This window comes from Haliotis rufescens, unplaced genomic scaffold, assembly GCF_023055435.1.
Source record: "Haliotis rufescens isolate VD_foot unplaced genomic scaffold, xgHalRufe1.0.p SCAF_2, whole genome shotgun sequence".
NCBI classification, from domain to species: Eukaryota; Metazoa; Mollusca; class Gastropoda; order Lepetellida; family Haliotidae; genus Haliotis; species Haliotis rufescens.
Window position 1 is genome coordinate 15,689,386 of NW_025963890.1, and position 144,179 is coordinate 15,833,564.

The 144,179-nt window shown below is 39.4% G+C and overlaps 6 protein-coding genes across 13 annotated transcripts; 1 reads left to right on the plus strand and 5 right to left on the minus strand.

Annotated features, from left to right (window-relative positions):
- Positions 1–2,730: 2,730 nt before the first annotated feature.
- On the minus strand, positions 2,731–61,327 carry LOC124135597. Of its 6 annotated transcripts, none has more exons than XM_046500982.2 (2): positions 60,738–61,327; positions 2,731–9,932 (listed from the first exon to the last, which is right to left on the minus strand). In XM_046500982.2, exon 2 carries the CDS (start codon positions 8,989–8,991, stop codon positions 6,124–6,126), a length of 2,868 nt encoding a protein of 955 aa, XP_046356938.2. In that variant the 5' UTR covers positions 8,992–9,932; positions 60,738–61,327; the 3' UTR covers positions 2,731–6,123. The 6 variants fall into 6 exon arrangements, with proteins under 6 accessions (XP_046356938.2, XP_046356940.2, XP_046356943.2 ...); XM_046500984.2 differs by lacking the exon at positions 60,738–61,327 and adding an exon at positions 50,951–51,113; XM_046500987.2 differs by lacking the exon at positions 60,738–61,327 and adding an exon at positions 35,585–35,718.
- A 5,716-nt stretch (positions 61,328–67,043) lies between these two features.
- On the plus strand, positions 67,044–73,175 carry LOC124135602 (ribosome production factor 1-like). Its single transcript, XM_046500997.2, has 9 exons — positions 67,044–67,223; positions 67,442–67,498; positions 68,548–68,628; positions 69,106–69,201; positions 69,528–69,681; positions 70,317–70,399; positions 71,139–71,317; positions 72,572–72,698; positions 72,972–73,175. The coding sequence occupies exons 1-9, from the start codon at positions 67,071–67,073 to the stop codon at positions 73,011–73,013; spliced, it is 972 nt and encodes a 323-aa protein (XP_046356953.1). The 5' UTR covers positions 67,044–67,070; the 3' UTR covers positions 73,014–73,175.
- A 764-nt stretch (positions 73,176–73,939) lies between these two features.
- Positions 73,940–97,604, minus strand: LOC124135595 (protein shortage in chiasmata 1 ortholog-like). Of its 3 annotated transcripts, none has more exons than XM_048399675.1 (30): positions 97,518–97,604; positions 97,112–97,203; positions 96,363–96,504; positions 95,772–95,883; positions 95,355–95,533; positions 94,524–94,680; positions 93,825–93,927; positions 92,938–93,076; positions 92,547–92,660; positions 91,892–92,039; positions 91,559–91,653; positions 89,403–89,657; positions 88,893–88,970; positions 88,151–88,372; positions 87,579–87,707; positions 85,494–85,664; positions 84,444–84,581; positions 83,790–83,935; positions 83,439–83,560; positions 82,591–82,775; positions 82,123–82,234; positions 81,017–81,235; positions 80,439–80,538; positions 79,981–80,112; positions 78,444–78,487; positions 78,142–78,244; positions 76,588–77,758; positions 75,724–75,839; positions 75,265–75,316; positions 73,940–74,437 (listed from the first exon to the last, which is right to left on the minus strand). In XM_048399675.1, exons 2-30 carry the CDS (start codon positions 97,145–97,147, stop codon positions 74,328–74,330), a joined length of 4,830 nt encoding a protein of 1,609 aa, XP_048255632.1. In that variant the 5' UTR covers positions 97,148–97,203; positions 97,518–97,604; the 3' UTR covers positions 73,940–74,327. The 3 variants fall into 3 exon arrangements, with proteins under 3 accessions (XP_048255632.1, XP_048255633.1, XP_048255631.1); XM_048399676.1 differs by having other exon boundaries at positions 75,724–75,836; positions 88,893–88,973; XM_048399674.1 differs by having other exon boundaries at positions 88,893–88,973.
- A 17,968-nt stretch (positions 97,605–115,572) lies between these two features.
- Positions 115,573–119,541, minus strand: LOC124135600 (protein toll-like). Its single transcript, XM_048399681.1, has one exon. The coding sequence runs from the start codon at positions 119,177–119,179 to the stop codon at positions 117,095–117,097; it is 2,085 nt and encodes a 694-aa protein (XP_048255638.1). The 5' UTR covers positions 119,180–119,541; the 3' UTR covers positions 115,573–117,094.
- A 5,873-nt stretch (positions 119,542–125,414) lies between these two features.
- On the minus strand, positions 125,415–127,069 carry LOC125381874 (protein toll-like). Its single transcript, XM_048399209.1, has one exon. The coding sequence runs from the start codon at positions 126,690–126,692 to the stop codon at positions 125,415–125,417; it is 1,278 nt and encodes a 425-aa protein (XP_048255166.1). The 5' UTR covers positions 126,693–127,069.
- A 13,585-nt stretch (positions 127,070–140,654) lies between these two features.
- On the minus strand, positions 140,655–142,610 carry LOC125381875 (toll-like receptor 4). Its single transcript, XM_048399210.1, has 2 exons — positions 142,099–142,610; positions 140,655–141,417 (listed from the first exon to the last, which is right to left on the minus strand). Exons 1-2 carry the CDS (start codon positions 142,608–142,610, stop codon positions 140,655–140,657), a joined length of 1,275 nt encoding a protein of 424 aa, XP_048255167.1.
- Positions 142,611–144,179: the final 1,569 nt, after the last annotated feature.

The following is a 144,179-nucleotide window of genomic DNA, read 5'->3' on the forward strand; positions in this document are numbered from 1 at the left end:
TTTGTCGGAATAAGATAGCGCTATTTAGATATTTGTTTCCATTTATATTCCTGTAGTGACAGTGGAATCCATACATCAATTTAACAAACGCCCCACTGTAGCAATGCAATAGTATATGAGTAACTTTATCTCTCAACAACGTTTCCTCGTCACCTGGTTGATTGCGTGTCATCATACCGAGACGGCATAGTTTGTCACTCATAATATCAACCCCTGTATTGCCTGGTCCAGACTAGATTATTTACAGGCTGCTGTCACATAGCGGGAATATTGGTGAGTGCGACGTTTGACAAGAAACAAACCAATTTTTTGAACAGATTTATCAGGAAACTCAGATGGTTGAATAGCTTATGAACAATTTCAAAATGAATACCCAATCAACAAGTATAATTTGAGTAAGAATACTTAGAATTAATCATATTATATCGTTCAATAATTTTTGTCATCAACATATTGTCTTCGGGTCACATACAGATGCAATGTATTGTTAGTTCAACGACTTTACAACCCGCCTCCACATTTTATATCATAATCTGTCTGATGTAATCCCCTTAATGTCTACAGGAACTCCAGTGTTTTTATGCCTGCAGCACATACTAATTGATACTAGTAACCATTGTTCAACAATGTAAATTTAGAAAAACGCCAACAGCATAAAATCATATTACGTCATTTCCTGTTTTTAATTGTTTAAATATATAGCACAAAAAATAAAGTATTTATTTAAATAAATCGCTAATAATTATGATAATATGCCAACAGCATAACACTCAAAGGCATAAAATCATATTACGTCATTTCCTGTTGTTAATTGTTTAAATATATAGCACAAAAAATAAAGTATTTTTTTAAAGAAATCGCTAATAATTATGATAATAAGGATAATACTGCTTTAAAATCAGGCATTTGTAAACAACAAACCACTTGTCAAGATCTTCCCGTACAATAAGAATAAAAGGTTTTCAAGTGATAAATAAAACTAGCTAAATAGACACAAGATGATCCAAGTTTTATATCTGTTCTTGTTTCTTCTGTAACCTTTAACCCATGACAAAACACAGTAAAACATATATCATGGAACAGTACTAAACAATGCCTAATGATTAAGTTTGATGAGTCAATGTTGAAAAACCAATATTCAAAAGGGAAATTTAAATCGGTTTAAAAATCTAGTTTATATAGTTGCAAAATTCTAAAACAAAATATCCTAATTTGTCATAATCTCCTTGATGGCTGCAGTGAAAGCTCCTGGACAGAGGCTAGGAACAGACAATATAAACATGTACATGGATCTCTCTCATTAGTTAGAAAGGGGCTTAAAGAGGAATTGTGGCCAATCACACTAATTACAACCCAATCAGACAAATGAATAGTCACCCTTTCATCTTGAGCTAAGCTGTATATAAATGAGTTGGCTTTGTTTGTTTTTTCATAACTTAACTATAGTGAAGCTTTATGATTCACATGCACATTTTATAATTAATGTGAAATTGATGTACAAGTTTGAGGTGTTGGTGTCTCATAGGCCAATGTTTACGCTCTCATTTTGTGTATTTTTATTCTGAATAGCGGGTGACACTTTAAATATTCATCTTCGTCTTCGGTATATCCAGGAGCAAGTCATCACATGGGGACAAAAACTAAAACGAAAAATTTATAATAAAAAAAGGGAATAAGCTTACTTACAATTCATGATTTTCTCGCCTTAAAGTCTCTGAAAAACAACAAAATCTGCTTCTCATGTCTGAAGTTCCCGGTTAGAATATTCCCAAGTGTTTGTCATACGTGGCAATTAAATGAACCTGGTGGTCAGATTCAGTGATTTTGTTGAACGCATGTCATTGTACCCCAGTGGTGTGGGACGTTGCTCATATTATCAATCACCGGTTTACTTGGTACAGATTCGATTATTTAAAGTTTGTCATGATATGGCTTGAATATTGCTGAGTGTGACAGTCATGTATCTTGACGATTGAATATCGAAGTTGCGATGTAACTGAAATACTGTTCAAAGCAGAGTTGATCCCTGGGCATTCTCTGATCGGGAAATCAATATTCTGCTACATCAGCATCTATTAGTGTGCATTTAGATATTAAGATTAGATGTGGTACCCAGTGCTTGTCAATAAGAGGCTCTAATATGGATTGGAGGTCAGGAATGGTGATTTGGTCAATAGCATGAAATCGTATCCTGATGGTGAAGGACGTTGCCCATATCAACCACTGGTTTGAGTTGATTATTTGTAGTCTGCCCTGATATAGCTGGTATATTGCTGACTGCAGTATTAAACACTCACTCACTCACTCGACCCGTGAAGATTGGGGTAGAATAGATCTTCAGCAACCCATTCTTGCCGTAAAAGGCGACTATGCTTGTCGTTAGAGGCGACTAGCGGGATTGGGAGGTCAGTCTTGCTGACTTGGTTGATGCATGTCATCATATCCCAATTGCCTGGATCGATGCTCATGATGTCAATCACTCACTGGATTGTCTGGTTCAGACTCGATTATTAGATCATATAGCTGGACTAATGCTAACTAACTCTCTCACTCACTCACTCACTCACTAAACCAAACCAAACCAAACCACACACTCACTCACAGTCAGTCAGTCAGTCAGTCAGTCAGTCACCAAACCACACTCTCACTCACTCATCCACCCACCCACCCTCCCTCACTGACCCACCAAACAGACCCACCCACAACCTAACACCACACTGACACAGGTTGTAGTGTATTTCATTCTTTTATTCATGTTCCTTCATGGTGTTCACAAATTCCACATAACTTGTGTACACAAGAAGCAAGGTGCTTGTACGAAATAGTATAAGTATATAACAATTAAATACAAAAATAACAGAACACAACACAAACAGTAACATTGCACAAAACAATAAATTCACATATCTCCAGCTTGGTGCTTAATACAGCCACCTGGTTTAAATGAAACCTGCGGTTCATGGACATGAACTTCTTATACTGAAATATGCTTCTTACTAATTTTGGTTAAAGAAACTACATTGCTCAATTTCATTCAAATGAGAACCTTTGTTTGATTTAGTCTGAATGAGATAAAGGCCTGTCCAAAGGACTACTGCCATCTTGTTTCCAGTGTGTCCTTTGAGGTGAGTAGGTGAGATACAGTGGAAGATGTCTCACAAACTGGAATATTATATATTATTAAGTATTTAGTTTGTAAACTTGTTAATCATCATACTCTCTTATAAGCCGTTTACCTGCTACATAGGATTCCTTTGAATGAGTTCAGGATTTGACACTTTTCTTGTGGTTGATTGTATATATCATTATTTCGGTTAACAGTCAAAAACCCTATTCCCACATTTATTTCAAATTTGGATCAGCAAATTTTATTTTTTTAAATATTTTTCTCCTGTTTTCCTCAAGCAAATCCTAAGACCATTACACCAGACCAATATGTATTATATAAAATAAAAAGGTGTTTTTTATTTACAAATTATGATTTTGAAAAAAAATGTATTTGCTATAATGCTTACTTTACTTAATTTTTTCTCAAATTAACCCTAATATTATTTGTATTTGTTTGTGTTTACCTCTTAACATACTGACTCAAGAAAATCAGTCAAACAAGGAATTAATTGGCCCAGCCTTGCTGGGATATTGTTCTGTAGTAAGAGTAAGACAAATATCTTATCACAGATCCCAATTCGCTGACCTCTACCTATCAATTACATACCTCGTGAGATATCCGAGATAGATGCGATAATCTGCAGGTCACGTGAATCCAAAGTTCAGCTGACAGGTCGTCTATTTTCATAGCCTAGAACCATGGTCATGTCTACCAATAAAAACTACACTAACCAGACTTAGATAGGTATGGGATTATAGTTTATGTCTAAATTATCATATATAGGATCTTCTTCTGCCCTTTGTGCTTAGGCTGGTCCAAACATCCCCAACAAATCTGCATGGTCAATATATCATTTAATATGCTATAGATCTATTTAAATACTACAGATACTGCCTAGTGTATCCATCAATCCTGGCCTATCAGGTGAGAATAACAATATGGTAACTTGCTCCAAGAAACAGAAATTGTTCATCATAACATGAATGTGAATGTAAATTGTTCACATTTCACAAATACTACCAAAGAGTTTGAAATTTGAACTTAAAAACCTTTCCTTCAGCTATAAATCTTTCAACCTTGTTAAAAGAAATGGAGAAAATCTCACATCAAAATTTCCACAATGTATATTTCTTCAGAAAGAAAGAAAATCAAGATAATGAAAAAAATATTGGACAATAATGCTAATAGACTCAATGTAAACTCAAACTTCATCTTAACCTGAAGAGGTCAAAGGTGACAAGGATCACGAGGTCAGAGGTGATGGAGACATCAGCTTCACTTTGCTTCATCAGCGATAAGCAATGACCTGCTGTTATTATTGTTCTCACCTGGTAGTACTGGGTCAATCTGAGGCTTTATTAGTGGGTTAAGTAATCTCTTGTCTGACTGGTTGGTGAGTCTTTGTCATCTAGTTGTGCTTTGCTTACAATGGGACTGACTTTCCATCCATGTCGTCATCATAGTGAAGTCTACATGCTCTATTTTTATGTTATGAAGTAAAGTCTTAATGATATCTGCCATTTTTTAAACAATGATCTATTGTTTAAAGTCATACATATATATAAAACAGTATGTTTTGCTTCTTTTTTGGAGAAAGATGATACTGATTCTTTTTTAAAAATCATTAATAACTTGCTATGAAGCATTAATGTTTTTTGTGTCTGATTCAAAACTTAAAAACAACATTATAGACAAGGTAAGAAATCTCAACTTCAAGGATATATTCCTTGCTGAAGAAAATTTTTGCCTTTTATCAATGGTATGTTTCAAGCTTAATTATTTGTGTTCTTTTTGTTTTCCTAGGCCAGACCACTTCGTGTTTTTGTTTTATGATTTTGATCACTTTATAAATTAAAAAATACATAAAAAATATAAAGAAATAGTAGGGTAAATTTGAAAAATTCCTTTAAAAAAATTCTTGAAATAAAATTGTAACAAACATAGAAAAAAGTAAAATAAAACAGAACAGAGACCATAAACAAATTACGGTCTCTGGTTAAAAGAAACACCATCTAATCAATCAGATTTTTTTTAGGAATTTATACTTTTGCAAAACAAAGGGCCATTGTGCCTTCAAAACAAGAAATAAATTGTCTGGCCTATGTTCCTATTATTTCGTTGCAAACATAAACATGAACTGATCAATAAGTTCCAATATCATCTGGGTACAAAACCTGAGACATGTATAATCGGTACAATCAGCATCTAACACAAACAAAAGTAGTGGAACAGGTAGACAATGTCTACAATGTGACACCTGTACAACTGCATTATCTTAGCAGCTAAGAAATAAAAATAAGAAACAATTTCAGAACTGTGAATAATTAACAAATGCAGTAAACATGAAATTGAACTTCACTCTGAGCATACAATGTATTGACTTGTAGAAAATATTTCTGAAACTGACTTCTGTATGCATCATATTAAAACTTTACGGTGTTAAAAAATAGTTATATTTTTACTCTGGATACTGCCAGAGAACATATATTTTAGATTCAGGTGAATGATGAGGTGAAATGTTTAGGTCTTAATGAGATGGAAATTCCTGATTTTCAAACATGGAAATCTACAATTTTGTATATGTATCTATTTCTTATTTACACCATCAGTATACAAACAGATGTTGCACGTAAATGTCAGAATATATTTCCTAGAGCTCTGTACATATGTATACCATGTACAGATTGTGTTTATGCTTAACAATGGTATACATTAAATATCACTCATATATCACTCATATCACACATATAGAATTCATTCACACATTTTCTGACTTCAATTTTCTAAAGGAAAAATCTGAGTAAATGCATTTTTATGACAACCCAGGTAGGTTATAAGGCGTTTTGACTTTGGTAAAAAAAAACGTGTTTGACAAAAATAACAGGATTTGTGGTTGGAAAAATTGGAAGATTTGGGAAAATCTTGGTTAGATTTCCTTCCAATCATATTTTTTCATATATTTCTCCATAAAATCATTGTCACTCCACGCATCATGTCACACTAATTATCAGATTTCAAATGATGAGTTCTAAACTGTCATCACTTTCATTGTCCGAGTTGGTCATCCCACAATTACTGGAGCTGAATGTTTCTTGCGGTAGAGCGCTGTCTTCTGATTCACTACAAACATACCAAGGCGTCTCTGGAGTTAATTTCAAAACATTGTCCACAAACACCTCGTCACTCATCAGATTTCCTTGACGTCTATATCCTTCATTCGTCACTTTCACTACATTGTCCATGAAGACCTCGTCGCTATCACCTATATATGCCTGATTCTCATAAATGTTTTCCTTCTTGCTCCTTGATGCACACTTCAAAAGACTCATCATCGGAACATAGTCGTTTTCATAATCAGGCTGTCCTACACCAGAATCGGTGCTCAATTTTGATTTGTCGTTTTGCATTGCACGAATGTTCATGACACCAACTTGTGTCTGAGTTTGAATGATGACAGGTGTTTTATGGGGACCCACAGAAGTGAGGATGTCACTCTGAGGTCCATGTTTACTTACAGTCACACTACTGTCTGAAACACTTATTTTAGAAGAAGGTGAATGGGACGTCTTTCTGCTCCTATGAGGTCTCACACAAGGTTGAGTCTCAGACTCACTGTCTGTCACATGGCACACATGCCTTGCTTCACGACGACCTTTGTTCTTGGCCTTCACAAAATGTCCATGTTCAGGGTCAGTGTTGTCCCTTGAGCTGACCATACTGTGGTAGGTATGTTTGACACTTTCCTGAAGTTGAGCCTCTGTGAGACTTTCCTGTACAATCTGATCACAAATATCAAACAGAGGAGCTTGATGTTTCCCATTAGAGTCTGGACTTGGGACAGCTCCAAACCTTTTACTCCATTTCTCAAAACTTTCTGTCACAAGTTTGTCTGTGCTGTCCAGTGTCCAAGCAGGAGCCTTCTTTCCATGTTTACGAGATTTACATTTACCCTGAACGGATCTCTCCTCCTCGGAAGCATCTGGTGTGTGGAGGGCGGTGGGCCTCCTGAACCAGTTCATGTACTTCTCCTTTACAGATTCAGATAAACTCTCCTGCCTGTGTACCTTGGATCGTGGAGGTTGAACACCTGTCATTTTCTTCTTAGTAGTTTTGGGACAATGGCAGTAATATTCACTTTCACTATCGCTTACAACAGGTCTGTGCCTGCTGAGATCCGTTACGGGAAGTTTGGACCACACAAGCGTATTGTCTGTCGTGTAACCATCTGAATACCAGTTATGGTCATCCCTGAGAAGGGACCTACAGGATGGAATATTTGGATATGGGTGAAGGTCATCAGAATTCAGTTGAGAGATACTGTCCCAGGTGTCAGTGAGGAGGCATGTCTGGCTGGCTGATCGGCCCGGAGGAGGTATCCATCTTGGACTGCCGATAGAGAGACTGGACTCACTGAGTATGTGGTCATCAGCTCGCCTTGGGCTCAGTGATGCTGGGATAGAACTAGCATCGTCATCATCAAGGATGTCTTCATCTGTGCTGATATATCGTCTGTGCATGTACATTCCTACAGACTGGAAACTGACCACTGACCTCTTTTCAACATCCAAATGATCTGGATCTCTTACGAAAGATGTGTTTGATTCTTCTGATATCGTCCCTGGCTTGTAGAAACATGATCGATATGTTCCAGTAGACTTTACATCAATTTCTGAGGCAGAGTCTAGCAAGGAGTCTTGGAGAAGGTTCTTGTAATAGTGACCATTATACACAGCATCATTGTACTGGCTGTACCAACCAGCACTGAATGGTCTTTGTAATTTCAATTTATGTTTAACACATAGGCTTAGCTTACAGTTGATGCAGCAATCCTTTACACAGACCAGCGTCTTGGCCTCTGATGGTACATCAGAGATGCTGATGTGGAAGAACCTGTAGTAGATTGTCAGGGAGACGATGGCAACAAAGAAGCAGGATGCTGTGATGAAGACAAGGAGGTACCGATACCCTTCTTCTCCTGCAGCATCTTGAACCATCCAGATGAGACAGAGAGTGGTGTTCTCAAGGAACATGATGATGTAGAACATGACATATCGGAACATGGAGCTCTGGTGGCTGAAGTTGATGAAGGCAAATATGTACATATAAGCTACAAGGACGCGGAATGATATTGTGTAAACTTTGCTGCCATTTGATTCGTTGATTGCACTGAAGACGGATGTACACACACAAACAAGCATTGTCAGCCAGTGGAGTCCAATCACTAAAAATAACCACTGAGAATATAACGTTGCGAAAAGTGACAGGGATATTATTCTGGCTGCAATTTCACCTGCACGCCACGAAAGTCGAAATACAGATCCCGGCCAGGTTAGCACAATATTTTCAGTCTCACATGTTTCATGCTGTCTACGAAAACTCCCCAAGGCCCATGTTGTTGAAAGGAGAGTGGAACCTGCCGCTACGTACAATATCCAGTAAGCAGGGAAAGATATGTTCTCCAGGACAAGGTAACACTGTATCAACATCAATGGAAATCCTGATGCAAACGCAAAAGTCAGCCTTAACAGAAACAATTCTGCCATTTCAGCTTTTTTCACCAGAACGTCCCTTTCTCGCAACACGGTAAAATGTCTCCATATAAATCCCATTTGAATGATATGAAGAAATGCCATGACAATGGCTTCACAGGTGGTTAGACTTTCTCCTTTTCTGTTGAGGAGCAATATGGCAGAGAGTAACTGTACAAGCACAAGAGGGATAAGGAGTACCCCCATTACAAGACTGAACCAGCTGTCCTGTGTTGTGGCACTGATCCACAGGAAGTATGCAAGCATTGTGTTTGTAACCAGCTCTGCCAAGTGCGTCAGGAGAGACAGCACAATGTAAAACACATAGCACCCCGAAAGACACTTACTTCCCATGTTTAGTGATTCTTCGAAACAGATCAAGTCTTCTTGTTCAGGGTCAAAGTTGAAGGACACTGCTTCCACTCTTACATTCTTCTTGACATCAGCTCACTTAAGTGAAATGAAGGTCACCATTTGTCTGCTTACGTAGAGGCCATAAGTTTGACGGGACTTTAATCCACTTGTGATTCCTCCAGGGAAAGAAGGTTTAACTCTTTTTCTCCATACAGTGTAATTTCACAGGAGACATGAAGACGAGTGAGATTTAGAAATGTCTCCAATTAGTTTAAGCATCAAACAGCAAAGATCTAAATTCAAAGTCAAACAGAACATATCTCTTTATACCTCTGATTAACATGTTCAATTGAGGTGAAATCCTTGTGATGACATTGCACATGCTTCCCAAAGATCAAAGTCCGCCATGTCCACACAGTGGTCAGTCCTTGTTCACACATTCAGGTTTCAACAGTGCACGTCTGCTCTTAGCCAAGCTCTTGAGGAGCAGACGTCTTCGGTCCTAGCATATCTTGACTCCCGACTATTGTAAATCCTTGAAGAGGGGATGATTAGGTGGAACTCCTAACACGTAAGAGCCCCTTCAGCCTTGCTCACACATATTTAAACACCTACTTCTTTTGTAGCAAGCATCTTCTCTTGGTAGCAGACAAAAAATCACAAGCAGACGTCAACAGGTTCAAAGGCAAGCCTACAATTTCTGCTTGTCATCTCACATGCATTTCAAACACTGTTCATACAATCCAACACTACAAGCATAGACTTGGTCCAGGCTATCCGTCTCAGAGAGTATCTAATCCCGTCAATTTGTCCGCTGACGAGGTTATTATCGGCCAATCGGGATTAACTCAAGCTTTTTCTTCCACATCAGAAAGCAGGCTGTACCTCGTTTGCACAATACCAATGGTGTTTGTTCCCTTAGGCCGGATTACTTGTTACAACTGCAAAGAGAAAATAATGAAAGTATTAATCCAAATTAGGAATGTATTGTGAGCACTCCATGCTATCAGACACAGTATTCAGGTTGCTGTGGGTGTAAGCTGTGATTATCATACACTGAACACAGCAGTATCCATGCTGACTCATACTGTATGTTTAAATGCTCTCTCAGGTGGGGTCGAGTGAAAGTATTAAAAACATTCAAGGTCATCCCTCACTGATCTCCTTAAGAGTAACATTATATGTGCAAACACTAAAAGCCTTCCGAGTTCATGTCATACAATATACCATCTGAAGAGAGAAATCTATAGAAATACTTTTTTTTCAAATTATGTGTTCGTGTACGAGTGAAACTTACAAAAGGGCATGTTTAGAGTAGCTATTGTTGAAAGGACGTGTTTAAAGTTCATACAACCTATGTTTAATCGCATACTTCTACGTTGAATAATATTTAGGTCATAGATATTAGCTCAAAACATGTCTGAATATTGTCATTGGGAATTTTAATTCATGTACTAGATCACTTTTTAAAAGTGAAATATTTCAGTGTAGAGACATGATTGATCTATTCGGTACAATGAGGTATAATTTCAAAGAGTAAATACATCCTTGTTGTTTACGTCATATTTGAGCAAATACAAGACTGTCAATAATTTCATATGTCAAAGATCCTAAAGAGCAATGAATTCCTTTCATCAAAATTTGTACATTGATCTAATGAAGGAAAAAAATCTACAATCTTAACTGAGATAAGGACAATGAAAAAATTCTCAAATCTAATTCTCAAAGCATGGGGATGAGGAGATTATTCCATAATGGCTTGATAGATTATCTAGTCATTTCTGGAGACAATTGTTTGTTTTTTTACAAAGTCAGTAAGAGTTTCATCTAGATATATGCAGCTGACATGAACATCCTGAATGAACCTCCACGTTGGCCTATTTAGTACATTTAATCACTTCTGACATGTTCTGGAGACAAATGTATAAATTGATCTTATTTGTTCTGTGTAAGACATTTACACAAAAAACATTTACACAATTCAGTTTCTGTTTCATGTAGCTTTGAAAAATATCAACTTCTTCAAAAAACCCGTTCCGAAACAGCCTGATATGTATGAGAAGAGAGAAAATCCCTAGAAAATCTAGGGAATAGAATTATCTTTATGTTGTTACAAGAAAAAAATATTGTAAAAAGAGTCACTAATAAATGTAGACATCCATATTACACAGTTCAAAAATATCTGAAGAGCTTCAGCTTTAGACCATATCAAAAGACAGTCTGTTTTCATTCTATGAAGAAGACACCTGAATATGTGAGCGATGAATTAGTCCTAGGTATAGATATTCCAGGGGAATAAAAATTCATGTGTAGAAATTGACTGAGGAAAGGAAATAGAGTCCTCATCCAGGGTATATTGTTCAACAGGAACCAACACTCCTGGCATATCGATTCGACCCGTGAAGATCCAGGGTAGAATAGGTCTTCAGCAACCCATGCTTGCCGTAATAGGCGACTATGCTTGTCGTAAAAGGCGACTAACGGAATCGGGTGGTCAGGCCCGCTGACTTGGTTGATGAATGTCATCGATCCCAATTGTGTGGATCGATGTTCATGATGTAAATCACTGGATTGTCTAGTCCAGACTCGATTATTTACAGACAGCCGTCAGCTAGCTGGAATATTGCTGAGTGCGGCGTAAAACAACAAACCAAAGCATATCGATTCCTCCAGAAAAAACATTCAAGCAGAACATATTTACTCTCACAAATACACAATGCCTTTTAGAAAGTGGCTAAATGTACCAAATCTTATATTTAGGATAACATTTTCTTAAAGTAAAAATTCAAGTTCTGTTTATGTTATCCCAAATATAACATTTGTTACAAAAAGACAACCGCACACCCAACCAAGCGATATAGACCAGATGACAAAAAAACTTGAAATGCAGAAAAAAATAACATACTGAGAATCCATCAAACAGAACAGATGCTATTTGAAACAACACACTTACATCTCAGCTGCTGAGAATCCTCCACAATAGAACCACTACCCATTGTCCTGGTCTCAAAAATACTCAAACAAGTGTCAGGTAGCGAACCCAAACTGCACAAAAGAATTCCACTACATTTCTTTTTCAGCCATTTCTATTCAACTGATGTGGAAGGTTCGTAAACGACAACCGATAGTCAATGAGAAATAGACGAGCAGCTTAGATGTCAGCTGGTGCCATTTATCACATGCCTATCAAAAATGTGCTGGTTCAATGACAAGCCAATGTGTCCTGTTGAAGCTATATGAGCAATCCCATGCCTCGTTACCTGCTCCAGGTATACATATGCTCCAAGCAGGAGAATGTGCACATGAAATGAGTGACAGTCTGGCTGTCCACTTCACTCAATGACTGATGAGCACATGCTCAGAATGAGGATTGATTGACAGGCTATGTACGTACAATGGTAACGACTTGGCTTACTGTTGGACTGTTGTGTTACTCCTTTTCCACCTAATGATTCCATCAAATGATATCTATATCAACTCATTAATCATCAGGAATGTACATATCTGTCAAAGGGAAATTGTCAACAAGATTGTTTACATGATATTAAAACTCGCGAATGTTGGTTGGTTTTTTTAACAGTAGTCTCGTATAACGTTTCATACAGTGATTCCTTCAGGGGTTTCAAACAATCTATTTGTATTTTTTAAAATTTTGGAGCAGGTATTGTACCTACTATTTACTAAGGAACCAGTCATGTATTATAATTATTATGGGGGAGGAGGGAGGGGTCAGAGGGAATCAGGCCAGGGTCAACAAAAAATATGTCTCATGGGAGGGTAAGGAAAATGAGGGTCATGCTTAAAAAGACAATTTTATAATACAACATAAAGTGTTTTTGCATTTTGTCATGACAAAATATACAAGGACATGGGGAGCATAATCCAAAAATATGACAAGCATTAGGGGAGGGTAATTATTTTCAGTACATAAGTGCATCAAAAGACTAACCAACCCCCCTGTAACTAATATCTGGATCCTAAATTGAACTATATGAATGTCTAGTGTCTATATACATAATGTTTCATGAAGAGTATCAGCAGTGCAAATAAGATTATGATAACCAAAGGTCATGTGCATAAAATAACTATTTTCTTTAAATTTGATTCTGTCATGAAAAATCAATATACAGTAAACTACGGTTATAACGAACTCAAAGGGACCACTAATTTTAGTTTGTAATAACCGTAGCTCATCATAAGCATATATACAACATATATACAACATTTATACAACACATGGTCGGGACTAAAATTAAGTTCGTTATATCAATCAGTTCATTATAAGCGTGTTTGTTATAAACATAGTTAACTGTATACATCAAACCTACAAAAAGTGATAATGGGTACTTCAGGATGTTCACTACATATTCAGATATACTGAATTTACACTGCATGTTTATGTTGGTGTCTGGATACAATGTGTGAAGCCCATTTCTGGTGTACCCTGCTGCGATATTGCTGGACTATTGCTAAAAGCAGGATAAAATACAACTCACTCACTTTGCTGGCCCAGCAAAACCTATGACCTTATCTACTTTTAATTATCAACCAATCTGACTTCATGTCTCACATCGTCACGATATGGCTGAAATATTGCCGATGTGACGTTAAACTTTAACTCACTCACTCACTCATGTCTCACAGAATCATGGTAACCAAAGCAGAAATCTGCCATGTAGGTCCATTACTTTTTAGGTGTTAATCAGATTTTTCTGTCTAAAACATCCTAAATAAATATATTATTAAAGTTTCAAATGCACTTGCCTAATACCAAATCCAAAAAAGAGAAAAGCATGTTAATACAATTCACAACCTCACAGCACATCCATTGTTAAAAACAGGGTTACCTTACAAACACTGAATTCAAACAACAACATATATTTACCAAACACGAGTCCACATTCATAGGACAGGCTGAATACAGTTTCTCCAATGTCGGAAACTCACATATATGTGATATAGGAAGAAAAACCACACATTCACTGTCCGCAATAATCCAGAATCCGTGAACGAAATAATCCTCAGCGTGGAACACTGAAATTTCACATACTCCCTTGTGTGGCCCTTTAAGCCTTCTGTGGCTAACTCAATATTCAGGCAGTAAGACTCTATGTGCTCAGCAGAGCGTGCTTGGGACCCCTTCCCTCAACTGAGAGACATTCCGACAGTGACCAACCGACACTGGTCATGTGACACAAGGTCACCGAGGGTAACAATACCATGCTTGTTACTGTCAACTTGTTAAAAAAGGGGCTTGTTCATTGTGAGTGAAACATTTTAATGGAAAGTCAATATTTCTGTTTCAGCTTTAACAATTCTAATTACTTTCTACTTCGACTGTCTTGTGAAATAAATTGGATTTCCAAATCGTATCAGGTTTCAAAGATCACAGGTAAAAATTTAGGAATATGATTCATCTCTTTACAGTACTATAACACAGCAATTGTTATAATCGTGACACTGAGAGCAAGAAGTACTTTGCACAGTGAATATCTTGTATTTCAATGATAAAAAATCTATTTTAATAGTGTTAATATTGTGAACAGTTAAAAGTGATACATGTGACTATGAGCTTCAAGAAATGGATCTATCCCTCTTAGTGTTAGTCCTGTTATCAAACCCTACATGCCATACATGATCCTGTTACATCCAAGGGAAAACAGATTACGTAAGTGTGAACCGCCCGCTGTTGCAGACGAGTTTCATTACACATCTAAATGCAATGCAGTCAGTCAACTGAGGTTGTCATGTATGTAAAAAAAAGGCATTAAGTAGCTGAATATCTATAAATATATACACCTGCTAAATTCTAACAGCGTAAAAGAATTGAAGCACCTAGCAAATTTCATATCACACACAAGCGACTTATTAAAACCAACCTAAACATATTATTAGCTTGATACACTTATGTTTTGCATACAGATTTTATTTTGTATAATGAACACACATGTATGCACTTGCTGAACTGTCATCTTGATCATGGCTGTATGTTACATTTCACGGTCTTGATTCACCGTTGGTTGTTTATGGGGTAATAAACAAATCTGGATACTAGAATACATTAATCTTTGCCATTAGAAATAGAAACCGGTTGATTTTCGAAAGTCCTTTTACAAAACCGTATCTGTAAATACTGTAAAAGTAATATGGTTGAAGATGAAGTTCACTTTTTGACCACATGTGACTTGTATTCCGATTTAAGATATGAGTTTTGGAAATATATTTTGAATATTGATCCACTATTTATACAGCTTCCACCAGTATATTTATTTAATGCAAATTTGTGATAGTTATTCATGTAAAATCCTAGCTGCCCTAGTATATAACATGTTTCAGAGTTGTAAATTCTATGTTAACATTAATATTTAATAAGAGGTTTTAAAATGTTAAATATTTTATCAATTATTTAACTACATTCACTTTGTGCATTTTTATGGTTAGTTTAGTGACACGAGTGTCTCGTAGGCCTCTCTGGCCAGATGTTGTATGTTTTTTAATATGAATAAAATGTAATTTATCTGCTTATGTACAACATGTGACACTTTAATAAAATATCATTCTTCTTCTTCTTCATTCTCATTCTTTTCTTAAAACCAGTGCTGGAGTGAATATCAGGACATTAGCAGCTATAACAGCTCTCAAAACATGTCACTGCCTCAAATGCACAGCAGAAATGGACTTAAAAATGCCAACTATGTGGTCGGTTACCAGTTGAATGGGAAAATCAACGGTCACATTTGATTGTTGATAGTGCTCTCTGACTGTTGATCGTGTCACAGGTGTTTCTGTGACATTCTTCAAATTCAATAACATTCCAAAGATATCAGGAGAAGAATGCTGGAATTGTGTCCTGCATCCTGACTGCATGTACCTATACTCTTATATTTACAGTTCATACATGATCAAACAATACAAGCATCACCAGGGTGATCAACGTCCATCACTCCATAGAGCCAGCCTCCATCAGGGTTAGCACTTACTCCTATACTTTCATTAGTCAGCAAACATTATCTGCTACAGAGATTAAAAGTGATTGTTCACAAGGATATCATTCAAACATCGCCAGTCCTTCCTGAATTGTATTAGTTGCAGACTATTGCACTTATGTTTATTTCAAACATAAGCCCTGTGACCATAAGTACTCTGGGGTAGTAGGCAGTCTAATGGTAAAAGACCTGGGTTTGATTCCCAACATGGCTACACTATGTTAAGCCATTGTTGGTGTCCCCTGCGATGACATTGCAGGAATACTGCAGGAATATTGCTGCAAACTGTGTCAAAACTACCTCAACCATAGGCAATTACAATTTTGTTCATTCCCAACAAGGGGCAGTTGGGTAGCCTAGTGGTTGAAGCGTTCACTTATCACACCAAAGATCCAGGTTCGATTTCCGACATGGGTACAATGTGTCAAGCCCATTTCTGGTGTCCCCATCTGTAAAATTGCTGGAATATTGCTCAAAACAGCAGAAAACCATACCCACTCACTCATTCCCAACAGAAACAACGACTATCAAACATTAATGCAATTCACCCCACTACAGTGACACAAAGATTCTACTTACATCCAAGCTTGCCCCTCCCAACACAGAGATGAGAGTTCCACAACCACCTGTCCCTGACTGGTGACTTATCAATACATATATCAATATAGGAATGATGTGACCTGTTTATGATAATGAGTGCTATCACAGCCAGCACAGACCTTCGAATCTCAATATAGCCACGATATTGTCCCAACAACCCACCTTCAATATACATAGGATGGACATTGAATACATGACCTGGTACTTACGGTGTGGTATTTGGACACCCCGGAGAATTGTGTATGCTATTCATGTCTGTTCAATATATTGTACAGATGTGCTTGACATATTGTATGTGAGTCAATATAAGAAGTTGTTCGTTTCAGCAAGAAGATGGTTGGATGCCCGAAGGAATAGCATATAGGATTTAATTCAAAAGCCTTTTTTTGTACATTTGTTCCATATTCTATTTCATATCTTGGAATCTTTTATACTGTTATCAACATTCACAAATTTATTTTGAAACATTGTAGATCTTTGTCATGACAGGGAGTACCGGGTAATGAAATATGCCTATCAGTCTCACCATATATAGTTTAACATGGATATAGTAATGGCTAAAACATACACCAACTGCAGTGAGCCAATATCATTGGCTACAAGAATATCCGAAACACATGTAAATATCTATATCTAAGATATGGATAAGATACAATAAACTTAACTGATTACCCCACTGGGGTAAACTTGGTACAAATGGACATTCAGCCAGCCAGGAGATGAAGCTATTCATGTGCAAGCAACATCATCTCCATCTCGGACTAATTCCTAGAGTTACCCCCCTTGTTGGATATCGCCAAGAGTTAACTCTCTTCTCAACATAATTCACAGAAATGAAAAAGAAATCCATGTTCCATTCCCCTCATGGGAACAATGTCTTGAGTACATGATTGGGAAATGTTCACCAATTAATAAATTCAATTGTCTTTTCTCCAAGACTCATAGCAAAATAATATCTTTCATATTCTTAAATCAAAGCCAATTATTGATGTCCAGACCAAAAAGTAAGAGTTTGAAACAAAACCCAGTGCACAACTGACTTTAGCTTAAACATATAATTTTACAGTCAATGACATAAAACACGTTAAAAACTGAGCTGATTGCACAAAGAGTCACATTTTGCTTAAAAGTTACAATGACAAACAACCTACTCACTCACTGACCCTCTATTATCCTGCTTCTGTACACATGATACACATGTACATTCTAATCCATCATAAGCTACAATAAATCATCAATATCCAATAATGATCGCACCAATACAGCCGAGAGACAATCAATCATACAGTGAGAGTCACACAATACCACTGTCAACCATACTGTACCAGCAGAACCTGTTGCAATAAATGTGTCACTTGATATAGACAAATATGCTTAGATCTTCTCCCCCTAGTTATTTTACACTGACTTGACATATACTTCAAGAATGCCATGGATTGATGTAAGTCATCAGAAGAAGAAACCATGTAGATTCCGGTTCAGAACATAGGTCCCCAGCAACCTATGCCTGTTCCCAGGGGGATTGCGCGTAAGAATACAGGTCCCTAGCAACCTATGCCTGTTCCCAGGGGGATTGCGTGCAAGAATACAGGTCCCTAGCAACCTATGCCTGTTCCCAGGGTGATTGCGTGTAAGAATACAGGTCCCTAGCAACCTATGCCTGTTCCCAGGGGGATTGCGCGTAAGAATACAGGTCCCTAGCAACCTATGCCTGTTCCCAGGGGGATTGCGCGTAAGAATACAGGTCCCTAGCAACCTATGCCTGTTCCCAGGGGGATTGCGCGTAAGAATACAGGTCCCCAGCAACCTATGCCTGTTCCCAGGGGGATTGCGCGTAAGAATACAGGTCCCTAGCAACCTATGCCTGTTCCCAGGAGGATTGCGTGTAAGAATACAGGTCCCCAGCAACCTATGCCTGTTCCCAGGGGGATTGCGCGTAAGAATACAGGTCCCTAGCAACCTGTGCTTGTCAAAAGAGGTGACTAAATGGATCGGGTGGTCAGACCCAGTGACTTGGTTGATAGAGTGCCATCGTATCCCATTTGCATGATTCGATGCTCAGGATGTTAATCATTGGGTTGCAGCGTTAAGCAACAAACAACATCAGATGATGTCATGTATTAACAAGAAGAAAATATCAGTTCCGTTATTGAAGTGAATGTGAGTGAGTTTGATTTTACGCGCTTTTAGCAATATTACAGCAATATCACGGCGGGGCTTCACACATTGTGCCCATGTCAGGAATCGAACCCCGGTCTTTTGGCGTGACGAGCGAACGCATTAACCACTTGGCTACCAGACCGCCCCTCCCTTATCAAAGAGCTTATGAAACATGAACAGGGGACTCTCCATGTCACTGTTGTGTAGTTCCATCTCTGCATCCACATCAAAATTATCGAACCATTATTATTATCATACCATGATGTGATGGCACGCCTAGCAATTATACAAAATAATCTTTTTTCACACGGATTATAATTAATGAAAATCATGCTTAAAAAATTTAACAGTCAACATTCATTTTTTCACTAGCAAAGATAACTCAAGACTAAACTGACATTGACTCTTTGAGATGACCAATGTTTTGAGATGGGATCTACATAAACATGAAAGTTGCTAGTAGATATCAAAGTCGGTTCACTTGAAAATAAAATGAGTTAAACATTATAAGAGTCAGATGAGCAATTCACAAACAAGCTACTTTTCCATCAGCCTATAACATTTCTGATTATTAAAACTCCTGTATGTTTGAAAATGACAGTAAGTTGGGCTTAACAAAGTTTGAATTTCCAGAATCAAACCATCAATGTCTATAAAAAGCAACCACACTATCCACAGGGCCATTCAATGCCCTTTAAAGCATCCTTGTACTTTACTGCAGCATGAGATGTGTTACAGTCTCACTTTTCTCAATTGCACCGCAATATAATGCTGCAATGATAAACACTATCTGCCCCCTACACCCCTGCTCCCCAGCCCCCCAGGGGTCAAGGCACTTTAGTTTGAATGTATGTGTATTTACCTGAGAACGTTATCAACAAACAAATAAATTGGGATATGATGGTTTTTCTGTCGCTGTGTACACTAAACATGCTGGCATCTGGTCTGGGGGCAATAAACAACATGACCGTCACCTACTCATAAACTGTACTTTACAGGTACCGCTATGATTTATTCACTTGTACCTATAACATAACCTTCTGTATGGACCGATACGCTTGAGTTGGAAATATATACTATAAATCTAACTATTGAACACGTTTAATAACAAAACATCAAGATGTTTAATTTTGAGAAAAGTGTTCGGTGATTACTATTAAAATTGTTTACTTGTGTTCCTTGTCAAAGGAATGTTTTAACCGTTAAATCACATTAGCTAATTGATACCGTATAAACATACAAACTGTTTGCTAACTGAAATGAGAAAATATTTTGTGAACTAATAATAGATCTTGTCAAATCACCATAAATGTTTTCTGGAAAAACCCCAAACCCCTGTGAGTGAGTGAGTGAGTGAGTATGGTTTTACGCTGCTTTTAGCAATATACCAGCAATATCACGGCGGGAGACACCAGAAATGGGCTTCACACATTGTACCCATGTCGGGAATCGAGCCCGGGTCTTCGGCGTGATGAACACTTTAACCACTAGGCTACCAGACCGCCCCCCTCAGCTCCTGTGAAATTCCACCAGCAGGAAGGGCGCAAATATTTCAACTGTCGCAGATTGAAGGGTCATACCTCTTGTTCCTCAGCGTAAACAACAACTAGAGCCTGTTAGGACCTGGCCGTCAAGTTTCTCCTAGTTCCGCACGTATCCCTCGCCCTGTAACTCCCCCACTTATATAAATAGTCCCCAGCTAAACAACAAAACCTTGCCCAAGTCGGAAATAATCAGATGCTGCGAACCGATACAAAAATCCAGGAAAACAAGCACGTTGAGTAAACCTTGGTATAAAAAGACCAACACATACCTGAATGAAATAAGGCCGGGTTTAACTGAAAATAAGTAGGTCCTCGCCACCACTCAATCCGAAGGGTCGACTTACATCCTTCTTTGAAAGATACCCGGTTTATCGTGTGACCTTAATTGTGATAAATCGACAAGCTACATTAACATGTATCGCAAAGATACAATAAAATCATGAGCGTGAACATTTATCATACCACGTGGAGTGCTTGACTCAATAAATGTTGTCCTCTGATAAAATTTGTTGGGACTTTAATCTTGACACTTATCATCAGTTCATCACGAGTACATGCTTGTGATTTAACGATGATAGAAATATTTGCTAAGACTGCTGGGAAGGGAACACATATTGACGTGAAGGAGGAAGAGACTGATAACCAGACACATTCCACAACACTATTATCTTTACTCTGTTGACGTAAGTCGAAAGCTCTATAGCGAGAGTTTGCTGAGACAAAATGTGTAATAATTTCCTTATTAGAGTTACATCCCTTTTTGTATGACAAATTATTTTAATTATTTGGAACACAAAACAGGAACGTCTTCTACCAAGTCAGGTTCATTTTTTGTACGTTTTAGATATTTTGGGATTACATACAAGCTGAAGATACCGAGCCAGTTTTTACACAAATTAAAAGTAAAAAATGCATTGTGTTGAACAAATGTTAAAACCTGTTGTTGCCATCATAGAAAAAAAGTTCACAATACAATTAGGTAAAGTGAAATTGACATCCTATAAATATTAATCACCAGGTGGTCAATGAAATATTAAAGCTGTATCTCATAGTTGTCAATGACATTCATCAGATGTCGAGTGTGCTTTTAGCTAAAATTGTGAAAGAACAAAATGTAAAATTCAATTATTCAGTAAAGCCAGCAAAATAAGTCTTCTGTTTGAATCTGCCATCGTCACCACCATATGTGTATCTGTGAGTGGGTGTTCGGGGGAGGAGTGAGGTTTGTGTGTGTCTGTGTGTGTGCACACAATCTTTTTGAAGCATACTAAACATTTCTCCTTTTGGTAATTTTTACAAATGACAGAGGTGGATCCAGGACTTGGCTTACAGCGCAGTTAACATGTAAGGTGGCTGAAATAGTGGGGAGTACACACACCCCCTCTGGATCCACCAGAGGGTAATCATGTATACTAAAATAAATACTTTATCATATATTTTCAACAACATTAACATGATTATTGAATGAGAATATCAAAATCACAAATGCATCCATTCTTTTCCAAAAATCTCAATCCATGCTTGTCTTCCATCATCCATGATCTTTTTAAAATTTATCGCACATAAATTTAGGGCAGGTAACTCGAACCAAACCCGAATGGGTCGCAACCTATATGTCTATGAGAAAAGATCGAAACATAATGTTCGTTTTGTATACCATGCTAAAAAGAAGAGGGATAGACAAGCTTCTATTTATCATTTCGCCCGAAGCACTAGCAACATGAAGATATTGAAGAATCTAAGCTGACAACACAGGCTTTGAGGCTTGGTGTAAAGGATTAGACGGCAGTCTCCTGCCTGGCTGGGGGTATCAGGGCTCTCACAATGGAGGTCTGGGGGGTATCTAGGTTGTAATGCAGGCAGCCAGGGTAAGGGAGCTAGAGGAATGAGGGAGGGGTTGGGGGGAGGGTCAAGCTTTTCACCACTTAGAGCAATAGGTCGGTTTTATATCTGGGTTTAATTACAGTGTATAGGGAATTAGGACTACTTGGCCCCCTGGGGTGAATTTTAGGGATTTTGCCTCTCAAAATAGTTATGGCATTAGAGGTGTATAATTTGGGTATTTTTAGGAATTGGGGAATGGGTGCTGTGAGGGTGGACATTTGATCATGTGTAGTGAAAGACATTTATATCAGGGGCATAGCATTGATACCAGGAAGGGGGTGATTAACTGACTGGGGTTGGGTTTTAAGGATCTGGGGTCTGAAATAGACTGGGTTATCAGGGAATTGTGATGAGTGAACAACAGGGTAAGAAGGGATGCAAAGGTGGATCACATCTCTCAGAGGTGGATCACATCTCTCAAAGGTGGATCACATCTCTCAGAGGTGGATCACATCTCTCAAAGGTGGATCACATCTCTCAGATTGTAAAAAGAGTTTTAAAATGGAAAAGAAAGAAAGGCACAGGGGAAGGGCGATTTGTGTGTTGTGACTGGGGTCTGAGGGACATGTGTTGCATTGTTTCTGGATGGTGGAATAGGGGTGGGTATATATGAGAGGGGTGATACCCCAGCTCTGGGTGGTGGGGCGGCATGGGGGTGGGTGTATATGAGAGTGGTGATACCCTAGCTCTTTGTGGTGGGGCGGCATGGGGGTGGGTGTATATGAGAGTGGTGATACCCTAGCTCTTTGTGGTGGGGCGGCATGGGGGTGGGTGTATATGAGAGTGGTGATACCCTAGCTCTTTGTGGCGGGGCGGCACGGGGGTGGGTGTATATGAGAGTGGTGATAGCCTAGCTCTGGGTGGTGGGGCGGCATGGGGGTGGGTGTATGATGGGGAGGATGTGACAGGGCAGGAGGTATACCTCAGATCTGGGTGGTGGGCCAGATTTGGGGTGGGTGCAAGACGTGGGGGGGGAATGTGACAGCTGGAGGTATACCTCAGATCTGTGTGATGGGGTGATGGGGGTAGGTTTATGAGGGGGGGGATGTGACAGGGCTGGAAGTGTACCCCATCTCCGGGTGGCAGGCCAGCATGGGGGTGGATCTATGCTGAGTTAAGGATCCAACCTCTCTTCACAGAAAGGCAGAACCTTGCATCAATCAAGCACAGGCCAATGACTCTTCACACCATGGAGGTAACTGAGTCAGTCACACAACTGTGGGAAAATGGGGATTTTATTACAGGCTTTGTACACCCAGATTCAAGTATTCTATTAAATCAAAATTGGATGCAACCATGCAATCCTAAAATTTAAAAGCATAATGAGCTGTCTTGACATGTTCTTTCTAACAGGGATCTTCTAAATTACATTATTGTCAATTCTACTTTTCCAGAAGTCTTTTTAACAAAAATTTAAAACCATGACCCTAACATGCACAAAGGATATGGAGGCATTGAAACATCAAACATTTGCTCATGCGGAAAGCTTCTAAACAACTTTACCAAGATTTCACAAGGAAATTATACATAACAATCGTACACATATCTGTCAAAATGAAATATGAAAAATGGTTGTTTATTAAATGTGCACAGCTTAACAACTTATCACTTGAGTGAATTCATCCCACTTGCTGCCATGAACTGATTATATTGCAAGCCAAACTGAGTGTGTACCTGTCGTGTTGTAAAGCATGCTCATTTGGGATTCAAAGCCAGTGGTTTGTGTGGAAAAATCCTTCTTTTCACGCTTAATACCAAGCAAACTGTGAACAGGAACATTCACACTGGACACCTCCACCTGAAGCTATTAAACCTAATTATATTCCCAGTAATAAATATTCAATAGCAACAGAAAGTGCCAGCAGTTGCAAATGAAATTCCCTTGCCTAAATTATTAAAAAAAACCTCCAAAATCATGGTTAATATCATGCTTATTAAACATTTCAGTTTTTCTCAACAACTGTATAGTAAATATTTTGAAGATCAATTACTGGTATAATCAAAGACGATCTATTGAAGTGAAGTATTTTTTGTCAAAAAACCCACAATAATTAACTATTAGATATTTAATTGCTGTGTCAAACCATTCCTGAAACCATATACATAAACAAACATATGCATATGCATAAACACACACATACACAAACATAAACACAGACACAGACACAGACACAGACACATATGCAACCATATCTGGTATATACTATAAAATTTAGAATTTAACTCATAACAGATACTTTGACATGGAATATTGTAAAATCTAGAAAATACTTGTGACAGACTGACTGATCGATTTGAACAAACTCAACAGCCAATGCTCGATGATGAATCTTCAACCTATTCCCCCCCACTACTTTATGTACAAGTGTGTACCAACAGGCCATGTAAGACCTACTGTCCACAGCAGTGAGAGAGATGTCAACACCCTTAACTCAGTATCAGGTGTTAATCTACTGACCACGACAGTGTCAAGAATGATCATTCTCTGGACAAGTATACTGACTGAGACAGGCTCTGGTAGCCTCTGGTACTTAGTACTAGCTCAGGTTTCAGGGTATGGCTAGTGGGAGTATCTGCTGATTGTCATAGGAGACAACTCATTTGAGGTTCAGGATTATCCTGTAAAAATGACGTGGTTACAAGGTGTGGTCAATATGTCTCTATTCCTCACGTGGGTACACTATGTGAAGCCCATTTCTGGTGTTCCCCACCCTGATATATTTGAAATATTGCTAAAAGCAGAGTAAAACCATACTCACTCACTACTCACTTGCCCACTCTCATGGCAAGCTCAAGCCTTCGATCACTAACTCGGCCAAGCTTTTACTTCTCCACTCACTAACTCACTCACTAACTCACCCACTTCCTACCACAATGAGTGATATCTGCCAATTCACTTACCACTGTATGTACTATCATGAGTAGTAAGCGTAAGAGAGATATCAAATATAAAACAAACAGATCTATATCTTACTGTCTCTATGCAGAGTTATGTCCCTTATGCCAGGATCTGCTGATTCGAATCCAACAACTGCACTAATGATGATCATTGTATTGTCAGCACCACCTCAGTGCTAAAGTCTTTCAGAAAACTTGTAAACATGTACGACCCTCAGCACTTTGACCTTTCCTCCAACACTAACCAACACACGGTGATATAAATTCAATTCAGATCAGCGTCAAACCAAATTCATTCCCACACTACCATCTCTAGTAAAAACATACAGATCAACTGATTCAGGGAATCCATTACCCACAGTCAGTTGTTAAAGGGGTACTTCCACATGCTTGCCTCGTAGTTCAAGTGAAATCCCCCTGATTGTCTATGGCAGCTGATGAAATGTACACCACTACTTAATGAAACGCCTGGTCAACCCTCGCATGGCCAGAGTGACATTGTCAGAAGTTTAAGCCTGATTAGAGCAGGTGAAACAGGTGGGTGTGTATAACTGGACCTTACGAGTGACCACAACTTAGGGATGTGTCAACACACCCCAGGTGTTATTTCCTTGCACTGCAGGTGTAGTTTAAGTCGGGCTGTTCAGCTAATATTGAATTGTAAATATTCTTACAAACAGAAACGAATTGAAACATGAACAAAATGTTCCTTCTGTTTATAAACGTGTACATAGTCATGGAACAGACTTCTTAAAGTTTTCCACATGAACATGTTGTGAATCTAGAAGTGACCATTCCATTGATCAATGGGTCATGTCCATTTTTTCAGAATATAATTCGGAAGAATGATATTAATTTTGGGATAAATTGATGCTAAATTAGAAAGAATGCCAATAAAACATCAACTGTAACTGACAGACACAAAGCACTGCAGAATCTGAATACTCACTACTTAAATGGCATTCTAGGAGTTGGCAAAGAACAAGAAAACATATAACTCTATGGATTACAACTGGTTTATAGCATCAATGTTAATCTGCTGCTCATCACAACATATCATGTATATATACCGTATTCGACGTAATAAGCGCCCCGCTCTAATAAGCATAAACATTTCAGGCTGTCAGCATAAACCACGAAATTTATCTTTCAACTCTTTTTTTTTTCTTACCAAAATGATATTCTTATAAAAGACCCCTACTTTTCAATTTTGAGAGCTCCCCGGGCACTTATTACCGTACCTCCCATCATTTGGTTGTACTCATTCCAGCTTCAGAATAGCATAAGAATCGGTAATGCAATAGAGTTGTGTGTTTTCTTATTTGAATACTTCTGTAACATAATCGTCAAGCCGAATACCTGGGCTCGTTTCCCGACATGGGTACAATGTGTAAAGCCCATTTCTGGTGTCCCTCGCCGTGATATTGCTGGAATATTGCTAAAAGTGGCGGAAAACCATACTCTATCACTCTGTAACATAACAGACCAAAATACTAGGAAACCTCTTTAAGTTAAAATAGTTGTTATTTATCCTTCAATTTCATACTGCGATCAACATAATGAAAACTTTTCCTGAGTATGATCGTAATAATAACAAAATACACCTAACATCTTCCAGAAAGTGAAAATAGAAAATCCAACCTTTGATACCACCCCCATATGTCTGCCATACAGATGACCGGAGAGGAGTACCTATAATCCATATCACCACACCAGATATCCACCGGTCAGCTTGATATACACACTCCCTACCTGTAATCAATACCACTGGACACGTACAAACTGACCGATCACCTGGAAGCTCAGAATTGTACACAACCACCTTAACTACAGAGCAGTCGTTCACGGGTATTTTGAGACAATGTTTCATTAAGCCCCTGAGGCGGCTGGAGGATTTGATGACTACTTTAAAACATGTATCTGTGATTGATCCTAGTTCTCGTGCCCCCCGGGCTGGATTAAAGAGTTGGTTTAGTTTAGTCAGGGTATAATTAAATTGGCCCTTGAAAGGTGATGTCCTTCATGTGTTTACACAAATTGATCAAGGAGATTTCATGTTTTATTGAAGCATATCAAATTTCAAAATTTAAGCATTCTTTTGTTTTATATGTTGTTTCAAGGTGTGTTCTATTTCCACAGGTGAGAACAATCCCAGGTGTAATTAGAGGGTATGGAAAACCACATCATGAAGGGAATGTTCACGGCCATACAAGCCCGAGGCTGTACATATGTCGAAGGGTAGTCTTGCAAAAGTCTCTATGCCAATAACTATTAGTTGAAATCATAGTTGTAAATAATAAGAACAAGTTGTCCCATAAAAGACCCTTAGAATCTAAACTTGCCTCCTATAAGGATAGAATGAATACACACCCATGGACTTACCTTTCTGTAAAGCCTTGGAACAAGGCTAGTGGTAGGGGTATGGGCATTTTCACAGCTAGTGCAATAACGCCTGTTTATATAAATTATGATGGCCAAATGTAGATACATACTTCATCTGTCTTATTTGTTTTATTGATTGTTTGTCTCCTGTCACTGTACAAGCTTTCTTTGTGACAATGTCAGAAGCACCTCTCAGCATACTGCTATATAGTTTCCGGGTAGTCTATAAGCAAATGTTGTCCCCTGTATATTTCATCAATATCTATTTCGTTGGGGTGAGTACACAAGAGTATGCCTGAACCATTTCAAGACAATAAGAAACTTTAGTATACTTCTGCAAACAAGGGCAAAACGACCAAGCCAAAATGACAATTAAAAATATTTTTTGGTGATTGCGCACCTGTGTTAATGATCATATTGTAATCCAAATACACTTACAACAATTGTGTAATAATACAGGTGTGGGGGCCTGAGTTAAAAAGCAATATATAAGTCCACCTTTATGTAGATCATAAACTTAAGCTTACAGCAAAGAGTTATTCTCATTACACTACAGCTGTCATAATGTTGGCTTAATACAATAAAAGCCATAACAATAAGATAATCTAGAATGACTCATGATATAATCAGATAATAAAGACTAAATGTTTTTGATGCAGAGCCAAATAGAAATCATTACAAAAATCATTCAGATTGTTTAATAAATAATTCAAAGTAAAAAATATAAGTGAAAAAACTGTTTTTCAGACACTGGTTATACAGAAGTACTACTGAACCATTTACAATATGACATCTTTCATGAGAAACTTCGGTAAGCCCTATCTGCAAACATAGTTATGTTGGCTTATTTGCCAACATAAATCTTAACACTTATCAATTTAGATTTGCTTGTTAATTCATAAATCTATATCACAACATCCATGACTCATAGAGTAAGTATAAATATTCACTTCTTTTTTTTATTCTAAGCCAACATAAATCGTAACAATTAATTGTTCAGATTATTTCAATTTTATTATCTATATCACAGCACCCATAATCTAATATAAAGACTCCCTGATTTCAGTTCTAAGCCAACACAAATCTCAGCAATAATTTTTTCTAAATTTTTGAAAAAAAAAAAATGAAATTCATAAATCTAACGCATAGCACCCTAAACCCACAGACAGACATTCCTTATCCTGTCCCAAGAGGTAAGCCTGCTTCTCACCTGTAATTACAGGTCATAGATCTCCCATCCCCTTTGATGTCTATCCCCCACACAGGTAACATGACAGCCCCGGGCAGCAGAGCAAGTGGTAATGGGTGGGTGGGAGGTTAGCTGTGGTAAGTATAAGGGGCTGACACATGTTACAACAATGGGATTTCCCAAACACTTATTGTCATCTGTTTTCCACTCCCCTTGAATGAAGTTTGAAGAAAGACTGATTGGGTGTTGGGAGTAATGGACACCATTAATGTGGGGAAGAATCCTACCTGGTTTTCAAACCACCCACATCGAGAATTTTTTCCAATTCATCCTAAACAGTGAACTTTAAGCATGGAAAGAATATGGGTAAGTATGTTAATATAACCCAGAATAGGGATGCATTTATGCCCTTGTAGTAAATACACAACAGAACCCCCCATTTCAGGCCTGAAATTCCACCAGCTTAACAGGCCTTTAACATTGGACAAACTGACTTGGGCTAGTGGGCTAGTGCCAATTTGCATCCTTGCAATTTACACACCACAAAGGTCCATCCTCATCAGTATCAGGTCAGGGGGCATTGTGTGGCCCAGTCATCTAAGGCACCGTGATTCGCTGTGCAGAGTTGCGTCCCTTGGGCACGCCAGAAACCTATGATTGTGGGTTCGAATCACGGTTCGCCCTGATTATGTTTCTAGGTTTGTCAGCACCATACCAGTGATTGTGGGTTTCACCGAAGTGGTAAACGTCTTAGACCTGCATCAGTTTGGGCTTTCCTCCCACATTAAGCTGACACGCCTTGATATAACTGGAATAATGTTAAAAGCGGCGTTAAACCCAACTCACTCACTCAGTATCAGGTCATCAACCACATAAAACAAGGAAACCATGAGATAAATGCAGACCAAGATTGATGCATCATCATCACGTACCAGGCTGGGCAGACGCTTCGATGAGTGAGTCGGTGAGTGAGTCGGTGAGTGAGTGAGCGAATATTGTGCAATGCAGCAGTGCTCACTATTCCAGCTGTATCATATTGTGGTTTGTAAATAAGTCAGTGAGAGCCAGGAAAACAAGTGGTTGATAGCATAAGCAACAATCGGTGACACCAGGGTGTATCATAGTGTGAATACAAGGCTCCTTTAACTTGTATATACTACTCAATGTTGGATAGAGATATGGAGACATTTAAAACTGTTCGTATATACAGATAATAAATATTAGTGTTGTTTATTATTTAATAACTGTGGATAGAATGACTAACACTAACTCATCTATAGCTTCACATGGCATTCTCCTATGTGGGGAGTCCAGGTTAAATTGGTCCCAAGCAACCTGTGCTTGATGTACACGGTGACTTTGTGTCATCACTTGTCCAGATTAAATTATTTACAGCCCACCGTCATATACATAGAATAATGCTGAGTGCCTCATTAAACAACAACATATAAAAGTGAAGTGGCATGCCAGTCAATATATCAAAGCAGAGTCCTCCTTTAAGAGTTATCAAATGTAGATCATTAACTGAACACAGCATACACACAATACTTATAAACGAAATGTCAGAATAACCTCACTGAATGAAGCTGTATACAATACACACCCATTTTGATACGGCACAAATCACAGTTACATCAGCTCACTGTAATTCCATATTCTTGCAACACCCTGCTCTATTCATACCCCGAGAATAGTAGTGACGTGGGGTCAAGTGAAGGTGTTGTCAGATTCACCTTGAAAACGTCACAGGAAACCAACAACCAACTGACAGCTCAGTAGTTCAAAGGAAGCAGTGTGTGAAATTGTTATTCAAAACATTATGTTTTTCTTCATTGCAAAGCTGCCATGACCTGCAGTGAAGATCATTTAGTGTGAGTTACCTCCAAATGGAGTCTGTCAAATTTTGTTTTCATAGCTAACAGTGAGTATGGTTTAACGCCACTGTTAGCAATATCCCGGCCATAGCATGGCGGAGACACCAGAAGGGCTTCACACGTTGTACCCGTGTCGGGAATGGAACCTGCATCCTCGGCTTAACAAGCGAACACATTAACCACTAGCTTATCCTACCACTCCTCATAACTAATAAACAATAACAGGACAAGCCTATCAGAATTAACATAACCATTCTACAATAACAGATGGGGCGGTCGGGTAGCCTAGTGGTTACAGCGTTCGCTCGTCACGCCAAAGACCCGGGTTGGATTCCCAACATGGGTACAATGTGTGAAGCCCATTTCTGGTGTCCCCCGCCATGATATTGCTGGAATATTGCTAAAAGCGGCGTAAAACCATACTCACTCACTACAATAACAGATGACTGTTAGTTAAAGCTGTTAATGGGTTAATTCAGGGTTTGTTTTCATAAAGACTTGATGAAGTAATCAGAAAATTCAAAACAGACATTTAATAAAAAGCAGACAAAAAAACATTAAAAAAAGAAATTTAATACCTAAAAACTGACTTTAAAATAACTCAATTTCTAAATGAGTAGCAAAGACATGTCCATGCTTGACTGTTGCAGTTTGGAAAGGGGTTAATTACAACTCTCTATATGTTAATAATTGTCACACTTCTGTTTACAAATATGACTGTGCTCTACATTGGTACCTATCTCACACAAGAACATACAATAGAAATAAGACATTAAGCCCAAGTCCATCAACACATCTCAAGCACCCTCGACCATCCTTAATGAACTTTCTCTGTCCACTTCCAACATGTCCGTCTTCTATCACTATAAAACATGACTGGAACTGAACATTAACTGCAGTCACCCACATCGGTGAGACCATTAAATCTCAATAAGAACCTCAAATGATTTGTAGTTTATGGCTAACATTTTTAAGAAAATGTCATAAAAATGCATATCACAAACGCTAAATTTATCAGTTCACCATTCTGGAAGTTATCAATAACATTTACCTTTGATTTTAACAACACTCTCACAATGAAATTCCTAAGCCTGACTTAACTTTATTCAGATATAAAAAAACATTTTTCTACAATCTGATCAGAATTATGAAAGATGATACTGATTCTGATCCAATTTCAAAGAAGCAATTAAGTCCCAATTTGGGAGGTAGTGGGCACTGTGATGGGGAACATATGAAGACCACCCACGTCTTCGATGGTGTAGGTACTGGGTACAAGGATGTTCTCTATAGCTGTATCTATAAGAGAGATCTACATGAGTTGACTTAAAGGACTCAATGATTTATGGGAATTTGGAATTTATAGAGGGACATTTATTTTGAAAAATTATACACTTTTTCTTTGTGATTCGTAAATCATCGCCATCACTAGTCCACTAGTCGCAAGACATCATATTTCTCCAGTTATTAATATATACAGCTCAACTTTTGATACGGATAATCAGATATGTCAGATATATTTAAATATACACTTGACACATGAGAACCAACTTTGTGTATAATGGAAAGATAAAAATATCCCTACCAAATGTGGTTTAGTATATCAGCGCCTCCTCCAAGGGGAAAATGGATTCCATATCATCACAGAGATGGGCACTAACCTACTAAACCATGTGGGCTATGAACATGATGCCACCCGGCAAGATCCAGGTCAGAATAGCTGTCAGCTATCCACACTTGCTTGTCATAGGTGCCGACTCATGGGATCGGGTGGTCAGGCTCGCTGACTTGGTTGATGCATGTTATCTTATCCCATTTGAGTGGATCGATGTTCATGATATTTAACACTGGATTGTCTGGTCCAGACTCGATTATTTACAGACCGCCGTCATATAGCTGGAATATTGCCGAGCATGGCGTTAAACAACAAACAAACAAACATCCAGGGCTTACTACCCTCTCATCCAAATCGAAATGTCTACATAACTGTCCAACCTTGACACTTGCAGAAACAGGCAGTGATAAAGAAAACCACCTGCTGAAACAATGGACATACCTCACCCAAGTGGTGTAAGTTACAAAAACCACTAGTCTGAAATGAGCTGTTGTCTCATAGCATACCACTCCTTGTGTCAACTCCTGCATATAGGCCACAAAAAAATAGTATTTCTTCTTTGTAATATCAAAACATTTCAATATAAAATAGGCGGAAGTGATTTCAGTGAATCAGGTGTCAGTTTGTTGTGGCCTTAGGATTCAAGTTTTACACTTTTTCATTTCCCTTATTCAAACAATAACACAGGAAGATATTCCATGTCCTCAATAAAGGTTGGCCAGCTCAGATTTTTCCTGCATTGAACAATACCAAGATATCACAGTAAATTTTTGCCTCTTGGGTTTGTTCTATGAGATGTAGCACACGGCTGATGTTGACTGAACAGGTTCATCCTTTAGCAGGCAGCTTGACACCCAACAGAGAGTCTCCGCCTTGGAGCATATTTCAAATCAAAAACACAATTCCTATTGTTAGAAAAGTCAAATAATATTTGGACACCTTAGAATCACAACTCCTGGCCGACTCAGTCAAATGCTCTGATGCTTCCTGATGAGTGTGTAGGGTTCAATGCAATGTCAATCCCAAGAAAAATAGGCTTCACACATTGTACCCGTTGGGGTATCAAACCTAGGTTTTTCAACATGACAGACCAACACTTTAACCGCTGAGCTACCCTCCTGTCCCTCTTCCTGATGAGGTGTTTGAATGCTACACTCTTCTCACCTCACCGGGAATGATAAAACTACTGTAAAAGTATAGAATTTTGTGAAGACCTTGGCCCACTTGCACAAAGCTATCTTAGCGAAAGGATGTTCGTATCTCCCATACTTTAACATAAACTTATGATAGTCATAGCGCTAAGATCACTTTGTGCAAGTGAGCTCTGTTAGGGCCCAATTTCACAAAGCAGCCTTCACGTAGTGCTCCGACTATCGTAAGTCTATGTTAAAATATGGGAGTTACGACAATCGTAGCTCCACGATCCTTTGGGGAAACAAACCCAAATAGCCCAAACATCAGTAGCCTGCAAACCTCGCCTTCATGACAATAACTTTTGGGAACACTTAATGTAAATAAATATACCTGTCATTTGATAAATGAGAGATAACGATAATCTGGAAAATGTCACTGCGAATGCTAAATTGAAACTAAGGATGAAAGAACATTTGTCATGACCAATAAGGTTTAATGATAAAAGTTTAGTCGGTGCCTAAATTCAAGAACCCAGGACCCCTTTAATTGCTAGCACTGGTATAGGAAACTGGGACTCTCTGTATTGGCATTTTGTCAGAATACATAAATTATATTCATGATTCCCTCTCACCGTTCATGTTTGACTGGGTATCTAAATGTGACCGGTCTATTGGTAGAAATTTATGCTTTCCCTCGTCTCAGGACCTAACTCTGTCTCATCTCTCAAATTTCTGGTATCAGACCAAATTTCAAATATCAGATCTCAGGGGTGGATAGAACTAATGATTATTTTATAACAGAGTCCAATATCATATAGTATATGTAATCAACATCCTTAAATACAAGTATTAGTGTGACTGATATTACACCAACTAAACAATCATGTCTTGTTCAAACTTTTCTATGTATTTTACTCAAAAGAAGTTAAAAAACATCTGATTTCATGACATATTACTTATAATTATATTTTGAAAGAATTTGGTGTTCTTTTGAGTAGTATACTTGAACAGGAATGGCAATCAACAAATACTTGCAGGCCAGAACAAAATGCAGGCTCTTAAATCCAGACATCCTTGTTTCAACTACATTCATCAAGGTAACCTATTATTCAGACCATGATGTATTTAGTAAATTATTTTCATTACATCGATTGTCACTGCATGTCCAGATTAAAGGGTTCGGATTAACAAGGTTTACCTGATATATGCATTTCCACATGCACTGCTTCTATATTATCTTGAGGATATAAATCTACATTAACGTTTGTCAAGAATGCAAAGTGTCCAGATTAACAGGGGTCCTAATTAACAAGGTTTACCTGATATATTCATTCACACATGCACTGCTTCTATAATATCTTGAGGATATAAATCTACATTAACGTTTGTCAAGACAGCAAAATGTCCAGACTAACAGGGGTCCTCATTAACAAGGTTTACCTGATATATTCATTCACACATGCACTGCTTCTATAATATCTTGAGGATATAAATCTGCATTAACGTTTGTCAAGACAGAAAAGTGTCCAGATTAACAGGAGTCCTCATTAACAAGGTTTACCTGATATATTCATTCACACATGCACTGCTTCTATAATATCTTGAGGATATAAATCTGCATTAACGTTTGTCAAGACAGCAAAGTGTCCCGATTAACAGGGGTCCTCATTAACAAGGTTTACCTGATATATTCATTCACACATGCACTGCTTCTATAATATCTTGAGGATATAAATCTGCATTAACGTTTGTCAAGACAGCAAAGTGTCCAGATTAACAGGGGTCCTAATTAACAAGGGTTACCTGATATATTCATTCACACATGCACTGCTTCTATAATATCTTTAGGATATAAATCTGCATTAACGTTTGTCAAGACAGCAAAGTGTCCCGATTAACAGGGGTCCTCATTAACAAGGTTTACCTGATATATTCATTCACACATGCACTGCTTCTATAATATCTTGAGGATATAAATCTGCATTAACGTTTGTCAAGACAGCAAAGTGTCCAGATTAACAGGGGTCCTCATTAACAAGGTTTACCTGATATGCTCATAGCCAGGTAAACTATTGGATACAGTGCAATACAAACTGGAAAATGCAATACTTTAATATCTTGAGGATATTAATCCACATTAACATTTGTCCAGAATGTAAAGTGTGCAGAGTAATAGGGATCCTAATTAGCAAGGTTTACCTGATATGCTCATAGACAGATAATTATTGGTTATAGTGCAATATAAATAGTAATATGCATCGCTACTACAATATCTTATATGTATCTACATTAACGAATCAATAAAGGAAATGATTAAACTTAGCTCACCTAAATGTCCACCACATGGTAATTCGCAAAATACACAGCTCCCATCTGATAAACACCACAGCAGTATTTACACATCAGTGTTGCCGGTTACGCAGCTACATCCCTCACCAGAAGAACATAATAACCCGCCTGTACGCGTGGACGACAGGTCGAATTGTGAAGCGATGTCAATGCAGTGAAAGGCCAACGCGCCAATCTCTCTGCGTCTTCATATTGAAGGACGCCAAGCTAATGCCTTGGTAGCATGTATTGTAAACATTGTTCATTGCAGCAAACTCACCTGAGAAATGTCTACCTGTCAGGCAATTTTGTGAAATGTAGAGATTTTCTGCTCCACAATACTGAAATTCTATCCACAGAAAAACAATCGTCCTTTGTACCAAGATATCCACTCACGCAAGCAATGTTTGTAAATCACCTCAAGTTCGTTAGAGGAGATCAAAGGCATAATGGTTTTGACAGGTGTGAAGGAATCGTTTACATACTTGGTTAGTGCAGCTTGCATCATTGCCAGGTGTAGTTTACTTAAAATAAAATATTTATCTACATGTGTCTTATTATCGAAATGTATCCATTTAGATTCATTCAAAATAAAAGAAAATAGTATTGTATGTATCTGAACAGTCTACCACACCTGTAATTCTATACAAGGAAATATTTCAAACAAGTATCTATTTCACTATTATATTAAAAACCTTCTCTTGGTATTTCAAAGTTAAGTCTTAAAATGGTCATTAATGATACAAATAATTCTTTTCATATACTTCAAGTCAGAACAAGCTTTTCTTCACAGTCATTTTCGTTTTAACCTTCTCTAGGAGTCTTGAGTTACTTAACTCTTGTCAAGGTTCACAATTGTAACCTTAACAGATATTTGACATTTTGACAATCCAATTTTCTTTCAGCATAAAACAAACATTCAAGTTGCAAAGCAAATAACCGGTTTGTTCTTATACTTTAAAGTGAAAACAGTCACATTTCAAATGAATTTAAAATATGATGTCCTTTTTTTAAACATTTTTTTATACAATTCAGACAATTTGTACATTCCTCAATAATATCATTTCCAAAGAGATTTGACAAGTTTTGGAATTTTGAATCAGATTGCATAGCAAGATACTATCAGAGAACAAACGCATTTCACACTGCCAAAATCTTAACAATAGAAATTTTCTCATTAATGATTTTGAATGTGTATTCAAACAACCGAATGTAATACTTACAAAACCATTAAATCCTAGTCAAGGTCTAACGAACATTAGCCATACAAGAGGCTTTACAATTTAACCATGCTGCCAGTCATAAAATAACTGTACAAGTGAGGCATATGTTCTAAAGTGTGCCATAATGATATAAAATATAGAACATAGTAAGATATACAAATCTGATTGCAGCTGACAAATCTATTTGGAACAATGGTTACTGTTGACAGAATTTATCGAGATGTAGACTAACATGTTGGGGTCCATGCAAGCATGATGTTAGCCGATGAAGCTAACATACCATAGATTGTTGTCTAATCAAGCGATACATCTCATTAATTTTCAGAGTATGTTTTCAACACATATATTATCTGTCAACAAAGTATTGAGTTACAGAGCTCCTTGGCTGATCCGGGCCCATTCCACAAAGCAATCTTAGCGCTAAGGTGATTGTAACTCTCATGCTTTAACATAGACTTCCGACAGTTGGAGCTCTACGATCGTTTTCTGGAACAGAGTCCTGCAAATCTGAACTAGAGATATACTGCTGATTCTGAATTCAATCAAACAGTGATAATAGCTGTCTGTTCTGTTAACAGTATATTAGGTGCACAAACACATGAAAGATCCTCAAACTTGAAAATTGAGACAAAAGGTTAAAAAACACAGAAAATGTGAGAAAAGTATTCAGATTATACAGAAAATGTGGGAAAGAATTAATACAGTGCTGAAAAAGTTAAAAGAAACTGTTTAAAGAACAGAATGTGTGGACAACTAAAAATATAATCCTAATTGAAGAAAAGCTAAAAAAAATATAATCATAATGGGCCAAAATACTTACAAATATTGAAAATGGAGATAAAACCATCAAATGTATTAAAAAGGTCACATAAATATGTATTCAAAATATGGATGAAAAACTACATGTACAGAAACGATCTGAAATGGTTACAAATACTTAAAATGAGGACAACACTATCAATTTACACACAAGGATGATAAGACCTGTTCAGAATGTACTAAAATGTTTCAAAGGTAGTCCCACACACCTGCAAGCGTTCCCGTTCATGTACACGGAATCCAAATCAGAAATGAAGTTCATCCATCAACCTCTCCCGACAACACTGACAAGCACAACTTTCCAACCAGCTTTTTCTGCCCTCTACAGCTTCCTACAACTCAGCTGTCAACAGCATCTATAAATGTGTGTTGACAAGCTATCAACAACGCTATTAGCTATGTATACACATCACTTAACTGATCCAACAATGTATATAGAAGTCCCATTGCCGACACTGCCATGTCGTTCATGCACAGTGAAAAACAACAGCCTAATTAGGGCACTTGCTAGGAAAATGTCATCAGGTGTGATGTGCTTGATTGACAGCACTGAGATTGACGATTTCCTACATGTCATGGCTGAGCTAAATGTACTTGGTGCATAATTATTGTAAACATCTTCACTCTGAACCCGTTTAGTTAGATTGGCTGTTGTTTTATTGAATTGTGGTTAGCAGATTAGAGATAAGCTAGCCTGGTTAATTGGATGATCTCTGTAGCTGGATCTTCAGGGAGGTGAGATTGGCATTGTTTTAGTCAGTTTACATATCATACAGAATAATTCCAAGTTTACATGACATGTTGAGCTTTTGTAGGCTGCCTAGAGCTCTCTCTTGTCATATTGAAATGTTGGTTTGTATTTTTTAGGTACCACAGAAGTGTGATGATTCTGCCCTTTACAGCTTAAACAACTTTACCATGGGAGAATTATGGTGAGAGAAAGATTTAATTTACTAATTCATACTTAGGCCAGATTTATGTCTTCTTTTACAGATGAGTTTATCCTTATTTCCTTAGTTAAAAAAGGAAATAAAAATGTGTGTGAAAAAAAGCAGTTTATTTGTATAATGGTCACACCTTCACTACCACCCTGACAACATTTATTTTTGGTGGCTGCCTATTGCATATTGACCCATCTTCCCAAGGCAAGGGAATTAACTGAATGTAAAAGTCCAGTTTCCACCCTTGCTAAACTAGGCCAGAATTTCTGCATTTGATCATAGCGCCTCCAGTGGCTATTACGAATAATGTCCTTTCCATGTCCTCCTATTGACCAATCAGATTCGACCTCTGATATCACTTGCATTTGCTTCAAACAAAATGGCGGCTCCAAGTGATTACAATCTGATTGATAATCAATATGAATATTGTAATGAACCTGGTCTTACTTCGCGAGGTATATCAAATTATGTGAGCACCTTGGTTTTCAATGAATGGAAAACCACCTGCATTCACAAAAGGATCTTTCAAGGAAAAAGAACAAAGAAAACCACAAGAAACATGTTTTTATGTCTTCAAAATAATACAAAAATTCTTTTAGAAACATGTCTCATCCTTTTTTACATTTCAAGTATCTATACCCTGATCAAACGTTATCCTATTTAATCTTTTCGTGTAATTCAATCTCCAAAGAATGTCAAAGATTATCATGACATCATTCTGACTTAATCAAACATACGGCATTCTGTAGGATGTCACCAAATGGAACATGATTTAGGAGACACATGACCCATAAACTGAATTTCAATACTAAAGATAAAGCCATATTTCCTGTCTTTTTGATAACAATTTGTACCGTAACACTCAACCGACCCATTACCACAATAACATTGAGCCTGCCATGTTCGTATCAAGTTGAGTTGAAAATTAGTCAAGTTATCACAACAAACCTTTCTATATTGTTGTATGGATAATATCAACAAGGGTTTTGTTCCTGACAATAGCCATATGAAACAAGAGAAGATCTCATCAGGGGAACGTAAAGGCTGAGAGGACCCTATTACCCGAGTTAAGTAACTTTACATAAGTGATCATGTTGACACTGCCTTGCTGAATGGCTGACACTGAAGGATCAGACATTTGTCAAAGGCCAGCTGTGAAATAATGGATCAGATATCTCTCATGACAGAAGTTAGGGAAAAGTTAAAAGGTTTGATGTTGGACAAAAAATATTAATTCATACAGGTGGTAAATTTCCTATCTGACAAAATCAGTTCATGTTAATAAAAAACATCTCATTCGTGTCATTATTAATCTATAAAACTTTACGTCATCTCTGTCATAGGTATAAGTACAAGTTGTGTGAAAACAAAAGTCTATATGACATACTCGAATGTAAGTCTCTCATTCAGACCCCAGGGGTTATCCCTTGTCATACGTGAATTTAAACCTCCCAAAGTTAGTACTGCTTTAACATCAGAATTCGAAGTCACTAAAACAGAAAACCCAACCCTACAGGCAACTACAGTCAGTAGCTATGTCTAAACCTCAAACTACTGGGGATAGATGGGCCAATATATGCACCCAAAAAGAAGAAGAAGAAGAAGGAGAAGAAGAAGAAGAAGGAGGAGGAGAAGAAGGAGGAGGGTGAGAAGGGGGAGAAGTAGGATGAGGAGAAGAAGTAGAAGGAAGAGAAGGGGAGGAGGAGAAGAAGGAGGAGGGGGAGAAGGAGGAGGGTGAGAAGGGGGAGAAGTAGGATGAGGAGAAGAAGGGGAGAAGGAGGAGAAGAAGGGGAGAAGGAGGAGAAGAAGAAGAATGAGAAGAAGGAGAAGAAGAAGAATGTGCTTTAATTACTACCAGTGCTGGGACAGGTAACTCAGGTATTCGTGTTGGGTAGGTACTCAGTAGGGCCCGGGTACATACAGAACAACCCGGATCCTTGATTAGTCATGTGATATATTGTTTAATGGCAAAAATTATCTAGAACTTTATGTTTACATTATAAGTGAATAATGATCTCATTTCTTTCTGACTATGCAACCATTCCTTCTGACTTTATATGTTTGAAAAAAGACAAAACTTCCGTCAACTTCAGTGTATGCATGACCAGATCGTTTTACATGTGTATCTAAATATTTTTGCCAGGGTTCCGGTATAACAATTCCCAAATGGACATTTTGTACCTATCTCATGAGACCTACAGCGGCTAGTCGGGTAGGGTCGGGTCCCTAATTACTACTCATCATGGCTGGCCTTAGGGAAATAGAATTTGCAAAATGTGTTGTTTTTTATATCAGATAACACACCATTCCACTAAGTTAGGTATCAGCAGTGTAATTACAAATCCATTCAACCAGAACCCATGTTGTCTTAAACCATTGACAAATGGGAGGATACCCCCTTGAGCATATTTTTTAGAAAACAATAACATACATTCCTTTCTCATCCCCTCCTTAGATCCAGCAGCCTATATACTCATTCCCTTTTCATCTCCTGAAATAGTCTTGAGGTGTTTTTTTAATCCTCGAAGATTCCTTTATAGAATTATCTTAATGTCACCCCATACATAACTTTATTTCAGAGACTGTATGTAAGTTGACGAAGCGCTGTAGCTCCACCAGCTTCAGTGTGAGGCAGGATTTGGGTGACAAAGAATCTCTTTGAAGAGAAAAAATTCTCATTTAGCTTTTGGGGGGTGGGGGAATGGTAGGGTTGGGATGCGGCACTACTTAAAGAATTAATTTTTTATCCCACATTGAACTATTGAATTGCTGCCTAACTTAGTCCTGATATTGGAGGGTGTTGGGAAATAAAAATAGAAACAAGAATCGTTATAAATATCGTTAATGTCCAACAACTGGCTTAAGTCAGTTACCGATATTGTATGACTTTATGTATTGATGGTATTTTAGTGTAGTCTTTCATTAACAAACATCGACTTGTACAAAAGCAGTCACTTACAGCGCCATCTTTCTGTGATGGATCTTCCAACACCTGCAAAATTCCCGAAGAAGTGTGAAGCCATTTTCCCTCTCAAATAATGTGTTTGATATTGTAAGGAGTATGTTATATATTTGTGTAGCTCCAATGTATCATAACTGACACAAGTATTCAATGTTTCACATCCTTGTATAATATTTCAGACATCAGGAAAACCCTGCGTTGTTAGTCTCATCAATATTTATGCCTCAATGCATAATTCTTCAAACTGGAGTCAAATCTTTCAATTATCTGTCAAATTAAATTCACAGAACAGAAAAATCCCAAGGCCAACAATTTTTCACTATTAAATGAATTTCCGGTAGTTGATATTCCACATCAAGTAAAAGGTGACAAGGTCAATCTAATCCCATACCCATTTTCACAGTTAATGTATTGGTTTATTTGCAGGACGGTGACCAACTGTTTTTCATTAATACCCAACTAGGACATCATACAATTCTTTTCGAAATCAATCATTCAGGTGTCTTGCTTAATCAGGATTAAGAGGGGTGGGGGCGGGGTGGGTATCTTTAAAGCCTAAATGATTCACTGTTCCCCAAATTAAATGTTTTCTTACATAGCCTAAATGAGCATATATGTACCTCACATTTTATTTTCATTATTTTGCATAACAATATCCCTATACAAATACTCAGACAAATTTCTCAGACATGTTGTTTTTGACATTCAGCTTTTGAGCAGATAAGAAGCACTGTCGGTATAGTGCATGATGTTGATTTCCTGCCTTTCCAACATCGCAAGTGATGTCTATCGTATCACCCTTCCTTTTAAAGTACCAACAATTTTACACTAATTAACATAAGTAACATGACCAATAACACCGCTTAAACATGGTCCCAAAGTCTTAATCCATTAAAACAACAACTGTTAAACGGATTAAGCTTCAAAGAAACCGCACTGGGACATCGTGGAAATAATTTTGGTCATCAGGTCAATGCAGTGTGAATACTCCAATGTAGAACACTGTAGCATAGCACCATCAAAGAGTCTAACACCTTCCACTGCCTTGAACAAACCCAAGTCACAGGATCAAGATCGACGTTGGTGCGGCACTAAGAAGGTAACTGGGGTACAGGCAATCTCATTAAAATCAGATCTTTCACTCTGATACATACCTCTCTGCATCAAGATCCGAGGACATCTCATAATCGTATCAGAATAAAAGATCAGATTTTAATGAGTTTGTGTGCACTGGGAGACTGAGAACTGATTGTGTCAGTTATCGGAGCATCTCACCCAGGGACTGAAATCACCCCTCTCCTGCCTGGAGGCAGTTGGGCATCTACTACGGTTGACACACAGACTCTGCCACATTCTATCACAAGCTAAGAATTAGTGCTTTTAATTGTTTTGTTTGATGTCACAATCATCAGTAATGGATCAGCTACATCAACCAGTAATAATCTTGTCATCTCCAGTGTTTAAGATCAGGTAATTTTCTAGGACACTGAGTGATTACCGATCAAAATGTCTGAAGACTTTTTCAAATTCGGCAATGATATTAAAAAATCTCCTCTCAAAAGGTGATAAAAAAGTTAAGGCAATGTCCTAATGTCATTTGTCTTCAGCAAAATCACTGATCTCTTGTGGAGAAGTTATGGGACACAGTCAGACAAACCCATTATGAAGACAACAAGAGGGTATCATCAGTGCACTCGACCATGTTTCCAGCTGTAGACATTTTGGGAGGATACACATTGTGGTCTTACACTTCTTCGTAAAGTGACTTGCACTGACAGATCCAGAGAGGGTTGCCCCTTTCATTCTGACTCCTTTCATGTTACTGCACCGGAGTTTGAATGCCAGCCGTGCCATACAAAAAACGTTAAAAGATGGTACTTGTTGTTACCCTGTCTGGCGCTCGGTATTAAGGGGCTAAAACACACACACACAACGCAATGTTAAAATGTTAAACCCTATTTCACCTCACCTCACCTCAAGTGGGTATTAAGTGCACACACCCTTTTTTTCAAAATCCTGCGTCCCCCTCTGACTTGAGCAAATCTGAGGCCCATTGTATTGCTGAAGTTACAGCTTCGTAGACCCTTAAGATTTTGACGATATTTCACAATTTAATTTTCCCCTTTCAAACAACAACTGGTTCAGGTGAGCCCCAAATCAAACATCTTTTCCATACCAAGGTAGGCTGTAATTGAAAAAAGACGATGGTTGGCCAGAAGTGTCTGTTTATCCAAAGAACAACAAACATCACTCTCTTTGACATTTATAGTGACACTTGTAACACAATGTGTCTGTAAGGCAGTGATACATAAAACATGGTACAAAATATATTTTTCTTTCGAGCAATGTCAACAAAATTCCTCGAAAGAAATGTGTGACAAAGCCAGCCATGGCTCAGACACTTTATGAAAACGTAATGCCTATCAAACAATTCACCTTATGTACTATACTTTGAAGATAACAGTCAATCGAATCACATATAAATGTTAATGAAATTCCAGAGAAAATCTGACAATCCCCCACTGTCAAACATCACCAATTCTTCTACCTTTATTACTCTCTCACAGAGTTTATTGCCCAGTGATCAGCGACAATGGCATTTGAACTCTACAGGAAATATAACCACAATTCGATAAATAAAGGATTTCCGCTTCAAATACGATATCAAGTGTATTCATGATAATAACAGCAACCATTGTTCTGGTAAAGTTTATGCATGTGCTAACATATCACGACTGTATAAACCAACCCCCCTTCGACTGAAGGTAAATTTGTTCAGATTTTGTGAATCAACTGTGAAAATTTATGAACTCCAAGGAAGCAAAACGCCGCTGGAATGACCAGGCACAACATTGGCCACTTTGATGGTGATTTTATTAGTGGTGTTTGGTCAGTAAACAGATCCATGGTGTCCGTCAAGGTACAAGCTACCCGGGGGTGGGAACTACTCAATATTAATGGATGGATGGGTATGAGTGTGGACGGGTGATACGCAGGTACGATCATGTGTTTTTAGGCTCTTTCATACCTGTTAGAAAGATGGAATTTTAAAAGACTTGAGCACATGTTCATTATCATTATAATCACCAGATCCTCTTTGAGATGGTGGAGTGTGTTGGTAGGCCTTTTGTTGCTTTCAGAAATATTGCTCTTTTAACAAATACCATCCCTGGGGTGACAATAATGGGTTTTATAAAATGCACCAATGTAGAGGATCTCACATTTCAGTAGAATGAAACTATACATTTATTCAATGAAGATTTAATGAAGATTTAATTTCTTTTCTTTTTAAATCCTTCTAATTTCTCTCTTTTTCACGCCTTTTGAGGATTGCCTCTTCTCTTGGTTAAACACCTCAGTTGTCTATTACAGGGGTCTGTCTATTGCGGTAATCATGTATGGTTCTGCTGGACAAGGCTTGTCAAAATCCTGACCCGTCAATTTGAATTTCACATCAGAATAAAATAATTTGCAGCATACATTATAATGAATAGGCCATTTCTATGGTACTTTGATCCACCCCACAGAAGCACATACAACGAAAGTAAAAATTCAATCATATTGAAACAAACTGATATATTTGTCTAAGACACAGAAAGATTATGAATGGCTTTCAGATTCTTTGGAGCAAGCAATTTTATGGAGGAATTGATCAGAAGTAAACAGGGGGCGGTTAAACACTTGAAGATGGTCCCACGCCTGCACCACTACAGTCAGTTATCTCACAGGAACACTGTCCAGTAAGTGGTTGTAGTATGTTAGAGATATCTGTGGAGCTGATTCATGTTCAATGTCTAATACTGAAAATGCAAACCTCTCATGTACCATCAGTCAATGGAAAGACCTCAAACATTTTTAGCAAGAGATTGCAGTTTAGTCCTAAATATAATTTTAATCCAAGCTGCTTCATTTGGAGTTTTGTGTAACCTCTGAAATGTCTTAGTAACACAGGTCAAAAAGTTGTTGCAGTTTTCTAAGGAACCATTTGATATTTTGGGAAGGGCCTGGGTTTCGTCTGGAGATCAGATATTTTTGCAACTACAGATGCAACACCGGATATTTGTTTTATTAAACTATGTACCTGAATATTATTATAAGAAAGACACATTCCAACAATAAATTGGTGTGGCAGACAATTCTTTTTTTCAACAGTCTGAAGCATAATTATGTTTTACTGGGACAAAAAAAATTTCCGATGACATCCCAAGCAAAACTTTACACTAACAATCTTGATACTAAGGTGCCAGAGTGGCAGAATCATACAATTGACTTTGCTTTTAGTAGAGATTTCTTATGATTGGGGAAATGGTTTTGTTGTTGTATATACCAGGAAGTAAAAGAAGATGGTGATGGCGATTACCCCAGTCTGTAACACAGGTAGAAGTGAATGATATTAGTTATTAGATTTAATACAGTGATTGATCGAGTGAGTTATGTTTAACGCCACTTTGAACAGTATTTCAGAGTATATCACAGTGTGTCACCTTTTTGCCGGAAGCTTGAAATGATCAAGGGGTATAATGCTGACAGACATAGGATTACAGGAGGAGGAATCTGAGATCCAAACCACTGATCACAGGGTTGTGGCAAGCCTGTAAAGAACCTTAGTTTATCAAGGCCACCCATGTCATGTCCTTCAACATTCAACATTTAACCAAACATATTAACACTTAGAATCGATTTATATTTATTTTGTAATCTTTGCAATCATAGTAACGTAAACATACAAGGCTAATTCAATAGTACTTAAACTATAAAACATACTTTTTTCTTTAATGGTTACACTTTTTGTACCTATTACCACTTTTTCAGGCTTTAATGTTTTTAACAATGTTCAGATTTCATACTGCTCTCTACATCCAAGATCTAATTCACTTAGATATGCTTCAACTCACACAACCCATTCATTTCCTTACCGTAATTACCACAGAATCTCTCTACAAACATGCCGACCACTCACTGTATCTTTCAATCTTATTCTAATAAATACCAACACTCACCTTTAAAGATGAAAGTTCAAAAGTTAGTCCAAGGTTATCTCAGGTAAATATCTACCTGTTCTACTGACGAGCTTACCTGTGTAACTGACAGGCTTACCCGACCATTCATCAGCGTGTCTTCACCTCCTGATTGAAAGCGTATGAAAGTCATGATATAAATCTATCCCTGGGAGCTCCGCCTCCCGACATCCATTTCACTTAAATCACAAAGGAGGTGGGAACAAACAGTATCAAATTCCATCATTAAAAACTCTTAACACATTTGTACCAAACTTAAGGCATTTGTTATCTCTGTGGGAAATTTCAAAATCTCAACCACAGAATGAAGGAACAAATTTCCATACGTGTAAAATGTTTTCTGGTTGATGATAAACTTATCTTCATGATTTTATAAAAACACAACACCGTGTCCCCCTTAAATACTGGATGAACTTAGACATAAAATTACAACATCTTCCTTATCAAAGGGAAAATTGAAATTATGAAAGTGAATGCTAAAGACACTTAGATATTTCTGAAAACTAATGCGGAAATCTGTAACTTTTATTACAATGAAGTTAATGTATACATATGTACATGTACATCATCAAAATCATCATCATCATCAACAGTTTATTATCATCATAACATTATCATCAATATAACCAATATCTTTTTATCATTATACATGAAACAACTTTATCATCATAATAGTGTAACCAATGGATTTTTATCATTATAATAACATCATCATCATTATAACCAATGGCCTATTGTCATTGGCTATGGTAATGATGATGATGATGATGATGATGATGACCCTGAAACACTCTAAATACTCCGAGCCTGCTCATCAAAACATTTGAGCCAGGAAACAAATGACTGGGTCTGTTATTAATCAGTAATTCAGCAGTGTGCCTGCGTCATTCCATGTCTGTAGCCTGCAGCTGCTATGCATTGCTTACCTTCAACTATGTCGGATTTGTGCACAATAGTTTTTATCATTTAGACAAAAAAACGTACATACTGGTAGTTAAAACTGAGGTGAGTTCAGTCTAACACAGAAGGTGACATAAATGTCACAGACTAATGAATCAGTTATCACTTAAGCAACAGGAGGAATTCTTGTTGACTCATCACACAGGTGTTTCTAACTGAACATTATTCTTTCTTATCCTTTGAGCCAGTTGAGTGTCCGCGGGTTAAAGTGCATGATGATGGGTACAACGTGTGAAGTCTGCTCTACCCACCCACCAAGGGTTAAAGTATATGAAGACCTGGGCCGGATTTGATTGTCAACACAGGTACAATGTGTGAAGTCTGCTCTACCCACCCACCAAGGGTTAAAGTATATGAAGGCCTGGGCCGGATTTGATTGTCAACACAGGGAAATGTGTGAAGTCTGCTATACCCACCCACCAAGGGTTAAAGTATATGAAGGCCTGGGCCGGATTTGATTGGCAACACGGGTACAATGTGTGAAGGTTAGCTATACCCACCCACCAAGGGTTAAAGTGTATGAACGCCTGGGCCGGATTTGATTGTCAACACGGGTACAATGTGTGAAGGTTAGCTATACCCACCCACTAAGGGTTAAAGTATATGAAGACCTGGGCTGGATTTGATTGTCAACACGGGTACAATGTGTGAAGTCTGCTATACCCACCCACCAAGGGTTAAAGTGTATGAAGACCTGGGCCGGATTTGATTGTCAACACGGGTACAATGTGTGAAGTCTGCTATACCCACCCACCAAGGGTTAAAGTGTATGAACGCCTGGGCCGGATTTGATTGTCAACACGGGTACAATGTGTGAAGTCTGCTATACCCACCCACCAAGGGTTAAAGTATATGAAGGCCTGGGCCGGATTTGATTGGCAACACGGGTACAATGTGTGAAGGTTAGCTATACCCACCCACCAAGGGTTAAAGTGTATGAACGCCTGGGCCGGATTTGATTGTCAACACGGGTACAATGTGTGAAGGTTAGCTATACCCACCCACTAAGGGTTAAAGTATATGAAGACCTGGGCTGGATTTGATTGTCAACACGGGTACAATGTGTGAAGGTTAGCTATACCCACCCACCAAGGGTTAAAGTGTATGAACGCCTGGGCCGGATTTGATTGTCAACACGGGTACAATGTGTGAAGGTTAGCTATACCCACCCACTAAGGGTTAAAGTATATGAAGACCTGGGCTGGATTTGATTGTCAACACGGGTACAATGTGTGAAGTCTGCTATACCCACCCACCAAGGGTTAAAGTGTATGAAGACCTGGGCCGGATTTGATTGTCAACACGGGTACAATGTGTGAAGTCTGCTATACCCACCCACCAAGGGTTAAAGTGTATGAACGCCTGGGCCGGATTTGATTGTCAACACGGGTACAATGTGTGAAGTCTGCTATACCCACCCACCAAGGGTTAAAGTATATGAAGACCTGGGCTGGATTTGATTGTCAACACGGGTACAATGTGTGAAGGTTAGCTATACCCACCCACCAAGGGTTAAAGTGTATGAACGCCTGGGCCGGATTTGATTGTCAACACGGGTACAATGTGTGAAGGTTAGCTATACCCACCCACTAAGGGTTAAAGTATATGAAGACCTGGGCTGGATTTGATTGTCAACACGGGTACAATGTGTGAAGTCTGCTATACCCACCCACCAAGGGTTAAAGTGTATGAAGGTCTGGGCCGGATTTGATTGTCAACACGGGTACAATGTGTGAAGTCTGCTATACCCACCCACCAAGGGTTAAAGTGTATGAACGCCTGGGCCGGATTTGATTGTCAACACGGGTACAATGTGTGAAGTCTGCTATACCCACCCACCAAGGGTTAAAGTATATGAAGGCCTGGGCCGGATTTGATTGGCAACACGGGTACAATGTGTGAAGGTTAGCTATACCCACCCACCAAGGGTTAAAGTGTATGAACGCCTGGGCCGGATTTGATTGTCAACACGGGTACAATGTGTGAAGGTTAGCTATACCCACCCACTAAGGGTTAAAGTATATGAAGACCTGGGCTGGATTTGATTGTCAACACGGGTACAATGTGTGAAGTCTGCTATACCCACCCACCAAGGGTTAAAGTATATGAAGGCCTGGGCCGGATTTGATTGTCACAAAGGTACAATGTGTGAAGTCTGCTATACCCACCCACTAAGGGTTAAAGTGTATGAAGGCCTGGGCCGGATTTGATTGTCAACACGGGTACAATGTGTGAAGTCTGCCCCACCCACCCACCAAGGGTTAAAGTGTATGAAGGCCTGGGCCGGATTTGATTGTCAACACGGGTACAATGTGTGAAGTCTGCTATACCCACCCACCAAGGGTTAAAGTGTATGAAGGTCTGGGCCGGATTTGATTGTCAACACGGGTACAATGTGTGAAGTCTGCCCCACCCACCCACCAAGGGTTAAAGTGTATGAAGGTCCAGTAACTCAATGGGACTCAACTCAATTATCCTTTCAATTCATACTTTTTGAACTACCAGTTTTATTTCCTTCCTAACTTTCTTTTTCATAAATATATTTATCATCCTTTATCTTTATAGCCAAGATATAGAAGCTTGGTTTCTATGACTGCTCAGGAGGAGAACAGTGACAAAGGTGTCACAGGTGTCTCTATCTTCTCAGTTTGACTTGTAGTTCATGATTTGAAGTTCTGAATTTCAAGAGACATTGCCAATTTTTCTGTAAAAGGATTTCAGAAAATTCTAATTTTCTTAAAATTTTATTAATGTTATAAAATGTATCTTCTTAATTTACTTTTAGATGTGTTGATAGGGAGCCTCGAGTCTATATTCAGTTAGTAGGTTGTGCTACACTGGTACAAGTTAGAGTGAAATATTATCTCAAAATTTATGTGTGCTTATTAAAGACCTATATTCATTATGTACATTTCACGTCTTAGAAATTGTCACTACTCTCTAAATATGTCCTGGGTATCATGGTTACAGTAAGCGGTAGGGGTGCAATATGCACTATAGGCAAACTGCTCAAGAAAGTGCCTCAATTGTAGGTGAGCTACACTAGAAACTACCTCAGTTTTAAGTGAGCTACACCAAAAGCAATATTTCGTTTTTTGTTTAACGCATAAAATATGGCACCAAACGAAGTTGTGGCACAAACAAGACCCCTATATACCAGTGCACCTTTGAGTCCTATGAAATCATTTAAACCTTAAAATTACAGATACTTCAACATTGGATAACATATACATTCTTATATATATAAAGTCATACTTTGAATCACTAAAACAAATCATTAGCATGATACGAAACCTAAACAAAGAAATCGCTGAACTAGAAAGCACATCAGCATAAGATACAACATAAAAGATGTAATGAAACTACACAGAATAAAATCATAACATTAAACAAAACAATGACACCTTCACCTACATGAATTTCGCTTATCAATGTCCTCCTACCTTCAAAACAGCTCCACTCTCATTGAAATTGAATTCCAAAATCCCTCTTTACATCAGCTCAATTTTCAGTACAAGCAAGAACCTGCCATTGTTAAGCCATGATGTAATGTAGGCTACCACTACTAGTTGACACCAAAATTAAACTCGTAATCGCTCGGCTGATTCCACTTTTTCATTGCCTCAAGCTCATAACAAGTCTCGCATCATTCCTTTCACCTCTCGTTAAATTCAACATACTGATGTCAGTTTCAGCCAATCAGAAATTGAGTAACTGCCCCGTCATCCAATCAGGAAGAGATTACATCCATTAGCTGCTTCACTCACCTGCAAGTTTCAGCACCACTGACAAATGACAAAGTTATTTTATTTGCAATCAAAGCGTAATAAAGCTTCCATTTTCAGATTTCCAAAAAGGTTTGTCGAAAGGTTCCCATGGTTTTCATCATGTCAATTACTATTAAAGCAAATACTGCTGTATCGCTATTCAATTCTTTACTTGCCTAACATCTTGTGTTAAACATTTCTGAAGGATATAACTGAATAAATGAATTTTTTTCTTTTGAAATCTGTTGATAAAAAGTGTGTTACAAACCAAGGCCTCCATTGATGTAACGAAATATTGATATAAACTAGGCAAGTTCACATCATCTCAAAGAGAGCCCTGTTTAATAGGGTTGAGATTGAAAGTCTTTCAGCCTTGCTACACAATGGTATAAGGATCTATACCGAAACATCGCCTTTACAGTAAATAAAGAAGTTGTTATCCATTAATTGTGTCTACTTTGAAAGTCTTTCTGTTGTGTTCAGATATGGTGAAAGATTATATCTGGGATGGGGTAGAAACATGTTATTCACAAACAATTAAGACATAATTTTTCACATAAAATAGATATTAATAATTGATTTATTGAATAACCAAGTGAATAACATGACAGATGCTTAACATTTATATTATATTTTTATTTAAATATTCAAGCCATTTAGAAATAATGAAAATCTGTGTCAGTGAGTTTTTTGCAAGTTTACATATGGACAGACATTTTTATGTTCAGGAGGGGCAAAATTTATCACAATTATAAAGGTGTGTGTGTGTGTGTGTGTGTGTGTGTGTGTGTGTGTGTGGGCTTGAAAAATATTATACAGTTCTATTTTTTCAAATAATTGTTATTTCTAATTTGAACATTATTTATGGATCGCTTATTTATTGTAAGGGGGTAGGGGCATGAACAAATGTTAAAATGAATGTTACATGTATTTGGAAGGGGCCATGAAAAAATGGGGGGGGGGGGGGGGGGGCAGCAAAATTATATTAGTCCTAAGTCCAATCTCACTGACCTCCCTCCCCTATAATAAATGACCAGTCCCTAAATGATACATTTATTACAAATGGAATACACAAATAGTGCCTAACAAACAGACTTACAGACCTTGATCATCAATACAACAAATCTTATCAGGAGTTTAACAGAAAGGGCATTCCCTTCAATCATGACCTATACTATTTGCCAAAAAATACATAAAACATGTTACTTTCCTGTTGCACACTAGCAGTGCAGCATGACTATACATGACCTACTTGTGCACTGTAGTGAGCCCTGTGTGATGTATCAGACAAAGATATGTACAACAGCTGGTACACAAGGCAGGTGCAATTGGTGCTTTACATGACAACACCTGGCAAAATAACACGAATGTTCACTTCATGTCAATACATGTAATCATTGTAGGAAATACCCAGGATATACGGTCTACATATTCCATAAGTGATGGATCTCTTACACATTGTCTACATATTCCATAAGTGATGGATCTCTTACACATTGTCTACATATTCCATAAGTGATGGATCTCTTACACATTGTCTACATATTCCATAAGCGATGGATCTCTTACACATTGTCTACATATTCCATAAGTGATGGATCTCTTACACATTGTCTACATATTCCATAAGTGATGGATCTCTTACACATTGTCTACATATTCCATAAGCGATGGATCTCTTACACATTGTCTACATATTCCATAAGCGATGGATCTCTTACACATTGTCTACATATTCCATAAGCGATGGATCTCTTACACATTGTCTACGTATTCCATAAGTGATGGATCTCTTACACATTGTCTACGTATTCCATAAGTGATGGATCTCTTACACATTGTCTACGTATTCCATAAGTGATGGATCTCTTACACATTGTCTACATATTCCATAAGTGATGGATCTCTTACACATTGTCTACATATTCCATAAGTGATGGATCTCTTACACATTGTCTACATATTCCATAAGTGATGGATCTCTTACACATTGTCTACATATTCCATAAGTGATGGATCTCTTACACATTGTCTACATATTCCATAAGTGATGGATCTCTTACACATTGTCTACATATTCCATAAGTGATGGATCTCTTACACATTGTCGTCAAAGTTAAAACCCAGGGGATTCTGGGGCAGAGTAGGTACCTACAACCCCATGTTTGCCCTTTTCTATATTGGTTTATTAATTCTCCAATCTCATTAAAATCAGATCTAACTTCTCGCTGCCGCTAAACAAAGATCTGAGGACATTCCATTACGGGACGAGAACGACCCTTCGCGAACTTTGACAGACCACTGAAATGACTGACAAGATGTCGACATCAGCCAATTAGAAAGCAGCTTTCTTGAGCTTTACGGCACTCACTTCAATCTGGCGACTTCCATTTCAGACTACGCTTGAAAAATATGTTGACACAGTTCTCGATTAAAATTTTTAAAACTGAACAAACGAACACTCCTGAAGGTCTAATATATGGTTGAGATTATATGGCTATGACTCCCATGTACTGTGCAACGCCTCCTCCGTTCAAATGTTTATCCCACAGAAGCGAGAGATAGACGATAATTTTGACGGAATAGTCGTACATGCTGTAACTGTCGTTCGGAATACCCCGTGTTAACGTTTTCGAGGGTTGCATGATTAGAAAACACATTCCCACTGTCACTTTCATGATCTGGTAAGCGACGCTTTGATTGGTCGGATGAAAGGTCGTTCTGACGTGACCCGTAATGGGATGTCCTCAGATCTTTGTATAGCGATGATGTTTATCAAGTATTTATAACAAAAAACTATTGTATTAGGATAAATCATATATGTCTAAAATCTTTGCAATCAAAACTCACTACTTTGCAGATGGAAACACTTCTGCAATGATTTCCATGACAATACAGTGTTGACAGTTAGGAGTAGTAACTGCAGCCACATCTGGGCACCAAGAAATGTCATGTCTCATCTCTGTTGCTACTGGTCATCTCCACAAACCATATTAAATCATGTTCGTGCTGTCGACCACTGGTTTTCCTGGTCCTGACACTATTATTTACAGCCTACCCTGATATTAGCAGAACGTAGCAAACTGCAGCATTTTCAACAACCCACCCCATTCATAAAACATCCCATCACCATTTTCTTCTCATTAAGGTGTATGATCAGCTTCATCATTAGTGTCTTTCTTCCATGGTCTTCCTGTATTGCATATTCTGCATATTCACCTCCACTCTCTTGATCTTCTTGTACTGTGAACATGATGTTTCATTTGTGATAAACACACACACCCTCATTCAATGACATGTGACATCACATCTTTGTGTGTACACAAGGTTTCCATAAGCTCCCCACAGTGACATCTCATTGTCAACATGATGACACATGTTCCTGGGTGTTTATATATACGTTGCAACACCTTAGCCAGTGGAAAGTTAAAAACAGATTCTTGCTGTAATCAAATCTGATGAATCTGTTCCCTGAATGTCATGTTGAAACTTTACTTTCAATTGCACTGATAGCTGCACACACTAAATGCCGCATTTAAGGATCTGTTTTCACATACCAGGAATAAAAATCTTTCTTTACAAAAGGGTCACAAGACACTTGTAAAGATGTTCAGGTGAACTCTATGCAACAAGAAGAAAACATTTGATCCATCTCCATGCCCGGTGAATGTCATTTCAACATGAGACTACCTCCATGGTCTTGTGGACAGAGCATCTGCCCGCAGAGGCTGGTGGGTCAATTCCTGGCGGCATCATACCAAAAAGATGGTACTTGTTGTTTCCCTGCCTGGTGCTAGGCATTAAGGAAATAAAACAAGGACTGGTCAGCTCAGTCAGTATACTGTGTCTAAGTGGGGTACCCATGTTAAACTGTGGCATTGTATCTCAGTGGGCAGGCACAATAAAACTTGCATGAGTCCAGACTAATACAAGCAGCCACACTCATACTTTGCATTAAGCATGTATGTATTTTCCTCACAAACGTTTGCCAAGATTTTTTTTGGGGGTACATTTATCACTGATCAGATAATATACATCATCACAATGTGTTTTGTTAAAAAGATATGATTTCTATATGTACCAGTCTTCTTCTTCTATTTATCATGTCAATGACACAATTGTACAAGGAATTTCACACCCAAACAAATTTATATGCTTACTTGCTCCATAAACCAAATAATGCACCTTTTTTATTATCCTTACAAATATAGATTTTCTCCATGAATTCAATCCTTGCATGTGTTCTTTAGGAACAGAATTGTCAGAGATACATAAATACTTGATATTAGGGGTGGTGGGATAGTCTAGTGGTTAAATAGCGTTTGCTCGAAGACCTGGGTTTGATTCCCCACATAATGACTAAAGCCCATTTCTGGTGTCACCAGTGTGATATTGCTGGAATATTGTCAAAAGTGGCATAAATTCCGACTCACTTACTCATTTGATATCATTTATTGTAAACAATGATGTTTATCAAGTTTTTATAACAAACACGTTTTAATAATGTACATTAATAAATTGATAAATGCCTCAGCCTTCAAACTTGACTTGTAGTGACTTGAGCGACAGAAAAACAACAACTTTAGAACCACTTAAGTCAAAATCAGAAACACTATATGAAAAGCATCACTCTCAAGGATATAAGTTTCTTCACAAACCTTAACAACATCATCCTTTTGAGATATGAACAACCAGTTGTCAGAACAACTTTCACACAACAGTGCACCTTTGGAGGTATAGGAAATAGCTAAATATAATTATTGCAACGGTTACTATACTGAACAAAGGGAGGGAAAATTAAAGGGTGTAGCCCAGATTTGAAGAAAAGCTTATTTCTGTAGCCTCATGTTGCAAATAAACCCACTGCCCATAAAATGTCTCATCCTTTTGTTGAGCCGGGACAATTTGACAAAATCTCATGTTATTACTCTCAATATATCCAAAGAGTCCACTTTAATCTATCTCATATACCTTGACATGTCTTGCAGTTCTTTTGAAAGATGCTGAAGGTAACATTAGCTTTTATTATGGTAATACTATCATATTAACTGTCAAAGGAGCAGATGCTTGTTAATAGCAGTCAACCTGTCAGAATTAAAGTGTGATCAGTACAACAAAATGTAATACATAGTTTCATGGATTCTTGTTCAAGAACTTAATCCTCCTGCCAATTGTATATATATCTTATAAGACATTTGAGCCTCCTTCAATCATCCTAACCATGGGGTTTGTATATAAACTGAACATGTTTATGAACTTGAATACAGATCTACGTCCTCTGAATGCAAACTATTTTTGATTTAATGCATTGGGGATTTTTTCCCATAAAAAATATAATAAACATTAAGGAGTGAATGTTGTTTACCTGGCCAATGTTTCCTCTAGTTGACAAACAGAGGCTATAACTTTTATCATGGTTTACAGATGTTTTGCTAACCCTTGAGTCTGGGTATGTTGAAATAGAAGAACACTGTGTGGCTCAGTATATTTATATGTATTCTGTTGGGCATCAAGTTGTTTGGGTCAGATTGGTAGGAATGCTAAACCTGTTTTAAGTGCAGGGTGTTTCACAATGTTTACAGTGAGTGAGTGAGGTTTTATGCCGGTTTTAGCAATATTCCAGCAATATCATGGCTGGGGACACCACAAATGGGCTTCTCACATTGTACCCATGTCGGGAATCGAACTGGGTCTTCGGCGTGACGAGCGAACGCTTTAACCACTAGGCTACCCGACCGCCCCCACAATATTTACAGGGACATGTTCATGCTTAAACAATTAACTCACAACAGATAAGGCTTTGTCCTTGTGTGCAGTGGCCAGAGACTAAAAATAAAATGCATTCGATTAAATTTTATCGGCAAAAATAAAGAAGAAGTTTTAACTATTTCTGTACATTTTCTGAATGTGGCTTTCCACGCAAGTCTGTTGAACCATAAACTGAAACACTAAAAAAGTTCCATCTAATGTTATTTCTTGTCTTACAGATTTTGGGTGAAGATGTATTTTTTACAGAGACATTTTTGTTCTGAAAACATGGAAGTGTAACTGTTGTGCATTCTAATAACTTAGCACCAATACACACTATAATATGTCAATAACTGTTCGTAACAAGAAGAACTGGTGACAATGTCTTTATTGCTCTGTTCAAAAAGGTAGGCTTCGCCTTCTAATTATATTTTAATACTGTTTCTACAGTTGTTTTGACATTCGTGACCAACTCGTTTTATTCCGGGACAAGCCGAATAGCGACTCGTGCCCCTCTCCTGGCCATTTTTGCGACCGGGCTCCATCTTAGCGCAAACGGGCATACCTAAAACAATTGTCAACTCGTTGCGTAATTGTTCACATGTATTTCCTCATATATTATATATATTTCAGATGCAATTTAAGGCACATCGGGACATGCAGAATTATATTAGTATGATGGGAACACATTTAACTGTGTCTTGGGTATATTTTTAGATGCAAGACATATGTAAAATCAAAACATATTTCTGAGGGATTCTTTGACGAAGATCTTGAAATCATACGCGCATTCTGATTGGTTTGTCATATTTTCGCACATAACATTCATCGATAGGGGGACGAGTCTTCTTACAGGTTATTGAAAGGGGCGAGTGGTGACGAATGTGGTTTTGAAAGATAAAGTAGTCAGTCTTATTTAGCAGTCATTTGAAAGAAATGTGACATGAGTTTCATCTTCTTTATTCTTTCAGTGTGCTTTTTCAGTTCCAGTGTTTGTATCTCCTTGTCCAGCGAGTAGACTGTCAACTCTACCTTCATTGACACTGCAGATTCTGATATGCCACTTTAACATACATTCTGTTTATCAAAACGATTCTTCACATGTACTATTACTACATGAATAACCACTGCTTAGGGAGTAAGATTGGTTTATGATATTTTATCAGCCTGTGCAAAAAAACCATGTCAAACCTGGCTGTTAACATCATCTTCAGCAGATTTAATGTTATAATGGGTAATTATTACCTGAGCTAACTAAACCAGAGTTAACTAGACTGAGGCTTTGGAAAAGTAGCCAAAGTTGAAGACTGTTTCATGCATTATTTGTTATCCAAGTCAGCTCTGCTATATCAGAAGATGATCAAGAATATCAATGATGTCATGAACTGAACCTGTAAGATGTACAAAGTCACCAGCATCACTTAAAAAGCTTTTAATGACATTTCTCTATTCAAACATACATACTACACAAAACAAGTTAAGAACACCCACAATTGGAAGACTGTGTGTTGCAATTCCCACCAGCCATGATAGATTAACTGTAGTCATATGAAAAAAAGGTGTTTTTTAACTTATTTTGAGTAGTATAGAAAGTACTTGAAAGCTTCATTAAGACATCAAATAACATCTTTAATGATATTTTCACTCAAAAAAAACCATGAAATGCAAGCCTGGTTTTACTACCTCCTGATAATAATACTCATAAATATGAAATTCACAATTACCTGAGAAACAATACAGCTGTTGGTGTTGATGAAGGCACTCATACGTTCTTTCATATAATAATTATCAGGAATTCTTAAGAAAGTAATTGTAAAAAGTGATTTCTTGTTGGTGTCTGTTACAAGTGACCTTGATGTCTGACTATACTGACTCATGAATATTTGAAGGCATAGCAATTACCCTGACTCAATGAATCACTGAGTGTTCAAAGGGAATGAGTAATCAGGCAAATAGGAGTGACAAATAAACAGACTATTCAATTATCAATGCTATTTGTGTACGTGGAATAAACAATGACATGAACAAATCAGGAAGTTATCAAAAGTCATAGATAATAACTTTATTAATACTCTCATGTAATAAATGTAATATAAGGGATTTCAATTTCTTAGTAAAGTAGGGGGGCACTGGTGGCCCAGTCATCTAAGGTGCCGCGATTCGGTGTGTAGAGTTGCGTCCCTTGGGCACATCAGAAACCTATGATTGTGGGTTCGAATCCCGGTTCGCCCTGATTATGTTTCTACGTTTGTCAGCACTATACCCATGCTCGTGGGTTTCATCGAAGTGGTAAACGTCTGAGACCTGCATCACTTCAGGCTTTCCTCCCACATTAAGCTGACACGCCTTGATATAACTGGATTAATGTTAAAAACGGCGTTAAACCCAACTCACTCACTCACTCACTCAGTATCAGGTCATAAACCACATAAAACAAGAAAACCATGAGATAAAGTACAAATTCTGGTACCTTTTTGAGTCCCATCCGAGATTTGAACCTAATCGCCAACCAAAGTCAGTGACTAACCTACTCAACCACCAAGCATTCCATTTTACGCTTTCAAAAAGACATGCCTGTTCATAATACTCTCGTATTTCAATTTCCATAATAGTTTGGGGTTCCTGTGTTTAAGAAATTTCTTTGCATGAGATGAAAATTAAACAAAATGGTTGATAAAAAACAGTCAGGCAAAAGAGGATTTGCTAACAGAAGCTAGGGTTATATCATCAAAAATACTTATTTTATTTAGTCAAAGATATAATTAAAATGTCGTTATTTATGCTGTTTCAGTTCATACAATGTGTAAATTTATCTAAGAAATCCTTAATCAAGTGATGTTTCGGGTCATAAATCTAAATAACCCATTCTATATGATATCCTTTTTTATGGTTACGGCATATTATATATATGGTTAATTTTTACAAATATCCTAACCATCCCAACCAACACCCGTCCAACTTCCCACCAATATCTACCGACCCGTGAAGATTCGGAGTAGAATAGGTCTTCAGCAACCCATGCTTGCCCAAAAAAGTGACTTTGCTTGCGTCGTCTTTGCTTAATGCTTGTCAAGAAAGTGAGTGTTTAAGAAGTCAGTGTTTCACAGATCCATTTTCAGTTGTTCAAAAATCCTATTTGTCACATCCACACAATTGCCATAGTGTTTATTCTGACATCAAACACAATCACTGGAAATTGATTCAAGGACGTTTCCATTTTATTTATTTTCTCCACCCTTTCCTTAGAATATAAATACTTTGTAACATAATCCTTTAATGTGTTGGAACCCGTGAAGAACCGGGGTAGAATAGCTCTTGAGCAACCCATACTTGCCGTAAAAGGCGACTATGCTTGTCGTAAGAGACGACTAACGCGATCAGGTGGTCAGGCTCGCTGACTTGGTTGATGCATGTCATCGAATCCCAATTGCGTGGATCGACGCTCATGATATTAATCACTGGACTGTCTGGTCCAGACTGGATTATTAACAGACCACCGTCATATAGCTGGAATATTGCTGAGTGTGGCGTAAAACAACAAACAAACAAACAAACAAACAAACCAATATCTACCAGTAAATCGAGGAACCCATAACATGAGACCAGACCATATCACACCTGCCTCAGACGTTGCAAGAATTATAATTTCTCCCTGGAGTTATGTCGGTAATGCTAGAAGGGTTGGTAATTTGACAAACGTATAGATTTGACATACCTGTGTTTTGTTTGGTTGGTCGTCGGCCGATTGTCCTGGTAATGAGGAGTCCGAGAGGACACTTGTCACCTGTCGTCGAGAGTTCACAGCAGACGACATCTTGTCAACCCCTGCGGGTCACACATAATCACATCTCAGGTCACAAAAACATGGGCTGTGGGGGGTCTACATGTACGCCCCAACAACACAGTTCCACAATTGCAGCAAAACGTGCGCGCTAATTGCGTTTGTTTGGATGCTGTATGTGGGTCACGGCTCGGGTGGACCACTGGTCTAGGACGCTACACGGTGCATGCCTTCGTTCTTTCGTCGTGCCAGGATGCGCTGACCCGATTCGAATAATCTATCTTTCAGCACCATAAATTAGACATGGTCCTCTTCGTCAAAGGTCCTGTGCCAAACCTCTGTACGCTATTAGTATTCGACAATGAGAACCTTGTCTACACGAGATCTTTTTCCGTGCTCGTGGGGTTCATCAAATTACCAAACACAGTCTACAGCCTGCATTACTTCGGGCTTTCCTAGCTCCCACATAAACACACACCTATGATATACCACAAATACCATTCGACCCAGCTCTGTCATAACTCATTCACTAAAGGCTCTTCTCGATGTGCTTGTAGGGGCGGTGTGGTAGTCCAATGGTTAACGCGTTCGATGGTCACGCCGAAAGTCTGGGTTCTATTCTCAATAATGTGTTAAGCCCATTTTGGGTATCCCTCTGGCTGCCGTGATATTTTTGGAATATTGCTATAAGCGGCGAAAAACATATACACACACCCGTTGTTTGCTGGCAAATCTGGTTATCAGTTATTTACTTCAGTGAGTCTTTTAGACCGAAATCATCGATATCAAATATATATATATTCTTAGCAACTACACCGTCATATTGCTAGAATATTGATGAGTGTGCCGTTAAACAACAAACAAATCTTAGCAAATGCATGCTTTGTCAATGAACTAACGTAAGGAGGACGTCAACAGTTAGTATACGGGCCAGACACTTACGATGAAGGGAGACATTTGAGGGGAGGTAACTCTTGTATGACAATAGTTCCGTCAAAGTGTTATGTTCACTGCAGTGAAATATCAAGTGTTATGTCAACTTCGGAACACTCTTTCACACTGAAGTATATAATAAATGTTAACATTCTCTATGTCAACTTTCGGTTCATCATCCCAAACTGGCTCCCACAGGAGAGGTGACATTAAGCGATATATACAGTGTAGATATCACTGCAATGAAATTGCTTTACAATGCTTTGCAGACCATTGTGATGTTATTGGTTACCATGACGTCACAATCAAATGACATCTCTAATGGCTCTGCTACTGAAGCTGTCAGCAATACTCTTAAGACTTAAAGACACTGTTTATTACTGTCTACAAACTGAAAAAGTTGGAGGAATGATGTTGGATAATAAATAAAATCTTACCCTCGTGTCTTTTGATATCAAATATATCGGCAAGCCTCGGAGTGTTTCTACTTTTATCAACTCATGTTGATATATTTGATATCATAAGATACTCGGGTAATATTCTCTATTCATCCAAGGGCAGTGACTTTTCATTGTTGGCGTAATTTAATCGTGACGTCATTGTGTTGATAACGTCATTGACTCACCCGCAATGACGTCAGAGGCATTATTACACTCAGTCCGACCGCTCAACGTACACTTTTTTCCTTTCTGTTTTTCAATATATAATATAAGATAGCTACGCGATAACTCGCAAAGAACAGTGCCGAGTGAAGCGTGGTTTATTTCACGATAAGACATTGTTCTATAATGGCGTCATTTCTGGAGATTTGAACATGCTCTCGCAACTTGATGACGTCGTATATATGACAACGTTATTTTTGCGAGGGTACTGTCTTGTGAATTGTTCCTTATAGATGTAGCTGGGCAACGCAGATAAAGGCGATGCCCGACCGATCACATCCCAAAGCGTGAGGGATATGACAATCGGTAGGGGGGGGGGGGGGGGGGGGGGGGTGTACAGATACTCGATTACTCGGATTGTGAGAATATGCGGGAAATAACCACTTGTGAATAAAATGGACTTGTCCGACATTGCCGAGGTCGAATAATATTAAGGGAGTCATCATTATTTAAATACGGGTAATGCTTTGTAAAGCTTGTACATTTTATCATCATCCTTAAAGGGGCTGTACATAACGTTGATATCTCACAAAAGAAATAAAATACTGCAGGGAGAATAAACCACTCGGGGCTGCGCCCTCATGGTTCATGCTCCCTGCAGTGTTTTATTGTACGATAAACAACGACCACGAGTCGTTTATTTCTTAATTAAAAAGGGTAAAAAACTTATAACGGGTGAATATACGTGTGCCAAATTCGGATATTTACAGTCTTCTTTTTTTTAAATTTTAATTTATCAACGTCAATCCGTCAAAAAATGTGAACAAAGTTATCCCATTGCATTAACAAACAATGCATTGACTATTTGTGTGTGTGTGTGTGTGTGTGTGTGTGTGTGTGTGTGTGTGTGTTTTTATAACAATCATTGACGTTAATTTGTGACTGATATGGCACCCTATGTCCTACAGTGTGTGAAAAAGGTCAGTTTATTATATATTTAGAGTGCAATTTAATTTTGTTAACGCGTGTAAGTCCATTTTTGACCAAAATTGTCTATTTGTATTACATCTATATGAAAGGGCGTTTATCATATTTCATTTTTGGTACTTCATCCCACTCCTCGAGAGCCTCTTCAGTCTCACACTCTCTCGTGCTGGACCAAGACACGCAAATTGATATCGGCCAGTTCAGGCGTGACATGTTTTAGGCTGTCGTAGTTAGTTCCGCCTCGCCAATTGTAAGGTTCGAGAGATGTCTGTGTTCCTATTGAAAGTCTATACGTTTTATACACTTGCAAAGATTAAAATATTTTTCCTTTCTTTCCACAAGTACATAATGATAGGTGCCTGACGCACGAACGTTTTTGTTAAAGTGTAGTTGATTTCTATTAATACACATCACTAAATTTTAAAGTCACGTGCACATCCATACGTATGTGTCCTTCAGACATGTATAATTGCGATATTTAATATTCATAAGCGTCGATTTTCATCTTCAATGTAAATTGATGCTGATTGATGCACAGGTATGTCAAATCTATACGTTTGTCAAATTACCATCCCTTCTAACATTACCGACATAACTCCAGGGAGAAATTATAATTCTTGCAACGTCTGAGGCAGGTGTGATATGGTCTGGTCTCATGTAATAGGTTCCTTGATTTACTGGTAGATATTGGTTTGTTTGTTTGTTTTTTACGCCGCACTCAGCAATATTCCAGCTATATGACAGCGGTCTGAAAAATAATCGACAATCCAGTGATTGACATCATGAGCATCGATCCACGCCATTGGGATACGATGACATGCATCAACCATGGCAGCGAGAACCACCCCACCCCCCCCCCTTCTCGATCCCGTTCGTCGCCTCTTACTGATGCTGATTGATGAATGAAACGCTATTTGTTCGGTATGTTACAGAAAACACATGTATCCCTCTGAAAAGAAGTTAATTGACCACTAGATTCTTTCATATTGTTATAGTTAATCTGTCCTGATTTTTTCATGATACTATAGTTAATTTGTCATGCCATGACAGAATCGGATGTTCCTTAGTTTCTTTTGAGTAGTATATATTATGAACGGCCTTGAACACATGTGGTAATACCAGACTACACACGTGACGACATAAAACTGACAATAAAGGTTTAGCCAACGGTTGGATTACAAACACTTCCATGATATTTTCAGGGACCAATTTCGTGAATAGATCGTATTTCATGTTTGCTAAGTCAAGTCCCGACAGGAAATGTTTGCAAATTCAACAATTTTAAATATAAGAAGCACTTCCTTCGTATTTCTACTGAAATATTTCTATCAATTTGTATTGTATTTCATATTTGGAGAACTGAATTTTTGTGATGGCCATCGGCTAATCGACGTCGTTGTACAGCTCCTGTGTTTGCAGCTGACGCTCTGCGGGCGTGCATACAATCCCCAAGACGACTGAGACAAAGCAAAACATTCCACAAGACTTCCAACAATAAGGCGTGTCACGGCACTGAATTCCTCTTCCGTTATATTTTAGAAATACCGCCCATACTTTCGATTCAACCCCTCGATACTCCGAGCGACTGTATGTAGTGCGTGTGTGCGTGCGTGCGTGCGAGCGTGCGTGCGTGCGTGTACGCGTGAAGCTGCCAACCCCCTTCTGGTACGCTGGAGTCGGGGTCTATGTTAAGGGTATTTGGGACTCATTGGTGTGGTACGCAGGACACAAATAAAATCCGCATTTGGTTCGCAGATCCAGTCGTCTAAAGCGCCGCAATTGGCTGTGCAGTTGCCTTCCTTATTGCCTATCCTTATACCAGAAACGTGGGTTCGAATCCAAGATTTGGCTTGATTATGTATCCAGCTTTGTCAGCACCATACCCCTGGTGGTGGTAAACGTCTAAACCCTGCATCACTTCGGGCTTTCCTCCCACATCAAGCCGACACGCAGTGATATAACAACAATACTGCTCAGACGGGCGTTAAACCAAGCTCCATCACTCTCCTGCAATGTTATCTGTTCCCTTATTTCTTTTCACAGCATATACACGTCCTTGAGAAATATGACAAAGCAACCCACCGAAGTGTTTAGAATTGTATACGTTATGAACTGGATAGCGATATTCTCATATTCACACGACAAATGCAGAAATTATGCGTCAACTGCTTTGATCATTTCTGAACACATTAAGCTTGGATGTCATTTCTGGATGATTATCGGGATATATAATCACTGAAGCGAACATTCGATCATTCGTTAGAGTTAATAAAGGTATATTTATATCCACGTAACAGCATATTTATCAAAATGTGTTTATCACAATGATGTATACATGCAGTAGTATTGACTACAAAATGCCCATTTACTGATGTTGTGGCTGTCTATAGGCTATTGTTAAAGTGTTGTTGACGGACAGCATGAGAATATTCTCACGGAAAATATGTACGTGAAGGAAATCACGTGTACCATGTACCGTGTCTTCCACGTCTTCTTACCTGCTTTAATATTTTACAAAATTAGTAAAACGACCGTTTATTGTTTTAAAAAAACAACAACTTTTCACCTTTAAATACGGAATTACTTTAAATGTAAAACATGTATTTCCTGTTCAAGGGAATTTCAAACCATTAACGGTTGATATCGTCAGTCTTCATTCCTAACGTGTTTAAACCATGGTGCCGGATATAATGGATACTGTAGATCATTCTCATGATACCCAGATATTTAAGTATGGAATCGGGGTAAAAGATCTAACTCTGGTGAGATTGTGATGTATCTAGTTTCTTTATAGTTGTGATGAACCTATGTGGATCGCACGAGTTTTTTCCAGGACCCACTTGCACAAAGAGATTTTAGCGCTAAGATGATCGTAACTCCCATACTTTAACATAAACTTTAACATATCGCTAACATAGTTTTGTGCAATCGGGTCCTGGTTTCCTGTTATGCTATTATGAGGGGTTGAATTTTGTTTAGGGCTGTAATTGCCTTAACCTCATGCCCATTTGAGCGGAGACCAATGCAGTTCCACTGTAAAATCATCATGATTCGAAATAATATTAGTGGGGAGAAACTGAAAAGGTTCGTGGTGAGTGAGTGAGTTTCATGTCGGGGAGGTTACCATTCCCACCGTTTTATCGAGAATTTTGTGATTTTTAGAAGAATGGGGATCTCACAGTTATCATGTTCACTATTTCTTGTCCCATTTTATGTCCCCACTGAGACGACCGGCGTGACGCTCAGACGACTGTGGTGAAAAGGTTAATATTTTACGAGTGATTCAAATAGTTTAGCACGCGTAACTGTTCATCAGAAATATCATGCTTTCAAGCTTTTGAGCATTGTCACAACTCGTCTCATTCCGCTCGGCTTGCTCGGGAATGACACGAGTTGATCACGAATGGCATTTGTGGGAATATGTAACATTACTTGTTGTATAAATATGAACAGTTTATAATAAAACTAAACGGACGTTCTCGGCATGCATTTTGCTACAAAACTAGATCCGATTGGATCAATGATTCCATCACACATTTGGCGTAAGCTTCATCTACAATGTGCCTTCGGTTACACCTGATTATTTCTTCTATCGCTAATATCAGTAACTAGTATGGAAATTCAATCATAGACATTTTTGGTATAATACGGATAGTCTAGATTTGATTACATATCGTGAATCGTTTTTCGTTTCAGCGAACACCGGAAACACCCTGAGTCCATCATTTACAATCATTTTTCAAAGATGGCGTCGAGAAAGAAAAACGTGACTCGTGCTGTAGAGGGGAAAGATGAAGAAGAAGAAATACAGACGATTCCTCGGCCCAACATCTCACGTGTTAAAAACAAACAGATACGATCAGAGTTATATCGTAAAATGAAATCAGAGAAACGAAAAGTATGTCTTCCGAATTTCCGTCTTATTTGTATAAAACGATCTAGAGTAACTCACGTTTTCACAGGTTACGATTGGTAACACCATATGCGAATTAAATATTAGACCGTATCCCAAAACTTCAGATCATGCAGAGACAAATAATCATAATAACATAAAGCAGAGGAATCGACTGAAATATTTATGCAAACATTCGTCAAATCCGGTTTTTATGGTTTCAGGCAAAGCTCAAAGAGAAGAAGCGAGAAAAACAAGAGGCTGAAGCAATGGGTGAAGAGGTGAGTCTAGCAACAGTTGGACCAAGGAAAACGTCAATTAAAAATGACATGATATTGGATGGGATCCACTTTCCGAATGAAACTGCAATAGCTTTTTTACTCAGTTTTCTTCAAAGTAATTGTCTTCAAACATGTTAAACCCAGTGTTATTAAAATATTCTAATTTGGGATCTGTTACACTTATCCATCTTGTCCAACTTATTAAGATGTTAAGAAAAGAAACATTCCCCCAAATGTTTACTCAAAATCCATAACATTAAAGACAATTATACCATATTGTAAAGTAGAATCCACTAATATTTATTACTGTGATAGGCATGCTAATAGTGACAATAATTATTCCGGGGTAGAATAGGTCTTCAGCAACCCATACTTGCCGTAAAAGGCGACTATGCTTGTCGTAAAAGGCGACTAACGGGATCAGGTGGTCAGGCTCGCTGACTTGGTTGATACATGTCATCGATCCCAATTGCGTGGATCGATGTTCATGATATTAATCACTGGATTGTCTGGTCCAGACTCGATTATTTACAGACCGCCATCATATAGCTGGAATATTGCTGAGTGCGGCGTTAAACAACAAACCAAGCAAGCAAGTGACAATAATTAACATGGTTATTGGTATAATGTTTTAAGAGTATCTGTCAAGTATGATTGATGGTCATTGCTGGAATGCTATCACATGGTCATATTGCAACAAAGCATGCCGACTTAGGTCGACTGTTGTGACCTAAAGACAAAGTAATGTGCTAAATGAGGAGGGGAAAAGGAAGGCCTAGTGGATATTGATGTGGTTCTGAAGTTTGAATCATTTTGCTACAAGAGCCAACCACTGATCATTGGTTTGCATCCCAAATTTAATTTGCCCTCAGTTATGTCAGCAACATACATGGGTATCAAAAAGTGGTAGACTTTTATCAGAATAAGAGTTCATTATTATGCTTATTCACAATGTAATCATGAAATAGCTAACCACTCCCCTGAACCTGCTAAACCAAGTTACCTATTGTGGATGATGTATTCATTTACTTTCTTTGATATTCAACTAGGCTCCTCCCAAAAAGGTGCCAAAGACGATTGAGAGTATGCGTGTATTTGATGAGACCATGGTCAACACCCAGGATGAAGAGGTTAGTCTATATATTGTCCAAGCCAAGTTTAAGTATGTAAAATATGTTTGTATTTTCTAGGTAAGCAAGGTTTTACCATATCATGTTTAAGCTTAACACTATTTTATTATAACTATTTATTTTGATATTAATGCTTAACATGGTTATGTTGTCAGATTATTTCATAGTTTTGTTAACTTTTGTGTATAACTTATCTTGTTCAACATGATAAAGTTTACTGTTAAGTGATGTTATTGGAGTGTGTTCTTTTCTCCTTTTTTGGGACTTAGTTATCATGTTAATATACTTTGTAGTAAATCTTATTCATTGTATTACCAGCCTTTAAGTTTAATTTTTTAGTGTTCAAAGGAAATGCTCTCGTGTTCTGGTATCAGTTTTTCGTTTAAAAGACTTAATTTAAGTATAATTTTGAGACACTAGAATTTTAAAGGGGCCAATACAATATTAGAGGTTACTTGATCATTGTAATCCTTGTAGATCATGAAAGATGAATCTCAAGATGAGATGTCGACATACTTCAATAGAAAGACAACCCCCAAGATTCTTCTCACAACAACAGACAGACCCACCACTGTAAGTTGCCATTTTACGATCAGTTCACCCCCCATCATGATATAGTCAAAGAAATTCATTCATGAATTCAGAACATGTTGTTGTTGACTATTATCATGATTATGTAAAATTGTGTATAATTACTCAAAATATCATCTTATTTTGCTATCAATATCATGGCTTGTCACAGCATGGTCAACAAAGTATTAATATCATTTCAGCCAAAACCATAGCACTTGATAGGTTGTTGACACAGATCAAATTGAATATTGCATTGTTTTGTGTTGCCATCATTGTATTATGTTTCATTTATCAAGAAATCAAAAAAGTATAATGTTCTTTTCCAGAGAACAAGAAAGCTGTGCAAAGAGCTGAAGAAAGTTATTCCGAACATTGAGGTTTACAAAAGACGGGCTCTAGATCTGAAGAAAGTGATACCACAAGCTATTGCCAAAGATTTCACAGATCTTCTGGTCATTAATGAAGACAGAAAAGAACCCAGTATCCTTGATCTTAGGACATTTTAAGAAGAACACTTCGTCATGATAAATCCTTATGAATGAGCATTTTGTTATTCATTTAAATGATGTCCTGGGTAAGGAATGACTTGGCTTCATTTCATAAATCAATAAGTCTACGATTGTTGCACTTGGCATATCATAGCCATCACAGACTTGTAAAAGCACTAATGTTGCACTGAGAAACAGTGCTCAGGTTATTTATTTTTACAAGAATATAAAGATTATTTATCGTTGTGTGTGCTGTATGACCTATTTCTTATTTATAACAAATTGATGTGTTTGACCATTGGTAATCATGGTAATGTCACAGAGAAATGGAATGTAACTGAGCCACGTATTTTCTGCTCGATGACTTGGTTGATGCATGTCATCGATCCCGATTGCGTGGATCGATGCTCATGATATCAATCACTGGATTGTCTGTCCAGGCTCGATTATTTACAGACCGCTGTCGTACAGCTGGAATATTGCTGAGTGTGGTGTTAACAACAAACCTACCAACCATGCTATTTTCAGACATGCTTTCTTACAAAAACACCCTTACCAGAATGCATGGTTTTTACATGTATTGCCTGTTGATATTGGTATTTGAGATTTTATCCTTAACACTGTGAGATGGTTTAGTAATCTCTCATCTCCCTGATGGACCCACAGCACACTTCAAGATGTCTAATGTTAGACTGACAACAGACATCAAGGTCAGTCATGTTGAGGAGAAGCATGTAGTTTTCTCACAATAACATGTTTAGTCATCTGAAGCTACACAATGACTAGGCTGCCTTTTTGGCCCCATTTTTCACCATTGTTCAGTGTAGGCAGAAAACTAATTCAGACTCATTCTTATTTGTATCAATGGCAGCATAGTTTAAGCAAAGGGAGATAATTCACCAGTTTCATGCAGACAATATGGGCATTCACTGAACTAATATTAACAACATTTTTGTAACAAGACTTTTATTGATTACACTGAAAATATTCTTCCTGTGATTCTGTTACACTGACAATGTTGACCAGTATGATAATGAGAAACAGTTTCTTTGAAAATGTCATGGCCTGTTTGAGTGGCATTTTCAAAAGTTGGTAAGTAACAGTAAAGATATTTTATGTACGACAACTTCTGTATTCTATTATTATGATTAGGAAGCGACGTTTGGATACAGATCACTTTTGCTTGACAACGGTATAAAATGTATACTGAAATGTCTCATAATAGAATAAAGAAGTTGTCATCCATAAATATCTTAGCTTTACTGTTTTCATGGCCTAATGCAAACTTTCACTGACTACCAGCAAATGGAAGTATATCTCATCCACATGTAAGTGAATATCTAGAAAATTTGTACGACTTCATGAACTTAAGTTGTATACACCTATATTTGCATTCCATAGCCTGCTAATTATCAGTGATTACATCATGGGTGTCATCCTTATTTTCAGAAAGTAGGTCGTGTGACCGACCACCACCCCGAGGTGATGCTGAACAACTTCAACACCCGACTCGGCCACACCATTGGTCGTCTCCTGGCCTCCCTCTTCCCCCATGACCCAGAGTTCCAGGGGCGGCGTGTAGCCACCTTCCACAACCAGAGAGACTTTATATTTTTCAGACATCACAGGTGATGATCTTACTTATCCTATACTTTATGAGATGATCTACTAACAAGACTATATGCTTTTGCCTAGCATTTCCTTATGCTTGTGAACTCATACTGAATGCACGCTGTGGCTGTGTTTACTGAGAATTGCAGGGTTTGTTAGGATAATGTAAGGCTAATTGTGTTGAAACCCTGATGAAATTTCTGTGCCTGTATGTTTTGCTTCCATTAACATTCATCAGTTTGAGGTCTTTATATCTAAATGATTGAGTTTGAACAGGTAAGGTGAGATGGGGTTTAACGTCACAATCAAGATTATTGCACTTATAAAGCGACATGCATGCACATGTTTGTGTTGCTGCTTGCACCAGTCAGGACATTTTATAGTGCTAGCCCACTGAGATACCATGCCATAGTTTTGACGGGGATACCGCATATTATACTGACTTCAAGCCGACCAGTCCTTGTTTTATCCCCTTTATGCTTAGCGCAAGCAGGGTAACAAGTACTGTCTTTTGGTATGATGCGGGGATTGAACTACTGACCTTCCGCTTTCTGAGCAAACATTCTGTCCACTAGACCAAGGAGGCAGTGTCAGTTTAAATAGAATTCCAGTTTTATCACAGCGTGTCAGCTTTCATGTGGAAGGAAATCCCAAGGTGATGCAGGTCTGACACAATTACCACTTCTGTGAGTCATGATTGAGAGCATTAATGTTCATGATTCGTGTGTTCTTCAATCATTATGTTGCTGTTCCTTTCCCAGCACTTACTTCTCAATAAGACTGTGCCATTCATATTGATGGGGATCAGCAGTGTGGGGGGGAGGGGGAAATAGGTCTTCAGCAACCCATGTTTGTCTGACGAGGCGACTGATAATGGTATCGGGTGGTAAGACTTACTGACTTGGGTGTAGGTCGGTGCGCATGATATCAATCACTGGGTTGTCTGGTCCAGACTTAATTATTTACAGACCGCTGTTATGTAGCTGGAATGTTGCTGAGTGCTGTGTTAAACAACAAACATTGAATGTAAATCATAAATCTGGCCTTACATCATTATCATAAAAAAAACATCTTAGTGTACAACATAGATGTTCACACCATCAATCACCAGTATTTGGTCCAGTTAATTACATTTCAGGACATTAAGACCAAGTTGTAATATTGTAGACTGCTGCAATCACTGTATTGCAGTTTGAATATGTACCAGTATTTATGATTAGTTCTGAGTTTTTGATTCCTTGCATGCTGTAATGGTGTTCTTGTACTTTCAGATATGAATTCAGAGATTCAAAGAAAGTTGGACTTCGTGAATTAGGTCCAAGATTCACCCTAAAGCTGAGATCACTTCAGAAAGGAACTTTTGACACAAAATATGGGGAATATGAATGGATACACAAGGTACTTTTGAATACAAAATATTAAGCATTACTTAATAATCGTTTTGTTGATGACATAGTTTATGGTCCAAATTTATTAACCAGCACTAAAAACAGTACTAAGAGAGATTGAAATGTACTTAAATACATGTATATTTTTAACATGTTTAAAAGGAGCATGGATATACCTGTTTATTACCAGTTTAGATCATGTAGATCTAAAAATAACGTCATGTATAAACATTATATTGTTTCAGTTCATGGTAGATGAATATTTTTCTTTCTATTATTTCAGCGTCATGAAATGGACACCAGCAGGAGGAAGTTCTTCTTGTGAGGGACTGTAGTATGATTGGTGTTAATCACTTGTCATGTGAACAATGGACATCACTGATAACATTCATAAATCGATCAGTAGAATATCACAACTCCTGGATGAAGTGCAAACAGATGCATCCTTACATGTACAGTCTGTAAATAAATGTCTCTCAAACTGTCACCTGTGTTGCTCATGATGGTTTGTTTGTCGTCATGTTTTTAAAATGTTGGTGATAATTGTCATTTATGAAGCATATAAATGATTGAATATTATTTTACTCAACAGTTGGCAATATCACATAAATCAGTGATGAGAACAGATCCATGCCATCAGGGTAGGATAACACAAGCAAACAGGTCATACATCGTCACCATGCTAATGGTCAGATCATACAGGTGGTTGTGTACTGGGGACCCATTCTGTCCTGCAATACCTTAAGGGAACCGCCTCCGTGGTCTAGTGATGGAGCGTCGGCCTGGAGAGCGGAAGGTCCGGGGGTCGATCCCCAGCCGCGTCATACCAAAAGACGTTAAAAGATGGTACTTGTTGTTACCCTGTTTGGCGCTCGGCATTAAGGGGATAAAACAAGGACTGGTCGGCTCAGAGTTGGTATACTGTGTCTGAGTGGGGTATTCATGTTAAACTGCGGAATGGTATCTCAGTGAGCTAGCACTATAAATCGGCATCAGTCCGGACTAGTACAAGCAGCCACACAAACACACACACACGTGCATGCACGTCGCTATATAAGTGCAATAATCTTGGACGCGACGTTAAACCCAATTTCACCCCACCTCACCTCACCTTAAGGGATGTAGTGTTTTTTGAGATACAAGATAATTCTTTCTATCTATTGGACAAATTGAGCCCCTTTCAAATGTACAGGAAGCTGAAAAGTGCTGAGCACTGGTAATATTTGGAAGAATCATTCACTTGTGGCCTTCTTGAGATTTAAAAGAATCAATTTATTTCTCACAGTATTCATGAACAAAGACTCTCAAGATATAACCGAAATGGAACACTGACAGAATGGTTAAACCCCATGGTCAGAGTACACTAGTTGAGATGCTACCAATTGCCAAAATACTTGGTAAAATGTGTCACCATAAAATGGTCTGATGCATATTAATATATACACAAGAACATTATGCCAAAATTCAGATTGCATGAACATCTTTTGGATGTTGGCAAAAGATGTTGGAGATGTTGCATTGAAAAGATATTTATAACTTGTATGTTTTGTATTCATAACATCTAATTTTTGCAATATCACTATTTAAGTATGTTGGAATAATTGCAATCTTTCAATATACAATCAGTTTGTACAACATATCATCGAAATGCCAGCACAGTTTGTCCTCGGCTTCTACCAGGCAGGGGTTTGTAGGTCAGCTTTTTTCTCTTGTTTGGAAAAGCTTCTAAGAGATAGTTGACATCTTCACCTGAAATATATTGCATAATTCTTTTCATTCCTTTGGGTTATAGCTCATAACATGTAATAGGTCATTTAACATTACAAGAAAGAATGAAAGTTAATACATGTTGTATTGCCTCTAAGTAAAGGTAAACTGAGGGAGTGAACGTTTTATGCCACAGCAATATTCCAGCTATGTGATGATGGTTGGTAAACAATAAAGTCTGGGTAGAACCAGTGGTTGGCAGCAAGTAGTCAACACCATTCAGGTCCACATAACCACATGGTCGTTATTAGTTGGCTGTTATAACAAGCACATGTCACTTGGGGAATTTTCTACTACAGAAGCACCACATGGGATCCTCATGGGGATCCTGGGTTAGAATATTTCCCCAGCAAACTATGCTAGTCGTAAGACAAGACCAAATGGTTTGGTTGGTCAGACTCAGTGACATGGTTGATAGCGTGTCCTCATACCACAGCATGGAGTGTTGCTTACAATGTCAATCACTGGATGGTATTACCCAGGCTCAAAAAAGTATTTACAAGCTGCCTTCATATAGCTGAAATATTGCCGAGTGTGTTGGGTTTAAATGTCAACATGGGTAGTTTAGTTCAAAGTAACAGCTGGGATTTACACAATCATACATGCAGATGATTTAACTGGGTTTGGTCACATGATGGGAAGATGTTCAGATCCTTATTACATCTTCCTGAGGCAAGAGTGTCCACTGGCCTCTATCAAAGTCTATGAAAACTACACTTCGATATAGGTTAGTGGACACTCTTACCTCAGGAAGCTATATCAGTTCATGTCCAATATTCAGAACTAACATTTGTTGTGGCATCTAATACCTTGTTCTTTTTCTGCTTGAAACATTCTGGAGGGATCTTGATTCTGATACTTCTGGAATGAAAATATTTCAGACAGCCAATAATGTAAGACATTAGACATGTACAATGGGCAACATTTGTAGGTTGGCAAGGACCGGGGTTCGCTTCCCACAGAGGGTGCAATGTGTAAAGCCTAATCTTGGTTTCCCCTGCATGGTGCTGCTGGAATATCACTGTGGCCTGCAAATAATAGTCTAGGCCTTGCAAACAAGGGGTCAGCATCATGTACAATGATCCACAGTGTCTTGGCATTATGATACACAACCAACCAGGTCTTACCACATAACTACATCCTTGGCATGCTTAGTTGGCTCTTCCAGCAAGCATTGGGTACTTGGGACCTATTCTGTTGCAGAATTCACACTGGTTAACAGGAATAGTTTTCTTTACTGATTTCATCATTGAAATGAATTGCAGTACCTGTCTGTAAGAGTAAGGATGTTCCTTGCGAATGGAGGCCCCTTGGTATGGAGAATCTGGTTCCATGTCCATTGGAGGAGAGTCATAGTTCATCCATCCTGAAGTAGCTTGTGCTGCTGAAACAGTTCAATGTTCTGTATTATACATGACACTATCCACTTGAACAGTAACACCTGCTCGTGGACCTCGGTTGGAATACGTCCCAACCACCCTTGCTTGTCAAAGCAACAAAATTGGTGACCCAGGTAAGATTACTTCATTAGGACTTGAGCACCCTTTTGCTGATTGTAACAGGCAACTGAAATAAATAGTCAGGTCAGACTCTATGACTTTGCTGATTGTGTGTCATTGTGCCATTGTCACTGCAGATGGCTGATTCTTTCAGACCCTTGTTTGCCTTATTAGTTTTAACATGAAAAGAAAGAGAATATTGCTGACTGCGGCATATAAACAAGCACACTTCAACATTAACTCTAGAGGCATCAAACACATGATATGGATTATCACCAATCAGCACCCTAGAAACAAGACTAGGTTGGAATAGTATTCATTTCAAACAAGTAACTTTGATATCTGTGAAATTGCTTATGTAGCATTAAATAGTTTTCACACTCACACCAACAAATACTAACCAAGAAATCTACCTACATGTTTGGCTTTTTCGGAATTACCCTATGAAATCAACAAGGGTTTGGCTTGGATTGATGACAACTTGCATAAGTGACTCTCAACAATGATCATATCTAAAAGAGAGAACTATGAGTAGGCTTACTGAGTGTGTAACATATTTAAAACAGGATATTCTTCCTTATTCATTATATATGATCCCAGCTTCTAGTCGAGGATATTTCTACATCGACTTGCCTCTCTGTACTTCTTCCTGTTGAGTATCTCTCCGCAACGGCTGAGCAAGTCCAATGCTGACTCTCTGAACAGGTGGCTTTAGCAGAGAACTCTGGAAGTGTTCACTGAATGCTGGTCGGCCAAGGAGGGATTTTGTCACTGTGGATGACCCGTTTGTGAAGTCAGGCCATCGGCCATCACTAATTGAATGTAGTGGAGGGCGGCGTTCATGACACCTTGGCAGCATAGACCTTCCAAGATCAACACAGGTGTGACTCACTCCTGCATCAGTTCTAGGCAACCCATGTGTTTTAGGTATGTCCAAGAGGGAACCATCAACATAACTAGGACCCTGATAGCTTTCCCTAATGGACTTTTCTGGAAAGAAATTACTTTGATGACTCTGTGAGATCTGTGTGGAGGATGGACTAACCTCATCAAATGAATTACTTTGATTGAACTCATGCATGAATCTATTCTTTGAATTAACTTTCGCACGCAAGACTGAACTAAAACTTGGCTTCTTGTTTGGTACTTGTACGGAAAATCCAGACAGGATATCTTGATCTCCATTTACATACATGTTAGCCCGGGACAGCACCTTTCTGGGCCTTAAGGCATCGGACAGACTTGTTTGGTTAATCATATGAAGCTCTTTTGAAGACCTAGCTCTCTGTATGTCTGCATCTCCTAAAAGATTAAAATCAGGAGTTACGATTTCTTCAAACTGCCTTGCTTCATTTTCAGCCATACCTTCAATCTTGGCTAGAACATATTCATTGGGTTTAGTGTACCCCTGTGAATTTCCAGGGCTATCATTTGTGTCTTGGCTGAGAGATGATTGGGTCGGATATTGCTCTACCAGTCTGAAAAATGGGTCTTCTGACAAACCCTCTTGTCGAAAACAGGGTATAGCTGGTGTGGAACAACCCTGTGGATGTGGCTGGGTTGTCAGGAACTCCACATCAGAGAACCTCGGGATCTGTATCTCCTTCAAGGTTTGGTAACTATTTCTTGAAGTCATGTTTAAACCCTGATGGAGATGATCATGTGCTGCGGAAGCCTGACAGCTCGTGTCAGTTTGCCTGTTTGGTGCCTGGGTTGGGTTTGCTCTTGGTTGCGATTCCATGTTTACTGTGTCGTCCGATCTCAGGTGTAATCCTGTGTCACAGTTGACCTTTTTGTGAAACATCTGAAAATATATCATTACGAGAAACACAGAAACGACACAATCCTTGATTATTGTCATAGGAGGTTGTTTATGTAAAATAACAGATTTTGATACCATAATGATTTACAATTTCAAAGGAAGTACATGTACTTCACTTTACTCGGTGCACTTTTTCATATTCCACTTGGCTTGAGTAGAAGATCGAACCAGTGGTCACGTCTAACCCTGCATTACACTTATTTTAAAGACATTTAATATATGTTAAGTTGTGGGAAGACAATAGGGTGAACACAAACTCAAGAGAAGACTATAGCTTCCTCTTTATATTTCCACCAGCTAAATGACACACACTGTTTTAGAATTTCTCATTAAACATTGAAAACTTTGCATAAGTTATTCCATACCAGATGAACTTTCTCTGGGAGTTCAGGAGCTATCTGCTGGAGTTGTGGCAGTGTGCACGAGAGGAGAGAGCCAATGCTTGTTCTAGACAACAACAGCTGGGCACTGAAACACAGACTGACACTTTCATCCATCTGTATTTCAGTACTGAGTAATGAGATAAATTATAAACAAATAATGTTTGTGTAGTACAAATTCTGCTTGTATAACATATTACAAACTTTAATATGTTCTTAATTACTATTTGTCACTGAAATATTTTAACAATGCTTAACAAAACATGAAACAAGTACGACTAACATACCTGAAAGAGTTCAAACATTGAAGACTGGTAAGAAACTTCTCATCCTGCAACAATGTACAATTTCTTATGTAGACATTGTCACAAATTGACAAACAAAGATCTAATATGTAAAGTCAAGGACTTAAAGGCTACCTGTATGCAAATATAAACTACATATTCCATTACACCGAGTAAAGAGAAGGAACAATTTCAACTTTTTGCTATTTGCAACACTTTAGATCAAATTTTGTCATTCATCTCTAAATCACACAGGCCATATAATGGTCCAGCCTCAAAATATGAAACAGTTTAACATCTCTGACTATAGTACTAACAATGAGCAAATGACACATTGCCGGAACCTTCTATGCAACATTTTAGCATCAGATACCTTGTTTCATAGTGTGAGGTGAAATGGGGTTTAATGTTGTGTTAATGATTATTGCATTTACATTGCGGTGTGCATGCACATGTTGTGTGATGGGGTGGGAGTGAGGGTTGTCTGTTTGTATTAGTCCAGACTATTGCCAGTTTTATAATGCTAGACCACTGAGTCACCATGCCGCAGTTTAACATGGATACCCCACTCAGACACTTTACACTGACATCAAGCCGATCAGTCCTTGTTTTATCCCCTTAATACCAAGTGCAAGGCAGGATAACAAGTACAATCTTTGAATGTTATTTGGTATGATATCTCTACCTCAGCATCTTCAAATCACACAGCTCTGATAATATTGTCACAGTTTAACCCTACCTGATCAGGTGGTCACAGTCCTAACATAGATAATCAGATGGCATCATTTGAAATTGTTGATAATTACACTGCAACCCTTCTTAGCCTTGCTTTTATTACTTCAAAAATAAATTGCAAGTGATCATTTGATTGCCTAACCAAGCAATTGTTTTTGCATTATTGTCTCCATAAATCCAACACAAAATTAGGTCACATTCATGACTACTGCTTACAGATTAAATTGTTTCATAGGCATTACTTAGAAGTTGACGGATGACAAGATAGACACAATCTTATGGATAACAACTTCTTTAATACTGTGAAAAGCGACGTTTCGGTATAGATCCTTATACCGCTGTCAAGCAGGACTGATAGGCATTACTTAGAAGTTGACGGATGACAAGATAAACGCAATTTTATGTAAGTCTTGCTTGACAACGGTATAAGGATATATACCGAAACGTCACTTTTCACAGTATTAAAGAAGTTGTTATCCATAAAATTGTGTCTATCTTGCTTACAGATTGGCTGATAATAGAATGGGAGAGGCTTCTGTTGCATCATGGGGCTGAAGGATGTCACCCATTTTGTACTGTTGTCTACAGTTTTTGTGTTAATAATTTAATTACCGGGTATCTGTCTCTGAAGTTATTATTGTTGAAATATTTTTTTATAAGAATTGACTTCAATATGTTTTGTGCGTTGATGGAAGTATAAACATAAACATTGTGCACACCAGCTTTAACATTTATACTTCCACACTGTATACTGAAACACAAAAATATTGAAGTCATCTCTTAAGAGATAACTGTATACACTGACCCTTGAGGCCTCCCCTGAGATCCAGGGTCTTGTCCACTGTTGTTTGGTCCACACCGTGGACATCTCAACACACTTGTCACAGCACGTTCTCACTGTGGCTGCCAGCTGTACCAGGTTGTAGGCTATCAGCAGCTGTGGGAAATGCAAGAACATTCTTTAACAATACCTCAGTTAAATAGCCTTATCTGCTATAGTTTCAATACATATGTAGCTAAAACATGTTCTCTATAAGTAAGATCTCAAAAACAGGATGATGGATAAATTACTTGGCTTTTACAATTGAGTGAGTGAGTGAGTTGGGTTCAACACTGCAATGACCAGTATTCCAGTAATATTATGGCGCGTTAGCTTGATGTGGGAGCAAAGCCCGAAGTGATCAATGAGCATGATTGTGGTGGCTTTTACAAGCATTTTGTCATCTACTATATTAACTGAATCGACAAAATTGAAAGCCTTACTTTGTATGTCACTTGAAACCTCTCAGTGTTGCTGTTCAGATTTGCCAGTGCTGCCTCCAGCTTACAGATATTTGCAACCACAGCATTTGGCAGCAGGTAACTGTGAAAGAACAAGCACAGAACAAAAAGTTAAACCATAGGACCCTTTCACGAAGTTTATGCATATTCATGAACCAAACTACCCATCGAGGCCAAAGGATGGTTTGGTCCATGAATATGCAATTTTCCCCAGGTAAAAGGTATCATCTGGGTTAGAACAACTCTCTTTTGCCTGTGGTTATTTTTATAGAAGGGTGAGCATGGGTTTGTTTTCCCTTCAGAACAGGAAGACCAAATAGATATATAGTCTCCATTGAACATATGTTTCTTTTCTTGCATGTAGATGCAGATCAACGTGGATATTTTAAAGGGGATGGGGGTGGGGGGTGGGGGTGTAGTTCACTTATCAATTTGTACCTTCAAAATGGGAAGGGGGTGTTGAAAATCTCTGAACCTCACATCACCCACCCATCTTACCCTAAAGCCTTGATATGTCAAATGTATGTACCCAGTTGGGAAAACAAAGAGGTTGGAGTTACCCTGTTGATGTTGCAGCTGTGGAGTAGAAGATGACCCAGCAGTAGGTGAACTGTAAGCCTAGCACCACCAGCTTCCTGGACAGGTGTTCCACCTGCCACTCATCACTGATGTCCAACAGAGAATGCAGCACAACACAGTGTCTCTCATCCACAATCACATCCACAGAGGGCCTGCTGTCACTGTCCGAGTTGTCTCTCTCTATGACGGCAATGTTGTGTCTGCAGTGGAACAGCAGTGTTAGCAATTGAGGAGTTCAAGTGGTAAGTGGTAAGTGGTAAGTGGTAATTGGTAATTGGTGAGTGAGTGAGTGAGTTGGGTTTACTTCCACTTTTAACAATATTCCAGTTATATCACAGCGTGTCAGATTAATTCGTAAGGAAAGCCAGAAGTGATGCAGGTTTCAAACGTTTACCACTTCTGTGAAACCCACGAGCATGGGTATGGTGCTGATAAACCAAGAAACATAATCAGGGCGAACCAGGATTTTAACCCACATTAATAGGTTTCTGTCGTGCTTAAGGGATGCAACTCTGCACAGCAGCAAGTTAGACGACTGGGCCACCCTTGCCCCCTCAACTGGATCTGATGTTTCCTTCCATAACTGACAATATAATTCAGCACCTCATCATAATATTATCATTTAGTATTGGTGTAATTTACTGTAAAGCTGATTTCTTGTGTCAAATCCAGTGGTCGTAGACATGACCCTCTCGAATTAGTCTGCCTCCCAAACCCCAGAAAAGAAATTGAATTATGAATCCCAGTGAAGTCTAGAATAATTTGACAAGTCTAGATCAAATTAAGCATTGTTCTGGGCTCCATTTAAAGTGTATTATTTTTTAGATATGTCTTATTGAATGAGACAACTATATTTCTGGGACTAAATGTTAGTCTACTGCCTATGCAATTATCCTGCTTCCAGCACAAGTCACCATGCTCAGTCTAACATCATGAATATGAGTAGTTCTCTGAAAACTGTCTCAAGGGACAGCAGGTAGTCTACTGACTGGCACAAGTATGCATTATCAAATTATTCTTATTTTAAACTTTCAAGAGCACACCTCTATTTAAGAAACAGTGGTCATGCATAACAAATTCACTGAACCTTGATTCTAAAAGTTGAAGTAAGTTCTTCTGACTTGTAACATTCACAGAGCCAATCACTGTCACTTTCATACTAGATTTCTTCATTTGCATGGAATGTACTTTCTGTGTCTCTGAAAGCCAAACAGAAACATAAATGACCTAAAAAAAGACATACAGAGTTAAATTAACAAAAGATTCTTATGGACAACATCTGATATCTTTTCAAAAGTAAACTGCTAAAAATGTTTTTGATTTCTTTAGCCCTGTGATGGAGGCAAAAAGCCATCTTTGATCAGTCATTGTCTGCATTAGTGTAGAATCAAACCCCATAGTGTGAATCTTTGTTACAACCATTGACAGTGATCCTGAATACATCTAGTACCTAAAGCACCATTATCTGGCTTTGAGCTTATCTGGGACACTCCACTCACATTCTCAATATATCTACATTATTGGACATGCTCAAGACCCATTACAAGCAACTCACCTTGAGCCTTCAGGTCCAGCAGATCCCCTTTTAACCCCAGGTAGTTGACATTGACGTCCTGACACTTCCTACATGCTGATGAGTTGGAGTCTGTTTCAAACTCAATCACAAGACCAAACATGTCCCATTTGGTATCCTTGTTTAAGGCAGATTCACTTATGATGACACAGTTGTGATTTTCCACTCTGAAACAGCTCTACTAATAACCCTTAAACTATAACAATACATGTAACACTAAAATATTAGGTCACCTCATGTAAACTATGTAGGGAACATTAATACATTTAGTTAGTATGAACAGCAATGGTGGTTTTTTTTCAAGAAATATTAGAATATCAACCATAAACCTTGCTTCCATTTCTATTTGAAAATTTGCAAAGTTGATGCAGTTCAATGACGCATGTGTCTTGAAACTTGGACAACAAGTTTTGCATTCTAGTGTTAACACAATGAGTATGTAACATAGTCGGTCTCATAGTCCCTCAACCATTTTATTTCCCTTCTTCCCAGCCCTTGCTGAAATGCTATAATCCTAAATTAAGCAAGTCTAGATTTTCCACAAGCTCCACCTCACCAGGGCTCCTTTTCAATATAAATGTAGTTGCTTGTTTCTATCAACATTATACATTTTCAGAGACAGCATTAATCTTTATGTAACTGCATCCTCAGCATACATCAATTCTGTGCCAAAGCTGTTTGAAACTACTTGACCAAACTTTCCTTGTGGCATCAATTAGCTGAACTTACTGGAACGAACAAAATCTACTAGATTCAGGCTTCGGACTTGTGCCCAAAGTCTCAAGCTGGTACATTATATTTTATGTCTCACAGAACCACATTCTACTTACTCTGCGTATGTGTCTCCCTCTAAGGTCTTTACGAAATAAGGGCAAATGTCTCCACACACAGATAAAGCTTTCTCCAGGTAACACATCAGACTGGGAAGATTACGTTTTGTGACAACAAGCACCTGCAAATTGGAGACAAGTCTATTACAGACACAACATAACACTACGACACAACAGAAATAACTATATGTTCACTTTTCAAGACTGTTTATGAGAAATATCCCAACAAACATCTTGGAAAAGAATTCCATTACAAGCTGCCTTGTTTCCATATTGGAATCCATATCTTTGTTTACAGAGTTTTTAGATTAATTCAAGTTTTAACCACTGGTTGCATCATTTATACTTCACCTTGTTTCCTTTACTGTCTCCTGGGGAACGCTTCACAGTTTCCTCTATGTTCTTACAAAGGATGCCCACTTTGGGATGAAGAACATTGTCTTGGTCAAATGAAACCTTGAACTGAAATAACTCCTTCCTGATACTTTCCATGGAGCCTGCAAAGCAGAAATACTCATACCAGTATAAACAAACAAAATATGTATCAGGATTTTATAAATAACCACATAAATATCCTGTGATTTAGTTTCTAAATTCAACTGTTTGGTTTGATCAGCTGCACCACAATGCATGTATTTGCCCATAATGACAGTGCTTTACAAAATAACCATGTATTTTCATGTCACTATGAATCAATGCGTCATGTGTTTTTCAGAAATAGTGAATTATTGATTAGTATGAGTCTAGTCTGTGACCTTGCCACAATTCAAGTCAAGTAAAGAAATTTCCACTCATGCAAGAACAGCTTTTCCTGTGCCATAATCTAAGACTAAAATAGAGTATTCATAATGCCAAAACACAAGTTTGGGCTATTGGACTCAAACACACAGACTGTGGGTCTTTATTATGATTTTTCAAACTTAAGTTTACACTGTTCAGATTTTACAAACATGACCAAGTCCTAGACTATACTAAACTGGAACCTAGACTGCTGCTGAGCTCTACCTCCTAGAGTGGAGTGGTACTTCTCTTGTACAGCACTGAGGTGACGGATGGCAGATTCCAGACAGCAGTGAACCAAAAGGTCTACAGCTCCAACCACAGCATAGACAACCACCATAGACTTGTACACATCACCACCCTCTGAAAATACAACATGCAAGGAGAGGAAACCTTTTCTGTTACATCCATATTCCACCTTACCTTCTATACAGTTGGTGGGCGACGGGGTAGCCTAGTGGTTAAATCGTTCGCTTGCATGTCAAAGGCCCAGGTTCGATTCCCCACATAGGTACAATGTGTGAAGCCCATTTTTGGTACACCGCCATGATATTGATGGAATATTACTAAAAGCAGTGTAAAACCCAACACACTCACTCTATACAGTTAGAAATACATCCCATGTTTCTGTGGTAAAGAATTAAGTTACTCAACACAATGCAAAAGTAATTGTAGTAATGGAAACAGGACTGAATTATGGATGCATCTATTCAGTGTTACTGGTGACTTTATCAAGCAAGTCTTTAAGATGAACATACTTGCAACTGTACCAAAAATGTTGTCGGAGAGAATAAAAAGTTAAATCCGTATCTTAATCCGGTTTTCAGATAAACGCATCCAGTTGTTGTCTGTTGGAAATGTTATACATGTCACCATTTTCTGAATTGCTTCATGAATTACGTTTGAGAATAAAATGTATGTGTTCGTTTGTCATTGTTTTAATATTTGTGAGAATAATCAGGAAATGCGAAAATGCCAAAATCGGATTGTATTCAGGGACACATCAATATTTAAATATGGGCAAATATTTTTAAAGCTTGTAAATTTTATTAACATTCTTAGACATGTTAGAGAGGCTGTAAATAATGTTGGAATGTCAAATAAGAAACCAACGATTTGTGTTCGTTTGATTGTCCAACAATAAAACACTGCAGGGAGAATTATTAATCTTATTCTCCCTGCAGGGTTTTATTGTATGCCCCTCATGTTGTTTTCTCCCTGCAGTGTTTTCTTGTATGATAAACAACTCCCCCTTATCGTAGATTTCTTTAATACCTGTTTGTTTATCTTGCTGTTCCTTCTCCTGCTGCTTCACCAGGAAGCGAGTTGAGTCCAGTTTGAGACTGAACATGGAGGCATGGTGGGGAATCTCTCCTGCCTGCTTCAGAACATCCACATAAGGGCGGCCAAATGAATGCAAAGCATGAAACACCTGCTTGTATGGTCCTGAAACATACACCAATCAGGTAGACACCTGTATGGTCCTGAAACATACACCAATTAGATAAACACCTGTATGGTCCCAATCAGAGAGACACCTGTATGGTCCTGAAATATACACCGACCAGGTAGACACCTGTATGGTCCTGAAACATCAGGTAAACACCTGTATGGCCCTGAAACATACACCGACCAGGTAGACACCTGTATGGTCCTGAAACATACACCGATTAGGTAGACACCTGTATGGTCCTGAAACATACAACAATCAGGTAGACACCTGTATGGTCCTGAAACATACACCGATCAGGTAGACACCTGTATGGTCCTGAAACATCAGGTAAACACCTGTATGGTCCTGAAACATACACCGATCAGGTAAACACCTGTATGGTCCTGAAACAAACACCAACCAGGTAGACACCTGTATGGTCCTGAAACATACACCGACAAGGTAGACACCTGTATGGTCCTGAAACATACACCAACCAGGTAGACACCTGTATGGTCCTGAAACATACACCGACAAGGTAGACACCTGTATGGTCCTGAAACATACACCGACCAGGTAGACACCCACCCGTATGGTCCTGAAACATACACCGACAAGGTAGACACCTGTATGGTCCTGAAACAAACACCAACCAGGTAGACACCTGTATGGTCCTGAAACATACACCGACCAGGTAGACACCTGTATGGTCCTGAAACATACACCAATCAGGTAGACACCTGTATGGTCCTGAAACATACACCGACCAGGTAGACACCTGTATGGTCCTGAAACAAACACCAACCAGGTAGACACCCGAATGGTCCTGAAACATACACCGACAAGGTAGACACCTGTATGGTCCTGAAACATACACCGACCAGGTAGACACCTGTATGGTCCTGAAACAAACACCAACCAGGTAGACACCCGTATGGTCCTGAAACATACACCGACAAGGTAGACACCTGTATGGTCCTGAAACATACACCGACCAGGTAGACACCTGTATGGTCCTGAAACAAACACCAACCAGGTAGACACCCGTATGGTCCTGAAACATACACCGACAAGGTACACAATCAGGTGAACAAAGTAGTTGGGAAATCAACAACTAGTGGTTGAAACCATATAACCTGGGATTCACTGTGAGCATTTCAGGAAGATGGTTCCTGGTGTTTAATGTATGATGCATATTTTTAAGTCCTTATAAAATGTGCATGAAATAACACTAAGAGCATTACAAAACCCAACTCACTCACATAGTTGCCTGATGCACCATTTGTCACATGCAAAACAGTTAAGTTGAACAGGTCATCACATAGGACAAAATTAGAAGCTTTTGGCCAGTTCCACAAAAAGACAACAGCAGCATGAGTGTCCCAACTCTTACTTCCAACAGTGATTATTTTGTGGAACAGTGTTCTTGACATTGTTCCATAAAGCAATATCAATCTCAATCTCAACTTCTGTAGCACCTACATGTTAACACAGACCTCCAATAAAGGGGAAACCAAGATTACGTTGCAGAACAATGCCCTGGTAGTGTCACTGAGGAGCATGAATTATGTTCCTTTGGTTTGTTTGCTCCAGATCTCATGACACTCATTTATATCACCTAAACTGGCTCCCACAGGAGATATCGCTTGCAATGAAATGACATAACAATGCTTTACAGACCATTGTGATGTCACTGGTTACCATGACGTCACAATCACACTCGTTGATAAAAGTGGCAAAAATCCTCAGCAACCCTTGGAATTTTTCCACTTTTATCAACTCGTGTTGATATATTTGATATCAAAAGACACTCAGGTGAGATTCTCTATATGTAATACTGCAAGAAAACATTTTAGACTAAGGTGTAAAACAAAACCTCTTTCCACTTCCTAATCTCCGAAAACAACCCATACAAACAAAAATCTAACCTGACAACTGGACATCAACTGTTTTGCAGATAGCTTTTCGAGGCACTGCTTCCTCAACCCTCTGTGCAATGTCCTTGTTGTGTTCACCTGCCTGTTTGGATGCTGAAGCCTTGTCTGTATGCACGTTTTCTTTTATGAAAGCAAATTGGCATCGCTTGTTAAACCCGAGACATGTTTGTCTTTTAAATGATTGTTATTGCTACAAACATGGGATTTATGTGAACCTCTTTTTCTATAATTACAAACACAACAAACTCTTGAATATGTAACACTAGTGACTGATACATTCCAAGATCCAGGTTAAATTCAGCAACCCTAGCTTGTCATAAGAGGCGACTAACAGGATCAGGTGGTCTGGCTCTCTGACTTGGTTGATGTCATTGTATCCCAAATACACAGATTGATGCCCATGATGTCAATCACAGAATTGTCTGGTCCAGACTGTATTATTTACAGACCACTGTCATATAGCTTGAATATTGCTGAGTGTGGTGTTAAACAACAAACAAACACTGACACATACATCCAAACCATATTATAACACATGAGAATAGGAATTGAAAACTATTTACCTAAGTGCTTTGTAATTGTTGAAGATCTCATCATCAAAAATTCATCAAGTGGACTGAACCCAGTGAAACTGTGGTCATTTGTTACTGCTGGTCTGGAAATCTGGTTTATTTTGGCCGGAGGCTTGACTTTGCTAAGATTTTGTCCATCTGCTCTGGTGCTCAATGATGCCTTCATCATGTCTATGTTAGCTTTGCCCTCTGTGATTTCTGGTGGATTAGCCGCTGTAGGCATAATGAAAGGGACTTCCTTTATAGTGAGTGAGTGAGTGAGTATGGTTTTACGCCGCTTTTAGCAATATTCCAGCAATATCACGGCGGGGGACACCAGAAATGGGCTTCACACATTGTACCCATGTCGGGAATCGAACCCAGGTCTTCGGCGTGACGAGTGAACACTTTAACCACTAGGCTAGCCGACCGCCCCTCTTCCTTTATAAGTTACAGAAAACTCTTTCCACTGAAATGGTAACCAGTCAATGTCACATAATGTCATGTTCAGTGAGGGTTCTCCTTCACACAACCATCTTGGTAGCCATATATTTCACTTCTGGATCCAATGAATCTTCAAACTTTACACAGCATGTTCATCAATACTAAGACCTTCTCAAATTAATCAAAAACATTTTCTTAATGCCATTAAATAATTCTACCTTGGAGTTTTTGGTATTGCCTTCTGAATATTTCACAAGAATCTATACAGGAAAGAAGTACTGACCTATCAAGTCTATGTGGGTTTACTCACCTTTGTCATGGGTAGGTGTATTTCCCAAACCATCTTCTTGAAGAGTCACAGTTGGTATGTCAGCATGATTGTCTGCATCTACTGACAAAAACACAACAAATATGACCCGTGAAGATCCAGGTTAGAAAAGCAACCCATGCTTGCCGTAAAAGGCCTCTGTGCTTGTCGGGAGAGGCGACTGACGGGATCGGGTGGTCAGGCTCGCTGACTTGGTTGATGCATGTCATCATATCTCAGTTGCATAGATCGATGCTCAAGATGTCAATCACTGGATTGTCTGGTACAGCCTTGATTATTTACAGACCATCGTCATATTGTTGGAATAATGCTCAGTTTGGCGATAAACAACAAACAAAGAAAACACAACATATGACTTCCCGATAATAGACATGTTCATATGTGGAAACACCAACGTAACTACTTTTTACATACTTTGCACAGTGATGCAATTTAACTTCAAACATTTACTAGCCCGAATAGTGATAACATAAAGGGACATTTCATATTTACCAAACAACTGACTGTTGGTGTACTTGACAAATTCTTCAGCCACATTCAGCACTGATGTGGCAAAACTGACACTCCCAAAGTCTGCATGTTCTACCTGCAGCATCCTGGTCATGAGAGCTCTGCAGGACAGCCACGGATCCCATCTCAGCTGTAGCTCCACACTGCCCAGGCCAGACTCCTCCACCAGCTGCAGCTGGCTCACCAGGTCTGTGATAGAAGTGTGATCAGGGAAATGCTCCTCTGCTACATCAGGTTCTGAAATTGAATCATTGGAACCTTGTTAATCTTGTAGGCATGCAATAAAATAAAGCGGAGCTTAACATAATTGATGTATAAACAAGTTGAAGTTTCCTTAAATTGAAAAATTCTAGACCTTTTCAAAAACATATACTGAATCACAATATAAATGTATAATCAGCTTGAAATTTGAAAAGGTGTGTCTTTGTGCTCAAGTCCATCTCCAAACACACCTAAAGAGATGTCGAAAAAATGTTACATAAAATGGGGTGGTGGGGGGTGTCGGGGTTGACACAAAATGATACAGTCCTAAGACCAATACCACTAGCCCCACACCCCTATAATATACTGAACCGCAAAAGAAACGTCACCCAAGGTAACATTGCATGAAAACTTGTCATTTCAATATCTGGGTAATTTTTGTCAAAGTTTCCAAAATACCTTGTCCGGAAAAATGAAATTTGATGATAAAAAACAAAGCAGATGACAATAAAACCGATCGCCCAAACGCATCACGGCAACAGCCATGGTAACCCGATGCACCTGAATTGAAATGCACATGCGTTTCCCCATTTCTTTCCCTATAAAAATCCACCCAGATCAGATAACATTCATTTGTTATTGAATTGCTACCACAAGCCAAGACTGACTTGAAGTCAGTGATACCAAGCCCTTTCAAGTCCACGTAAGGACCCTATTCAGGTTCCAGCAACGGTACCAGACCACCAACACTACAGATGACTGACCACGTAGTAGAAGACCAAGGGTCACCACCCGACGTCAGGATCATCAGATTGTGTGACAGCTTTGTTACTACTGTGGAAACTGCTCGACAGAACACCAGCGACACATTAGTGCGGACACCATGCGTCGACGACTGACGAGCAGACACCTCCACTGTCACTGGCCATACCGAGGACCCATTCTGACACCAAGTCATCGCCGGGACCGTCCTCAGTGGGCAACACATCACCAGCTTTGGCGCCACCAGCAGTGGAGAAAAGTCCTCTTCTCAGACAAGAGCCGTTACTGTATCTTAACAGCAGATGGCAGAGAGAGAGTCTGGCGACGCCGTGGGGAACGTTATTCAGATGCTTGTGTTGTTGAGATAGACTTGTGGGGTGGTCAGCATCATGGTGTGGGGTGGAATTGGTCTTGCACAGAAGGTCGGCCCTGTGGTCTTCCAGAACATCGGTCCAGGGAGAGGCAATTGAGTCACAGCAGCTCGGTACATTGATCAAGTCTTGAGACTACACGCCATACCTCATTTGGCATGTCAACGCAACCACGACTTTCAGCATGATAACACCTGTGCCCACACTGCGAGAGCAACAAGAGACTTCCTCCAGCAGAATGGCAACAAGACAATGCAGTGGCCTGCCCTCAGTCCCGATTTAATTCCCATTGAGCACCTGTGGGTCAAGATTCTAAGATCGCTGAATGACGTCCGACCAAGGCCAACAACTGCAGCTGAACTGCGTCAGGCGTTCCTCAAGGTGTGAGTTCAAGTGCCTATGGCCTTCATCAACCACCTCATCCATTTCACGTATCAACACTGCACGGCAGTCATCACTGCACATGGCGGACACACGAGATACTTGTGATGCCATTTTCTCAGGGACTAGTGTTGTGTTTCCCTTTAAGAACATTTGACACTTTAAGTTCAGACTTGATGATCAGTTTTGCCAAGTTTCATCTTTTTAATATGTCTCAAAGTATGTTTACAGTGTTTGGACAAATAAGGTTTCTCATATAACTATCCATGGTGAAGTTTCTTTTGCGGTTCAGTATATATATGACCGTCCCTTACGTCAATTGCAAAACAGAAAGCTTCTAACACTCAGTTTCCTTCTCTCCTGTGTGAAATCTGTCCTCATGTATTAATACCTTAGCCATAACTTGAAGTGTTCAACACATACCAGGGAGTCGCAGGGCTAGGACTTCATCAAAGAATTTCTCATGTTCCCACACTTTTGTTAGCAGGGCTTCTTTTTCAAACTGACGCAGGAAAGTTCTAGAGCAAACAGACATTGCATTCACAGTTCATGAATCTACACACTTTTATTTTTTATTGAATAATGAATATGAAAACAACACATAAGGACTATTAAAAAATGCAAATGTGACGAAATGATAAAATTTTAATGTATTTATCTTCGTGCTGAATCACTTGGTGAAGTGGGTTGTGTTTGAGAACCAAGAAAACGTTTACAAGGATTGTCTCTCTTACTCTATAAGACTGGTATACAAACTGAGTCGTGTCGATGCCAGGTGATGCTGGCTTGAGTTCCTGGAGCTGGTCAGAGAGGTTCCAGGCATGCATCTCTGGTGGCCCACATGGCAGTAAGGGGGATTCCAGCATGGCTCTACTCTCCAGCCTGCCATCCTTAGTGTCAACACCTTATTGGGAGATTATGTTGATGTCATATAGTTTAACTGTACGAAACTGATTTGAAAATGCAGTCAAAGACAAGTTACTAAAAGTTTAAGTGAAAAGTAAAGTTTAATAAGTCTTTCAAATGTTACCAGGCCCAAGAGAAATAAAAAGTATATTTATTCATTTCCTTTTCTAATAAACATTGATTATGGTAATTAATATAGTTAGTAAGTTTCAATAGATGGTATCTTTATCATGACTTTATCTACATAAAGAGTAACATTAAGATGAGGTTTAATGTCATTGTTTTAGATGTATCATTACAAGCCAAATGATGCAGATCTATACCTTTAACCTCTCTTGTCAAACCCACAAGCACGACAAACCAAGGATCATAATAAGGATGAATCTGGGATTCAAACCCAAGGTCAGTGAATCCTGGTATGACAAAGGGGTGCAACTCTGCTCTGCCACAAAAGGAGTTTCATGTTCCTATTTCACCGCAGCATAAAATGGTTTTCACATCTCACCTAGATCACTGAGAGAGAGAAAGTCTACACTGTGCAGTGAAGAAATGCCTGTAAATTCAGGTTCCTCAACTTCAGCAGCAGGGGTAAATGCATCAGAAAATAAATGCACATCATCTGTGAAATAAAAGATTGACATACCGGTATACATATTGATACATCACATTACATTGCTATATGATACACACGGTCATTAAAGCAGAGTGTGTACTGGTACCGGTATATATTTTAGGACATTCTTCCTCTGAGCCGCCAGGACATTTTCCATTCAGTTCGATAAAATCTCCTTTGTTTTGGGGAATACACAACCATAACATTACAAGTATCAAACTCTATTTATCATGCATTGTATCATGAACATACATGAAATACACATCAATATGTCATGAGTCACCATTTTTGTCTTCACACTGCTCCTCAGCTTCCCTGCTGACACATGTCTTCACGTGGGAGTGTATGTCAAGCATGCTGTTCACTCTGTCTTCCCCTCCTGGTCTGCAGGGAGGTAGTATGACATCTTCCAGTTCACCTGCCTGGTAACATAAGGGAAACACCACTTAATATTCAGGGACAGGAGCAGGGTTTGAAATTGGCACTAGTCCTATAGTCCTTGACAAACTGCCCAATAGTAAAGGTATCCTAAGGACTAGTAGAATTTTGACATTTTTAAAGGTTTTGCTATATGCTATCATTATAAGGACTAGTGGACTGAAACTGTTAGTTTCTACCACTGCAGGAGGGGCTTGATGTTTGTCAGAGACAGAGACTATTTTCGGGCACTTCTTCAAAACACAAATTTGTTTTGATGAAATGAGGAGTTGAACAACTAAAATATAACTTCACAACATATGTTTTTCAGATATCCTCCATGTCCAGCGAACAATATGTTTTTAGTAAAACCTGTTGGCAATGTATGTTCTCGTGGAAGAAATTATTTTTTGCAATAAAACCCCAGGCACCCCTCAGAATTCAAGTGGTTGGCCCATAAGTCTACATTGAACTCAACATGTACTGTAGTTATTTTTGTATGGACTTTTGGGGCTCATTGTGAGATCTTATGTTCATACGACCATACTCTCATTCTGTAAACATAGCAATATGTGTGTGTCTGCATGCGTTCGTGTGTGTGCGTGTGCGCGCACGCGCGTGTGTCAGAATCCTAGATTAATCCATGTCAATCAGATAATAAGGTTCAGACTAATGGTGTTTAACTATATTCTTTCAATCAAAGTTGTATATAAATAATTATTTCTTTTACACACTATATGTATGCATTCTTACTTTATAATCTGAATATGTGTATTTATCAAATACTTCCAGGTGTATGGGCATCTCCTCACTCGACTGTAGCACACTCTCCTCTCCTTCCACCTTGAAATGCTCTCTGATTAGATGGACATATATAAAAAAAGAAAGAAAGAGGTAAGAAGCTCAAATGAGCATAATTTGAAACTCACACTATCCTCCCAGCATGAAACTACAGCAATATTGTGCAGGCCGGAGAGTAGTTTTACTTTTTGACAAGTACAATTCAACAATCAGAGGAGGCTTTCTTTTTACATCATATCAATGATATCTATATTATTAAACAATAAACTAGTAAATTCCCTTTGGGTGAGTGATGTTTCAGAGTCCCCTGCTGCATGGACGCTTGCTGACATTGCTACAAGCATCCGACCCTGCAGAAGTGTCTATGTAATGATGCATGAAAGTGGGGACATTACAGTTTCATCATGAAAAGTATCATCACCAGGAAAAATGGTTGATGGTTCATTAAATGCAGCCAAAAGCCACCAACTGATATCAAAATGAAGATACTTATAGTGTTATCTATTTTCATTTGTCTTCCCACTGTATTGTGGATGGATTTGAACATTGCCTTGACCCAGTTTGTCTTTAAAACTCTACACGTTGTCACATAGCAATATCAAGAAATTTGTTTCTTAAAGCTTCTGGTGTTTGTTTGGACTGGTAACTTACTTAAAGGTAAGAACTTCAGAATACATTTTGCCATCTTCGTCAGCTAGTGGGTCCTTCACTGATCTTGACTGTAGACAATGGATAAGAGAAGACAGCTTGGGAATATTGCTACATGTGTCCTTCAGTCCATCTGACAAAAGTACATTCTCCAGTTTGTCTGAAATGAGGTGAGAGGACATCATCAATTTTATCAGAAATATGCACACAACATACCATGACTTTTTAAATGGCTACATTTAAAGCAAATATCTCTGGATATCTCAGGAGGCCACCAATCTCAGTTTTGAAATTAACAGAAGTCTGCTTATTAAGTCTGAGACTAGTGAAATTCAGGAAGGATTGGTGAGATTTCCTTGTGGACTACCACCATTACTTATTATTTTGGCAGACTAGTTAAAAAATAAAAATAAAAATACATTTTTAACCCTGTTATCTGATTATCTGACTTTTCATCCTCAGACATCAACATCTTGAGGAGACCAAAACAATTGTATTCAATGCAACTAATAACTGAGTATTGAATATGAACACAATCCGTATCTTAAGCAACTTCTCCGAAGCGTGTCTCGTAACATTTTCTTATGGTCTAGTAAGATCAGCTTGTGATAATCCATATACAACGACTAATAGTGATATCAACAGAAAATATTGCCGAAATACAAGTTCAGGCTGGAAGACTCAAATATACTTGGCACTGTGTACATACTTCTAAAAACTTGGACAGAATTAGCCAAGCCACAATAGTTCAACAGCATTCTTCAAACTGGAGAACACTCTATCATGTCAATTTCTATGAATATGTATATTGATTTTAAATCACTAATCACATACCTTTCTCTTTTTTATCTCCATATTTAGATAAGTCCTCCTTCTCAAACACTTCTTTTGTATCATCAAATGTGTCAAAGGGTTCAAAGAGTTCATCAGAGAGGAAACTGTCAAGTGATTCTGGGTTGGAGCTGGGCACTACCTCGGCCACATGGTCATGAATGAGATGGAACTCTGTTCTCCTGATAGATATATGATGTAATCTTAAAACGATTATTTGTTCTCAGTTGAAGACATTTTATCAGAGCCTATAAGACTGCGAACTCTTCAGCATGACTTCTATTTTTATAAACATCATACTTTCTTCACATAACATCTAGAAATAACTGACTTACACATAATCTCAGCTGACAAATGGCAGACAATGGAAATATAATTACAGAACAGTTTTTCTAAATCTGAACAATTTTCTTCACTAACCTGTCATACATTTCAGGAATCCTTCCTGCAGTTTCTGAAATACTTCCAGTGACATTTTTTAGCTGTCTGAGTATATCAAGACCCTCAGTAACAGTGATATCCGCAAAAGGACCTGTACAAGAGTGAGTGAGTGAGTGAGTATGGTTTTACGCCGCTTTTAGCAATATTTCAGCAATATCACGGCGGGGGACACCAGAAATGGGCTTCACACATTGTACCCATGTCGGGAATCGAACTCGGGTCTTCGGCGTGACGAGCGAACGCTTTAACCACTAGGCTACCCGACCGCCCCGACCTGTACAAGAGTTGAAGTTCTAATGAATCATAACCTCAATCACATAGACACAGTAGGTTTTTGAGAAAATATTAGCAAATATGTTTTTTTGTAGTGACATATGTGCATAGATACATTTATGGATTCAGATGTTTGGGAAAAAGAAAAACATTTACAAAAGTATTTAAAACTTAAACTTGTGCAAAATTATAAGAACAGTTACTTAATTTTTTTTTAAATTCATTCCTCAATCAAATGTTACAAACAACTTTCCATTAAGTTTCTAATATAGAAAAATATGAAGAATATATTTTCACCAGCATCTCTGCAGACCTTCCACTGATCTTCATTTAATACTTGCTGATCTGATTTGAATCTTTTGGCAGAATCCTCCTCATGCAGATGATGTGGAACAAGCAGCAGTGCACGAGAATAGAATTCTCGTCTTTCTTCTATTTTCTGCAAGTGATACATTTTGACCAATCTTGCTTAAAAAGTTACAAGAAAGTTGGACAAACATATTGTTCCAGAACAAAAGTTATTTATTTGGTTAAATAAAAATAATTGGACAAGGAAACCCTCAAGAACAAAGGGGCCCTTAATTCTCTAAATTTTAGGTCCAGAGCTGAGTATAGCCTGACAGAGTTGAGAAGTGGATGAGAGATGGAATGGGGGTGATGGGGGATACATATTGTCTGGGGTGTGTAAGAGAATAAATGAAAGTAAAAAAAATAGTTAGTCAACATGAAGAATATAATAACTGAGTGAATATTGTTTTACACCTCATTCAGCAATAATTCAGCTATGTTATTGTGGTCTGCAAATAGTCAATTCTAGGTCAGGCAAACCAATGGCTGACAGCATGAGTAAAGAAGTAAATCCTCATTTGTCCACATAGGGTACTGGGTTCCTATTTTACTCCAGAAATCCTGGGGTAATTTTAAACAAGCAATACCTTTTCTGTATTACAGACTTATCACAAATTAAGTCTATCGCTGACTCATAAACATGAAATCCTTTGCTTTAGGTTTTAGCATTTCCTACATGATTAAACACATTTCCTTACACTCTGCCAATAGTTAATACCAAGGTAGCGAGGCATCTTCGTCAGTGGTGGTAGTAATTGATCTACCTAATCTGTCTGGACGTCTTCAAAACCTGAGAAATAGAAAATCAAAGCAAGACGAAATCATTAACTTAAACGATTATTTTCGATAGCTTATCTAATGTATCATAGAATCCTACGTAAAATTAGTAGATGGTCAATGACTGTAAGATACTAATCACATCTGGAGGCGATAGGTCAAAGATATGCCTATCCAGGGATTAGCCTGGATCTTTTTAGTAAGTTTACCTGTGACAGAAAAATCTCCCTGCTCCAAAAACAATAAATGGGTGAACATGAACATAATTACACTACGAAAATGTCAATGCATTTAATGGTATTTTAATTTCCAAATGATACAACTAACTTCATTCTTGTCTCTACGACGTCCATGATACAGTAGTATCATCTCCACAACTTCGCAATCGTCTGCACTAATAAATGACGATGAGAGTTACTTCCCCTGTAAAGGAGGACAAGCTCCTCACAGCGATATCCCGTTCGCGGAGCTCCCTGTACTATCTGTAGTGCGGTGCGCAAAAGGAATGATAGACTTAAAACTTTGTTGATATCTTGATTTTTGTAATGTGCGAGTTTTTTTAAGTTTGAAAATATGTATCAACAGGTTATTGTAAAAGCTAAAATAACTTAGCCTCGTTGGGGATTAAAAAAAGAAGAAGAAATACCAGAAAGTCAAAGCGACAGAGTGTTTCCAATTTCCATAATTTCTTGTTTCACAAATGATATTTTTAATGGGAAGTCCATGGTGATTTTGTGTGTCCATATTACTGATTGAAACACCTTTATATTATTTTTGTGAGAAAAGAGTAGCATGGTAGCACATAAGTAAGTGAATTGGAATTAGTTTACATGTCAGAGGGTATGTTGGAGTCCCCAAACAGAATTGCCCAATGAAGTCATTTGATGGTGCCATTTACCTGCTTCTTGTGGCATCCTCACCAGGTGATGTGACGCATCGCAACCAATAGTACGGAGTTATTCCCCTTAGCTGCCATGATCCGGTGGTCATGTGTTCTAATCCAAAATTATCTGATGGTCAAGCTCGGTGACTTGGTGGTTTGCGTTATCGTACCTCAACGTCTTGGGGCGTTGTTCATAATATTGTGCTCCAGGCTTGATAGTCAACAGGTTCCGTGATATAGGCTAAATCACTGGTTGTGTTCCAGGCTCAATTATCAACAGGTTCTGTGATATCAATCACTAGTTGTGTTCCAGGCTTGATAGTCAACAGGTTCCGTGATATCAGTCACTAGTTGTGTTCCAGGTAAATTGTCAACAGGTTCCGTGATATCAGTCACTAGTTGTGTTCCAGGTAAATTGTCAACAGGTTCCGTGATATAGGCTAAATCACTGGTTGTGTTCCAAGCTCAGTTATCAACAGGTTCCGTGATATAAATCACTAGTTGTGTTCCAGGCTTGATAGTCAACAGGTTCCGTGATATAAATCACTAGTTGTGTTCCAGGCTTGATAGTCAACAGGTTCCGTGATATAAATCACTAGTTGTGTTCCAGGCTTGATAGTCAACAGGTTCCGTGATATAAATCACTAGTTGTGTTCCAGGCTTGATAGTCAACAGGTTCCGTGATATAAATCACTAGTTGTGTTCCAGGCTTGATAGTCAACAGGTTCCGTGATATCAATCGCTAGTTGTGTTCCAGGCTTGATAGTCAACAGGTTCCGTCATATAAATCACTAGTTGTGTTCCAGGCTTGATAGTCAACAGGTTCCGTCATATAAATCACTAGTTGTGTTCCGGGCTTGATAGTCAACAGGTTCCGTGATATCAGTCACTAGTTGTGTTCCAGGCTTGATAGTCAACAGGTTCCGTGATATCAGTCACTAGTTTTGTTCCAGGCTTGATAGTCAACAGGTTCCGTGATATAAACTACTAGTTGTGTTCCAGGCTGAATTGTCAACAGATGACGATCGGGGATTACAATAACACTCTTGCATATAGTTTGTATAACTGGTCTCCGCGCATCATCCAGAGACGTCTTTGTGTAAAAGTTCTAAACTACATGTTTCAGTGTAAAATTAGATATATGTGTTAGCTTGTTACTGACATCAAAGGCCCTATGCCGATGTATGTTGTCTGCTGACATCATTTCGGTTTCCTCTGTGAAACTCTCTTTTGTTTCAAGAGCAAAGACACGTGTATCTAATTCACAAATACGTTACCGTTGCCAGCAATGAACCAGGTACATATATATGTTCTCTGCCTCATAGCATTTATTCACCTGTGAAGGAGTAAGTATATACTCCGAAACGTTGTGTTCCTTATTGACATTCATACTTTCTCTCGGGTTCGATTCCCGACATGGGTACAATGTGTGAAGCCCATTTCTGGTGCCCCCCCCCCCCCCCCCCGCCGTGATATTGCTAAAAACGGCGTAAAACAATACTCACTCACTCATAAATTCTCTTCCTTAAAAAGTGAATGTTTTTATGACAGTTCCATATATGCCATAGCCGTACGAATCTTTAGAAGTGGGGTGGCATTATATTGCATCACAATATTTCCCTATACGATGAGATCCTTTTATAAAGCTAACGAGTCAAGCAAATTATGCTCTTCTTTTACAACGTTTTAGCAATGAATCCCTTGTCCCCAACATAGAGAAAATAATTACTATAACACCCTTCACAAAAGGATTTTGAAGCCTTCAAAGTAGGTGGTCAGATCTGAACAAATATGACCTCTCTGCATATTTATCAGATACGTCTTCTGTTGAAGTTTTTCTAAAAGTATTGCATCCAAGTGAAGCCCCGCTTCAGCTGACCCCAGTGAGGTGTAATGAAGATAGTGACTGCTGATTGGTCAGTTAAAATGACAATTTGAACCAGAAAATGGATGAGGTCACTTTGCAATGTAATGACGTCATATTATAAAAGATAACGACAGATCTGGCGGGAGAAAGGATGAAATGTACGACGAGGTCAGCTTAGTATATTCACATTTATCTTGGTTGGTTGGTTTGTTGTTTTGTTATCGCACTCAGCAATATTTCAGCTATATGACGGCGGTTTGTAAATAATCGAGTCTGGACCAGACAATCTGGTGATCGATAACATGAGCATCGATCCACGCAATTGGGATCGTTGACTTGCTTCAACAAAGTCAGCGAGCCTGACCACCCGATCCCGTTAGTCGCCTTACGACAAGCATAGTCGCCTTTTACTGCAAGCATGGGTTGCTGAAGACCTGGTCTATCCCGGGTCTCCACGGGTATCACATTTATGTGATTAGAACGAATGTGGATAAACAATAGAAGAATCCGCTTGGTACTCGTCATTAAGGGAAATGCGTCACTCATCATCATCAATTTCACTCGTGACAAATTTCCCCTAATCACTCGTACCTCGTTAGTTATTTAATAAATATTTTTCATGAGGGACGGTGGGGTAGCCTAGTGGTTAAAGCGTTGGTTCGTCACGCCGAAGACCCGGGTTCAATTCCCGACATGGATACAATGCGTGATGCCCATTTTCCGGTGTCACCCGCCGTGATATTGCTGAAATAATGTGGCGTAAAACCATACTCACTCACTCTGTTTATGTCATGTGCACAGTTCGTGGCGAATGAAGTCCGGACTAGTACAACCATCCAAACAAACACACGTGTGTCAAAATCAAGAACAACATCCTATCCACGTGCACGAAGGAATTGCATGGTCTATTTGCAAAGTTTTGGGATGTTGGAGCGTTAAGTTTTGGTTCCGAATCTCAGGCCGATTTATACTTCCATGGTCCTCTATTTGTTTTCGGATAGTATATTATGACCTTGACAATGATTGTCAACAAGGGTGGTGTGTGTGTGTGTGTGTGTGTGCTGTGCAGGCCTCACCCGTTTACCATAAGGTCACGATCACAGGTATGGTGCTCAGAAATTTAGAAATCAGTAAGAATCTAGGATTCGAACCCACGACCATAAGTTCCTGGCACGCCTGAGGGACACAGCTCTGTACAGCGACTTGCGGCGCCTCTGACGATTAGCCATCCGTGTCACTCGAGCCGAGGTGAGGTGAAATGGGGTTAAACGTCACATTGTACCACTTAGATTTATGAAACCTATGATCGTGTTGTTCGAATCCCGGTTCGCCCGATTATGTTTCTAGGTTTGTCAGTACCATACCCATGCTCATGGGTTTCACCAAAGTGGTAAATGTCTAAAACCTGCATCACTTCGGGCATGATATAACTGGAATACTGTTCAAGACGGCGATAAACCCAACTTACTCACCCACATGGGTGCAATGTGTGAAGCCATTTCTGGTGTCCTCCGACGTGATATTGCTGGAATATTGCTTAAAGCGGTGTCAAGTCCAACTCACTCACACACACTCCTTGGGAGGCAATGACTGAATGTTGTTGGGCCACTTCCATGTAACCAGGGTATATACACTGCCGGACAAAAGAAAGTATACACTTGAAAATTGGATGTGACCAAAACATTACAAACGTTATCCAAACGTTATTAGGCTGACGGCAATCACCGAAACACTGCTAACTTACGGTCCAAAGCACAACTACGATACCAATATTAGTACGGTATTACAGACATCACCATCCAATAACCATTTCTTGTTTGTTTCATTTTAAACCAAACAAACTCATCAAACATTGGTGCATACTTTCTTTTCCCCGGCAGTTTATATAACTCCCTGCTGAAAGTCAACCTAAACCTTGTCGTGTGTCATCTGGTAAAAAAGGGTGGAGGTTTTATCATAAAAATAATAACACAAATAATATCATAAGACGGGGATTTACAGCAAAAGAATATATTTCTGCAGCCGTAAACAAATTATTTGTGCATTTGATTTTTCTTTTACTGACATGAGATAACCAAGGGAAATTCCATTTTAACTAAAATTTAACACTTGTGTTCAAAGAATAGTTAAAAACTTAGATATTTATAACTTGGCAAATAATTTTTAATATTAACAGCTCTATAACTTACTCGTGTAATGCAAGTGAAAAGGCACAATGTTACTTTTAGATTTCAAGTTTTAAGGGCAGTACCTTATTAGACAGCTTTATGTGACTTTACAGATACTTTTTACAGCCATAGGTTTTGGTACAGTAGGTAATTTAGTGACACATTTTGTACAGCACCCTGTCAATGATAAAATAGGTACCAAAATCAAATCAAAAGTGTTAGTTTGGTTAGTTGGTTGGTTTGTTGTTTCACGCCGCACTCAGCAATATTCCAAGCTATATGACGGCGGTCTGTAAATTATCGAGTCTGGACCAGACAATACAGTAATTAATATCAAGAGCATCGAACCACGCAGTTGGGACAAACGTTTTCAGAAGAAGTTTAAGAAAAAGAACATTTGCGGAAAGTGTCAATGTGTAGAAAAAAACATGAGAAAGTTAAATATAAACCATTTGATACAACGTGTGAATCAGATCAAGTCTTCTGTGAAATCAGAACACATCACATCAAGAATCCCTCGCGAGTTTACATCAGTCTTAGGCGCCTCAGGTCACTGTGCTCAGTTGCGTCCCTTAGGCATGCCAGCATCCTATCACCGTTTGAATGCTGGATTCGCCCTAATTATATTTCTAGGTTTGTCAGCGTGGACAAAACACCATAACCCTGTTTGGAATCCTAATTCCATTCCAGAATAAGGTGGGTTGACCCTAATCGAACACTTGTTTATATGGTGCACCAGCGTGTCTTCCCAGATGTGGCAGCTGCTTATGAACTACATGTTTGATCACCATGCCTTAGTCCAGAACATCGCCATAAACTAGCAGACCAAATAAGCAAATAAAAACACAACCAAAATTTGTAACAAATAACGTGTTTTATTACCAAAAAGAAAACAAAAAAACAAATAAAGGTAAATTTTATGTATTTCCCAAATATTGTAACAAATGCCTTAAGAGTCCCAAAAATGGTCCATAAATGCTTTGTATATAAATATATACGTATGCGTTCAGAGCCTAATCATCCTTCTTCTTAAACACACTCTTGACTCTTCTGAAGAAGTTGGCCACCCTGGATAGCAAGGCCTTCAGGAAGGAGTGGGTTGGCTGGATGATCTCCTCGTCCACGAGATCTACTTCAACAAAGTCAGTGTCGTCCACGATGTACTGACCAGCGATAGTGAGGGACATAGAGGGGACAGTGCTTGGGCGAAGGGTCTGTGGGACAGGCAGGTGAGACAAGTGGGCAGGGATGGTCAGGAACTTCGAAGTTGGGTGCTATTAGAGAGGGAGGTAGTGGATAGAATGGGACGTGAGGAAAGAATATTATGTTGGAGAAAAAGTTATTCAATTATTGAATTTTATTGTAGCAAATATGAAATTTTGTCGGTAGAGCCAGAAAAGTGATGAAGGTATGAGTGGAAGGTCTATTGGTGGTTATAATTAAGAATTAAATCTGTACATGAAGTGAACAAAAAAGGATATTATTTTATATAGTAGACAATGAAAGACGGTAAAAGGCCGATGTGATGTACTGACAAAGGAAAAGCAGATATGACGTGAATGACCGAATGGTCTATTGTAGTATTGGAAATATGTATATTGAGAGCTGAGATTCTTTCTATGAGAAACCATAGACAATGTGATCCAAACAGAAGACTTGTATTGTTACAAGTACACATTCAATAAAGAGAGGTGGAGATTACATAATCAAAAATAGACATCATGAAGGATTTTCTAGGAAATACCAAGAATGATGCCACAATGAAGTATATGCCAGGCCAAGTATACTCGTAATCAGTTAATAGTCATACATCCAGTTGGTAGAATTTGCCTTAAACTGCTTGTTTAGGACCAGAATATATAATAATATGTGTTGGTTTTCTTTTAGTTTGGGAAGTATGTCATATTTAGTGTAATGTTTAGGATGTTAAATTTCAACCAGTATATTAATGTTTTCCACATGTAAGTAATACTGAAAACCCAGTATCATATTATATGCATTGCTAAACACTAAGAATATATATAATAACAGGCCCCTATACCACCTACTGGAGAAGGGGCAGGAAAAGGCAGGGGGGGCAGAGGCAGGGGGAACCAGATCATCCGATCAACTGTGAGGGAATGGAAGGGTAAGACATTGAGTACAAGCCACTTCAGAGGGTAAATCGAAAAGTTTGTTGCCTCACATAGAAAATCGTTCAGAATTAAAATTGTCCACACATTATTTTTCCAATGTAAATTTCCTTTAATACACTTGGTCCAGCGATGCTTTCTCAAAACCAGACACAATTATTTGTTTGTAGCTTGATGTGTCATAATCCTAGAGATGATCTTCATACACCTTCTGTGAAACCTCCTATTAGACAAAGTAATATCTATGTGACCAGAACGTTTCGATTTACCCTCGTACATATACAAACCTATGAGAACATAATGTCTATCATTGTAAAATGTTTAATTTCATTTCAAACTCAGCGATGCTTATTTAGGAGACTGGACTCATGCTTAAGACACATTGCAGTCCAGCTGGTCATGTGACTATGTTACCATTTCGACACAAACAGGCACAGGTGAGTTCATGCAAAACATGGGGTAGAATGTGAGGCCAAATGTATTTTTTAAAAAGTCTACCCTATGCTGTATGATTATGGACTGAAGGCACCAGTTGTTGGGAATTTGGCAACTGACCAATGGCCGAGATGTATATGAGACTGACCGTAAGGTGTTGTGTTGAGGGTCTAAAAGGGTCTTCGTCAAGCCAAGGGACAAACAACCTACATGTGTGTCTCCATACACGTCACTGGCAAGATTGCAGTATATTCCGATACCTTATGCCATTTTGTAACAGATGTGCACGAGCTCCTTTCTTTGCCGCTCTAACGGTTTCCAAGTTTTTTAAACCAGCGGTAGAAACTAACAGTTTTAGTCTGCAAGTCCTTACAATGATAACACATATCAAATCCCTTAAAAATGGCGAATTTCTACTAGTCCTTATGATACCTTAACTATTTGGCAGTTTGGCAAGGACTAGTGCCAATTTCTATCGCTGTAAACGTTTGTTTTTTGGATCAGTTTATGGCTAACATCAAAGAAATCGGTCTAGTTAATTTCCAGTGTGGGTTGAGGTAGGCCTGCCTCCTTTATGTGTAATATGTAAATGTATTTAAATAGACATGAAGCCTTGAAAAGACAGGCGGCTAATCTCTCAAACTCGCTCGAAATCATTGAACTATTCCCACGTATTGTTTTCAATACAAATCGAAACCCTTGGGAGGAAATCATTGGGGTAGGCTAGGCCTATAGGTCTACTGTCGATGTTGGGGTCATTGTCGGCACAGGTACTGGACAACTGTACCCCAGGTATATTTACGTATACAGAAATGTACCTAAACTTGGCAATATTAGATACTGTCACTTCACATTGTCTAATAATGTTACAGGATCATAAAGACATGGAAACAAAGTCAGAATTGTACCTTGAACATACGTGCTCGCATTCATGGTGACAGGTTCAAGAAATGCAAGCAAGGATAGCAAGATAACGCTTTCAGAACAGCAAAGTACAGATGTAACAACAACAATGGCGTCGATGTGATATCAAAGTGACAACGGTCGTCAAGGACGACACTCAAAGTAACAGTCACGCGAGATTTAAAAAAAAGTGTTAACTGGTTCCCGGCTTCCTTCGCGCTTTCAATAATTCTATAAAGACTGAGCTCAGTTTGTATATAAAAATGATGTTGCGAAAAAACGTCAAGTCAGAGGGGAAATTTATTTTTAAATGAATTTGTCGGGGACACCAAAGAATATTTTATTGGAATTTGTTAAGAGTTATAAAAGGATATGATTTATTTAAAGGAGCACATACAGAGGCTTCATACTTTATTCGAAAAAATATAAATCGTAATTAACAAAGTGCATGAAATGGTCTATTTATCTTTGAGTTCAAAGTCATTGAGCCCCCTATTATAATCGGGTGACCGCAATAATACTTGTAGAGGCCATTTACAGATATGGCATTACGTATTTATGTATGCAGCCACGTTTGGTAGAAATCGCAAGCTGTGTTTGTTGACCAAGGTTAGTACATGTTAATACACTAAGGTCATGCTTAATTTGACCAAAGTGACCCATACTTACTGAACCCCATGATATGCGGAACTCGGGTTAGTAGCCTCCAAGTTTCATTTAATGATTCAGTCGTGAATAAAGCACTTTTATGATATAACTAACTAGGTATTGAAAGTATATATGTATTCTGATATGTGTTTAGAAATTTATGCCAGAAATGTTTTGTTTGTTTGTTGTTTAATGCCGCACTCAGTAATATTCCAGCTATATGACGCAGTCTGTAAATAATCAAGTCTGGACCAGACAATCCAGTGATCGACATCATGAACATGGATCTACGCAATTGGGATACGATGACATGCATCAACTAGGGCTGGGACGGGTAGCTCGGGTACTCGGGTCGGGTGGGTACTGAGTAGGACCCGGGTACCCACAGGACTACCCGGAGCCGTGGTTAGTCACGTGATATATTGTTGAATGATAAAAAATCACTACTATAACTCCATGGTTACCTACAAATCGTTAATGTTTGGATATCTTTCTGACTATAGGCACATTCCTTCTGACTTTAATACGTTTTGAGTAATGATACTTTAGTGCATGCATGACCAGATCGTTTTATGGGTGTATCTCTTGAGACCTTCAGTGGGTATCCGGGTAGGGTCGAATAATAGGGGGTCGGGTACCCGGGTAGTAAATTTGGACTCGTCCCAGTCCTAGCATCAACCAAGTCAGCGAGCCTGACCACCCGATCCCGTCAGTCGCCTCTTACGGCAAGCATGGGTTGCTGAAGATCTATTCTAACCCGGATCTTCAGGGGTCCGTTATATGCTGTGAGATCAATACACAAGGACTCGTTATTGGTCAGTAAATAAAAATATAAACCCTATCTACTTACAAAAAGGGGGTATGCATTATATTTATTGACCAATAACAAATTCCTGTGCATCAATATGACTTGACTCGTGCAGTCATGTGGATGTAAACTGTACGAGGCGCTGTTTAATATTTATTCCTGATTTGTTGATATCAATAATTCATTAATTGATAACACAAAATAGATTTTCGGATATCGATAAAATCTATGTATGTTTGTATATCAATAAATGAAATTGTGATATCTAAATACTTAACTTGTCACAAAAAAAACGTACGAATTCTTCCTTGAAGTCACACCACAGTAAGCTACCAGTCAATGACATCACAATTCGATTACATATGATATCATAAAGTGAATTCTGGATATTTAACTAAATCGAACTTGTGATATCAATTATCCATTTTGTCATGTCGCTAAATGAATTATTCAATTAATAAAATAAGTAATAAATAGTAAAACTACGCGTCATAAAACACTATGCAGCAGCCTTTGGCGCTAAATTTGGAAGTGGGTCGTTTACATGTTTACATATGTTAAAAACTTTGTGTTTGTAAAGTTGTTTTTTTATGGCAATTCAAGTGTAAAGGGTTCACTACCATGTAGAGCTGGCTACTTAATATATACTTTTTAATGCTGTAACGTGATTTAACTCGCGCAGTTATGTAGATACTATACTAAAAAACCTCATCCAGCTTTACTTGGTAGAACCCTTCGCCAATGGACTCTTTGGTTGCGTGGTTAGAGTTACGTCCCTTGGATTTTTACCTCGTAAGTTATTCAATAAATCTTTTTGATGTAGGCATACCTGTCAACTCTCACGCATCTCGCGTGAGTCTCACGCATTTATCACCTATGTCACGTCCACACGCAAGGTTGGGAAATTCTCACGCATTCATATAAAATGTAGATAAAAATATAATTTTTCAAAATACATGCTCTCTAAGGCCATTAAAATGGTCTTAAAATCATTCAAAACCAGTTTTCGCCGGGGGGTTTCGCCTCCCTGCGCCCCCCAACAGGGTTTAGCCCAGGACCCAGCGGGGCTTGCAGCCCCTGCACCCTGGCTTCTCACTCATTCAGACATTCAGGGGATGGCAGCTATGGTTCTACAGACGATTTGGTGCACTCTTACACCCTTATCAAGCATCAGCTGCATCGAATCTAAATTGAAACGTCGCTCAATGCACAAAACCAGCAGTTGTTATTCATAGAGTTGTATGTCTTCTTATTTTCTCACCATCTTCAAGACTAGAAGGGGCACGGGTGGCCCAGTCGTCTAAACGGGCATTCACATGGTACAACTAGTTGTTTACAACTTGTTGTATGCAATTAGTTGCACGAACTGAAGTTGTATACAACTGGGCATTCACACGGCGGCGAGTTGCATACAACTCGGGTCTCGCGAGATCTCTGACAAAAAACTTGTGATTCACTACATTATCGCTGGAATCTTGGTTGCCGAGTTAATGTTCAGACGCATCGCTTTGAAAAATCAACGCTGTGCGAGAATTGCGGTCGCGCGGTACTGGACCAACCTCTGACTTTGCAATTTAACGTACTTGTATATTTTTGAATTTTTAACCCCATGATGGAAAATTAAATGTATAACGTGACACATTCGATACAAAAACGTACTTGTTTTATGTGGCAAAAACAAATTTTCCGTTACATGACGTCAAAACACGAGGGCAATGTCCACATGTACAAAGACAAAAAGGGGCATAACTCCCCAATTCTTAACCTAGTCATAGCAATACCCAGTATCCGTCATGCATGTCCGTGGTGAGCATCTGCTTTGGCTCAGGACAATGCATTCTAGTATCTTTTTGTTTATGTGTATCTACAAAGTTCCCACACAGCTATCGATTTTAATAACCGCATCGGTTCCTTTTCTGGGACATTGAATGATTGTCATCCAAAATGTCCTGAAGACATATTTCAGATTTTGTTATAATATAGAAGAATGAACTATATAAATCCTGAAAGTTCCCTTTGGCCAGTTGAAACCAGATACATTTAGCTTATTTCCGAATTTATAAGAAACGTTGAAATCGGTAACACAAAAAAGTAACAGTATATTACCACTCATATTCGGTTATAGTATAGAAATTTTCGATTAAAAGAACAGAATGTTGGGCTTTATTGGGCAACGCACACCCAAACCCCAACAGACCATGACCCACCTCCACCCTGGAATCTCAAATGGTCGGCCCCTATTTTGAAGCGCGCACCTGATGCAATCTTTAGCTGTCAATGTTCCGCCAATTAAACGATAAAATTCAAATGTAAGTCAAGGAGTTGTCCAAACATGAGTTATACATTAATAAAAATATAACGTGACGAATTTCCTTCAGGTATATATTTACTTTAATTTAAGAAATCAATGCATATTTCACAATTCTCCAAAGGAAATATGTATATGTTGCAGTGTGTTACATTCACATAGCATCTTATGGGAAGAATAACACGATGAATGTCAATTTCTTTGATCAAACAAACAGCTGATTATTATGAGTTTCATAAATTCTATGGCATGTTAGATTATATAAGTAACAGTACTGCATACATGTACCCATTTTGCAGCAGTACATTATTTTACTGGGTGAAACGATATTGAAGAGATATTCAAATTATAATTCAAGATTGAAACAGTAAACTACTTCATGAACTGAATGCGTTGTGTACTAGTTCACCCGCACCTCGAAGAAAATAACAAATTTGTACAACGATGTTGATGCTGACGTATACTAATATGACATCACTACCGGTAACCTCCCGTCATAACATAGCGAGTTCAGTGATAGCAGTTCCGGAATGTTTGGAGTAGGTTTTACCGTGATGCTGGGATCTATACATAAATGTGTCATGTAAGTTAAGTAATCAGAATCAATCTGAAATCAACTTAGTTCTATTTGTTATTACGTTTCCATTCTCGCCTTGATACAACGTGGAAAGGCAGACCAATACCGTCGTCAGTGTGCGTGATTTTGCGTCAATCATGGCGGCACGTTGAACGATTTCTGTTGACTTTTCCAAATAAGTATCTGGACTCTTATTATTAATTCCTCAATTCTTGCAACGATTATGGACCCATGCATATTCGTAATAATCTGAGCTAATGTATGCAACAAATTGACGACCGAATCTCTCGGAATAGTAGAAAATGTTAAGCAAACCCCCCCCCCCCCCCCCCCCCCCCCTACCGAAGCGTTAAGCTCACCGTCCCCACCTCCCCTATAACCAGTCCCTAAACCATGTCCAGTCCATTGCTCTCCGCAAACGGAACGCAGCATCCACCCGCTCTCCCATTTTCAAAACGCTGAGTCCGTACCTTTCTAGCTAATGGGTTTACAACAACATAATATTTATTGGACATGTATGGAAATGCGTACTATTCTCTTACAAGTACCAGGGAGTGACCCATTATTACAACGTCATATCCTGGTGTGAAAAATGGGTTATGCGCTCGTTTGTTCGCGAAACCTGTACTTAGAGGACATATTGTTGAGAGACTATACAAACAAATCAACTTGCTGCACACTCTACTTTTATCTGCATATGTGAACAGAATCTAAGGGGATTCCCCTACTAGGGCGAGATGACGAGACACACACACTATGTTAAGTTGATCATAAAAAAATGCCCACTGGAGTTGCGGACCAGGAAGTAATCATATCGTTTGTCTTCTCCCGTTTTGCTCTGATACCGCAGTCGACGTAATTAGCGTCGGGTGTGAAAAACGTTCACAAACCGATCTTAGCGCTACCACTGTCGAATGTCTGCGTCAATGTATGAGGATTACAACAATATATGCAGTAGACGGGGGTCGTGGGGACAGAAGCCGCGCAGTGCTCATTCCATATCGTTAACGAAATATTCTTTGTATTTTATGCGTAGAACACAGTGCGCCATAGCCGATCACTTCGTCAAATATTGATAATTGAAAGAAAAAACAAATCTAGTTATCCTTATTCATTCGAGTATGGTCCTGTTTCGCGTACACAAGATCGAACGAGATTCCAAGCGTGGAAGGCTAACTTAGAGTCAAGCAGTGGAGGGTGGTTGTTGTTTGGATGGGTTATGGGGAGGATGTAGATGGCTTCTATCATGGGACGTAACTGAGTCGTCAGGAATGACATTAATTTCGCTGTTTGTCTGGTTTTCTGTCGAACATGTCAAGGACTAGTCTAGGATCCACAACACGGTTGTTCCAGTCGTATTCAGTATACTTCAATGTTTGAAGTTGCCTACAGGGTCGCGCTTTAGAAAGAAAACTAGTGCTTTCAAATACTATTTTTCTCTGCGGTGATGTGATCATTAAATACATATTATCCTTGACACATTATTAAAGTGTTGGTTGCACACCATCGGTTATCCTTGACACACTATGAAAGTCTAGGTTGCAATGTGGGTTATCCTTGAAACACTTTGAAAGTCTAGGTTGCACCGTGGGTTATCTTTGACACAATATGAAAGTCTAGGTTGCACCGTGGGTTATCTTTGACACATTATGAACGTCTAGGTTGCACCGTGGGTTATACTTGACACATTATGAACGTCTAGGTTGCACCGTGGGTTATCCTTGACACATTATGAACGTCTAGGTTGCACCATGGGTTATCCTTGACACATTATGAACGTCTAGGTTGCACCGTGGGTTATCCTTGACACATTATGAACGTCTAGGTTGCACCGTGGGTTATCTTTGACACATTATGAACGTCTAGGTTGCACCGTGGGTTATACTTGACACATTATGAACGTCTAGGTTGCACCGTGGGTTATACTTGACACATTATGAACGTCTAGGCTGCACCGTGGGTTATCCTTGACACATTATGAACGTCTAGGTTGCACCGTGGGTTATCCTTGACACATTATGAACGTCTAGGTTGCACCGTGGGTTATCCTTGACACATTATGAACGTCTAGGTTGCACCGTAAGTTATCCTTGACACATTATGAACGTCTAGGTTGCACCGTGGGTTATCCTTAACACATTATGAAAGTCTAGGTTGCACCGTGGGTTATCTTTGACACATAATAAACGTCTAGGTTGCAGCGTGGGTTATCCTTGACACACCATGAGAGTCTATGTTGCACCGTGGGTTATCCTTGACACATTATGAACGTCTAGGTTGCACCGTGGGTTATACTTGACACAATATGAACGTCTAGGCTGCACCGTAGGTTATCTTTGACACACTATGAACGTCTAGGTTGCACCGTGGGTTATACTTGACACATTATGAACGTCTAGGCTGCACCGTAGGTTATCTTTGACACATTATGAACGTCTTGGTTGCGCTGTGGGTTATACTTGACACATTATGAACGTTTAGGCTGCACCGTGGGTTATCTTTGACACATTATGAACGTCTAGGTTGCGCTGTGGGTTATCTTTGACACATTATGAACGTCTAGGTTGCACCGTGGGTTATCTTTGACACATTATGAACGTCTAGGTTGCAGCGTGGGTTATCCTTAACACATTATGAAAGTCTATGTTGCACCGTGGGTTATCCTTGACACATTATGAACGTCTAGGTTGCACCGTGGGTTATACTTGACACAATATGAACGTCTAGGCTGCACCGTAGGTTATCTTTGACACACTATGAACGTCTAGGTTGCACCGTGGGTTATACTTGACACATTATGAACGTCTAGGCTGCACCGTAGGTTATCTTTGACACATTATGAACGTCTTGGTTGCGCTGTGGGTTATACTTGACACATTATGAACGTTTAGGCTGCACCGTGGGTTATCTTTGACACATTATGAACGTCTAGGTTGCGCTGTGGGTTATCTTTGACACATTATGAACGTCTAGGTTGCACCGTGGGTTATCTTTGACACATTATGAACGTCTAGGTTGCAGCGTGGGTTATCCTTGACACACCATGAGAGTCTATGTCGCACCGTGGGTTATCCTTGACACATTATGAACGTCTAGGTTGCACCGTGGGTTATACTTGACACATTATGAACGTCTAGGTTGCACCGTGGGTTATCCTTGACACATTATGAACGTCTAGGTTGCAGCGTGGGTTATCTTTGACACAATATGAACGTCTAGGTTGCGCTTTGGGTTATCTTTGACACAATATGAACGTCTAGGTTGCGCTGTGGGTTATCTTTGACACAATATGAACGTCTAGGTTGCGCTGTGGGTTATCTTTGACACATTATGAACGTCTAGGCTGCACCGTGGGTTATCTTTGACACACTTTGAACGTCTAGGCTGCACCTTAAGTTATCCTTGACATACTATGACATACTATTGGTTGCTGAAGACCTATTCTACCCCGGATCTTCACGGGACTGATACCAGTGATCTATCTCTGAACAAATGTTGCACAAGAATACAGTTGCTGTCAGTTGATCTGTCCATGATGACTGCCATACCCGATCTATGTGCTTTTGGGCCTATGTGAGGTTCACACTATAAAACATGATAATTATCGCATAAAAAGTTTCTTTTAGCCGTGAGCTATTATGTTATTTGTAACCTCAATCAGTTCTCAAGAGACACGGAAGACAGACACACATTTGTTAAATCAGCATACTGTGGCAGTTTAAGTCCAGAGAGACGTCCTGGGGCAGGTTATGAATTTTTTAATGTTCCTAGCAGATAATTCCCATATGCCGTATAACACGGCCGGGATCCAACCATCGACCTCAGGCTCTGTACTGTGGGACGGATGCCCTCCAGACGCAGATTGAAGCCGTTGACCATCTTGGTAAATGTATAACGATCCATGCAATGACAATGATTAATGTTATGAATACTGTTTTGCCTTAAAATACTTACTACAGTTGTTTATGAAAATAAATGCGACGAACCCCTAAGTTTCCATATTCATAAGAAATCTCTGTAAAAAAAAGAGTCGATTGTTCAATTCCGACTATATCCCGAGCATGTGTTTATGAACCACAGAGCCACGGCCACGCAATGACAATGATTAATGTTATGAATACTGTTTTGACTTTAAATAATAGCAATCATCATAGTCAACGGTCACTGCACAATAGACCGTGGCCGGAGAGTGGAAAGTCGGTGCTTCCATCCCCGGCCGCGTTATACCACTAAAGAAAATACAAAAGATGTGCTTGTTGTTACCCTGCCTGGAGCTTGGCATTCAGGGGATAAAACAAGAACTGGACGACTTAAGCTGCGGCATGATATCTTAGTGGTAAAGAACTATAAAACAACAACATATCTGTGATGTTCATAAGCGAGGACTCGCTCTAAACGTTATTCGTGAACACTCCAATGTTCGTATCTACTGAAGGAAGCGACCTGTGAAGATCCGGGGTCTTCAGCAACCCATGCTTGCCGTAAAAGGTGACTATGCTTGTCGTAAAAGGCGACTAACGGGATCGGGTGGTCAGGCTCGCTGACTTGGTTGATGTATGTTATCGTATCCCAATTGCGTGGATCGATGCTCATGATGTCAATCACTGGACTGTCTGGTCCAGACTCGATTATTTACAGACCGACGTCATGTAGCTGGAATATTGCTGAATGCGGCGTTAAACAACAAACAAACCAACCGACTGAAGGAAGTATATATATCTCTCCAGCAACGACGAAAGAACATAATCATAGTAAGCTTTGACTGATAAATAAAATTGAAGAAAAATCCCAGTGAGATCCAGTAACATGGAGATAGTCGTAACAAGGAAGTGTCGGATCCGTCATCCGCGGAGACCTCAACCCTCATTATCCCCAACCCCTGACCCACTTCCCCGTCTGACGTAAACAAACATGCAATGAAACACCCGGGTTGTGCAGCGATATTGGCTCTATTTCATGTGCTTGATGACTGTTGACAATGCATCGTTGTTTGGGGTCACTTTGACCTACACGACTGTTATATACAAAGCCTCAAGTAGGCTTAATCTTGGGATTGCCGAGGTCACAGTGACACTCATTCGCAACTAGAAGGCGAACAACAGGTACAGGTACATAACAGCATTGGGCAGTGGTGTTAATAGGGGTTTAACGTCGCATACAAGATAATTGTACTTGTATAGCGACGTGCATGCAGGCGTATGTGGCTGCTTGTACTAGTCCGGTCTAATGCCGGTTTAATAGTTCTTGACCACTGAGATACCATGCCGTAGTTTAAGTCAACCAATCCTTGTTTTAGCCCCCTTAATGCAAGCTTTCGGCAGGGTAACAACAGGATCCATTTTGAAGTTTTTTGGCATACCGCGCCCGGGGATCGAAGCACCGACTTTCCTCTCTCGGGCCAGACCACGGGGGCGGTCTATTGAACAGTGGCCATGTGTGTATGTATGTGTGTGCATGTTTGTGTACATGTGTGTGTGCATTTGTGTGTGTGCCATTGCGTGCGTGCGTGACTATATGCCGGTTACATAGTGCTAGCCGCCCACTAAAGTGACATGCCACTGGAATATGCCAACACATAAACTGGCAGTTTGAAAGGTTGATATGACTAGCAAACAAGAGAATCGACGGCAAAACCAACAAAACATAATGATTATTATTAATGATTTTATTTATCGACGCGTACAAAAACACTTAACATCGCCTGAAAGTCTTTCATAATTCCATAGACAATATATATGCATCAGGCCATGCAGCATGGCCCCCGTCTAGCTACATTGGGGCAAGAATAGCATGTAACAATTGTATAATGAACATGACATATGAAAAGAAATATCTCTTACAAAATTCTAGAAAATTCCAATGCCTCTGACAGGGATATGGGCCTCGGTGCATCCTAACATCAAGTAGACTTGGGCCCCGTGAAGATCCGGGTTAGGATATAGGTCTTCAGCAACCTATGCTTGTCGTAAGTGGCGACTAACTGGATCGAGTAGTCCGGCCTGCTGATGCATACCATCCTATCCCAATCACTGGATTTTCTGGTTCAGACTCGATTATTTACAGACCGCCGTCATATTGCTGGATTATTGTTGACTGCGGCGTTAAACAAACAAACAAATAATGTAGACTTGGACAAACGAATTGACGTAACACTGCTGCGTTACGACTTTCAGTTTTATCCCGTGGGTCTACTGAATGATGGTACAGCGAACATGGCTGTGGTTTGACAGATCAACGTTTACGTGCGGAATTCGAGCACTCGATTAATTTAATGGATCATGTGGGGTGAGGGTACGTATCTCCACACAGCGACATGCGGCACCTTACACCACCAGTGCCTTGGACGAGTTTACCACATCCACGTGGAAAGTGTAATGAGTCCTCCGGTTAAATACTTTAGTCAATGTCTTTTATATTGCAACACAGTAAAATCTCTCATTGGTTATACACATAATCTGACAAGGAGTACATACCTTTAAAACAGAATATACAGAATACTGAGTACAAAGATGAAATTATTATGGCAAGAAATGGGAACAACATTACTATTCAAAGCCCGACAGGGTATAATTAATAGCCGCTTAACGCCAAGCAGTGTCCCTACATGTATGTATAACAATTAAAACAGTTATTGAAGCCTAAAGTCAATAACATTGAAGCTTCATCCCAATGACCTGTAAGTATTGAAGCTCTAGGCCAATAATATTGAATCTTCATCACAATGACCTGTAAGAACTGAAGCTTTAGGCCAATAATATTGAATCTTCATCACGATTACCTGTAAGTACTGAAGCCTTAGGCCAATAATATTGAATCCTCATAACGATGACCTGTAAGTATTGAAGCCTGGATCATACAAAGGCGTCGGTTCGATGGCAGCCAAGAAACCAGTCAGAAGTCACAGGTCAATATCTTAATCGTCTCTTGCGAGGAACATGGATATTTGGGCTTATTCTGCTCTGGAATCTTCGCTGATTCACGGAATGGACTTAAGAATGTATATTTTACGTATAGTATGTATTAGACCAAACACAAATGGCACATAGTTCTTAGAAACATGATGTAGTTTATTGGTTGAGTGCAACTGAACCATTACCTACATCAATAGGAATCACTATAACCGGCATTGATGTATTGATGAAACTCAAGTTTGTATCACAAGACAGGCACTACTTTTAAGCCATTATTTCAACTTGGCTCACAGATCGAGATCGAGAATTTTGAGATTTCTCCTCCTGAACCTCATGCACGATCTTTTCGAACAAGTCGCAGTTGTCAGCATCTATATACTTCTTGAGTCTTAGAAAAGCGTTCAGATAGCCATTGGTGGCAGTGGTGACGTTGTCGAGCCTGGCGACAATCACACGGCCGCGACGCTGTTTGACCATGATATTGTAGGTCTCCGTGAACTCGAACATCTTGGAGGGATTGTCCACATAGCTACTAGACAGCACAATGACAGCTGCGCGGCTTCTCTGGAGCGTCTTGATAACTTCATCAGTGATCACTGTCCCCGGGTCCATGTCCCGGGGCGGGAAGTACAGTCTGAGGTTGTGATTCTGCTCCAGTTCATTAAGCAGTTTCTTGGACCAGACTCGGTCAGACTCACTCTCTCCATCCACCGACACAAACAAATCGTACTCCGAGTCCTCATCGCTAGTTCGCTTCAGCTTTTTTGCACCCGTATGAAGAAGGTGCATCAATTCATACCGAAACACCACAACAAGGACCACCAAAAGCACAAATATGACTGCAAATGTTCCCAACAGGGCGCTGAATATCTTAGGAAAAGGACTGCGAATCTGACAGTTAAGTAACCTTTGGTCCGCTCGTACAAGCTGTACCGTATTGCCCGCTGGCATCAAGCAAGTGATGTCGGTGACGTTGTAGTTCCGAGGTTGGTATCTGAGCCACAGTGACATCCAAGTGGAGGAACAGCTGCACACAAATGGGTTTCTGTTGATGTCTAGTTTAGAATAATGGATGTTCTGGATTTTTTTCGGTAAAAACTCAAGACGATTGTCCGATAGGCCCAGAAATGCAACCCCATTTTGCAAAAGGTCAATTGCTGAAGGTGCAATAATTTTAATATTATTTCTAGATACGTCAAGATATTTTGTTCTTTGCAAATAACCTACTGCTTCCAAGAAGGTAATGGAATTATCGCCAAAAAGCAGTTTTAAATTACCGTCGGGAACCATGGACGGTAAACGTGTCAAGTTTCTACCACGGCAGTCAACCAACATCTGTTTTTTTGCTGGCTGATCCTGACATAAACATTCTTGAGGACATTTGTCCGTGACATTACACACAAACGCATCCAGTGGCAGACGTAGCACTTGCTTTCCTTTCAGATGAGCTGGACTGTCGCAGAGAACATTTAAGTAGTTCCTCCATATTACCATATATAAATTTGATGACAGGTGGAGAAATTCATGAAAATTGCAATCACAGATCCACTTATTATGTCTGAAGTCAAACCCCCAATTATCAAATGTCCCACTAATTTTCCGTTTACGAATTCCATAGATCTCCAATTCCTCTAAAACCAATGTCGTAAACAAATTGTGAGAAAAGCCTACCATACCGGGTCCATAGTGTTTGGATTCATCCACTAACCAGTTTTCTTCGTTTGAAAAATGGGATATGTTATTGTGACTTAGGCCGAAAACACAGAATTGATGGGTAATCCTTATCGGCCAGGCCTCAGACGCTGTCAGCTCGTTGTAGTCAAGATGAACCCTCATCAATCCATGTAAGTCTTCACTGAACACTCCTGGCTCAATAGTATGTATTTTGTTATAAGCAAGGTCGATGTATCTCAACCTTTCCAAACCAACGAACACACCCGTCTCAACAGATTTAACTTCCTGGTTGACAAGTACCAGAGCTATCAAATTCTTCAGACAGCTAAGGCTGGGAATTGTTTCGATTTTACCGGTCACCGCAAGTATACTTGCAATGTTGGGATAATCACATATATCCTCAGGGAGACGTGTGATGCACAGGTTTGAGAAGAAGAGTCGGAATGGGGATGTTTTGTTGGTGCCGGGTGGTAGGAGAAGGGTGACGTTGTCAGGCTGACTGCAGTCGTAATTCAAGATGAGGTTCGGCAATCTGTCCTCTCTCATGTTAGTGCAACATATGTCATCTACAGAACACTGAAGGACGTCCTCCACGGTGACACTGGTTCCGACAGACACACTGATCAAGACAATCGCGATGAGGAAAACCAAACGTAGTGACAGAGAAAACAGCATTATTTGTGTCTTCCAAAATTGTCTGTTAAGAGATGGACACTCGTTTGTGTGTCTTTCAAATCTATCTGCTGAAAGACGAACACGAGTTTCTTTCAAACCTGTGTCGTCTGCTCGAAGATACTGACATTGATCAAGGCCAACTCGACTCCAATAATACTGCCGTCTGCTAAAAGTGGCGCTGAATTAACATTCGACTCACCTCGCAAAACAAACACTCTGAATCGCCCACTTCCTGATTTTTATATTTTAACTCCACGAGTCTTTGTCAGAGCATTTCAGTGCGTATGCTCAGCGTCCATTGGCTGAGAGTAGTAATGTAGAAGTTCAAAGGTCAAAAGTCGCACCTCACTGCGCGCATAAACAGACGACAATATTTCCACCCGCAGTGAGGCAGTCTACGGTTGGCGTTCAGAAACGTGATCACAGAGTGATCATGTCATTGTGTCACGTGTATTCTTACAACAAACCATTCAATTATAGACTATATGTATAACACCGTCCTGTTTATTGCATTCAGCAACAGTTCTACATACCTGTCAACTCTCACGCATCTCGCGTGAGTCTCACGCATTTATCACCTATGTCACGCCCACACGCAAGGTTGGGAAATTACGGCAAGCATGGGTTGCTGAAGATCTATTCTAACCCGGATCTTCACGGGTCCGTTATATGCTGTGAGATCAATACACAGGAACTCGTTATTGGTCAGTAAATAAAGATATAAACCATATCTACTTACAAATAGGGGGTATACATTATATTTATTGACCAATAACAAATTCCTGTGCATCAATATGACTTGACTCGTGCAGTCATGTGGATGTAAACTGTACGAGGCGCTGTTTAATATTTATTCCTGATTTGTTGATATCAATAATTCATTAATTGATAACACAAAATAGATTTTCGGATATCGATAAAATCTATGTATGTTTGGATACCAATAAATGAAATTGTGATATCTAAAAACTTAACTTGTGACATCAATAATTCACTTCCTGGTTCATGAAAAGAACGAATTCTGCCTTGAGGTCACACCACAGTAAGCTACCAGTCAATGACATCACAAATTCGATTACATATGATATCATAAAGTGAATTCTGGATATTTAACTAAATCGAACTTGTGATATCAATTAACCATTTTGTCATGTCACTAAATGAATTATTCAATTGATAAAATAAGTAATAAATAGTAAAACTACGCGTCATAAAACACTATGCAGCAGCTTTTAGCGCTAAATTTGGTAGTGGGTCGTTTACATATGTTAACATTTACAATGTTAAAAATTTCAAGATAAGTACTACGAAGTTTGTAAAGGTTTTTTATGGCAATTGAAGTGTAAAGGGTTCACTACCATGTAGAGCTGGCTACTTAATATATACTTTTTAATGCTGCAACGTGATTTAACCGATCACTTCGTCAAATATTGATAATTGAAAAAACAAATCTAGTTATCCTTATTCATTCGAGTATGGTCCTGTTTCGCGTACACAAGATCGAACGAGATTCCAAGCGTGGAAGGCTAACTTAGAGTCAAGCAGTGGAGGGTGGTTGTTGTTTGGATGGGTTATGGGGAGGATGTAGATGGCTTCTATCATGGGACGTAACTGAGTCGTCAAGAATGACATTAATGTCGTTGTTTGTCTGGTTTTCTGTCGAACATGTCAAGGACTAGTCTAGGATCCACAACACGGTTGTTCCAGTCGTATTCAGTATACTTCAATGTTTGAAGTTGCCTACAGGGTCGCGCTTTAGAAAGAAAACTAGTGCTTTCAAATACTTTTTCTCTCTGCGGTGATGTGATCATTAAATACATATTATCCTTGACACACTATTAAAGTGTTTGTTGCACACCATCGGTTATCATTGACACAATATGAACGTCTAGGTTGCATCGTGGGTTATCCTTGACACATTATGAAAGTCTAGGTTGCACCGTGGGTTATCTTTGACACATAATAAACGTCTAGGTTGCAGCGTGGGTTATCCTTGACACATTATGAACGTCTAGGTTGCACCGTGGGTTATCCTTGACACATAATAAACGTCTAGGTTGCAGCGTGGGTTATCTTTGACACATTATGAACGTCTAGGTTGCACCGTTGGTTATCCTTGACACATAATAATCGTCAAGGTTGCACCGTGGGTTATCTTTGACACATTATGAAAGTCTAGGTTGCACCGTGGGTTATCTTTGACACACTATGAACGTCTAGGTTGCACCGTGGGTTATCTTTGACACACTATGAACGTCTAGGTTGCAGCGTGGGTTATCCTTGACACATTATGAACGTCTAGGTTGCACCGTGGGTTATCCTTGACACATAATAAACGTCTAGGTTGCAGCGTGGGTTATCCTTGACACATTATGAACGTCTAGGTTGCGCCGTGGGTTATCCTAGACACACCATGAGAGTCTATGTTGCACCGTGGGTTATCCTTGACACATAATAAACGTCTAGGTTGCAGCGTGGGTTATCCTTGACACACCATGCGAGTCTATGTTGCACCGTGGGTTATACTTGACACATTATGAACGTCTAGGCTGCACCGTGGGTTATCTTTGACACATTATGAACGTCTAGGCTGCACCGTGGGTTATCTTTGACACAATATGAACGTCTAGGTTGCGCTGTGGGTTATACTTGACACACTTTGAACGTCTAGGCTGCACCTTAAGTTATCCTTGACATACTATGACATACTATGGGTTGCTGAAGACCTATTCTACCCCGTAACTTCACGGGACTGATACCAGTGATCTATCTCTGAACAAATGTTGCACAAGAATACAGTTGCTGTCAGTTGATCTGTCCATGATAATTATCGCATAAAAAGTTTCTTTTAGCCGTGAGCAATTCTGTTATTTGTAACCTCAATCAGTTCTCAAGAGACACGGAAGACAGACACACATTTGTTAAATCAGCATACTGTGGCAGTTTAAGTCCAGAGAGACGTCCTGAGGCAGGTTATGAATTTTTTAATGTTCCTAGCAGATAATTCCCATATGCCGTATAACACGGCCGGGATCCAACCGTCGACCTCAGGCTCTGTACTGTGGGACGGATGCCCTCCAGACGCAGATTGAAGCCGTTGACCATCTTGGTAAATGTATAACGATCCACGCAATGACAATGATTAATGTTATGAATACTGTTTTGCCTTAAAATACTTACTACAGTTGTTTATGAAAATAAATGCGACTAACCCCTAAGTTTCCATATTCATAAGAAATCTCTGTCAAAAAAAGAGTCGATTGTTCAATTCCGACTATATCCCGAGCATGTGTTTATGAATCACAGAGCCACGGCCACGCAATGACAATGATTAATGTTATGAATACTGTTTTGACTTTAAATAATAGCAATCATCATAGTCAACGGTCACTGCACAATAGACCGTGGCCGGAGAGTGGAAAGTCGGTGCTTCCATCCCCGGCCGCGTTATACCACTAAAGAAAATACAAAAGATGTGCTTGTTGTTACCCTGCCTGGAGCTTGGCATTCAGGGGATAAAACAAGAACTGGACGACTTAAGCTGCAGCATGATATCTTAGTGGTAAAGAACTATAAAACAACAACATATCTGTGATGTTCATAAGCGAGGACTCGCTCTAAACGTTATTCGTGAACACTCCAATGTTCGTATCTACTGAAGGAAGCGACCTGTGAAGATCCGGGGTCTTCAGCAACCCATGCTTGCCGTAAAAGGTGACTATGCTTGTCGTAAAAGGCGACTAACGGGATCGGGTGGTCAGACTCGCTGACTTGGTTGATGTATGTTATCGTATCCCAATTGCGTGGATCGATGCTCATGATGTCAATCACTGGACTGTCTGGTCCAGACTCGATTATTTACAGACCGCCGTCATATTGCTGGAATATTGTTGACTGCGGCGTTAAACAAACAAACAAATAATGTAGACTTGGACAAACGAATTGACGTAACACTGCTGCGTTACGACTTTCAGTTTTATCCCGTGGGTCTACTGAATATTGGTACAGCGAACAGGGCTGTGGTTTGACAGATCAACGTTTACGTGCGGAATTCGAGCACTCGATTAATTTAATGGATCATGTAGGGTGAGGGTACGTATCTCCACACAGCGACATGCGGCACCTTACACCACCAGTGTCTTGGACGAGTTTACCACATCCACGTGGAAAGTGTAATGAGTCCTCCGGTTAAATACTTTAGTCAATGTCTTTTATATTGCAACACAGTAAAATCTCTCATTGGTTATACACATAATCTGACAAGGAGTACATACCTTTAAAACAGAATATACAGAATATTGAGTACAAAGATGAAATTATTATGGCAAGAAATGAGAACAACATTACTATTCAAAGCCCGACAGGATATAATTAATAGCCGCTTAACGCCAAGCAGTGTCCCTACATGTATGTATAACAATTAAAACAGTTATTGAAGCCTATAGTCAATAATATTGAAGCTTCATCCCAATGACCTGTAAGTATTGAAGCTTTAGGCCACTAATATTGAATCCTCATAACGATGACCTGTAAGTACTGAAGCTTTAGGACACTAATATTGAATTTTCATCCCAATGACCTGTAAGAACTGAAGCTTTAGACCAATAATATTGAATCTTCATCACGATGACCTGTAAGTACTGAAGCTTTCGGCCACTAATATTGAATCTTCATCCCAGTGACCTGTAAGTATTGAAGCTTTAGGCAAATAATATTGAATCTTCATCACGATGACCTGTAAGTACTGAAGCTTTAGGCCAGTAATATTGAATCTTCATCACGATGACCTGTAAGTATTAAAGCTTTAGGCCAATAATATTGAATCTTCATCACGATGACCTGTAAGTACTGAAGCTTTAGGCCACTAATATTGAATCTTCATCCCAGTGACCTGTAAGTATTGAAGCTTTAGGCAAATAATATTGAATCTTCATCACGATGACCTGTAAGTACAGAAGCTTTAGGCCAGTTATATTGAATCTTCATCACGATGACCTGTAAGTATTAAAGCTTTAGGCCAATAATATTGAATCTTCATCACGATGACCTTTAAGTACTGAAGCTTTAGGCAAATAATATTGAATCTTCATCCTAATGACCTTTACGTATTGAAGCCTGGATCAGACAAAGGCGTCGGTTCGATGGCAGCCAAGAAACCAGTCAGAAGTCACAGGTCAATATCTTAATCGTCTCTTGTGAGGAACATGGATATTTGGGCTTATTCTGCTCTGGAATCTTCGCTGATTCACGGAATGGACTTAAGAATGTATATTTTACGTATAGTATGTATTAGACCAAACACAAATGGCACATAGTTCTTAAAAACATGATGTAGTTTATTGGTTGAGTGCAACTGAACCATTACCTACATCAGTAGGAATCACTATAACCGGCATTGATGTATTGATGAAACTCAAGTTTGTATCACAAGACAGGCACTACTTTTAAGCCATTATTTCAACTTGGCTCACAGATCGAGATCGAGAATTTTGAGATTTCTCCTCCTGAACTTCATGCGCGATCTTTTCGAACAAGTCGCAGTTGTCAGCATCTATATACTTCTTAAGTCTGAGAAAAGCGTTCAGGTAGCCATTGGTGGCAGTGGTGACGTTGTCGAGCCTGGCGACAATCACACGGCCGCGACGCTGTTTGACCATGATATTGTAGGTCTCCGTGAACTCGAACATCTTGGAGGGATTGTCCACATAGCTACTAGACAGCACAATGACAGCTGCGCGGCTTCTCTGGAGCGTCTTGATAACTTCATCAGTGATCACTGTCCCCGGGTCCATGTCCCGGAGCGGGAAGTACAGTCTGAGGTTGTGATTCTGCTCCAGTTCATTAAGCAGTTTCTTGGACCAGACTCGGTCAGACTCACTCTCTCCATCCACCGACACAAACAAATCGTACTCCGAGTCCTCATCGCTAGTTCGCTTCAGCTTTTTTGCACCCGTATGAAGAAGGTGCATCAATTCATACCGAAACACCACAACAAGGGCCACTAAAAGCACAAATATGACTGCAAATGTTCCCAACAGGGCGCTGAATATCTTAGGAAAAGGACTGCGAATCTGACAGTTAAGTAACCTTTGGTCCGCTCGTACAAGCTGTACCGTATTGCCCGCTGGCATCAAGCAAGTGATGTCGGTGACGTTGTAGTTCCAAGGTTGGTATCTGAGCCACAGTGACATCCACGTGGAGGAACAGCTGCACACAAATGGGTTTCTGTTGATGTCTAGTTTAGAATAATGGATGTTCTGAACTCAAGACGATTGTCCGATAGGCCCAGAAATGCAACCCCATTTTGCAAAAGGTCAATTGCTGAAGGTGCAATAATTTTAATATTATTTCTAGATACGTCAAGATATTTTGTTCTTTGCAAATAACCTACTGCTTCCAAGAAGGTAATGGAATTATCGCCAAAAAGCAGTTTTAAATTACCGTCGGGAACCATGGACGGTAAACGTGTCAAGTTTCTACCACGGCAGTCAACCAACATCTGTTTTTTTGCTGGCTGATCCTGACATAAACATTCTTGAGGACATTTGTCCGTGACATTACACACAAACGCATCCAGTGGCAGACGTAGCACTTGCTTTCCTTTCAGATGAGCTGGACTGTCGCAGAGAACATTTAAGTAGTTCCTCCATATTACCGTATATAAATTCGATGACAGGTGGAGAAATTCATGAAAATTGCAATCACAGATCCACTTATTATGTCTGAAGTCAAACCCCCAATTATTTAATGTCCCACCAATTTTCCGATCACGAATTCCATAGATCTCCAATTCCTCTAAAACCCATGTCGTAAACAAATTGTGAGAAAAGCCTACCATACCGGGTCCATAGTGTTTGGATTCATCCACTAACCAGTTTTCTTCGTTTGAAAAATGGGATATGTTATTGTGACTAAGGCCGAAAACACAGAATTGATGGGTAATCCTTATCGGCCAGGCCTCAGACGCTGTCAGCTCGTTGTAGTCAAGATGAACCCTCATCAATCCATGTAAGTCTTCACTGAACACTCCTGGCTCAATAGTATGTATTTTGTTATAAGCAAGGTTGATGTATCTCAACCTTTCCAAACCAACGAACACACCCGTCTCAACAGATTTAACTTCCTGGTTGACAAGTACCAGAGCTATCAAATTCTTCAGACAGCTAAGGCTGGGAATTGTTTCGATTTTACCGGTCACCGCACGTATGCTTGCAATGTTGGGATAATCACATATATCCTCAGGGAGACGTGTGATGCACAGGTTTGAGAAGAAGAGTCGGAATGGGGATGTTTTGTTGGTGCCGGGTGGTAGGAGAAGGGTGACGTTGTCAGGCTGACTGCAGTCGTAATTCAAGATGAGGTTCGGCAATCTGTCCTCTCTCATGTTAGTGCAACATATGTCATCTACAGAACACTGAAGGACGTCCTCCACGGTGACACTGGTTCCGACAGACACACTGATCAAGACAATCGCGATGAGGAAAACCAAACGTAGTGACAGAGAAAACAGCATTATTTGTGTCTTCCAAAATTGTCTGTTAAGAGATGGACACTCGTTTGTGTGTCTTTCAAATCTATCTGCTGAAAGACGAACACGAGTTTCTTTCAAACCTGTGTCGTCTGCTCGAAGATACTGACATTGATCAAGGCCAACTCGACTCCAATAATACTGCCGTCTGCTAAAAGTGGCGCTGAATTAACATTCGACTCACCTCGCAAAACAAACACTCTGAATCGCCCACTTCCTGATTTTTATATTTTAACTCCACGAGTCTTTGTCAGAGCATTTCAGTGCGTATGCTCAGCGTCCATTGGCTGAGAGTAGTAATGTAGAAGTTCAAAGGTCAAAAGTCGCACCTCACTGCGCACATAAACAGACGACAATATTTCCACCCGCAGTGAGGCAGTCTACGGTTGGCGTTCAGAAACGTGATCACAGAGTGATCATGTCATTGTGTCACGTGTATTCTTACAACAAACCATTCAATTATAGACTATATGTATAACACCGTCCGGTTTATTGCATTCAGCAACAGTTCTACATACCTGTCAACTCTCATGCATCTCGCGTGAGTCTCACGCATTTATCACCTATGTCACGCCCACACGCAAGGTTGGGAAATTACGGCAAGCATGGGTTGCTGAAGATCTATTCTAACCCGGATCTTCACGGGTCCGTTATATGCTGTGAGATCAATACACAGGAACTCGTTATTGGTCAGTAAATAAAGATATAAACCATATCTACTTACAAATAGGGGGTATACATTATATTTATTGACCAATAACAAATTCCTGTGCATCAATATGACTTGACTCGTGCAGTCATGTGGATGTAAACTGTACGAGGCGCTGTTTAATATTTATTCCTGATTTGTTGATATCAATAATTCATTAATTGATAACACAAAATAGATTTTCGGATATCGATAAAATCTATGTATGTTTGGATACCAATAAATGAAATTGTGATATCTAAAAACTTAACTTGTGACATCAATAATTCACTTCCTGGTTCATGAAAAGAACGAATTCTTCCTTGAGGTCACACCACAGTAAGCTACCAGTCAATGACATCACAAATTCGATTACATATGATATCATAAAGTGAATTCTGGATATTTAACTAAATCGAACTTGTGATATCAATTAACCATTTTGTCATGTCACTAAATGAATTATTCAATTGATAAAATAAGTAATAAATAGTAAAACTACGCGTCATAAAACACTATGCAGCAGCTTTTAGCGCTAAATTTGGTAGTGGGTCGTTTACATATGTTAACATTTACAATGTTAAAAATTTCAAGATAAGTACTACGAAGTTTGTAAAGGTTTTTTATGGCAATTGAAGTGTAAAGGGTTCACTACCATGTAGAGCTGGCTACTTAATATATACTTTTTAATGCTGCAACGTGATTTAACCGATCACTTCGTCAAATATTGATAATTGAAAAAACAAATCTAGTTATCCTTATTCATTCGAGTATGGTCCTGTTTCGCGTACACAAGATCGAACGAGATTCCAAGCGTGGAAGGCTAACTTAGAGTCAAGCAGTGGAGGGTGGTTGTTGTTTGGATGGGTTATGGGGAGGATGTGGATGACTTCTATCATGGGACGTAACTGAGTCGTCAGGAATGACATTAATTTCGTTTTTGTCTGGTTTTCTGTCGAACATGTCAAGGACTAGTCTAGGATTCACAACACGGTTGTTCCAATCGTATTCCGTATACTTCAATGTTTGAAGTTGCCTACAGGGTCGCGCTTTAGAAAGAAAACTAGTGCTTTCAAATACTTTTTTTCTCTGCGGTGATGTGATCATTAAATACATATTATCCTTGACACACTATTAAAGTGTTTGTTGCACACCATCGGTTATCATTGACACAATATGAACGTCTAGGTTGCATCGTGGGTTATCCTTGACACATTATGAAAGTCTAGGTTGCACCGTGGGTTATCTTTGACACATAATAAACGTCTAGGTTGCAGCGTGGGTTATCCTTGACACATTATGAACGTCTAGGTTGCACCGTGGGTTATCCTTGACACATAATAAACGTCTAGGTTGCAGCGTGGGTTATCCTTGACACATTATGAACGTCTAGGTTGCACCGTGGGTTATCCTTGACACATAATAAACGTCAAGGTTGCACCGTGGGTTATCTTTGACACATTATGAACGTCTAGGTTGCACCGTGGGTTATCTTTGACACACTATGAACGTCTAGGTTGCACCGTGGGTTATCTTTGACACACTATGAACGTCTAGGTTGCAGCGTGGGTTATCCTTGACACATTATGAACGTCTAGGTTGCACCGTGGGTTATCCTTGACACATAATAAACGTCTAGGTTGCAGCGTGGGTTATCCTTGACACATTATGAACGTCTAGGTTGCGCCGTGGGTTATCCTAGACACACCATGAGAGTCTATGTTGCACCGTGGGTTATCCTTGACACATAATAAACGTCTAGGTTGCAGCGTGGGTTATCCTTGACACACCATGCGAGTCTATGTTGCACCGTGGGTTATACTTGACACATTATGAACGTCTAGGCTGCACCGTGGGTTATCTTTGACACATTATGAACGTCTAGGCTGCACCGTGGGTTATCTTTGACACAATATGAACGTCTAGGTTGCGCTGTGGGTTATACTTGACACACTTTGAACGTCTAGGCTGCACCTTAAGTTATCCTTGACATACTATGACATACTATGGGTTGCTGAAGACCTATTCTACCCCGTATCTTCACGGGACTGATACCAGTGATCTATCTCTGAACAAATGTTGCACAAGAATACAGTTGCTGTCAGTTGATCTGTCCATGATAATTATCGCATAAAAAGTTTCTTTTAGCCGTGAGCATTTCTGTTATTTGTAACCTCAATCAGTTCTCAAGAGACACGGAAGACAGACACACATTTGTTAAATCAGCATACTGTGGCAGTTTAAGTCCAGAGAGACGTCCTGAGGCAGGTTATGAATTTTTTAATGTTCCTAGCAGATAATTCCCATATGCCGTATAACACGGCCGGGATCCAACCATCGACCTCAGGCTCTGTACTGTGGGACGGATGCCCTCCAGACGCAGATTGAAGCCGTTGACCATCTTGGTAAATGTATAACGATCCACGCAATGACAATGATTAATGTTATGAATACTGTTTTGCCTTAAAATACTTACTACAGTTGTTTATGAAAATAAATGCGACGAACCCCTAAGTTTCCATATTCATAAGAAATCTCTGTCAAAAAAAGAGTCGATTGTTCAATTCCGACTATATCCCGAGCATGTGTTTATGAATCACAGAGCCACGGCCACGCAATGACAATGATTAATGTTATGAATACTGTTTTGACTTTAAATAATAGCAATCATCATAGTCAACGGTCACTGCACAATAGACCGTGGCCGGAGAGTGGAAAGTCGGTGCTTCCATCCCCGGCCGCGTTATACCACTAAAGAAAATACAAAAGATGTGCTTGTTGTTACCCTGCCTGGAGCTTGGCATTCAGGGGATAAAACAAGAACTGGACGACTTAAGCTGCGGCATGGTATCTTAGTGGTAAAGAACTATAAAACAACAACATATCTGTGATGTTCATAAGCGAGGACTCGCTCTAAACGTTATTCGTGAACACTCCAATGTTCGTATCTACTGAAGGAAGCGACCTGTGAAGATCCGGGGTCTTCAGCAACCCATGCTTGCCGTAAAAGGTGACTATGCTTGTCGTAAAAGGCGACTAACGGGATCGGGTGGTCAGGCTCGCTGACTTGGTTGATGTATGTTATCGTATCCCAATTGCGTGGATCGATGCTCATGATGTCAATCACTGGACTGTCTGGTCCAGACTCGATTATTTACAGACCGACGTCATGTAGCTGGAATATTGCTGAATGCGGCGTAAACAACAAATAAAACAACCACCTAAAGGAAGCATATATATCTCTCCAGCAACGTCGAAAGAACATAGTCATAGTAAGCTCTGACTGATAAATAAAACTGAAGGAAAATCCCAGTGAGATCCAGTAACATGGAGATAGTCGTAACAAGGAAGTGTCGGATCCGTCATCCGCGGAGACCTCAACCCTCATTATCCCCAACCCCTGACCCACTTCCCCGTCTGACGTAAACAAACATGCAATGAAACACCCGCAGCGATATTGGCTCTGTTTCATGTGCTTGATGACTGTTGACAATGCATCGTTGTTTGGGGTCACTTTGACCTACACGACTGTTATATACAAAGCCTCAAGTAGGCTTAATCTTGGGATTGCCGAGGTCACAGTGACACTCATTCGCAACTAGAAGGCGAACAACAGGTACAGGTACATAACAGCATTGGGCAGTGGTGTTAATAGGGGTTTAACGTCGCATACAAGATAATTGTACTTGTATAGCGACGTGCATGCAGGCGTATGTGGCTGCTTGTACTAGTCCGGTCTAATGCTGGTTTAATAGTTCTTGACCACTGAGATACCATGCCGTAGTTTAAGTCAACCAATCCTTGTTTTAGCCCCCTTAATGCAAGCTTTCGGCAGGGTAACAACAGGATCCATTTTGAAGTTTTTTGGTATACCGCGCCCGGGGATCGAAGCACCGACTTTCCTCTCTCGGGCCAGACCACGGGGGCGGTCTATTGAACAGTGACCACGTGTGTATGTATGTGTGTGCATGTTTGTGTACATGTGTGTGTGCATTTGTGTGTGTGCCATTGCGTGCGTGCGTGACTATATGCCGGTTACTTAGTGCTAGCCGCCCACTAAAGTGACATGCCACTGGAATATGCCAACACATAAACTGGCAGTTTGAAAGGTTGATATGACTAGCAAACAAGAGAATCTACGGCAAAACCAACAAAACATAATCATTATTATTAATGATTTTATTTATCGACGCGTACAAAAACACTTAACATCGCCTGAAACTGTTTCATAATTCCATAGACAATATATATGCATCAGGCCATGCAGCATGGCCCCCGTCTAGCTACATTGGGGCAGGAATAGCATGTAACAATTGTATAATGAACATGACATATGAAAAGAAATATCTCTTACAAAATTCTAGAAAATCCCAATGCCTCTGACAGGGATATGGGCCTCGGTGCATCCTCACATCAAGTAGACTTGGGCCCCGTGAAGATCCGGGTTAGGATATAGGTCTTCAGCAACCTATGCTTGTCGTAAGTGGCGACTAACTGGATCGAGTAGTCCGGCCTGCTGATGCTTACCATCCTATCCCAATCACTGGATTTTCTGGTTCAGACTCGATTATTTACAGACCGCCGTCATATTGCTGGATTATTGTTGACTGCGGCGTTAAACAAACAAACAAATAATGTAGACTTGGACAAACGAATTGACGTAACACTGCTGCGTTACGACTTTCAGTTTTATCCCGTGGGTCTACTGAATGTTGGTACAGCGAACATGGCGGTGGTTTGACAGATCAACGTTTACGTGCGGAATTCGAGCACTCGATTAATTTAATGGATCATGTAGGGTGAGGGTACGTATCTCCACACAGCGACATGCGGCACCTTACACCACCAGTGTCTTGGACGAGTTTACCACATCCACGTGGAAAGTGTAATGAGTCCTCCGGTTAAATACTTTAGTCAATGTCTTTTATATTGCAACACAGTAAAATCTCTCATTGGTTATACACATAATCTGACAAGGAGTACATACCTTTAAAACAGAATATACAGAATACTGAGTACAAAGATGAAATTATTATGGCAAGAAATGGGAACAACATTACTATTCAAAGCCCGACAGGGTATAATTAATAGCCGCTTAACGCCAAGCAGTGTCCCTACATGTATGTATAACAATTAAAACAGTTATTGAAGCCTAAAGTCAATAACATTGAAGCTTCATCCCAATGACCTGTAAGTATTGAAGCTCTAGGCCAATAATATTGAATCTTCATCACAATGACCTGTAAGAACTGAAGCTTTAGGCCAATAATATTGAATCTTCATCACGATTACCTGTAAGTACTGAAGCCTTAGGCCAATAATATTGAATCCTCATAACGATGACCTGTAAGTATTGAAGCCTGGATCATACAAAGGCGTCGGTTCGATGGCAGCCAAGAAACCAGTCAGAAGTCACAGGTCAATATCTTAATCGTCTCTTGCGAGGAACATGGATATTTGGGCTTATTCTGCTCTGGAATCTTCGCTGATTCACGGAATGGACTTAAGAATGTATATTTTACGTATAGTATGTATTAGACGAAACACAAATGGCACATAGTTCTTAGAAACATGATGTAGTTTATTGGTTGAGTGCAACTGAACCATTACCTACATCAATAGGAATCACTATAACCGGCATTGATGTATTGATGAAACTCAAGTTTGTATCACAAGACAGGCACTACTTTTAAGCCATTATTTCAACTTGGCTCACAGATCGAGATCGAGAATTTTGAGATTTCTCCTCCTGAACCTCATGCACGATCTTTTCGAACAAGTCGCAGTTGTCAGCATCTATATACTTCTTGAGTCTTAGAAAAGCGTTCAGATAGCCATTGGTGGCAGTGGTGACGTTGTCGAGCCTGGCGACAATCACACGGCCGCGACGCTGTTTGACCATGATATTGTAGGTCTCCGTGAACTCGAACATCTTGGAGGGATTGTCCACATAGCTACTAGACAGCACAATGACAGCTGCGCGGCTTCTCTGGAGCGTCTTGATAACTTCATCAGTGATCACTGTCCCCGGGTCCATGTCCCGGAGCGGGAAGTACAGTCTGAGGTTGTGATTCTGCTCCAGTTCATTAAGCAGTTTCTTGGACCAGACTCGGTCAGACTCACTCTCTCCATCCACCGACACAAACAAATCGTACTCCGAGTCCTCATCGCTAGTTCGCTTCAGCTTTTTTGCACCCGTATGAAGAAGGTGCATCAATTCATACCGAAACACCACAACAAGGACCACCAAAAGCACAAATATGACTGCAAATGTTCCCAACAGGGCGCTGAATATCTTAGGAAAAGGACTGCGAATCTGACAGTTAAGTAACCTTTGGTCCGCTCGTACAAGCTGTACCGTATTGCCCGCTGGCATCAAGCAAGTGATGTCGGTGACGTTGTAGTTCCGAGGTTGGTATCTGAGCCACAGTGACATCCACGTGGAGGAACAGCTGCACACAAATGGGTTTCTGTTGATGTCTAGTTTAGAATAATGGATGTTCTGGATTTTTTTCGGTAAAAACTCAAGACGATTGTCCGATAGGCCCAGAAATGCAACCCCATTTTGCAAAAGGTCAATTGCTGAAGGTGCAATAATTTTAATATTATTTCTAGATACGTCAAGATATTTTGTTCTTTGCAAATAACCTACTGCTTCCAAGAAGGTAATGGAATTATCGCCAAAAAGCAGTTTTAAATTACCGTCGGGAACCATGGACGGTAAACGTGTCAAGTTTCTACCACGGCAGTCAACCAACATCTGTTTTTTAGCTGGCTGATCCTGACATAAACATTCTTGAGGACATTTGTCCGTGACATTACACACAAACGCATCCAGTGGCAGACGTAGCACTTGCTTTCCTTTCAGATGAGCTGGACTGTCGCAGAGAACATTGAAGTAGTTCCTCCATATTACCATATATAAATTTGATGACAGGTGGAGAAATTCATGAAAATTGCAATCACAGATCCACTTATTATGTCTGAAGTCAAACCCCCAATTATCAAATGTCCCACTAATTTTCCGTTTACGAATTCCATAGATCTCCAATTCCTCTAAAACCAATGTCGTAAACAAATTGTGAGAAAAGCCTACCATACCGGGTCCATAGTGTTTGGATTCATCCACTAACCAGTTTTCTTCGTTTGAAAAATGGGATATGTTATTGTGACTAAGGCCGAAAACACAGAATTGATGGGTAATCCTTATCGGCCAGGCCTCAGACGCTGTCAGCTCGTTGTAGTCAAGATGAACCCTCATCAATCCATGTAAGTCTTCACTGAACACTCCTGGCTCAATAGTATGTATTTTGTTATAAGCAAGGTTGATGTATCTCAACCTTTCCAAACCAACGAACACACCCGTCTCAACAGATTTAACTTCCTGGTTGACAAGTACCAGAGCTATCAAATTCTTCAGACAGCTAAGGCTGGGAATTGTTTCGATTTTACCGGTCACCGCAAGTATACTTGCAATGTTGGGATAATCACATATATCCTCAGGGAGACGTGTGATGCACAGGTTTGAGAAGAAGAGTCGGAATGGGGATGTTTTGTTGGTGCCGGGTGGTAGGAGAAGGGTGACGTTGTCAGGCTGACTGCAGTCGTAATTCAAGATGAGGTTCGGCAATCTGTCCTCTGTCATGTTAGTGCAACATATGTCATCTACAGAACACTGAAGGACGTCCTCCACGGTGACACTGGTTCCGACAGACACACTGATCAAGACAATCGCGATGAGGAAAACCAAACGTAGTGACAGAGAAAACAGCATTATTTGTGTCTTCCAAAATTGTCTGTTAAGAGATGGACACTCGTTTGTGTGTCTTTCAAATCTATCTGCTGAAAGACGAACACGAGTTTCTTTCAAACCTGTGTCGTCTGCTCGAAGATACTGACATTGATCAAGGCCAACTCGACTCCAATAATACTGCCGTCTGCTAAAAGTGGCGCTGAATTAACATTCGACTCACCTCGCAAAACAAACACTCTGAATCGCCCACTTCCTGATTTTTATATTTTAACTCCACGAGTCTTTGTCAGAGCATTTCAGTGCGTATGCTCAGCGTCCATTGGCTGAGAGTAGTAATGTAGAAGTTCAAAGGTCAAAAGTCGCACCTCACTGCGCGCATAAACAGACGACAATATTTCCACCCGCAGTGAGGCAGTCTACGGTTGGCGTTCAGAAACGTGATCACAGAGTGATCATGTCATTGTGTCACGTGTATTCTTACAACAAACCATTCAATTATAGACTATATGTATAACACCGTCCTGTTTATTGCATTCAGCAACAGTTCTACATACCTGTCAACTCTCACGCATCTCGCGTGAGTCTCACGCATTTATCACCTATGTCACGCCCACACGCAAGGTTGGGAAATTACGGCAAGCATGGGTTGCTGAAGATCTATTCTAACCCGGATCTTCACGGGTCCGTTATATGCTGTGAGATCAATACACAGGAACTCGTTATTGGTCAGTAAATAAAGATATAAACCATATCTACTTACAAATAGGGGGTATACATTATATTTATTGACCAATAAGAAATTCCTGTGCATCAATATGACTTGACTCGTGCAGTCATGTGGATGTAAACTGTACGAGGCGCTGTTTAATATTTATTCCTGATTTGTTGATATCAATAATTCATTAATTGATAACACAAAATAGATTTTCGGATATCGATAAAATCTATGTATGTTTGGATACCAATAAATGAAATTGTGATATCTAAAAACTTAACTTGTGACATCAATAATTCACTTCCTGGTTCATGAAAAGAACGAATTCTTCCTTGAGGTCACACCACAGTAAGCTACCAGTCAATGACATCACAAATTCGATTACATATGATATGATAAAGTGAATTCTGGATATTTAACTAAATCGAACTTGTGATATCAATTAACCATTTTGTCATGTCACTAAATGAATTATTCAATTGATAAAATAAGTAATAAATAGTAAAACTACGCGTCATAAAACACTATGCAGCAGCTTTCAGCACTAAATTTGGTAGTGGGTCGTTTACATTATTATGTTAACATTTACAATGTTAAAAACTTCAAGATAAGTACTACGAAGTTTGTAAAGGTTTTTTATGGCAATTGAAGTGTAAAGGTTTCACTGCCATGTAGAGCTGGCCACTTAATATATACTTTTTAATGCTGCAACGTGATTTAACCGATCACTTCGTCAAATATTGATAATTGAAAAAACAAATCTAGTTATCCTTATTCATTCGAGTATGGTCCTGTTTCGCGTACACAAGATCGATCGAGATTCCAAGCGTGGAAGGCTAACTTAGATTCAAGCAGTGGATGCGTGGTTGTTGTTTGGATGGGTTATAGGGAGGGTGTGGATGGCTTCTATCATGGGACGTAACTGAGTCGTCAGGAATGACATTAATTTCGTAGTTTGTCTGGTTTTCTGTCGAACATGTCAAGGACTAGTCTAGGATCCACAACACGGTAGTTCCAATCGTATTCAGTATACTTCAATGTTTGAAGTTGCCTACAGGGTCGCGCTTTAGAAAGAAAACTAGTGCTTTCAAATACTTTTTTTCTCTGCGGTGATGTGATCATTAAATACATATTATCCTTGACACACTATTAAAGTGTTTGTTGCACACCATCGGTTATCATTGACACAATATGAACGTCTAGGTTGCATCGTGGGTTATCCTTGACACATTATGAAAGTCTAGGTTGCACCGTGGGTTATCTTTGACACATAATAAACGTCTAGGTTGCACCGTGGGTTATCCTTGACACATTATGAACGTCTAGGTTGCAGCGTGGTTTATCCTTGACACATAATAAACGTCTAGGTTGCAGCGTGGGTTATCTTTGACACATTATGAACGTCTAGGTTGCACCGTGGGTTATCCTTGACACATAATAAACGTCAAGGTTGCACCGTGGGTTATCTTTGACACATTATGAAAGTCTAGGTTGCACCGTGGGTTATCTTTGACACACTATGAACGTCTAGGTTGCAGCGTGGGTTATCCTTGACACATTATGAACGTCTAGGTTGCACCGTGGGTTATCCTTGACACATAATAAACGTCTAGGTTGCAGCGTGGGTTATCCTTGACACATTATGAACGTCTAGGTTGCGCCGTGGGTTATCCTAGACACACCATGAGAGTCTATGTTGCACCGTGGGTTATCCTTGACACATAATAAACGTCTAGGTTGCAGCGTGGGTTATCCTTGACACACCATGCGAGTCTATGTTGCACCGTGGGTTATACTTGACACATTATGAACGTCTAGGCTGCGCCGTGGGTTATCTTTGACACATTATGAACGTCTAGGCTGCACCGTGGGTTATCTTTGACACAATATGAACGTCTGGGTTGCGCTGTGGGTTATACTTGACACACTTTGAACGTCTAGGCTGCACCTTAAGTTATCCTTGACATACTATGACATACTATGGGTTGCTGAAGACCTATCCTCCCCGTATCTTCACGGGACTGATACCAGTGATCTATCTCTGAACAAATGTTGCACAAGAATACAGTTGCTGTCAGTTGATCTGTCCATGATAATTATCGCATAAAAAGTTTCTTTTAGCCGTGAGCATTTCTGTTATTTGTAACCTCAATCAGTTCTCAAGAGACACGGAAGACAGACACACATTTGTTAAATCAGCATACTGTGGCAGTTTAAGTCCAGAGAGACGTCCTGAGGCAGGTTATGAATTTTTTAATGTTCCTAGCAGATAATTCCCATATGCCGTATAACACGGCCGGGATCCAACCATCGACCTCAGGCTCTGTACTGTGGGACGGATGCCCTCCAGACGCAGATTGAAGCCGTTGACCATCTTGGTAAATGTATAACGATCCACGCAATGACAATGATTAATGTTATGAATACTGTTTTGCCTTAAAATACTTACTACAGTTGTTTATGAAAATAAATGCGACGAACCCCTAAGTTTCCATATTCATAAGAAATCTCTGTAAAAAAAAGAGTCGATTGTTCAATTCCGACTATATCCCGAGCATGTGTTTATGAATCACAGAGCCACGGCCACGCAATGACAATGATTAATGTTATGAATACTGTTTTGACTTTAAATAATAGCAATCATCATAGTCAACGGTCACTGCACAATAGACCGTGGCCGGAGAGTGGAAAGTCGGTGCTTCCATCCCCGGCCGCGTTATACCACTAAAGAAAATACAAAAGATGTGCTTGTTGTTACCCTGCCTGGAGCTTGGCATTCAGGGGATAAAACAAGAACTGGACGACTTAAGGTGCGGCATGATATCTTAGAGGTAAAGAACTATAAAACAACAACATATCTGTGATGTTCATAAGCGAGGACTCGCTCTAAACGTTATTCGTGAACACTCCAATGTTCGTATCTACTGAAGGAAGCGACCTGTGAAGATCCGGGGTCTTCAGCAACCCATGCTTGCCGTAAAAGGTGACTATGCTTGTCGTAAAAGGCGACTAACGGGATCGGATGGCCAGGCTCGCTGACTTGGTTGATGTATGTTATCGTATCCCAATTGCGTGGATCGATGCTCGTGATGTCAATCACTGGACTGTCTGGTCCAGACTCGATTATTAACAGACCGACGTCATGTAGCTGGAATATTGCTGAATGCGGCGTAAACGACAAATAAACCAACCACCTAAAGGAAGCATATATATCTCTCCAGCAACGTCGAAAGAACATAGTCATAGTAAGCTCTGACTGATAAATAAAACTGAAGGAAAATCCCAGTGAGATCCAGTAACATGGAGATAGTCGTAACAAGGAAGTGTCGGATCCGTCATCCGCGGAGACCTCAACCCTCATTATCCCCAACCCCTGACCCACTTCCCCGTCTGACGTAAACAAACATGCAATGAAACACCCGCAGCGATATTGGCTCTATTTCATGTGCTTGATGACTGTTGACAATGCATCGTTGTTTGGGGTCACTTTGACCTACACGACTGTTATATGTACAAGCCTCAAGTAGGCTTCATCTTGGGATTGCCGAGGTCACAGTGACACTCATTCGCAACTAGAAGGCGAACAACAGGTACAGGTACATAACAGCATTGGGCAGTGGTGTTAATAGGGGTTTAACGTCGCATACAAGATAATTGTACTTGTATAGCGACGTGCATGCAGGCGTATGTGGCTGCTTGTACTAGTCCGGTCTAATGCTGGTTTAATAGTTCTTGACCACTGAGATACCATGCCGTAGTTTAAGTCAACCAATCCTTGTTTTAGCCCCCTTAATGCAAGCTTTCGGCAGGGTAACAACAGGATCCATTTTGAAGTTTTTTGGTATACCGCGCCCGGGGATCGAAGCACCGACTTTCCTCTCTCGGGCCAGACCACGGGGGCGGTCTATTGAACAGTGGCCATGTGTGTATGTATGTGTGTGCATGTTTGTGTACATGTGTGTGTGCATTAGTGTGTGTGCCATTGCGTGCGTGCCTGACTATATGCCGGTTACATAGTGCTAGCCGCCCACTAAAGTGACAGTAAAATCTCTCATTGGTTATACACATAATCTGACAAGGAGTACATACCTTTAAAACAGAATATACAGAATACTGAGTACAAAGATGAAATTATTATGGCAAGAAATGGGAACAACATTACTATTCAAAGCCCGACAGGGTATAATTAATAGCCGCTTAACGCCAAGCAGTGTCCCTACATGTATGTATAACAATTAAAACAGTTATTGAAGCCTAAAATCAATAACATTGAAGCTTCATCCCAATGACCTGTAAGTATTGAAGCTCTAGGCCAATAATATTGAAGCTTCATCACAATGACCTGTAAGAACTGAAGCTTTAGGCCAATAATATTGAATCTTCATCACGATTACCTGTAAGTACTGAAGCCTTAGGCCAATAATATTGAATCCTCATAACGATGACCTGTAAGTATTGAAGCCTGGATCATACAAAGGCGTCGGTTCGATGGCAGCCAAGAAACCAGTCAGAAGTCACAGGTCAATATCTTAATCGTCTCTTGCGAGGAACATGGATATTTGGGCTTATTCTGCTCTGGAATCTTCGCTGATTCACGGAATGGACTTAAGAATGTATATTTTACGTATAGTATGTATTTGACGAAACACAAATGGCACATAGTTCTTAGAAACATGATGTAGTTTATTGGTTGAGTGCAACTGAACCATTACCTACATCAATAGGAATCACTATAACCGGCATTGATGTATTGATGAAACTCAAGTTTGTATCACAAGACAGGCACTACTTTTAAGCCATTATTTCAACTTGGCTCACAGATCGAGATCGAGAATTTTGAGATTTCTCCTCCTGAACCTCATGCACGATCTTTTCGAACAAGTCGCAGTTGTCAGCATCTATATACTTCTTGAGTCTTAGAAAAGCGTTCAGATAGCCATTGGTGGCAGTGGTGACGTTGTCGAGCCTGGCGACAATCACACGGCCGCGACGCTGTTTGACCATGATATTGTAGGTCTCCGTGAACTCGAACATCTTGGAGGGATTGTCCACATAGCTACTAGATAGCACAATGACAGCTGCGCGGCTTCTCTGGAGCGTCTTGATAACTTTATCAGTGATCACTGTCCCCGGGTCCATGTCCCGGAGCGGGAAGTACAGTCTGAGGTTGTGATTCTGCTCCAGTCCATTAAGCAGTTTCTTGGACCAGACTCGGTCAGACTCACTCTCTCCATCCACCGACACAAACAAATCGTACTCCGAGTCCTCATCGCTAGTTCGCTTCAGCTTTTTTGCACCCGTATGAAGAAGGTGCATCAATTCATACCGAAACACCACAACAAGGGCCACCAAAAGCACAAATATGACTGCAAATGTTCCCAACAGGGCGCTGAATATCTTAGGAAAAGGACTGCGAATCTGACAGTTAAGTAACCTTTGGTCCGCTCGTACAAGCTGTACCGTATTGCCCGCTGGCATCAAGCAAGTGATGTCGGTGACGTTGTAGTTCCGAGGTTGGTATCTGAGCCACAGTGACATCCACGTGGAGGAACAGCTGCACACAAATGGGTTTCTGTTGATGTCTAGTTTAGAATAATGGATGTTCTGGATTTTTTTCGGTAAAAACTCAAGACGATTGTCCGATAGGCCCAGAAATGCAACCCCATTTTGCAAAAGGTCAATTGCTGAAGGTGCAATAATTTTAATATTATTTCTAGATACGTCAAGATATTTTGTTCTTTGCAAATAACCTACTGCTTCCAAGAAGGTTATGGAATTATCGCCAAAAAGCAGTTTTAAATTACCGTCGGGAACCATGGACGGTAAACGTGTCAAGTTTCTACCACGGCAGTCAACCAACATCTGTTTTTTTGCTGGCTGATCCTGACATAAACATTCTTGAGGACATTTGTCCGTGACATTACACACAAACGCATCCAGTGGCAGACGTAGCACTTGCTTTCCTTTCAGATGAGCTGGACTGTCGCAGAGAACATTTAAGTAGTTCCTCCATATTACCGTATATAAATTCGATGACAGGTGGAGAAATTCATGAAAATTGCAATCACAGATCCACTTATTATGTCTGAAGTCAAACTCCCAATTATCAAATGTCCCACTAATTTTCCGTTTACGAATTCCATAGATCTCCAATTCCTCTAAAACCCATGTCGTAAACAAATTGTGAGAAAAGCCTACCATACCGGGTCCATAGTGTTTGGATTCATCCACTAACCAGTTTTCTTCGTTTGAAAAGTGGGATATGTTATTGTGACTAAGGCCGAAAACACAGAATTCATGGGTAATCCTTATCGGCCAGGCCTCAGACGCTGTCAGCTCGTTGTAGTCAAGATGAACCCTCATCAATCCATGTAAGTCTTCACTGAACACTCCTGGCTCAATAGTATGTATTTTGTTATAAGCAAGGTCGATGTATCTCAACCTTTCCAAACCAACGAACACACCCGTCTCAACAGATTTAACTTCCTGGTTGACAAGTACCAGAGCTATCAAATTCTTCAGACAGCTAAGGCTGGGAATTGTTTCGATTTTACCGGTCACCGCACGTATGCTTGCAATGTTGGGATAATCACATATATCCTCAGGGAGACGTGTGATGCACAGGTTTGAGAAGAAGAGTCGGAATGGGGATGTTTTGTTGGTGCCGGGTGGTAGGAGAAGGGTGACGTTGTCAGGCTGACTGCAGTCGTAATTCAAGATGAGGTTCGGCAATCTGTCCTCTGTCATGTTAGTGCAACATATGTCATCTACAGAACACTGAAGGACGTCCTCCACGGTGACACTGGTTCCGACAGACACACTGATCAAGACAATCGCGATGAGGAAAACCAAACGTAGTGACAGAGAAAACAGCATTATTTGTGTCTTCCAAAATTGTCTGTTAAGAGATGGACACTCGTTTGTGTGTCTTTCAAATCTATCTGCTGAAAGACGAACACGAGTTTCTTTCAAACCTGTGTCGTCTGCTCGAAGATACTGACATTGATCAAGGCCAACTCGACTCCAATAATACTGCCGTCTGCTAAAAGTGGCGCTGAATTAACATTCGACTCACCTCGCAAAACAAACACTCTGAATCGCCCACTTCCTGATTTTTATATTTTAACTCCACGAGTCTTTGTCAGAGCATTTCAGTGCGTATGCTCAGCGTCCATTGGCTGAGAGTAGTAATGTAGAAGTTCAAAGGTCAAAAGTCGCACCTCACTGCGCACATAAACAGACGACAATATTTCCACCCGCAGTGAGGCAGTCTACGGTTGGCGTTCAGAAACGTGATCACAGAGTGATCATGTCATTGTGTCACGTGTATTCTTACAACAAACCATTCAATTATAGACTATATGTATAACACCGTCCTGTTTATTGCATTCAGCAACAGTTCTACATACCTGTCAACTCTCACGCATCTCGCGTGAGTCTCACGCATTTATCACCTATGTCACGCCCACACGCAAGGTTGGGAAATTACGGCAAGCATGGGTTGCTGAAGATCTATTCTAACCCGGATCTTCACGGGTCCGTTATATGCTGTGAGATCAATACACAGGAACTCGTTATTGGTCAGTAAATAAAGATATAAACCATATCTACTTACAAATAGGGGGTATACATTATATTTATTGACCAATAACAAATTCCTGTGCATCAATATGACTTGACTCGTGCAGTCATGTGGATGTAAACTGTACGAGGCGCTGTTTAATATTTATTCCTGATTTGTTGATATCAATAATTCATTAATTGATAACACAAAATAGATTTTCGGATATCGATAAAATCTATGTATGTTTGGATACCAATAAATGAAATTGTGATATCTAAAAACTTAACTTGTGACATCAATAATTCACTTCCTGGTTCATGAAAAGAACGAATTCTTCCTTGAGGTCACACCACAGTAAGCTACCAGTCAATGACATCACAAATTCGATTACATATGATATCATAAAGTGAATTCTGGATATTTAACTAAATCGAACTTGTGATATCAATTAACCATTTTGTCATGTCACTAAATGAATTATTCAATTGATAAAATAAGTAATAAATAGTAAAACTACGCGTCATAAAACACTATGCAGCAGCTTTTAGGGCTAAATTTGGTAGTGGGTCGTTTACATATGTTAACATTTACAATGTTAAAAATTTCAAGATAAGTACTACGAAGTTTGTAAAGGTTTTTTATGGCAATTGAAGTGTAAAGGGTTCACTACCATGTAGAGCTGGCTACTTAATATATACTTTTTAATGCTGCAACGTGATTTAACCGATCACTTCGTCAAATATTGATAATTG

Excerpts from the sequence above, each read along its gene's own strand:
- LOC125381874 (XM_048399209.1), bottom strand. The coding sequence starts at position 126,692 with ATGCTGTTTTCTCTGTCACTACGTTTGGTTTTCCTCATCGCGATTGTC.
- LOC124135597 (XM_046500982.2), bottom strand. The coding sequence starts at position 8,991 with ATGGGAAGTAAGTGTCTTTCGGGGTGCTATGTGTTTTACATTGTGCTG.
- LOC124135595 (XM_048399674.1), bottom strand. The coding sequence starts at position 97,147 with ATGCCTCGCTACCTTGGTATTAACTATTGGCAGAGT. Across the intron at positions 92,040-92,546 it reads TCTCTCTCTCAGTGATCTAG|GTGTTGACACTAAGGATGGC; the intron begins GTGAGATGTGAA and ends TCTCCCAATAAG. Across the intron at positions 78,488-79,980 it reads TCTCAGGGGAGGCCTCAAGG|GATGAGAAGTTTCTTACCAG; the intron begins GTCAGTGTATAC and ends ACATTGTTGCAG.
- LOC125381875 (XM_048399210.1), bottom strand. The coding sequence starts at position 142,610 with ATGACAGAGGACAGATTGCCGAACCTCATCTTGAATTACGACTGCAGT. Across the intron at positions 141,418-142,098 it reads TTTTCAAACGAAGAAAACTG|CTGTTCCTCCACGTGGATGT; the intron begins GTTAGTGGATGA and ends ATTTGTGTGCAG.
- LOC124135600 (XM_048399681.1), bottom strand. The coding sequence starts at position 119,179 with ATGCTGTTTTCTCTGTCACTACGTTTGGTTTTCCTCATCGCGATTGTC.
- LOC124135602 (XM_046500997.2), top strand. The coding sequence starts at position 67,071 with ATGGCGTCGAGAAAGAAAAACGTGACTCGTGCTGTAGAGGGGAAAGAT. Across the intron at positions 67,224-67,441 it reads TGAAATCAGAGAAACGAAAA|GCAAAGCTCAAAGAGAAGAA; the intron begins GTATGTCTTCCG and ends TTATGGTTTCAG. Across the intron at positions 69,682-70,316 it reads TGAAGACAGAAAAGAACCCA|ATGGTTTAGTAATCTCTCAT; the intron begins GTATCCTTGATC and ends TAACACTGTGAG.